Consider the following 144,179-nt stretch of genomic DNA (forward strand, 5'->3'; position numbering starts at 1 on the left):
CGGATCGGATGGAAATCTTAGATGTGATCTACATGCGCAGATAAACAGATGATTACAATTTCAGAAAAATTGGATGTTTTTTCAGGAGAAAGTGCTCCACAAACTGAGCAACTCAATAACGCGTTGCTCCACTTCTGGCCCTTATGCAAGCAGCTATTCGGCTTCGAATTTATAGAGGTTTTGGATGTACTCCTAAGGGATATCGTGCCAAGTTCTGTACAATGGACGCGTCAGACCGCCACTTTCCCTAGCTCGTTGGAGGGTCTTACTGCTCCAAACGTTCTCAATTGATGAAAGGTCCAGTGACTTTAATGGCCCGTGTAGGATTTGGTAAGCACGAAGACAAGCAGTAGAGACTTCCGCCATGTGCGGGCGAGCGTTATCTTGCTCAAATGTAAGCCTATGCTGAGTTGCCAAGAAGGGTAACAAAACGTGACATAGCGGGCCGGGTTGGGCGAGTGGTTCTAGGCGCTACAGTCAGGAACCGCGCGACTGGTACAGTCGCAGGTTCGAATCCTGCCTCGGGCATGAATGTGTGTTATGTCCTTAGGTTAGTTAGTTTTAAGTAGTTATAAGTTCTAGGGGACTGATGACTTCAGATGTTAAGTCCCATAGTGCTCAGAGCCATTTGAACCATTTTGGAAATCGTGACATAGAATATCATCAACGCACCACTGTTCTGAAATTGTACTTCAGATGACAACCGAAGGGGTCCTGCTACGAAAAAGAAATGGCAGACCACACTGTCACTCATGCCTGTCGGGACCTATGGGGGGGGGGGGGGGGGGCGACAGCCAGGCTGGTATCCCATGGTTACAAGGACTGTCTCCAGCCATTGGCATGAGGGCTCAGTTCGAAGTGAGAGCCACCACTGAGGTCAATTCTATTGCAGTCAATAAAATTCCAAGTCGAAGACACGTCTGGACATGCCACGAATAGCACTGGGATACCTACTTCACTCTCGCCTCCAACCATGTCGAGATTCTGACGATATAAAGCGCTAATAGGATAGATGTTGGCACGACATCGAGCAGGAGGACATCCCACAAGTTTGTCAATCAATGCGAAGCCGAATAACTGCTTGCGTAAGCGCTAGAGGTCGACCAAGGCATTATTGGTTTTCTCAGTTTCTGAAGCTATTTCTCTTTAATGAGTCATCCTCTTTTTCTGAAATTGTAATCATTTATTTGTCTGTTCGTGTACATCACAGCTAACAATTTCCGTCCAATTCAGACAAATCCTTCACGGTTCTGTGTCTTAGGGTGTATTACTCAACCACGCACATCGAAGATCATACTGCTAATTTGGAGCTTTCTAGCTTGTGACTAACTGACACTATTAATGGGAGGCCACGAGGTTGCGATCACGGAGATACTTCAAACTTTGTAAATCTTTAGTAGGCCGTTACAACAACAATGTGTGAGTAGTAAGATGCGCTACTCTGACAATTTCGAGAAAATCGGAAGAGGAGATTTATGGGTGGATGATGTAACTGATGTACTCTATCTCTGCGAAGATGTCGGAAGTAAAAAGTAATGACGGCCAGGTGCACTAGGCGACTCTTCGAATTCTGTCAACACTTATTTTTTAATCTATATTTTTTTCTTCACTGGTCACATTATTTCATTTATATGACGTTTCAGAAGTAACGTAATGAGAAAAGCACTTCCTTTTTCATGAAGTTTAGTAAATTTCGTATGTTATTTGACTATTTACTATTTGTAGAGCCCAAGTCACCCCTCGATAAATAATGATGCGATTGACGTTCACAATCAGTAATGTAGTAAGTCATAGTCTGCCAGACCACAAGAGTAATGTGCTGTCGACATCACACTTTGCAGGATGGTATTTGTCATGCAGTTATGGAAAACATAAATTGAAACTTCATGGAAATACTTCATGCCAACACATGTGGTTTATTTTTTCATTATATTACCTCCCAAATATCATAATTTTAATAATATGACGAGTGTCGAATAAAATAAAGTAGTAAGTTGGAGTGTAAGGCCAACTGTCGTCTTATACACGGTCGTTTTACGAAGTTCTAACGCTAACCACTTGATCACCAAGAACCGTAACGTCCAGCTCCTACGCACAGACACAAACGGCACATAATAGAGGCATATAACTTCTCCTGCAGATTTCTCGGAATTGCTAGAGTAGTGCACCTTACTACTTGCAGATTATGTTGTTTTAATGGCCTACAAAAGGTGTACAAAGTTTGAAGTAAATCTGTGATCCCAACGTCGTGGCGTCCTCTCTTAAGCGATAGTGACCCTCATCAATTAACGCCAAATCCGCACAACGTAGTCAGTCCAATAAGATAGCTCGATGTGGATATCTGACTGAATGAGAGAATGGAATTCTAGTGTTTACGCATTCCCGTGACCACACAGTGAGTGAACTTGATTTATCAACTCACAGAGTCCAGTGTGTCTACAAGGAATGGTTTACCACTCGGCAGTCATGTAACATGGCATAAGAAAAGGGACTAGTGACAAATGTCTCACCTTGTCAGTGACAGCTGGCATCGAAAGGCTGTGGGCTGACACGTTTCATGTATCTCTTTCATTGTGCCGATTTGTAGATATCTATATGATACTACACTGAAGCGCCAAAGAAACTAGCATAGGCATGCGTATTCGAATACGGAGATACGTTAACAAGTAGAACACGGCGTTGCGGTCAGAAACTTCTGTATAAGACAACAAGTATCTGGCGCAGTTGGTATATCGGTTACTGCTGCTACAATGACAGGTTATCAAGATTTGAGTGAGTTTCAACGTGGTGTTACAGACGTGGCAAGAGCGATGGGATACAGCATCTCCGAGGTGACGAAGTGGAGATTTTCCAGTACGACCACTTCACGAATGTACCGTCACTATCAGGAATCCGGTAAAACATCAAATCTCCGACATCGCTGAAACCGGAAAAAGAATTTGCAAGAACTGCTCGAACGACGACAGAAGAGAATCATTCAAAGTGACAGAAATGCAACCCTTCCGGAAATTGCTGCAGAATTCAACGTTAGCCCATCAATAAGTGTCAGCGTGCGAACCATTCAACGAACCATCATCGATGTGGGCGTTCGGAGCCGAATGCTCACTCGTGTACCCTGATGACTGCACGACACAAAGCTTTACACATTTTCTGGGCCCGTCAACACCGCCTCTGTACTGTTGATGAATGGAAACACGTTGCCTGGTTGGATGAGTCTCGTTCCCAATTGTACTGAGGGGATAAACGTGTACAGGTATGGAGACAACGTCATGAACCCGCGAACTTTGCATGTCAGCAGGGAGCTGTTCGAGTCGTGGAGCTATGTAATGTAATATTGTGGGGCGTGTGCAACTGGAGTAATATGGGAGCCCTGATACGTCTAGATACGATTCTGACGCATCCTGTCTGACCACCTGCATCCATTCATGTCCATTTTACATTGTACATTCCGACTGACTTGGGAAATTCCAGCAGGACAACGTGACACCCCACACGTCCAGAATTACTACAGAGTGGCTCCTGGAACACATACGAGTTTAAACACCTCCGCTGGCCACCGAACTCCCCAGACATGAACATTATTGAGCATATCTGGGATGCCTTTCAACGTGCTGTGCAGAAGAGATCTCCACCGCCTCGTACTCTTACATATTTATGGGCAGCCCTGCAGGACTCAAGGTGTCAAAACCCTCCAGCAGTAATTCAGACGTTAGTCGAGTCCATGCCACATCGTGTTTCGGCACTTCTCAGTGCTCTCGGGGGCCCTACACGATATTAGGCAGGTGTACCACTTGTTTGCCTCTTCACTGTATCATAGGTGATGGTAAGAATTGCGAAGATCGAGCCACTAAAACTCGTCTCATTTTTCAAGTAATTATTCAGTTACATGTTCTTGATTTAATGAGTTGCATGTCTCCATAGAGAAAGTGAATGAATCCTGCACCAGAGATGTTGGAAGCCATCTGTGGACGCCATATGTGTTCGAAGGCTGGACCTACTTCTTAAGGGAGGCCACATGGGATATAGATCCGGGTGCTCGCCACCATATAGAATCTGTGGCACCATTGTTTTGTGTTCGTCGGCTCAAGCTTCTGTAAGTCTCCAGAATTGTGGACTGGGCCTGTACAGATTGGGATCACTTTCTAAAGAACTTGGTTTCTGAATAATGCAGCGCATTGGGCCAGCTAAAATAAACTTATTAACTTCTCATGATAGGAGTTCACATTAATGCAGAATTTTATGACAGATACAATGTTCGCCGTTGACTGTAGAAGATTAATTTTTTCTATTCCCTATAGTAATGTGGTACTGGAAAATATTTTGCGTCAGCACATGCGGCACTTTCAGAATCTTGGGAGATGTATACATGTCATCGTCAACACGTCTCAAGATTTTAAATTTCTCACGCAAAATCCTTTGCAGTACAACTTCTTAATGGCACAAAGACCAAAATTTCAGTAGTCAACGGCTAACACGATGCCTTACGTAAAATAAAATATTTTTATCATACTTATCAGTTAAAGATTTTCTAAGTGAGTCAGTTTTTCGTGAAAAGGTGTTCCAAGAAAAGTGGCGGGGGTTGTTCCGGAACAAAGAAAGATGGGAAAGTTATGTGTTAGTTACTGTTAATGATTTTCTCGTTTCTGAGGGGGAATAACAGCAACGTCCGGACGCAAAACCACTTATACAACGAAGTTTCTTACTACAAAAATTGAAGGTAGACGAAGGAGAAATACATATTACAGTTGCGGGTTCAGTGTGGTGTCCGTTCTCCGCATTCATATTAAAATTCTTTATCTCTCAGCGTGAGAAAACATCTCATTGGATAGCTTAAAAATTATCGACTAGTTGGGATATTTGAGTTCCGTTTCTTAAAATTTGACAGTGTATTCATTGGATGGGCTTTCTCATTGGTGGAGGGAAGTTGACCAAGACGTTCTCGGGAAACTCAGATTGGAGGGCAACACAAGAGCATTCATCTGGGATGGACATCGAGATTAACACGGATGTAGGTACTTGTACAAGAGTTGCGGGCTTGTATTCGAGAGTCAGCTGGTGACTTTATGATTGATGAGCAAGCCGCAGAGGAAGCAGGTCTAACAGGAGTGAATAGCTTCACGGCGATATGTACTAATAAAATATTCTCGGGGTTCCAGCCTCGCCAAGTACTTTAAAATCCACGAGCTTTCGGCCAAGTACTCCTCGGCCATTGTCAAGTGGTGACTGTCTTCTGGTTGTTGCTGCCGTCCTTTTCTTCCAAGGATTTCCATTTCAGTACACGGACCATTTCCGTGACACTCGCGTGTTGATACAACCTATAAGTATCAAATCTAGCAGTACTCTCGTTTAACACGACTTGCTGCTGTGCCAAACGCTCTAGCAGCACCTTAATAGGGGCTGCATTATTGTTCTGTTGGTGGTACCCTTTCTAGATGAGCAACGCTCTCGTAGTGTGCTCCGGTGATCTGAAGTCGACTATTCGCCTTCCCTACAAGCAACGTTATGTGCTCAGTCCATTTAATGACACTTTGTAACCTAACATCTACTGCTTTAATCGGTGTGACTTTGTCAAGCAGTACATCAGTAATACAGTAATCGAACATTACAGGATTGTTTTCCGTACTCACCTGCATGTACTCACGTCTGCCAACATTTAGAGCAAGCTGCCACACATTACACCAAACAGAAATCTTGTGTAACGTGAACGTACCCTCCTACAGTGACTCAATGGCTCCTCTTTTCCATACACTACAGAGTTATCAGCAAAGAGTCGCGGTTGCCACTCACGATATCCACCAAACAGCTAATGAGTGTAGAGAACAAGAGCACCCTGTCACACTTTTCTAGGTCACTCCTGACGACACCTTTGTTTCTGATGAACACTTGCTGTCCCGTTCTATTATTTAATTATATAAAAAGTATTCGAGCCACTTGCAAATCTAAGGACGTATTCTGCATACTCGAACCTTTGTTGCCAGAATGTAATGTAGCACTGTGTTAGAAGATCTGCGGAAATGTTGGAGTATGTAACGTGTCCGCTGCTATTCACTCATGATTCTTAGGGCATGGCAGTGACGGGTTAAAGAAATTCATCAATGCTACCAGATAAAGTTGAAGTACTGCTGTAAAGACACTGTGTATAAGTACAGTTTACTGCGACTAGTACCTATTGTCAGTCAGTTGTTGCAGCAACGTATGAAATGTTACACCTGCTCACTAGTTCTGACAAAATCTTGCTGGTGGCAGAAACATGCTTGGCGTTATTTTAGTCCATTTTCATTCTCCCTGGCTTGGTGCCAGGAACACGTATACTTGAAGAAGCGTTCTTACCATAAAGTACTTCTTTATGAAAACTTCAAGTTTCGAACTTATTGTATTCATATTCAGCCTACCTTTTAGATTACCCAACAGAACAAATCGTTTTCCCAATTACATCACTTGGTATTTCTTAATTATTTGTGCAAAGGAAACGGTACTTCGCGTACATATTTCACAACTACCATCAAGCAGGTATGAATCGCATAAACTCCAGCCTATGAGTCCACACTGCGGAAAACAAAGTGAAGGTCAGTGCTATTTAGGATACTTGCTCTTTCACACTGTCTAAGCACCGAATAAAGTATGTAGGTATCTTACTCACCCCACAAATAAAACTGAATCTGAAGTCCACAACACAGCCAAAGTGCACAAATTTTTTTGTTTCTTTATTTGAAGGGTTTTCGGGTGCCCAGCCGGATACGATCGTCGAATGCCCACGATATTTCATCGAATAACTTATATATGATTGATGAAATGTATGATGAGATAAAATAAATTATTCAGATAGTGAAGGGGGACGAAACTTTAATATTCATGGGTGACTGGAATTCGATAGTAGGAAAAGGAAGAGAAGGAAACGTAGTAGGTCAATATGGAATGGTAGTAAGAAATAAAAGAGGAAGCCGCCTGGTAGAATTTTGCACAGAGCATGACTTAGTCACAGCTCACACTTGGTTCAAGACTCATGAAAGAAGGTTGTATACATGGAAGAAGCCTGGAGATACTAGAAGGTATCAGCTTATATAATGGTACGACAGAGATTTAGGAACCAGGTTTTAAATTGTATGACATTTCCAGGGGCAGATGTGGACTCTGATGACCACAATCTATTGGTTATGAACTGTAGATTAAAACTGAAGAAACTGCAAAAAGGTGGGAATTTAAGGAGATGGGATGTGGATAAGCTGACGGAACAAGAGGTTGTAGAGAGTTTCAGGGAGAACATTAGAGAACGATTGACAGGAATGGGGGAAATAAATACAGTAGTAGAAGAATGGGTAGCTTTGAGGGATGAAATAGTGAAGGCAGCAGAGGATCAAGTAGGTAAAAAGACGAGTGCTAGTAGAAATCCTTGGTTAACGGAAGATATATTGAATTTAATTGATGAAAGGAGAAAATATAAAAATGCAGTAAATGAAGCAGGCAAAAAGGAATACAAACGTCTCAAAAATGAGATCGACAGGAAGTGCAAATTGGCTAAGCAGGGATGGCTAGAGGACAAATGTAAGGATTTAGAGGCACATCTCACTAGGGGTAAGATAGATACTGCCTACAGGAAAATTAAAGAGACAATGGAGAAAAGAGAACCACTTGTATTAATATCAAGAACTCAGAATTTCTCAGTTCTAAGCTAAGAAGAGAAAGCAGGAAAGTGAAAGGAGTATATAGAGGGTCTATACAAGGGTGACGTACTTGAGGACAATATTATGGAAATGATGAAGTTGAAGATGAAGATGAAGATGAAGTGGGAAATACGATACTGCGTGAAGAGTTTGACAGAGCACTGAATGTCCTAAGTCGAAACAAGGCCCCGTGAGTAGACAATATTCCATTAGTACTATTGATAGCCTTGGAAGAGCCAGCCGTGACAAAACTCTACCATCTGGTGGTCAAGATGTATGAGAGAGGCGAAATACCCTCCAATCCCAAAGAAAGCAGGTGTTGACAGATGTGAAAATTACCGAACTTTCAGTTTAATAAGCCACGGCTAAAAAATACTAACACGAATTTTTTACAGACGAATGGAAAAACTGGTAGAAGCTGACCTCGGGGAAGATCAGTTTGGATTCCGCAGAAAAGTTGGAACACGTGAGGTAATACTGACCCTACGACTTATCTTAAAAATAGATTAAGTAAAGGCATACCTACGTTTCTAGCACTCGTAGACAATGTGGACTGGAATATTCTCTTTCAAATTCTGAAGGTGGCATGGATAATATACAGGGAGCGGAAGGCTATTTACAGTTTGTACAGAAACCAGATGGTAGTAATAAGAGACGAGGGGCATGAAAGGGAAGCAGTAGTTGGGAAGGTAGTGAGACCGGGTTGTAGCCTATTCCCGATGTTATTCAGTATGTATATTGAGCAAGCAAAAATTCGGAGTAGGAATTAAGATCCATGTTGACGAAATAAAAACTTTGAGGTTCGCCGATGACATTGTAATTCTGTCAGAGATGAAAAGGACCTGGAAGACCAGCTGAACGGAATGGACAGTGTGTTGAAAGGAAGATATAAGATGAACATCAACAAAAGCAAACCGAGGGTAATGGAATGTACTCGAATTAGATCGGGTGATGCTGAGGGTATTAGATTAGGAAATGAGACGCTGAAAGTAGTAAATGAGTTTTGCTATTTGGGGAGCAAAACAACTGATGATGGTCGAAGTAGAGAGGATATAAAATGTAGACTGGCAATGGCAAGGAAAGCGTTTCTGAAGAACAGAAATTTGTTATCATCGAATATAGATTTAAGTGTGAGGAAGTCGTTTCTGAAAGTATTTATATGGAGTTTGAAAATGTATGGAAGTGACACGGGGACGATATACAGGGTGAGTCACCTAACGTTACCGCTGGATATATTTCGTAAACCACATCAAATACTGACGAACCGATTCCACAGACCGAACGTGAGGAGAGGGGCTAGTGTAATTGGTTAATACAAACCATAAAAAAATGCACGGAAGTATGTTTTTTAACACAAACCTACGTTTTTTTTTAAATGGAACCCCGTTAGTTTTGTTAGCACATCTGAACATATAAACAAATAAATAATCAGTGCCGTTTGTTGCATTGTAAAATGTTAATTACATCCGGAGATATTGTAACCTAAAGTTGACGCTTGAAACCTCCGACGTTCAGTTGCGTGTTGTAACAAACACGGGCCACGGTCGGCGAGCAGCATCTGCAGGGACATGTTTACGATGACGACCGTGTTTACGAGCGTCAACTTTTGGTTACAGCCTCTCCGGATGTAATAAACATTTTACAATGCAACAAACGGCACTGATTACGTATTTGTTTATATGTTCAGATGTGCTAACAAAACTAACGTGGTTCCATTTAAAAAAACGTAGGTTTGTGTTAAAAAACATACTTCCGTGCATTTTTTTATGGTTTATATTAAACAATTACACTAGTCCCTCTCCTCACGTTCGGTCTGTGAAATCGGTTCGCCAGTATTTGATGTTGTTTACGAAATATATCCAGCGGTAACGTTAGGTGACTCACCCTGTATAGTTTGGACAAGAAGACAATAGAAGCTTTCCAAATGTGGATTACATGGGTAGAACACATAACTAATGAGGAGGTATTTAATAGAATTAGGGAGAAGATAAGTTTGTGGCACACCTTGACTGGAAGAAGGTATCAGTTGGTAGGACATGTTCTGAGGCATCAGGGGATCACCAGTTTAGTATTGGAGAACAGCGTGGAGGGTAAAAATAGTGGGGGAAGGCCAAGAGATGAATACACTAAGCAAATTCAGAAGGATGTAAGTTGCAGTAGGTACTGGGAAATAAAGAAGCTTGCACAGGATGGAGCAGCATAGAGAGCTGTATCAAACCAGTCTCTGGACTGAAGACCACAACGACAACTATTATGTCATCATCAGGTGGTGCTGACGCAATAGTCTGTCCGCTGTCTGCTGCTATTTATCCCTCGTGGGTCCAGGTGCGATTCTGTGCGCCGCAGAGCGCGTCGTGTCCGGTGGTGGGGGAAGTAGTGACTGTGGTAGATAGTGTGGGGCTGGAGATGGGGGGGGGGGGGGGGGGGAATATCTCTTCGGCGGTCGTACCGGAATGATCTCGTGTCGGTTTGCACCGTTGCTCCTTGATAGAGCTTGGTATTGGCTTCCAGGCCCTACTGAGTTCGTAACCAGCGTCCCTGTTGACGAGGTTGTCTGATACGCGAATTTCTATGACCTCTTTGAAGATGCAGTTTGTCTCGTCATAATTCACTGCGCGCCCAGTGTTTATGCATTCTGCTAGGGAAGATTGGCTTGGTTGGCCTAGACGGGTGTAGCTTTGGTGTTCTTTGCATTGATGTTCCACTGTACGAACCGTCTGGCCGATACAGGATTTGCCACAGCCGTACGGAATTTTGTATGCGCTCGCTTTCTTGAGGCCGATACCGTCTTTCACTGTTGCTAGTGAGGCGCGCGTCCTGGCCGCCAAAAATAACAGCTGGGACTGCATGTTCAAAGACGCCATAGGAATTCGAGTATCTCGACAACATGGAGACTGGCTTCGAACTCAGTAAGGTCTGGTAACTAGTACTAAGCTCTATCAAGGAGCAACGGTGCCGGCGGACACTAGATCATTCCTTTAACGACCACCGAAGAGAACTAGCTGCAGAAAGCTGACAGAACTTTGCATCAGCACTATCTGATGATAGCGGAACGGTTATTCGCCGAAATATCGTGGGCATTCGACGATCATATCCAGTTGGACACCTCACAACCCTTCAAAAACCATATACACTGGTAATGTCTCAGGTCACAATTTCTTTTACTTAAGAAACGAATAGTTTGTAGTGAATTCAGCATCAGACAAAATTTTGACTACTGATATTATATGTATCCTGAAGATGACCGAGACATGACGATAACATAACGAAAAATGTAATGTAGGCTTACAGACGTATCTTCCCCCGAATTCTATGACTGAATAGTAAACAGCATTTATAACTTACGAATAACCAATAATTTTGCGATTAACGTTAAAATAAGGCTGTACTCGCAACGTGAATTTGCCACTAAAGAGGTCCCCAAGGCTGGCTGACCTAACATTTTCAGAGTAATCCCTTGAGGACTTGTGGTTCATCAATAATGGAGACTCGCCTGTTTTTCTGTGGTCTGGAGTTTTCGGATAGGACTCAGAGGAAACAGTCAGCCTACATTTTACCTGGGCTTCAAAGGAACAATATCTAAGTTATTTGACATTTATATGAAGCACTAAAACTTCACTTAGATAGGTCGGTACGTCGTTGTGTATATAACAAGTAGAACTTAAGGTTCATTTACATTGCATACAGGATGATTCGCCGGCCGGAGTGGCCGTGCGGTTATAGGCGCTACAGTCTGGAACCGCGAGGCCGCTACGTTCGCAGGTTCGAGTCCTGCCTCGGGCATGGATGTGTGTGATGTCCTTAGGTTAGTTAGGTTTAAGTAGTTCTAAGTTGAAGGGGACTGATGACCTCAGAAGTTGAGTCCCATAGTGCTCAGAGCCATTTGAACCATACAGGATGATTCAGCTGCCCCCACAGATGTCATTTTGGGCAACCCACAATGTTAATAGCCGGCCTTCAAAAACCACACTCGAGAATTTCATATTTTTTCAAACTACATTGAAGCGGCAAAGAAACTGGTATAGGCAAGCGTATTCAATTTCAGAGATATGTAAACAGTCAGAATACGGCGCTGCTGTCGGAAACACCTATATAAGACAACAAGTGTCGGGCGCGGTAAATGATCCTTCGAGAACGGGACCAACGCCGAGGCTATTGCGCAAAGCGAAGACATTTTACAATACCAAAAATTTTCCAAACAATATGGTTTTGATTCCTCTGATAAATGAGACTAATTTCGGAGTATCAGCCCTTTTGCAAATAAGAAAGCTGACAACGTTTGCGACTGTTTCCAGCAGATCCAGCTGTTGTGGGATTCCATTTAGTTAATCCTTAATGTTTTATAAGAGTAAGTTAAGCTGTCTGGTGTTGGAAAGCTGATTTGAACACCATGGTGCGTTAATAGGTTTAGTCATATTTAAATGTTATACTCCTGCCTTTCTCCGACCGTGCAATGATTTGCCTAGCTAATCAGAGGGGGACCTGCAGTTTTCCACTGATCGCAGCAGTCTACAAAATTGTTTTTTTAACATATTATGTAAAATGGTGCCAGAGATGTAACAAGCGAGAATTAACACAAAACTCTTGAGGCTGACACGGTATTGATTCCAAGATTCAGCTGTTTGTAGCCTGACACTCACCGAGACCAACTTCTTTGTTTTGTTTACACGGGCTTCCTTTTCTCTTTTCAGCCTTGCGTTGTCAATTGCACCTTATAAGGCGTCAGACGTTAAATTCGTTTTAATCTTCTCTCCGCAGTATGTTTCTTCCCATAGGTGGACAAAAATAATCAATGTAACAAAAAATTTCTCTTGTACGAGCATGTGACGATAAAGATGGGAAACTGAAGTGTACTAATTAAATTGAAAATTGCTAAAAGAAATCTTTCCTCAACTTCATGTCTTCTTGAAGGAATGCAGTCCAACGATACAGTCCTTCTGAAATATATTAAAACCATTATGAATGGGTACAAATATTGTATTCTGCTTCATTCAGTATATTAGATAACTGATTGTAACATATATCTGAAATACTCATATATTGTGACAATATGACACCATTAATGTGGGAGGGCTTAACAAATATGTGTGACTGGCCTTAAAGTTTACTGTGCTCGAACTGCAGGCAGGGTATGTCTAATAACGTGTAATTGACCTCGACATTCTGTGTCTATATTTCCCCTAAATAAGCAGTTCGTTTCACAAGTTTCCGTAAGGTGTGACTGCAACCAGAGATTAATGCAAATGCATTTTAGCCACAGTGCATCCTTAGAGACATAAGCGAAATACTTTCCAAAAATAAATTTCCATGAAAAATATCAAGTTCGTTAAACTCACAGTGAAAAATATGACAAGTCCGTGGACTCATGCAATAACTTATTAAGTCATTAAAATAACGCTGAATGTTAGACTTAGTCCTCAGAATCTACCACAGAAAATATTTTTAAGTCCACTCGAGCACAAAGGAATTTTACAAGTCTCTAGATCAGTTGCACGAAAAATTTGAGACACTCTTAGAAACGCAAGATTCCGGGTTACCAAGGGTTCTACTTCCTTAACCGCATACAACCGGCTGACCACGACCCGTACGGTTGAGTTCATTTCATAGTCATCAGTATGCACGTGAAAAAAATTATTGTAATACTACTACTGAAAACATGCTCCTAAACGTATCACCTAATTCTAATGCGTTAATTCCTCTTACAAGTATAAAGGGTTGTGCTGGGGACTTGGTCGTCATACAGTAAAGGGAAAACTGCTCCGAAGCCCCATGCAAACATTTAGTTATGTCAATGAATATCTTCTGGTTTCCAGCAAGTAATTTCTTTTAGTAGAATATATGTTTCAGAAGATAACGTACGAATGCTATCTTTTTTGACCCACTTGTAAATTTTATTTTTCTTTGTGTAGTTGAGTTGGGTGAGCTATAGTCTCCCGTAGCTAGCAAATGGTTCGGAAATTATTCGGAGCCAGGGTTGTCTATAAAATATATCAAGGGGAAACGATATTTCCAAAAATCTCGTTAAGTTCTTGACAGATTTACTTCTAATACTCTAATTAACGGTACTCCAATACACATGCGGACGACGTTGACTATAAACATATTTTAAACAATATATCGGTTTTCTGTTAAAGCAAACTGCGAAAAAGAAAATGGTGTGCTGTGCTGTGAAAAAATATGATTTGTTTTCTTTCACGCAGTCGGTTTTAGCTACGATTGTGGGACATTGAAACCATTAGTCGAGTTTTTTCCCATGCATGTTGTTTATGCTTATACGTAATTTTAAACAATAATTGTACACACAACAATGTGTTGTTTAGTTTTTTCCTCACAGACTTTTTAACAGAAAACCTGTGTATTAGGAAATCATTAGAATCCTACTACTAGTACTATTACTATTACTTCAACTAATCAGCTACTCATTCTGAATCGTACTAAATTTTGTAATTCTACCCGTTCGCAGATTAAAAAGATGCGAAATAATGGGCAGGCTACTATACTCACAGATCCAGCAACTGGAGGTCATTCTCAAATCCCATATACCAATTATTCCAACCGATTTACCCATTCAGTTTAAGAGAATCAAGGTTTCGTTAGGAATAACAACAAAGAAAGCTCAAAGTCTGACATTCAAATATTTTGAAACTGATCTACAGTCAGAGGCTTTCTTAATTGCATGTTTCCCTTCTCTGGTAGTTTAGAACGTCAGTTCATATCTTTCACCCACAATATAAAAAAGATGCATATTTTTAAATTTTGTAACTGTATAGTGGACAAACACTTTGAGAAAGGCACCTCAAAAGCAATGAAAAAGAATAAATGTTTTTTCATTCATATTCTATATTATTTATTCAAAAATGGTTCAAATGGCTCTGAGCACTATGGGACTTAACATCTATGGTCATCAGTCCCCTAGAACTTAGAACTACTTAAACCTAACTAACCTAAGGACATCACACAACACCCAGTCATCACGAGGCAGAGAAAATCCCTGACCCCGCCGGGAATCGAACCCGGTAACCCGGGCGTGGGAAGCGAAACGCTACCGCACGACCACGAGCTGCGGACTATATTATTTATTGAAACTTAGGGTTAAATACCTTCGAAATTGGCGTAATCGGGAAGAGGAGCAGAAATTCGTGACACACAGTTCACACGGATACCCAGATTAGGACGCATGTGAAATTCCAGTCTATGTTTACCAACTCCGAAGCATTGTTGGGTTCGCTTGTAACATATAGTTTTTCTCGTCACCACGGTATTAGACGCCACATTATAACAGGAGAGTCTCCTTCACGTCGGGGCTTAGGATGTGTGAATAGCGGATTGACTAGGGGTTGATGGTGATAGTAGTACATCCTGCGGCCGGTAGATATGAAATAAGATCTTTATTAAAGTATAGCGTAATTTGACGAGTCTCTTCTATGACTTCTTTAGCTAGAGTGTGCTGTGTTATGCATCCGTGTACACAGTTGATGTGTACACAACCCCAAATCACTTTAGGCATACAGTATGAGCTCATTATTAAATCAAAAGATCGCTAAATAAAAGCTATATATTTGTGACGTATTTACATCGTCCTTAAACCTAAGGCATAAAACTTATTTCCTTTTACGTTTACTTTTAATTTCACGTTAATTTGTATAAAACTAGATTTCATATTTGTTTAGTCCACAGAAATTTATTGTTCTGATGCTCTTTAACTAAATGAAGTGCAAAGGCTTGTCCGCAGCTCGTGGTCGTGCGGTAGCGTTCTCGCTTCCCGCGCCCGGGTTCCCGGGTTCGATTCCTGGCGGGTTCAGGGTTTTTCTCTGCCTCGTGATGACTGGGTGTTGTGTGATGTCCTTAGATTAGTTAGGTTTAAGTAGTTCTGAGTTCTAGGGGACTGATGACCATAGATGTTAAGTCCCATAGTGCTCAGAGCCATTTGAACCATTTTTGCAAAGGCTTGTGCCAAGTTTACTGCGTTCGCAAAAGAAACAGTAAGTGATTAATTTATTTTCTCCACACACTTCGTGTTTGAATTTTGAGTGCTTGGCAATCTATTGCCAATCATAATTTTTTGGTGCTACTTTTCTTGTGCACATCTCTTGGATTTCAGAAGCACTTGTGACATAGATACTGATCTGTTATTATGGTAACGTACTCGTGTGACTACACCATCTCCCTCCATCACTCACCGAACTCTCGTTCAATATCAGGAAATTCATGCGTGGAAAACAGACTGCAAAACCAAACGCCCTCTATGTTTGTCAACTGAGCGCCGACGTAGAGAGCACATGAGCTTACACTGAAGATCAGCTGTCTAACCAGCAACCAGTGGAATACGAGCGGAAGCTAGCGAATACGACCCGAACATGAGCTAATGGTTGTTCGCTCGCGCTCGGCTACCTTTCACTCCAGTGAATGCCATCTTGCTAATGCTCGTTCTCTTGATTTCGCATCGATGTAAACCAGCCTTTGGAGACAACCTGCAACAAGCCTCAGATGTCGACGAAATATACTAACTACAGTTGCATAACAACCTAATTTCGTCTCTTGTGCCGGAGTCCTGGGCTTCTGAACAACTACTGAAGTAAGTTCCACTTGAAGTTAATCATTTCGTAGTGAAGCGTATTTTGAGCAGTGCTGCTTGTTACACTGACGAAGAGTCGCTTTTCAGGAACAATTAGTATACTTACAGGCTCGCAGGGAAGGACTGATACGAACCAAATAATCCCATCAAAAACGGCGATAGGACTCTAAGAAGAATGATCTGGTATTTAGTAACATAAATGATTAGGCAGAGGTGATAGGTCGTGACAGCAAACTGTATCTCTACTACACTTGTAAATATTCCAATAGGTTAAAAAGGTCTTTCGAAGTCGATGTTGCTACAAATTTAAGGGTTGGTTCAAATGGCTCTGAGCACTATGGGACTCAACTGCTCTGGTCATCAGTCCCCTAGAACTTAGAACTACTTAAACCTAACTAACCTAAGGACATCACACACATCCATGCCCGAGGCAGGATTCGAACCTGCGACCGTAGCAGTCGCACGGTTCCGGACTGCGCGCCTAGAACCGCGAGACCACCGCGGCCGGCCCTAAATTTAAGGGAAAACAGTGCAGAAAACTATAGAGAAGGAACGTGAAAGACTACAATTCTTATTAACTAAAACCCGGGAAAGAGCGAAACATAGGGAAGTCTTTGACGTTGCCCTTAGCCACCGACTTAACGAATTCCAAGATTCAATATGAGAACAAATTAATATGCTAATTGGTGGCTAGCTTCTGGCGACGAAAGAAATCTTGAAGACTGAACTCAAAGGTAATTTCACTATGAAATTTCTCAGCGTACAGATTGGGCTTAACGCTGTAAATGAAATTATTAATTGACTGGTGTGACGGAAACAGTGCTTCATAGAGATATCAATGACATAAAAAGAAAATAGCATATATAGCTGAACTGTTGCAACCAGTTGATTCATACTCTGGACAGGCTGTTTCACATGTTTGGACTGGGTCATACGCAATATGCGCGACTGTCATTTAAGTATTGATAGCGTGAGCATAGCGAGTTTTGATATTTATGAACACAACTTAAAAACAGCATTCCACATGCCATACCGAGAAGCCGCCATCTGATAGTCACACTTGCGAGTGCAAAAGTTAATTGACTGTAATTTCAATATAAATAGGGCCAAAGGTAATGCTGAACAGGTGGAGAGATTTAGATGATATGATGGTATCAAACATTATGGTTCCAGAAGCCTTTCCAAGTCTCAAACGTCTGTGAGGTATATGCGCAGACTGAAACGACGAATGAAAATTTGTACCACGGCCAGGTTTCAAATCTGGGTGTCCTGCTCTTTAGACTGATGCGCTAACTGCTACGACACCTTGGTAGAGCAGCTTTGCGCAACTGCACAGAGTACCCTAGCGAATCTCCCTTCTCAATCCAAATTCCTATAGGCGCCTCAGTCCACATGATATGCCCCCTAAACTCGTACAGCCTGGTAGAGGCTCTCCAACTATACTGGAAAAGCATCTCAGCATCAAACAAAACGGGGGATCCTGCCTCAAAGCAGGGCATCAAGACGTTAATTAAACAACATGATTACAGTGACTTTTCCAAGTCCCGAACACCTGCAAATTGTAGCAACGAATGAAAATTTGTAGCAAGGCCGGGATTCGAACGTGGTCTGCTGCTCACTAGGCAGACTGCTATGCACTATACCACCCGGAGGAATGGCTGTGTTCAACTGCACGGACAACCCTACCACACCTCTTTCCTCTGCCTTAATTCCAGTTCACGCCTTAGGTCACTTGGCATCCCCTTAAACTCTAACTGTATTGCGAAGTTTCTCCAACTGTATTGCAATAGCACCTCGGCATCAAACAAAATGGGGGCTCCTGCTTGAAACCAAGATACTTTAGTCAAATGAAGCATTATGGTTCCAGAGACCTTTTCAAGACTCAAACATCTTCGACGTATATGCGTGCAGAGTGAAGCACGAATGAAAATCTTTACCGGGGCCTGGATTCGAGCCCGAGGCTCCAGCTCACTAAGCAGTTGCACTATCTCTATGCCACTTTTTACTGTAGCTTTGCACAATTGTACGGACTCCCCTAGTAATGCAAAGCAACTTTGCCAGGGCGAAGTAGTGGTTAGTGCATCTGTCTAGTGAACAGGAGACCTGGATTCGAAACCCGGCCTTGATACAAGTTTTCATTCCTCGCTTGTCTGAATATATACGTACACCATAGTTGTTTGCGGCTTGAAAGATCTCTGTACCCATTTTGTTTCATTGTATTAAAGCACCTATGACTGTGTTTCAGGCAGGATTTGCCGTTTCGTTCGATGCTTGGGTGCTATTCCAATACAGCTGGAGAGATCCTGCAGTCCTGTTCGAGTTTAGGGGGAACAACAGGTGGGCCGAGTCGTGAACGGGGATTTGGACTGAGGAGGGAGGATCGCAAGCATTGTCCATGCAGCTGTGTGAAGTCGCTCTGCCAGCGTGACGCAGTGGTTACTGCATCTGTGTAGTGAGCAGGTGATCTAGGTTCAAATCGTGACCTTGGTACAAAATTTCATTCTTCGCTTCAATCAACATATATACATCGGAAATGACTGTAGTTACACAACACTGAACAGTAATCTGATTAGTGCCAGGAAAGACCAAGTGCGACAAAACGACATGATAACATTTACTTCCATTCCTGATTGATTTATTAAAATAAGGTCTTGTCGTAACTTCACCAGAAACAAATTTGTACAACAGTCAAGTAGCAGAAGACTGCTCGGCCTCTCAGTCCGTACCATTGGGGACAAGGTCAGTCATCGTTAACTTTCGCCGCTGTTCGAGATATCACAAAATAAAAACCTTTCGCAGACAACTGGTATGAAGGAGACCACTCGTTACACAAAAAGTTCGTCCCCACCGGTCCGCTGTACGTTACTTGTATATGGGAGCCACGTATGCATTTCAACTGAGCGAGTCCCGCTGTACCTTTGAAGTCTGTACTGGCTCAGCCATCGTTCAAGCAAAACACCTTTAAGGTACGCACTGGCCTAGGAATATTCGTGTATTCAACGACAGCGTTCGAAAAGAGGACTGTAATAGCTGAGTCATTTCTGTAACGAAAATCAACGCTACAACCGCTGTAAAGCAGTAATTTATCGGTGTCTTAGGGAATCACAACTTAAACAGAGAAAACATGGAGTTAAAATTCGCTGTGTGTACATTATCCAAAGTCAAACAGAAAGTATCTACCCACCAACGTGGATTTCCAGACAACTGGGCTCAGTGTGGCAGGTTGACTTACCAGAAGAAAAACTCACTGTACCTTTACGTGGGACAGACTTAGAGACACCATGGGTGCAAAAGAAGCGGACAACGCCGCTACAAGAGCACACCCAAACGAACACAAAGGCAAATTCGGTGTATAGTATCCACTCACAAAGCACGAAACGTCACTTCAAACTTACAACACTCGAAGCGCTTTCACGGACCGGAGGTAAACACTTCCTACCCGTACGACGACGCAAACTGAAACTATTAAAGGACGGTGTTTCAATTTTTTATTATTATTTGCCCCCCCCCCCCCCCCCCGCGCACCATATGGACAGGGGGGTGGGCTGTCTGCGACACAGGCAACCCGCTCTTCCGCCAGCTGACATAAAAGTATAACGAAGACAGACAATGGAGATATTTATATTGAATTTAAAACTTTTTAAAGTCTAAAAATAAAACGGAAGTTTTTGAATAAACGATAGGTGACTTCTTGTACTGGTAGTTAGAAACAGTAATAATAAAAGATAAAATGAAACACATAAGCCCACATTTGAAACGTGTTGCCAAAACGCTGTTATTTACTGTAATTTCTTTGTACAGCTGGAATATTCTCTTTCAAATTCTGAAGGTGGCAGGGGGTCAAATACAGGGAACGGAAGGCTACTTACAATTTGTTCAGAAACCAGATGGCAGTTATAAGAGTCGAGGGGCATGAAAGGAAAACAGTCGTTGGGAGGGAGTGAGACAGAGTTGTAACCTATCCCCGATGTTAATAGACCTGTATATTGAGCAACCAGTAAAGGCAACAAAACAAAAATTTGGAGTAGGAATTAAAACCCATGGAGAAGAAATTAAAATTCTGAGGTTCGCCGATGACATTGTAATTCTGCCAGAGACAGCGAAGGACCTGGAAGAGCAGTTGAAAGGAGAATATAAGATCAACATCAACAAAAGCAAAACGAGGAGAATCGAAAAAAAATGTTAAAAAATTGTGAAATCCTAAGGGACCAAACATCTGAGGTTATCGGTCCCGAGACTTACACGATACTTAAAGTAACTTAACGCTAAGAACAACGCACACACACATACACACACACACACACACACACACGCCCGAGGGAGGACTCGTACCTCTGGCAGGAGGGGCCGCCTAATCTACAACTACATCTACATTCATACTCCGCAAGCCACTTGACGGTGTGTGACGGAGGGTACTTTGAGTACCTCTATCGGTTCTCCCTTCTATTCCAGTCTCGTGTTGCTCGTGGAAAGAAAGATTGTCGGTATGCCTCTGTGTGCGCTCTAATCTCTCTGATTTTATCCTCATGGTCTCTTCACGAGATATACGTAGGAGGGAGCAATATACCGCTTGACTCCTCGGTGAAGGTATGTTATCGAAACTTCAACAGAAGCCCGTACCGAGCTATTGAGCATCTCTCCTGCAGAGTCTTCCACAGGAGTTCATCTATCATCTCTGTAATGCATTCGCGATTACTAAATGATTCTGAAACGAAGCGCGCTGCTTTCCGTTGGATCTTCTCTCTCTTTTATCAACCCTATCTGGTACGGATCCCACACTGGTGAGCAATATTCAAGCAGTAGGCGAACACGTGTACTGTAACCTACTTCCTTGGTTTTCAGATTGCATTTCCTTAGGATTCTTCCAATGAATGTCAGTCTGGCATCTGCTTTACCGACGATCAACTTTATACGATCATTCCATTTTAAATCACTCCTAATGCCTATTCCCAGATAATTTATGGAATTAACTGCTTCCAGCTGCTGACCTGCTATATTGTAGCTAAATTATAGAGGACCTTTCTTTCTATGTATTAGCAGCACATTACACTTGCCTACATTGAGATTCTATTGCCATTCCCTGCACCATGCGTCAATTCGTTGCAGAACCTCCTTCATTTCAGTACAATTTCCCATTGTTGCAACCTCTAGATATACCACAGCATCATCCGCAAAAAGGTCATTTATGTATATTGTGACACTCCCCTGCGGCACATCTGAAATCACTCTTACTTCGGAAGACTTTGAAACGTACCCTTAGAAAAAATAGTGAATTATAGTGCTGGTAAACCTCTTATGTTATTTGATTTTCAAACAGCTGAGCAAAACTGAACGTACTTAGACATTTCTCTCTTTACTTATTCTGATCATCACTAAACTGTCTCACAATATTTTTAGCGTAACGCAATCTGACTTTCAATAATCCCTACAAAAGAATGGCCCTGACTAACAATCCTATACCATTCATGAATCACTTACCTCACAAAAATCTTCGTTACTCGAACTACTGCAATACAGCGAGCGCCAATACTGCCAGCTAAATAAAAGATTCTAACTACTGAAGGCACTAACAACTGATACGCATAGTTAACAAATGAAAGATTTTGATAGAGAACAAACAATGTGTTTACCTTAACAGTGCTCAAAAGTCATAATATATATATATATATATCAGTTCATGACATCCAGTCTTACAAATTTACTCTCTCTGATGGACACACGTCCAGATTATCCGCTCTCAAAACTCCGCCATCTCACTTCCCACATCCACTACTGCTGGCGGCTCACCCTCAACTGCGCAACGCTACGCGCTGTTCACATCCAACTGCCCAACACTGCAATAGCGAATGTTCTAACAGTGCTAACCAGCCACAGACTGCACACAGCACAGTCAGTGATTTTCATACAGAGCGCTACGTGCCGTTATCAACATAAAAACCTAAACAGCCTACTTACAACTTCTCTCCATTGAGAATGACATGCTGCATTCACTGACATGGCGCCTCTAACCGCATAGCCACTCTGTGTGGCTATAATCGAATGTAGTCGAATTAAATCAGGTGATGCTGAGGGAATTAGATTAGAAAATGAGACACTTAAAGCAGTAGATAAGTTTTGCTATTTGGGGAGCAAAATAACTGATGATGGTCGAAGTAGAGAGGATATAAAATGTAGACTGACAATGGCTAGGAAAGTGTTTCTGAAGAAGAGAAATTTGTTAAAATTAAGTGTCAGGAAGTCTATTCTGTAAGTATTTGTATGGAGTGTAGTCATGTATGGAAGTGAAATATGGACGATAAAGAGTTTAGACAAGAAGAAAATAGAGGCTTTCTAAATGTGGTGCTACAGAAACATGCTGAAGATTAGATGGGTAATCACATAAGTAATGAAGAGTTTCTAAATAGAATTGAGGACAAGAGGAATTTGTGGTACAACTTGACTGGAAGAAGGGGTCGGTTGGTAGGACTCGATCTGACGCATTAAGGGGTCATCAATTTAGTACTGGAGGGCAGCGTTGAGGGTAAAATTCGTAGAGAGAGACCAAGAGATGAATACACTAAGCAGAGTCAGAAGATTGTAGGGACTTCAAAATGAAGAAGCTTGCACAGGATGGGATAGCATGGAGAGCTACATCAGATCAGTCTCTGGACTGAAGACCACAACAACAACAACAACAACAACAACACATTCTCCATAATTACCGCCTATTGTCTGAAAAGCTGAACTGGACCATACAAATAACAGTTCCTTGGGAAGTTATAAATTTGTACATTAACTATTTATTTCTCATACTTAATACCGCAACTACTTCTACTGCTACAAAACTCTTAACCCGTTATCCAACTACTGTTACTACTATAAGCCCTACAGATTCTGTTCGCTGTTTCTTCTTCTTTTTTGGTGCGTTTAACTTGTAGATGCTTCTTGCCGCTACTGGATCCACCCTCATACTACCCCGATCAACAGCCGTTGTCTGCTGGATACCTTGGGCGTCGGGCAGCATGTCCGCAGCGTTTCTACCCATCGCTATTGCGTCTTAAAGTCCACACTTAAGTGATAAATTGCACGAACGCAATGTAGGTTCTTGGGAAACTCTATCATTCGGTGGTCGCTGATCTCAGTTACCTCCTCTTCAACTGCAGAGCACATTGTCTAGTCCGGATGGCAGCATGCTGACTTATGGTTGCATGCCCCGTGAAGTCTACTTAGCCTTCCAGGGTATATAGGTGCAATATAGTCCAAGATGCTCGACTCGCTCTTTAGTGCTGTTTTGTGATCCAACATTTTAAACTTCTGTCGTTCATTACTGGCCGCATCTTCATAGATCGCTCAGTCTCACAATGTGAGTTCTGGACCTCCTGCACTGCCGCAGACACAGCTATCATTTATCTGTCATTGTATAGATACGTAGAATGCGGCCATGGCCAGTCAAATAATGTATTAATCCAGGTTAAGAAGTGTCAATTTGAATTTGTCCCTGATGTTAAGGAGAAATTAGTGTATTCTACAGCCTGTGCCTGAAGTGTCCCATTCATTTTGCCACAGTTGTAATGGGCGATCTTTTATTAATTTTTTCGAATTGGCCTCAGTTCCACGCACCTTCCAAACTTCCATTTGTTTGCCTTTATTTTACCATTAAAACGCTCCCCATTTCCTAATTGCCAAGTCCACGGCGCATGCTCCTAGAACTACAAATAAAGCTTCATTTGGTGTAGTGCAGCAGGCACCCTATAATCTTAGTAGCACCCCTCGTTGAATTCTTCTCCTTAATGAGGCAGGATTCACTAGCTGCAGTGTATGAGCCCAAACGCTCGTAGGATATCCTACGATCCTAATGTAGATGTTGGTATACTTTGATTATATTCAAGGGATGCCGAAATTGTCTATTTGCAATGGCTATAATTTTATTCATCACGTTTCTTCCTTTTCTGCCTGCTTCCTCTACATAATGTGCAAAGTTACGACATTCATCTAGAAATACCCCTAGATATCTCATGACTGCGCTTCTCGCAATCGTTACGTCATTTAAGTTTGTTTCAGGGGTTCTTACTAGGTTCCATTTCAGCAGGAGGTACGTTGTTTTGTGAGGTGCTAGTGAAAATTTAACGCTTCCACACTGAAAATTAAAAGGAGCACCTTCCTGTCGGTAGGAAATGGAAGCAGCTGCAGTGGAATAGGGAGTCAGCTGTTGAAGTAGCAAAGGTGCACAGAAGCGATTGGGGAAAGAGTGGCTGTTGGGATGAAGAGGGGTGGAGTAGAGGGGGAAAATGGTGACACTAATAGTTGTTGGAAACAGGGAGGTACGGAAAAAGACACATTTGAATAAGAAGGAGTAAGGAAATGTGAGGATGGGAAGGAGAGAATGCCCTGATAATGTGGATTGGATTTGGTGGACCTATAGCTTGTAGGATGAGTAAATGTCAGGCTGAATTTATGAACTTTGAGAAGCAGATGGTTGAAGTTTCTTTGGGAGAACATGTGGAGGGAGTATAGTTGGTGGTTGTTGTTTCACGTGGCTTAGGAAAACAGTACTTACCGCATGCAGTCCAACACTGCTGCACGGCTGGTCTCATTGTTGCCGGGCTGGCTCAATCGTTTGTAGCCAGCATCGTAGCGGTGTAACAGTTCAGCGTGTGTATGGCGGTATGTGTTTACAATATGTCTTTATAGCTGTAAATCGGAAGATCGGTTTACTCATTGAGCTCTTTCTCTGGCTCTTTCATGTAATGTGCGAAAATTTCAAGTTACTCCAGTATGTTAAGAAAACAACAATTTGAGACTGTATTCATTATGTCCATGTGCTGTTCTACATTTTATATCTTAAGCTTTACGTGTTTTATGGGTGTATCGAACGCAGTTCTATTATTTGTGCCCACGTATTCCCTGAATCGAGTACGGAACTACACCCTGTCAGTCATAGGTAAAAGTTACCACACCCTGCACACAGTATCTCAAGTACTTACATACTGAATTTAGTGGCCTTAGTTTAATGGAACCTTGTAAAGAAGTGCTATGCTGACTGTTTTAGGAAAACATCTCGCCATTGTGATTCCCCTGTACGTAACCATTATACGCTTTCCGTACTTGGTGTTTATGGTTCTGTTTCTTGGAAGTTTTTCCTTTTTATTTTTAATTCTGTATTGCAGATCGGTTACATCACTTATTTTGAAGCTATTTTTCCAGTACCACTTCCTTGAGAATGTCTCTTCGTGCTTCTTTCTGAGCTCTGTCAACGGCAGTTTTTAAAGCCTGTAAACCATGCTGATAAAACAAGCTTCTTTATGTTTATGGGGTGGCAGGAATTCTGGCTTATTGTGCTACCCGTACACGTCGCTTTTGTTTTACAATATACGATTCTATAATACATTATTCTGATTGAGAAATACGGGTAATTAGTGAAGGATTTATTTTCGAGCTCTAGGAAACAAATTCAGCTCATAACCCTGAAATGCGTTTTTCCTTTCCTCGATCATCGTTCTGTTTCTAGCATTTACTGTTGAACGTAAACAAGTTTAACTTTAACTGAAGTAGATATGACATTTCTTATAGTTACCCTGCTTTTGTTAGTTATAGATTGTGCTTTATAATGTCCAGTGTTTCTTTAATAGATATATGTAGATTTGCAATGTCTAAGGACGCGAAATTAGCGTCAGGTGGTTTAACGATGTCTTTTGGTTTTGTTAGCAAATTGAATGCTGTTGTTTATAATCTACGTTTTTGAAATATGTACTCTTGTCTCAATATCTTGGATAAAGCTTTGTTCAAATTTGTGCCAGATGCTTCTTTCACATTCATCATACTAGTCTATTATTCAGACATGTCTGTAACAAGACATAACATGATTTTCGTTGATTGTCGTAAGATCTAATTACTACGTGTTTTAAGTCGCTGTAATTCCTGTTGGTTATTCTTTAAATGTTTGCTGCTCTTAGCTCTACCGCAGAATTCCGATCTCATTCAAGTAGCGGCGAATACTTTGATTGTTGATAATACTTCCAAATAACACACCACAGTATGTTACCCTAGTTTACACAAAAATTTTCTAAACTGACACCTGCAACTATCGTCCTGTCTGTATCATTTGCGATTTTCTTTTGTTTGGTCACAAGTCATACTTTCCTGGCGTTTTAACTGCACCATCGCATAATTAGATGCTTGGGGTAACATCCAGAGTTTAGAGTAATTCCACTGCGTGATGAGTAAATCAACGAGGAGCCATAATCATTCCTCTTTGAGTCGATTTCATCGCTTGTCGTACGTCCATTTCTGCCTCTATGTCTGATAAATGTTTCTATCAGGCCTTACGTCACATCATGAATTAGTAACAGATTATTTCCCTTTGATGGAGAGTGCGTGGTCATTAATGGCGAGCTAATGCGTGATTAACTCACCGTGTGGCTGTCAATCAAGGAGAAAGGCAAAACGAACAACGAACGATGAGTTACAACACTGATTACTATAAGTGACGTGAGCTGATTGTTTAATAATTTACCAACAGACCGTGACAATCTGGCGAGCAATCTAGTTAAATCCTTCGGACGTAATTACCTGTGTCTCCAAAATGCGCTTATGTTGATGTACTAAGGCTAATGACCTTTCGAAACAATCATGGTCGAAAACTTGCCATGAGAAAGGTGGCGGGGCCAAACCCCTAGTTTTACGATTATATCTCCATCAGTCTGAACGAACGTGATTTTTTAAAATTTTTTGGACCGTTTACGTGTGACCATCAGATTGTGAACTACGGCACACAACTCTGTCATTTCCCTGGATCTAGTTTTTAATGATACACCACTATTACTTGGCAGCAAGTAGGCCAATGACTGCAAGACTCTGAGACTGTTTACGATACAGATACACGATTGAAATATCTCATGCTGAGGTGGTTCACTTCATCTGCCCGTTGCTTCCCCTATCAAGTGGAACAGAAAGATGACGACAATGTGTGGTGTGTACTTGGAAGTATCTGTCTCGCTACTACTTACAGGCATAAATCATCAGCTAATTAAAATTTATCATGGGGGTGCAGACGAGAAGAAAGGGCCATACCACAGTCATAATAATCAGAGGAGCCCAAATGTAATTCAATAATTTAAATATATTCTACAATTAAGATTTATGAACGAACACTGGCTTCCGGCTGTGTACTGAAATCTGGAGGAGAGTGTGCACTCGTATTCATAATCGGTTTTACACATGATACACAACATACATTAGAAATAAAACTTACAATAACATACCACGGAAAGAAGTATAAGGTTTAGACGAACGAGAGTGATAAATGCTAGCAATGAGGTGTAACTGAGAAGAATGATATCCTGTCGGCGGTAGTATACCGCACTGTAGTCACATTAACGTGACCACCTATCAAACACCTGGATAACCACCTTTCGCAGTACGGACCGCTACGAAGTGTGCAGGAAGAGGGTCACTGAGCTTCTGGAAATAACAGACAGGAATGTGGAGCCATATCAACTCCAGTGACGTGACCAGCTACCCTAGGTTTCTCAGTTGAGGATCCATGAAGTACGGTCGAGATGGTGCCACAGATTCTCCATTATATTTAATTCCGGGGAGTTCGGTAGCCAGGGAAACACAGCAAACTCATCCTGGCGTTCTCCAAATCACGCACTAGCATTGCGAGCTGTATGGAACGTCGCATTGTTCTCCTGGTGGATGCCATCGAGCCGAGGAAAAACGAAACCGCATGTAGGGGTGAACATGATCCCCAAGGATTGATGCAAACTTGTGTTGATCCATTGTGCCTTCCAGAATGACGAGACCGCACAGAGAAATGCCTCGACCCTTCCGATGATTGTTGCAGGATGCTTTCGTACGTTGCATGACGTGCACGCCAACGGCCTTCTGTCCGATGAGGCGTTAAACGTGTTTACGGTAATGACATGCAAATTCCAGCCTTCGTCGCCGATGCAAAGTAGACAACATAGTACTGCCGAGGCCCATACCCAGCAACGATCACAAACTTAACCGTTTCTGAAATGTTTCCATCCTTGGCCCGAAAGCCAATGATTGTGCTCTTCTGTTTTGCGCATCCCGCCAATACGTATTTGTATACTTCTGCTGCTAGTGCTGCCACCTAGTACCTGTGAGTGGTTACTGCACGTTGACGTTGAACGTAGGCGGTGGTCACATTCTTTTGACTGTACAGTGTATTACGGTGGCCGACGATTGTATTCTGATTGCGTGAATAATGTGTTATTTTCGTCTAGCAAATAATATATTCGTTTCTCAAAGGCTCTCATTAATGTGACAGGTTTGTGGTGTCTTAGACCCAGACATTGACTAATATGACGATTGCGACGAAGTCCTCTGTGATTAACGCTGACTATGCGAACACAACGTGTAGACTGCTCCAGGACACAGACAAAACTGCACTTGAGTGACGACGCTGGATCTTTTAAAATATGGGTCCCAACAAGAAAACAGCAGACTCTGAAGGTAGACACTATTTTCTATCCCCTCCCTTAAAACACTATTCCTACAAAAAGCTGTGTTCTTCTGACAAGCAAATACTGAGGGAACCATCCAGATACACTATGTGATCAAAAATAAAGACATGAACATGATTGACCATATCTGGGATGCCATGCAACGTGCAATTCAGAAGAGATCTCCACCCCCTCGTACTCCTACGGTTTTATGGACAGCCATGCAGGATTCATGGTATCAGCTCCTTGCAGCACTACTTCAGACATCTGTCGAGTCCATGACATGTCATGTTGGGTCATTTCTGCGGGGTCGCGGGGGCCCTACACGATATTCGGCAGGTGTGCCATTTTCTCCGTCTTTTCAGTGTAATATTGGAGGTGTTCGATATTACCGGACTGTCTCCAAACAAAATTTCTGCGAATGTCACGGTACAAACAGACCTGAATGTCGTCAGTAAACAACACCCAGTGTCACTCCTGGGATGTCCAGTTCTGCATGTTTCCTTGCCCATCTGTAGCGGAGTCCATAATGTGTGGAGTACGTCGTAGTGTTCGCCTTGGTCGTGTCGTTTGAAGATAGGGGTCACGCAATCCTCTCCTAACAGTCTAATGCGTTCTGCTGCTTCTTCAAACACCGAATTCAGTTTTGAAACAGTTAGCCCACGGTTCCATTGAATCGTACTGTTCACCTGTCGAACGTGGTTGAATTGTGTGACCTACGTTCTAATCACAGTGTCAGTTGGAACCGTCCCCGGTCCACGTGACGTATTCCCGATGCACACGTGTAATATATTCACTCTCCTGTTCCACAGACGTCTGTAATGCGTCCCTGATTTTGCTTTATTTTCAAGTGAAGTGCTGCAATCTGTTCTAGTGTGACGCTAAACTCGTATTTAGCGGTCATGGTGTTGCATATATGTTCACAAACATCGTTAGAGGTGATCTTCCGATCGGTACAGCAACAGTCACATTAGCAACCCACCTGTACGACATATCGGGGTGACGTAAAACTTTTGTTGATGTGTGTATTTTCTACATTACCATTTGCATGTAGTCTCTTCCATGTAAATCAGCCATTTCTACTTTTTTTGCTTGTTGAATACATTATGAACCTTTTTTTTTTATTGAAGACGTAGTGTAAAAGGTTTTTATAAATTGCCCTAAAAGGTTTTGAAACAAGTTCATAATCCGCATTCTTCTCTAAATCTCCCAGCTGAATAGTCTTTTCACAACAGAGAAATCCTATATACAGCCGCCGGTATAATGAAAGGTAACGTAAACTTGCAGTCTCATTGCATTTCAGCAGACGGTGCTGTGTCTCCAATCGTGAATGCAATAGTGCGACTTGCAATCTCTTTGATAGTGCCTCCAAGGACCGGTTCGAGTTTAGACGGTGTGCGCTTCGTCATTTAACGGCAACTGGAGTTGGCAGGCAGGGGAGTGGTCCTCAGAGTTGGAGGCAACCACAGCGACGGCACTGGAATATTCAATGGCTGTCGTGAGAAGCGACAGACTTGTGGAACTGGTTGCCGCTTAATCGTCATAGACTGATGTAGTAGTGGTCGCTTATCAATGCACTTAGGCCGTGGCGAGCTGGCGCCAGTGTTATTTTGTTCATGTATCGTTGAGTTCGATTGTCGTTGAGCTAATTTATCTTTGCTTTTCGCGTATCTTATCTTCCGGGTTGGCGGGCGAAGCGAGTCGGATAGCCCTCGAGATCTCGTGACATTCGCGGGGAGACGAGTATCAACCGCTGCCGAACGAGCGTGAGGGCCGTTACACGTTGTGGTGTGAAATTGGTTGGGCGTTTTGCCGACATGGGCAGCTTGGAGATACAAGTTCTGTGACTTCGCTGGCAACAAAATTTGACGGGAAGCGGTGAAGCTGTGGAACCCGCTCCCTCGTATTGTGTGCCTGATGTGGACTAAATCGTCGTAATTGTTCGTTCACCGACGCACTCAGAGATTTTTAAACTCTATTATTATGGTGAGACTTTCATAGTCGAACCTTAAGACGGTCTGGAAGAGTTCAGTTGGCCTATTCAAATGGTGGCCGTTATTTGAAAATTTTCTCAGAAGTTTTATTAGTGCTTTGTGTCTCTTGCAATCAAATGATTTTATGTTGCCGTTCTTAAAGCCTGCACTCTATTAATACCGTTGTCCATTTGTAAGTGATTTAAAGATTCTACGAGTGTTTCTTTGTTTCAGAGTTATTGGAATGTCTTTGTGATTCGGGCAGAAACTTTTGACTGCTGCGCAGTTAATTGGTTGATAAACCTGTGATTTTCCCAAGAGCTACATGTATTCATTGTTAATCAGTAATATGCCAGTCGTTCTAAGGCACCTGTTACAGACACTTTTCGTGTGAAATATCTTGGTGTTGGATTGCCGAACAGTTCAACAATGACGACATTAATTTCCCATTTCCGGGAATGCGAAATAGTTACAGACAAGAAGAGAGAACCGAAAGACCGGTGATTTTGACGGACGCCAAACTGCCTGAGGTGAGGGATGCGATGCTGCATCATCCTTCAAACGTTTGAGGAGACTATCCGTCGCGGGACAGATTTCGTATGGTAGAGCATGGAAAGCTATACAGAAGTTGATATTTCGAGCATATTATGTTCACAGTGTGTATAAATTGAAGGCACCGGATAAAGAAACGTGATAATCGTACAGTTGTCCCACGTGATTTTGATGATGGAATTTCAGAACTGGACCGTGGTCCTTCACTGATTAGGCGTGGTTTTACGTTAGTGGATACATGAACAGTTAATTCTAGTTACTTCTAATTACACCAGAACGTTGATAATTGTCACACATACAACGAAACAGTTCATCTCGAAAGCGAACTATTTAGTGGTCGAGTCATCTCGGAAGGATGATTGCCACCGCGTCCTGCCGATTTAGCGTCTCTGGTCTTCCTCCTGAGGGGCTGTCTTGAAGGGTCTATAAAAACAGGTCCCACATAGCGGCGAAAGCAAAAATTAAGATAGCTACGAAGGATAACTACTTGAGCGCCAACGTACTCCACAGAGCGGCCTCAAACATCATAAAACAAGCACGTGCATGCGTTATTGAGCACAGCAACCATTTGTAGTATATGATGCAGACAATGTATGTGAGATTATGAAATAAAATATATATTATGAAGATACATATACTTCGGTACGTACGCTGTACGTGACTTTTCGAATACTCAGTATTTTTGAGCAATTTGTATGTGGAACAGCATCTCTCCTTCACCTTACTAACTACCAACTCACAGAAATACTGTTTTTGCAGATGAAACTTTTTGATTTCGTATAGGTTAGCAATGTAACAAATACAGTAACGTTAATGTTTCGTAAATTTTACAAAGAATGATTTGAGTGATTTGGGTTCACATTGGGAAGCTTATATAGCGCTTGTGAAGCAGTGGAATCACACGGCAGTGGATAACATTCTGAGACAGATCAAATAGTACCAAGGGTCTTCAATATGAAGGATTTGTGAGCGATCACATTTTTCTCACTGGTGATGCAAATGAGAATTGCATTTTTCTCACTGGTGATGAAAATGAGAATCACCAAGATCAGAAGAAAATCGCTTACTTTCTTGTTAAAATATGGTTTATCCTAACTTTGAGCCAATGAACTGGTCAGAGGAAGATCACAGTTTTCTTTGTTCAGTATCTCCGATAACGTTGAAATAGATGGCATGTCTATTTTCATTCCTAATGATAAGAGTGTCAGATGATAATACGCTCCAAGAAACAGAAATATAATCACTGAGAATGTATTCGATAACACCAGAATAGCGCTTTAGAGAAGTTTTTGTATGTCCTTCCTTCTGATTGAAGGTTTGAGGGGCATCGACCCCTCACTTATGTAATGAAATGGAGCTCCTACAGCCGTCCTTTCTATGTTATTTGTTATATCACTACTAGTTTCGGTTATTCAATATGCGATCTTCAAATCTTAACTGACGAGCGATTCCATCAATGGTCAACATTTATGAAGTGGTTTCCGTAGACTTTAACTACGCAGTTGTGTCTCCAGCCATCGATGCTTGGAGACACATCATTATTACAGTGTACGGAAACCAGTTCATAGACGTTGGCCACTGATGGAATCGTATAACGATTGGATTTAACCGCCCCCCCCCCCCCCCCCCAGTTTCAGTTAAGGCCAGAACTGAATCACCGAAACTGCAAGCCATATAATAAATAACATCAGAAGGACTGTTGTAGGTATTCCATTTTATTACACTTTAGAAAAGGAATATACTGGCACGCAATATCTCTTATACAGTGGCTGCTATCCTGAGAGACCAACAGCTGTGTTAACTATCACTGATTCACACGAAATATCCAAATAACAGACAAGAAATTGAGTAAGATATCAGTAACATATAGCTGTAATGTTCACATGACAGCTCATGTTCATTTCTTGGAAGCTGCTAATGCGGTGACTGCTATTTCAGCCTCTGAAAAGCACTTATAAGATGCTGATGTTTTATAGAAGACACAAATATGTCCCAACGTAAATCATAGATAGAAAAATGAGAGGGAACCACAAATAACCCAGTATAATTTTGTTGGTTGGGTTGCAAATTCAAACGGCGTTCTACAAAAAAAGTATTTTCTTCTTTTTTGTCTGGAAAATGTATAAGAATAACATTTTGTCTTCAGATTTTGGTGGTATCATTGTTTCATCGATGAAAACGATGTACTCAGGAACGCAGTGACTAGGTAGGGTAGTGTTGCATGGTAGTCCTTTTAATAATAGGAACCACGCTGTTAACTGTACGTGAATTATATAACTGTAGAAACACTTAGTATTTAGAATATTTATTTGGAAATTTTTCATGGTTAATTTACATCGAAACAATTACTGGAAGTATTCTTCTGGTACACTCATATTCCTGTAGATGCCAGCAAGAAAGCTTGCCGAGGCCTTTGGCGTCCTTGTTCTCTCAGTACTGTTGAAATCCACGTGGTAGATACCGAATTTTACACTGCAAGCAAGAACAGAAGCATATCAAATATCAACATTTATTACTTTTGGTACTGACCAGTAGTGCAAAACCACACACGAGCACACAAACACACACACAGAATCAATAGTCGGATTGCTTCAGCCTATATTTCTCAAGACGACAACATGTTGGTACAAAAGTGAAGTCATAGACGAAATACTATTCGCTATCCAGCAAGAAAAAATGTCGGCATTGTAGTTACGAAGAAATTCGGCCTGGTGGGTCAGGTGTAGGCAGTTGGAAATGTTTTGTACTGTGTAAGAAGGAAAGTAGGAAAGACGACGTTTAAGGCTTCGACGATAATGGAACGTCAAAGAAAGACCACTAGATGGTAACTAGGAGAATGGCGGAAGGAACGAAACATTTTTTGTGGTAAAGAAGCCATTCCGAAACTTTCGTTATTTAGTTACTTCTTCCATTGATTATTTACACAATAAATCTTAATAATGTGGAACGAGTCATTTTACATTCACATCGCAAATTAATCCTTTCAAACCAGAATTATTTCTTGTGGGAAGCAAATTACCCTTTATGCGGTAACGGTCTTAGGCGATTTTTTTATGATTTTAGTTGCAATATTTATACAAAAATATGTTTTCAAAACGTACTTTGTAACTTGGCTTCATTCTATGGACTAAATTAACTAATTGCTAAATATTCTTTATTGTAACAAATGATAAAATTATCATTCAATTATTATCATCCAAAATAACAATAACAATAGTCAATTATACTGTGAAATATATGAAAACTAATCACATCCGTGTATTCTGGAGGTCACGAGCGGCTACGCAGTGCTCCATTTACTTGCTTGTATTTTCATAGTGGTGCCCAACAGCTGGCAGCACTTGCGCATGATGGAAAGGGTGAACATCCACAAATGTACACCTCAGGTTTCCAAAAGGCAAAAAGGGAAAAATACTTCTGTTGCAGCTAAGACACATTAAATGTTAATGTGCACTATTGCAGCAAGAGGGTCTGAAAGGGTTAATCTGCAACTGTGGCTACATGCAGAACATTTATAAGGTTTTCTTTTTTTTTCCCTTTGGATTCATGGAGATAAATTCCGTCTTTGCAACTAAACGGGAGGCAGTTTGTTTTTGCCATATACGTTTCACCTCTTTCATTTATAAAGCAGTATATATGTAAACTAAATGCATTATGTGTATATTAAAAGTAAGTTATATATTACGTTTTCTGTTGTTTTTATGTTACAAACAACATTTGCACCACGAGTTTCATGAAATTAAGAAATCGTTTAGTTACTTTTTTTTCCTCTTTTTTTTTAAGACACAGATGTACTTTTTATGTAGTGGAACAGTCCCAAACGCCTAAAGGTGTCTATTTATTTGCTGATGACTGATTTCGACCACTGTTCTGGTCATCATGAGACAGCTTACTACTCGGGAGTCTGCTGAAGCTGGTGAGGACAGGAGGCCAGATTAGGAAGTGCGATGGGGCTCTGTTATTGTGGAAAAGAAATTTAACATTCCAATAGAAACAAGACAAAATGTTTCTAAAAATTTTAAACACAGATGTATGTTTTACACATTACAACAACAGAAATTCTTCTACGGAATAGAAGGAGCTGTAAAGCAGAATTTCTTACAGTTTGTATACAAATTTTACTTTGCTGTCTATCAGACATTTTATATCGCTGGGTAAGTTATCAAAAATATTAGTTGCCGCATTGTGCATCCCTTTTAGTGCTAAAGATAACCTTAATGATGTGGGGTAATGAACGTCATTTTTCCTTCTTGTACGGTAATTATGTACATCATTGTTCCTTTTGAGCTAGAGAGGAAAGTGATTTAGGGAAATCACGGAGAATATAAAATTCTTGTTGCCGACATCATAAGTCTAGCAGTTCCGACCGCAGACACAATAAATGCGTCATAACAAAACACGGGCGGTTATTTCGTTGTTTTTTATCACCCTCCCACACTGATATGAAGATACGGCTTTCACCAGCTCTCAACTCATTTGTACGTGTTGCCGTCGTGACGAAAGACAATATACCCTCCCTGCGTGTCTGTTTTCCAACCCATATAATGAACATTTGTGGACCATATGGTGGAAAGTGCTGAAATATAACCTCATAAGCACGTTGATGGGAGGGCACGAACTTATGTTCGAAGCTCTCCAGTTCAGTGCTGTAGGGAACACATGCAAATGTCATAATGTGAGATTTCAGGACGTACCAGAACGAAGTCCTGACATTACTCTTGTGTGAAAATACGTTAATCCAACGCATTCGCTTATTCATTGAAGATAACCATGGCTAAATCATAACTCATAACGTGATCGCTTGCAAGTGTCTGCCTTCACATGCCAAAAGTACCATTAGTCCGGTTGTTATGAGGTGCACGGCACCAGAGAATATTGTGTGGTGTACGAAAACAAGCGAGCTGGAATTTTCGAACTGTATCTCTGCAGAAATCACAGAAGTTGGAGCAGAGGAGGCAATTTGTACCTTTTGCGTGAGTTCCTTTAGGCGTTTCCTTGCTACAAGATAAAGTTTATCAAAACAATGCTTAAAATTATCTCATACAGATAGTGAATCATCAGAAAAGTTATGTAAGTTTCCTAGTTAACGAGTCAGGTCTACGAATTTGCTAAATGGGCTTATCGCTAGTCAGTGTGTGATCCGTCTCCCTTCACAGATAGTAGGTAAGTGATGCACAGTGATTTCACATCACAGTAATTTAGCGAAAATTATGAATGAAACTTAGTAATATCCCTATGATTCGATGTAACTAACGTTTAAAGCCGATGTTTTATTTGATACTGCCTCGTAATATATTTGTTATGCGATAACACAAGTTTAAATCGTGCACTGCGTTACCAAATTCACTCTCACGTGACACTTCACCCTATCCCATTGTAATGTGAGGTAGTTTTCTGGAGCTGCCCATGAATAAAACAAATTTGAAGAGACATTTTCACCGTTTGCAATGTTTACTTTGAATTAAAGTGAAGAGGAAGGCATTTCATGAAGTCCTTCGCATACAAAAGTTTATTACAGCAAGAATTCGTACAAATCGAGATTGTTTCAAAAGGGAGTGCAGAGGAAATATTAACCTACGCGGCTCTTGCATCACATACAATCAGCAGTGGACGACAAATGTAGGCTGGATGTAAACAATAATTATCAGGTAAACTCTTTTCACATACAATGAAATATGGAAAAAAAGAGTCTACAGCGGACGAGTTACTACTCCCCACCTGCATTTTATTAGAGAAAATGTTACAGGTGGCTTCAAAATAATATCGCGCTTAATCGAACTGAAAGTTAAATTATGTTGATTTCTTTAGGGTGGTTAGGGTCTTCAATGGAAAATATGTCTGCTTAAAGGTAAAAAATCACCATTCTTTTCTGAGTAACATGAGAAAAATCACAAAAAATATGTAATCGTATTATTTGTTACATTTGCCGCATGCGATTTCTCCCTCTATCCTGTTACACTCTGGTACGGACCATCTATATCGTATACTACACAGTTTATTCCTTTGGTAACTTTTCCCACATGCTGCACAGTTTAACACGAGTTTCACTTCATCAAGATTATTTTTAATTTTTCTCTAAATTTCCGCTCTCAGCCTCACACACTACCTCTCAGTCTCGCACATGCCACACTCATTTCATTACTCTTACACATGATTTCTTTTCTAAGCGAAAAATGCTTCTCGTTTCATTCCGTAAACCTTTTATTCTTACATTTATTTTCCAGCGCATGTTATCTCAGGTTATCTCAAAGATGATTATGAGCTCCGATTTCCCTGTACGCTCTAAAATTTCATCCGAAAATTCAGTCATACTTGATTATAGTCTTATTTCATATCTTACTAGAGAATTCTTCCTTCGTCAGTATTTCGTTCCTAGCTTTTTGACTAGAAGAGCTATTAATGTGACGCCTTCGCAAGTCACCCAAATATTTGAAACAGTATTATTTTCTTTCGTGATTTTGGGACGGGGTGTTTGTTTCCGCCAGGTGAGACCAATCACTAAATTGAATAAACACTTCTTGATTGTAACCCTTCTCCATCATATTCTCCTTACTCCCTCTTCCCCCTACCTACAAAAATATTCTGTTTAATTAGAAGACAATATGTATAGTCATACACACAGGTTGCCATCACACATATATAAGAGTGAGGAAAAGACTTCATCCACTGGTAACGCATCAGTAATCAGTTACCCAGCTTCACATTCACAACGATGCAAACATCTGTACCATCATTTAAAGTCCTGCAATCCGGAACCGCGCTGTTCCTACGGTCGCAGGTTCGAATCCTGCCTCGAGCATTGATGTGTGTGATGTCCTTAGGTTAGTTAGGTTTAAGTAGTTCTAAGTGTAAGGGGCTGGTGACCTCTGATGTTAAGTCTCTTAGTGCTTAGAGCCATTTGAACCTTTTAGAGTCTTTGGGACCACTCAGACTAGTGTAACAGGGTACATCAAGAATGTGCACAGAGAAAGTATGGGACCAATTAGAATAGTTTAGCGTGTGTGTCAAGCGTATGAAAAGAGAATATATGGGACCATTTACACCAGTGTATCAGGGAGTAATGTGTGCATGCAAGAGATGTCGGCGCCAATGTTTACAGGCTTGTTAGAATGGCAAGAGCATATAAGACAGTTGTTGAAGGACCTTTATGGCAAGCAGCCGTATAAAGTCGCTGATATGGAAGAAGAACATGGGTAGTTACATTAATGAACACACTGTCAGAAACTGTGAATATTCTTCAGCTCTCTGCGCATCAACCCTATAGAGATCGTGCTGATGGCTTGACGCAAATAATATTTGACATAGAGTTATACAAACAGTCATTATTTGGTCATTCGATTCTTGAATGGAATGGTAAACCACGTTAATGGAAAAATGGAAAGTACAAACAGCACCATTCTTCAGGTTCGCAGAGTACAGCTGCAGAGGAAGATGTGAAGAACAAAATAGTCTTGTTGCGATATTTAGAACTTTCATATGCTGTGTATACACTACACTAATTTTAACTGAACCTGTCTTTAGACTTCTCATGGCTCTTGTCAGTGAGAGCTCTTCCAAATTTAGGAATACTCTCTTACTTCAAGGGTAACAGACCTGCCTCTCCTCTTATAACCATACTGAAAAAGTTACTGACAGAATCTTGGACGCTTATTCTGTTAGTAACTTCGGAGCACCGTATCAAACCATCTGTTACCCAAAACTTAGGTAAGGCTCGAGTCGAGCTTGTGATTTAAAACTTCAGTAGCAGAAAACACCATATAACCACTCCTCAGCAACGAAGCACTTTAAATAGGAAAGGGTGAAACAAAGGCCTTGTAGGCTTTTTATATCTACCTTCAGTATATTAACACCTTCACTGTGGTGAACTTCTGTAGAAGTCTGGAGCGAATGTGCCGCCCAGCCGGTGGACTGCTGTAGCAGTTCCGCCTCGCGTCACATTTCTCCGCTTCACTACGCTCGACTTGTATGGAAGTTTGACCTATGCACCATCTAGCGCTTTGTTCAAACTCTGTAGTTAGCGACAGAGTCACTAGATGGCAGTTGCATTCAGTTTCAAAGCGGTGGTTTCCCTTGAGTAGCACTGCTCATTTCCCGCCTTGTTTCTAGTCTGAAGTGACGTGTTGTTAACGTCAGTTAATTTCTACTAGAAGTGATATGTCAGATAAGCGATATACTGTGGAGGAAGCTCTTTCTCTCATACTGGGTAGTGACTGTGAACGTGGAAGCGAATCATCGTCCGAATCTGAAGAAGAACATGAAACACCTATTTTAGCTCCTTTTGCATCAGGTACACGTGCTGCTCCAGCTGTTCCATTGACATCCTGAGACTTGGATTTGTGCACAGACACGACACACAATATCAAAAACATGTGTGATTTGTGTAAATGTTTTCCCGAACAAATACATAGTATAAAGTCCAATAATTGCGATAACACTACGAGTGTGAAAGCAGGACAGAATGACGCCGCGGGGAGCGCGTAAACTGCGCCGTACTGCGGGCACGGCTGGGCGGGTCTAGCTCTCGTCCATAGCGCACGACGCGACGATCACGGCGCCGGCGTGAAAGGGTTAACAACGGTGTATCTCTGCTTGCTGACGATGTCGGTAGAAATCGGTAGTTTAACACGTTACAAACGTGTAATGTGTCGTTAGGAGCAAGAACTAAGGAGGTGCTTTAAAGGACTTCGTAGCCTGATTGTTGGTAGTATGGAAAGACACTGATGTTTCATAAATCGATAGAAAATCAACTGAACTTATAGGACTAAATATGTCCCCTAAATCATACCATACGATATAACGTCGACTTACCTGAAACCAGAATTCCATTCCAAGTTGTCCAGAAGGCTCCACGCTGTATATCCGATTACATTGGCCCCATCTTCGTTAATAGCTTTCAGCATTTCTGCCAGGTATTGCTGAAATAGAGTATGATATTCTGTAAAGTGCATTGAATGATATCAAACTAATGACGTTAACCTTAAAAGTAATTTGTTCCATTTAACGCAACAAGTAAAATGAATTGCTGAATCCATTCTGACTCGCCAGATAAAAATAATACGCATATTCTCTAAAAATTATAATCGTACTTCCAGACAGGTTAAAACTGAAGGAGAGATGTCCTGGCAGAACACATGTTGTGCAGGCATTTCGTGAGACGTTCCTGGTTAGCTCTGAGCAGTTGCCTGCGAAACTAAAAAATTCCGAGTTCGAGACTGGGTCTGGTACAGAGTTTCAATGTGCTAGGATGTTTCAGCTTCTACTATCAGTTGGCGATTATACAGACTGCTGGTGTTCAAGTCATGGGGCATCTATCATCTTCTCAACACTGGATCTCGGGGGCCAGCACAGAAAGAAGTCACTATTTCACTCTTGTCTCCCAAAGAGAGACACAGCTACCTGTCAGGCAGCAGTGAAAATGAGTGGCAAGTTGCCATGGGGAAAGCATTCTTATAGTGTAGACGTTGCTCGTTCATGATACCGTGGGGCCAGAGCAACAGTATTGTTCTGGAAATATACTTCTAGTTGTTAGGATATTAAGTTCAGCGCTCATGACCAGTAATTTAGAACTTTATTGCAACTACTTACCTTATATAAGACACAAAATTAAATATCATGTGAGCACTGTGGACACTAATTATCTCCCAGGGAACATCATGATAACACCGTGTACATCTCCTCTAGCCATGTAGCGGCCTCAATTCAGCGAGGAAGATGGTCCACACTTTTCTTCAGGTGTGACGTGCAGAAGAAAATACTCACAGACGATTAGAGCCTGTAGACGTGCCGTATTGCGGAAACGTTGACTGTCAGTTAACCAGCTATTCCAAGTAACTCCTGACATTTTCTGTGGCATTAAGATGGTGGACCAGTTGAGGTGCATTAGGATGCCGGAGTGATCGCCAAACAACGAATCTTTATTAAAAGCCCTATGAACACTGCTTTCTCATCTTGGAAGATAAAAGTGTCTGCAGCTTACTCATAATAGACGTGTAAAAAACAGGGCAAATATTGGTGGCTGAGAAGAAGTAAACATCCTAGTTCATGTTTACTGTAACCTGAATGAGTGGACTTAAGAAACAGTACAAAAAGCAGTTCCAAAACATCACAGAGCAACATTTGTCTAGAAGTATACTTTCAACACACTATGCATTAAATGCCTCTTTCGGCAGTCAGGGCACTTGCACCTTGCATCATTTAAACGAAGTAATGTCAAAAATGGTTCAAATGGCTCTGAGCACTATGGAACTAAACATCTGTGGTCATCAGTCCCCTAGAGCTTAGAACTACTTAAACCTAACTAACCTAAGGACATCACACACATCCATGCCCGAGGCAGGATTCGAACCTGCGACCGTAGCAGTCGTGTGGTTCCGGACTGAGCGCCTAGAACCGCTAGACCACCGCGGCCGGCGAAGTAATGTCACTACTCATTGGATCACATTGGATGCCTCCAGGCAGTCACTGTCTAGTTTCTGTTTTGGAGGGCTCACTGAAGAGATGTAGCCTCATGTGGCACTGTGAGCAATGCCTTTTCCCAGGAAGTCTTTGCACCTTTTCATGATGAGTAGTGGATACCACTTTGAGTTCATCAAATTTACATTGTGTTTCACTTTCGAGTAATTCCAGGGAGCATTGACCCTTGGTGGAATTTCTGCGACTACCTGTGTGCAGTAATTTCCTCGGGTACATGTGAAAGACAATAATATAATGCATGAGGACAATGTAAGAACTCTTAACAAGACTATCAGTGAAACACAGCATATATATTATGGCGTATGGTACTTGTGTTGAATGAGCATTTCTGGCACTATCCAAACGCACTGCAATTCTCTGAATCTTTAGATGTACATAAAAATGATCCCAAATTTATGAGGAATACTCAGGAATCAGTCAAGCAGGAGTTCTATCAGCTAATTGCTTCCAAAGAAGCTCTCTTTCATTTCTATATCTGTTCCACCAAAATCAGCCTTATGCCAATTTAGAGATTGTGCTGCAAGAAATGCATCTATAGTAAGGAATGAAACTACGAAAAATTCGCCGAAAACTTGTGCTGAAGGCACACGAAAACCAGAAACTTTTGATTCCAAACTTCAAAACTCTTTTCCGTAATCGCTCCTTTCAATGTCGTCTTCTGTAATGGCAGGGCTGGAAAGACCGCCTCGTTCTGATAGAAGTCTATAGATTACATCTCGACAGAATCATAAATCACAATTAAAAAAAATAGTTTATTCCATGCACAATACGAGAAAATATGATGGAACTGCGGCTGCCTTCCACAATTGTTCCATTGTACATTGATAACAGTACACACAGACAACTGAGCGTTTGTTGTAAATACAATTCACTTACGCCATAGTAGCTGATACGCTCTTGATCATCCAGGTCTCCATAATCAGCGTAACCATTCTCTGTAACGATGATTGGGTAGTTCGGGTACCTTGTAGACGCCCAGTCCAAAACTCTGCGGAAACCCCAAGGCACAACCTAGAAAGAGAGACATCAAATGAGCAGCATTAGAAAAATCAAAGTGTGCTGTTCCTTTTGTTACACCAAACAGTGTTAAGCTGGTATTGTGACTGATGGTAACAAGGAGTAATTTAGGTGCTTATTTGGAAAGATTTGGTTAATAAGAATATCAGCATCTTACTTAATAAATAATTATCGTTTCATGGTAAGTGTTACTGTTTGAAAAAGATGTACCATTCATGAATGAGACAAGAAATGAGTGAACGGGGGGCTTAGTGCAATATCCTGACAACTGGAAGCTTGCCCTGAGCTTACATTATTTGTGATTACAAACCTGTGTTCGCTAAATGCTCTCATAAGTTATGAAACGTATCAGTCGCAAAATTTAAAAGGTTCTACGAATTCTTTGGCACTGGAGTATTCAGCAGTCTCTTCTAACAATTTCTTCATAAATTATAAATATCAATATAGTTACTACAGTTTTCTGCACATATTCCCATCAGTTCGGTATTGTCATGTAAGTTTCGATAATAATACTTGTTTACACTTTGCATTAAGACATGTACCCACCAAGAAATGTTTTCGTAGGCGGACATTTGAAACAGTGTGTGTGTGTGTGTGTGTGTGTGTGTGTGTGTGTGTGTCTGTGGTTGTGTGTGTGTGTTACGGCAGGTACTTCGCTTTTTTGGACAATCGTTTTGTTTTTTGTATTTTTTCCTCATAATATTTATTATATAACGTAGTGAACATTAGAACATAAAATGCGCAAAATAAGTACGCCAGTTTCTAATTCACTTCACGCCACAGTTCGAAATTCGACATTTTTTCAGAAACTTTCACCATGGAGAACATAGAGAGCATTTCCTAATGCTACCGAAAAATAATTTGTTAAAAGAGAGATTCGGTACTGCGCTCAAGTCTAACGCAAAGCCTAAAAAAACGGTGCCCCCATCCTTCGTTCTGCTAAAATAATAAAAGCGACTTCTGAGGAGTGTTACTTTCTGATAAGTAATCGAAATGGCCTTGCATTTACTTCAGGGAAGCTTTAAGCCAGATTCACTTTGGGTAAACCATGCAAATAGTTAAGGTGCAAAAAATCAACGGTGCTTTAGAATGGATTCTGTTGGTACTAACGACGTAATGAGGCACAAGATGTGCAGATCGCTCGTGGGGAAACCGTGGGGCGCCACCGCACTGGGACACCACGGCAGCTCTGCTGGCTCCGCTCCTGTCAGCCGGTACGCCTGCTAGCACAGTCCGTTCTCAGTACCGAAGTGGACGCTACTGTGAAACACATCCCATCTACTGAACAGGCGCCCATAGCTGTTATAGTACGCATTTTAGATACAACTTTTACTGGCCTTTTTCTTGTTTTGGCCCATACTGCCACCTCCAATACTGTCGTAACCAAACATCTTGCTGTAGAAGAGAAATATTTCACAGTATCGAAGATGAACAGTTGCGCATAGCTCTTGAGGTATGTATTTTAGAGCCCACGTTTTCTAGATATCTTTGTTTTGTTTTGATCTATACTAGCATCTCTGTAAGTTGCCTACGCAACGATCTTGTCAAGAATAGTACTGGTAGAAATTTTCCACTGTCACAAGTATTCGGAAGAGTTTCGATTAAAACTTTCGAATCAGTCGTTTCCGGACCAGGCTCGCTTACGTCAAATTGATATATTTACCCTTATCTATCATGTGTAAGAGTTTGTAACATGGAATCACACTGTGTGCATAAAAGAGATTTCTGAATTTTTATTTGAAAAGTAATTAACTTTGAAATTAAATTTAATATCGCAAACATATACTTGGAACAATAAGTAAGAAACCAGCCTTATCTATTTACATTTTTATCTCTTAATTCAATTTCATCTGAGGTCTTAGATCCATTAGCATCAATTGCTGCAGCAAGAGATGCAGCTGTCCTATTTCGGTCTGGAAGTAGCTTTTAAGGAAAACTTTCATATGCCGGATGGTAATATTGTTTATCTGTGTTTTAATATTCTTGTGACTGGAGTGGATCATCAGGAACAAGCTGTGAGGACACTGAACATCGACAATTTCCACTATCTCCAACCACACAGCGTCCGGATAGTGCTTTACTGTATATAGTTTGAATGTGATTGTAAAGTAAAACGGCGTGTTCTTTGGAATGAACTGCATTTACGACGCTCATGTTTCCCAACACACTTTTCTTCTGTTCGCACTTTGAACAGTCCTGAAATGAAGTGTTCCAGATTGCTGGTCTCATTTGAATCTTATAAATGATTCCTTGTCTAAACTGTCCATAGCGCACACTTTGAAGTGGAAGAAAACTACGTAAGGGTGAGTGGCAGGTAGCACAATGCAGCTCTCCTTATGTGCTGATGTGGGACGGCCATAAGCTGCCATGGTTTGTTTTCACAGGCCTCTCGTGGTAAACTCAAGAAACAAAGTTCTTTTAACAGAGCTGCCATACTCAGATAGATGCCAGCTACAGGAAGATCCATTGAGCCCCATGGGCCTCTGCTAGGAGAGCCGCTTTGGTACCCCAGTGTGGTAATTCCCTAACATCATACCAAAGTCACGTGACCTAGGAGGCAATATAGCGTGCGACCGCAAAGTCCGTGTAAGGTTGGCAGCACATTCATGTCGCTGTATAAGCCGGGGGCCAGGAATCACTACTAGTGGCTGCAGTTATGTTGGTTGATTCGATTCTAAATTTTACTTTTAAAACATTGAAATTAATTAATTATGTTAATTACATTTAAACACTGTACTCACTAATATCACATTAGGTTCTGGAAATGTTTTCCTCTTAGTTGAAGGCATAGTTCAACAAGTTTACATCTATTTGTGAACACCTTTACCAAAGTGTCACGTGTAATCAGTTTGCAGTCAATCAATTATCATTGTCTTCAGTTCATCTATTGGCTTTGGGTTACTTTGACATAAAAATGTTTTAGTTATACCCGAAAGGAAATAGTCGGTCGGAGTCAGATTCCGCGAGCGCGCAGACCAGAGACCTTCCGTAGTTACAATGTCTCCAAAGATTTCATCTAAAAGTCATAGCGACTGGTGTGTCATATGAGCGGTAGCGTTGTCTTATTGGAAAAAAGGAATGATTGATACCGTTTTCATTCAGCAGGACAATAAGGAAATAAATTATCTTGGAACAATAGACATCCGAAGTGACGGTTGTATCGAAAAAGATTGGCCCCATAATTCACGTTCGTGTTATCGCAACCCACACTTTGATTTTCTCGGCGTATAATGACATTTCCCTTAAGGCATGTGGATTTTCTCATTACCGAGTTCGTTAAATTAGTGTAGCGAGACAGGTGAAACCAAGCCTCATTTGTGAAAAAGGTTCGATCTAAAACAGCAGTTCCATGTCGGTTAACAATCGTTGAAACCATGCGTAATACGTGATTCGTTTCACATGCTCCACACACTGTAATTCTTGCTCACTACTAATTTCATATAGATACATCCCCAATTCTTTGGTTACAGCCTTCTGCTTGTCGTACGAGAGATTTTAGCTTGTTGGGATAACCTCCTCACAGATTTTGTTGGACTCCGTAACATGATGTCCGAAATGTCGTCAAGCTTTCGTTCTGTTGAAATTGTGGGCCTACAAATTCATGGTGCGTCATGAGCTGAACGTGTTGTCTGAAATTTGCGACTGAAATCATGTACTGTATCACTATGTGAACACCACGAAGCAGGAGAACGCAATCTAAACTGCAACCTCATATGGTCCGAAAAGTTTCCACCTGCACAGAAAATCTCTTTCACTAATACCACTTTCTCTGTAATGGTAAGCATTCTCACTACACTCAGCTTATGCAAGAACTAGACAATAACACAAGTAACAGGCGCAACGCACAACGCACACGTAACAATAGAACACTCTGCCACTGCAGTCTCACGGAAGACGAGCAGTGAGACTTGGATGCGTTGACACCTCACACACTGAACTAGACGAGACAAGCGAGGCTTCCTGTTGCGAAGAGACTTTGCGGACGCACGGTATATTGCCACAAAAACCCTGTTCTGTGCATCTTAACTCCAGAGGCTTACTTCATTTATGGATTTATAATAATTATATAACAGCACTTCCTGATTTTAAGAGTCTCTATGAGGCAACTCCTGAGCGCTAGATGTTTTGTTAGCGATTTTGATTACTGAAATACAGTGACAATATTAGAGATGAATAGTGCTAATGAATTAAGATTTTTTTTTACTATGGAGAAATAGAAGGAACTGAGTGAAACATTTAATATTGAGCAGAGGAAAGCCTGATTTTTCTTTTGGTCAGAATGTTTATTCGCGAAAATCTAGAACATAGATTCATTCATCACAAACGATCTGCGATCTGATCATATAGAAGTCTTAAAATAATATCTGTGATGCATTTGTGACATATGAAGAGCTCTTAAAATGATATAAAGCTACAAGGGACGCAAACCTTTGAAAATTAGGAAAGCGCAGAGATTCACATGCGAAAAATGACAAAAGTAAATCATTATATTGGGAAACGCTGTAATTAACAAAAGACGTGGGTGGTTCAAGAACTGACATTTGTTGCAATGGAAAACATGCTGATCAAATGTCCAGATGACAGAATGGTTGTAGAACTCGAACACAGCAAACAGTTTGTAGCTAGCGGCTCAAACAGGCTCATTCTATATAATTCAGACCAAGAAACGTAGACGTGTCGAAGCAATGTTCGTAATCTAGATAAAGTCATATATATTTGAGAAAAAGAGAACAACAATTAATTAATGCTTTTACCAGTGGGAGCACTGTGGAAATTGCATATCAGAACGGTGTTTATAATGTTAAATATAGTTCCTAACTGTGTGAAAAGGGTGCCTACAAATTTAGACAATGTAATACTGTTACTACACTTGGGCGCGCGAACACACACACACACACACACACACACACACACACACACGCGCGCGCGCGCGCGCGCGCATATGCGTTCACGTGCATATTTTACACAATACAGCTACCCACGCGAAGGAATAATCTGGCAAAGGAGCCCAACAAGATCTGAGAAGATGCAGTAAGCAGCAAGGAAACCAATGACGAGACAGGCTCCCGTCGCTGAGATGTTGTTACAGCTCTTCAAAGAACCTGCAGTAGCGGTGACCACCGAGACACCCTGATAGCTAATGAGCAACACTTTTTGGGCCTCGAGACTGTGGAGGCCTTTTCGTTTTAATATTTTTAGCATAGTGCAGCAGAGTCAGAAACTGTAAAATATAATTATATTACAAGTTGCATAAGCAAATAAAATGTACCTAGGTTTCGCCTATAATAATGTAGCCTTCTTCAGAATGTCACAACATAAAATTAACATTAAAATATGCCAGATACTGGCCTTGTCAAACTTAAAATGTTGGTGCTACATTACATAGTCGCGTCACTTCACTCATGTTTCGTGGATAGGCCACACCAACGGGCCAGACAAGTGGGGAGTCGTAACTCAGCGCCCGCGGCGCCCCTGTCTGGCCCGTTGGTGTGGCCTATCGACGAAACATGAGTGAAGTGACGCGACTATGTAGTGTAGTACCAACATTTCAAGTTCGGCAAGGCCAGTATCTGGCATATTTTAATGTTAGTTTTATGTTGTGACATTCTGAAGAAGGCTACATTATTATAGCAGAAACCCAGGTAAAGTTTATTTGCTTATGCAACTGGAGGCTGAAATGTAATATAATCCGTTTTGTTTCACCATTCAGATTAATCCGCTGGGTGTTTCTCGGTCTACCAACTCATGCCTGGGTGACCTGTAGGAACCAGCCCTCAATGTCACCTTGTACAAGACAACTCCCTCGAACAGTTACCAAAGAAGTAGCTACAAGATGCAGAAATTCTGCTAAGCCTCTTGGCTCGAGTGTGTTTTGTACATTTTTTATTCTTTTATTCCTTTTTCCTTTTATGTCAAAATTCGTGTCGTTTCACTCGTGTACAGAATTTCGGAGCAGATTTCCCACATTTTCTTGCTAGATTACTCTTAACTTAAAAAAATATTTAATCTCTGGCTCGTTTAATGGCACGAAAATAGAAGTACGGCACAACTAAGTTTTTTGTGAGAAGCTGTTCAGGAAATGTATCATTATTGTACTTAACTAGTCGATATCGTGAAAGCTTTCGTTTGGAGTGTGGCCCTATACGGATGTAAAACTCGGGCAATTGGAAGAGAAGAGAGAAGACGGCTAGAGGCCCTGGATATGTGATGCTACAGAAGTATGATCAGCTGGAGAGACAAAGTAACAAATGGAGAGGTGCTTAGAAGAGTACACGAAACACGATTTCTGTGGAGGCACATCCAAACAAGAAGAGATAAACTTGTAGGGCCCATATTACGACACAACAACATCATTGGAACAATATCAGAAGGAGCTATTGAGGGAAGGAATCGGCGGGGACTACCAAGGATATCATACATGTAACAGATCATGAATGACGTTGTATGTAACACATATGTGGAGATGAAGAGGAAAGCAGACAGAAGAGAGGAATGGCGGTCTGCTGCAAACCAACCTCAGTGTTGAACACCAAAAGGAAAAGAACTGGTCGATTAAAGCTTGCCACTCGAATGATAAACCGTTCCCATTTATTTCATATCAAGGGATTTTTCATGCGCCACAAATTACTTATTTACATAAGTTGTACCTTGTAAAGGAGACGAGAGCAGCTGCAGTCTCCAGAATCCATTTTGTGAACAAAGTGCTAAAACCAATATTACTCCGGACAGGATATAAAATGTAGACTGGCAATCGCAAGGAAAGCGTTTCTGAAGAAGAGAAATTTGTTAACATCGAGTATAGATTTAAGTGTCAGGAAGTCGTTTCTGAAAGTATTTGTACGAAGTGTAGCCGTGTATGCAAGTGAAACTTGGACGACAAATAGTTTGGACAAGAAGAGAATAGAAGCTTTCGAAATGAAGTGCTACAGAAGAATGCTGAAGATTAGATCACATAACTAATGAGGAGGTATTGAATAGAATTGGGAAGAAGAGGAGTTTGTGGCACAACTTGACTAGAAGAAGGGATCGGTTGGTAGAACAAGTTCTGAGGCATCAAGGGATCACAAATTTAGCATTGGAGGGCAGTATGGAGGGTAAAAATTGTAGAGGGAGACCAAGAGATGAATACACTAAGCAGATTCAGAAGGATGTAGGTTGCAGTAAGTACTGGGAGATGAAGAAGCTTGCACAGGATAGAGTAGCATGGAGAGCTGCATCAAACCAGTCTCAGGACTGAAGACCACAACAACAACAACAACAGGATGGAGACGTGACTGTACGAAGGTCCTGCTCACCAGACTTTGCGCCAATGATCTACATCAAACTCCGACCTTCCTTGCAGTGTCTCATGGAGACAGGCCATGTGCCACTGTCAGTAACTCATCTGTTGGATTGAGACGTTGAGCTCGACTGTCCTCTTGGTACCATTTGGGGGCAGTGGGCAATTTGCCGGCACTGAGTGTGACGCCCTCAATTGTCTCATCAGCACAAATATCTCACAGACTGCACACTACCATCAGAGTCACTTACTGTCAACAGACACACATAAAACAGAAATCATTCTCATTGTTCACGGAAGAAGAAATTTTTTCAAACTGGTCGCGCAATCTACCAGTCGGGGTTCCTAGCCAACAACGTCATACGACTCTTTCCTTTTATTGTAGGTAAGGCTGTAAATATGCAATCCTTTATTGCTAACCACCGCAAGTTCGCGATCGCTTAGAATGCTAAAGAAGAGACGGTGCACAACGGATAATTCTTAACACTAGCTTTTGCAATGTGTCACATTTCATAGAAAGAATATGTAATAACAATTTATTCATGTTCAGTTCCTAGTTTTTATTCTTGGGAAGACGGCTTTGAACCATCACCATGAATGATGATGTGGCAAGAATTCATAAGAGATAAAACATCATATAGCTCAGCTGTGAAGTAATGACGCGTAGATTAAAAGGACTTCCAGGGCAGACTCAAGGTTTCCTTGCTGTGAAGATGGGATTAGCTCTGCATGTTAACTTACCGTGAGCCAGAAGGCGGAGCTGGTAGGGTAGGTGTAGTTGGGCATCCTGGCGACTCCCGAGTCACGGTCCATTGATGGAGAGATACCATGCTCTCGAGAGAACACCGTCATTGTTGTGTATGAATTGAATCCAAGGAAATCCGCAGATCCTGTGACAGACATGCCATGTTTTGAGATATTCTTATGTGAAAGGTAACTTTGACTCAATACATCATAATTTATTATCACATTCTGAAAGATACAGATATGTGTATAAATAGTTACAAAAATGGGGATCAGACTAAATAGTGCCCATTAAAGAAAACTCGTTATTCAACGCTGTCTGAAGATACTAGATAGTAATTCCTGGAAGAATGGAATCCTTCATTGTACCGCAATTAAATAACAAAAATATTTGTTTGATATAAAACAGTAATTGTATTCGTATTAGGTAAGTCATATCAGTTTTTGGCTTCTGCTAGTCATTCTCCGACGAATAACATGCGGTTATGACAGTCTAGCTATATCAGTAGTTAAGTATTTCACAACAGTTCTCTCTGGATCCTGGGTATCGATGTAATTCCAGTGATTAGAGTAAAACGCGTTGTCAGTAATCCACAAAGTTGTCCAGAGTGGGGGGTGTGACTATAATAGCAGTGATATCGATCCGTGGTATCTGTTGTGTAGCTGTTTTCCCTGTGCGCTACTCTCCATAGATTCTTCATTCTGATAGGTAACAAACCAATACGGGATTTAGCAGCGGCATGGTGATTTCATTAAACAACGAAGTCAGGAGGATGTCATGTACATTTACGAGTAGTGCTTCTGAAAAGAACAAATGGATTTGTGTAACACATCAATAGTCAACAAGCGTTAACGAAATAATAACGTTCAGAGACACAGAAAACCAAGCACATTAAGCATCTGGTAAATTGCTTGCCGTTACACTTTGAGCTTCAGTACGATATATTTAATGTTTTCTGCTGTGTTTTGATCAAAATTTTTCGCATTAATCTATGGCTAACAGTAATGTGTCTTACCTCTACAATATTTGGAAGAGATTTGATAGAACCCTTCCAGAGTCATCAAAGAATAGTTAATTTTTTAAGGATTTTTTTTCTTGTAGGGGCGGTGGGGGGCATATGGGAGGGCTTTGGGATTGAGTACTATTAACTTGACCCCGCTGCAGTAGTTACGCTGATATGGAAAGACTAGCACTGATGGCCTGATGTGGAATGCTGCATCGTACTCGGACTGAAAACCAAACCAATGGCACTGGAGGCTTTCTTCCCTCGCTGGTCGCTGGTGGGACCCTATGGCACCTGCAGTCCACTCACGCCATACGCCATCTGTCACTTTTTTTTTTTTTTTTTTTTGACATTAGCCCAGTCCATGCCACGTCGTGTTGTAGCACTTCTACGTTCTCGCGGGGGTCCTACACGACGCTACGTAGGTACACCAGTTTCTTTGGCTGTTCAGTGTATTTCTAAGCCTTTCGGGGTTCAGTATTGATCTTGACCTTGTTGTAATACACAAAAATTTCAATGCAATTTCTAAGCCTTCTGGCGCTTGGTGATTGCTGATTTTGATCTTGTAAATTTTTTAAATAGAGAATTTTAAAGTGATTGTTGATGTTGATCATGTTGTAATTTTTTTAAAGAAGGGGAAAAGTTTCAAAGCAAATTTTTAAGCATTGTGGTTATTGGTTGTTAATAACTGACTTTTCCCTTCATTCCGTTGTAAGGGCAGATTTTAAATTTGGTCACGAAATAAATCTAGATTTCGTCATTCACAAATGATGTTGAACCTTGGGCTTGGCCCTTTCATGAATTCCTGCCGCCACCAATGAAAGAACATTTCCGTAAACAGGTGCTATCATCTAGATCCTTCTTCTTGTCAAATTTTTCCAAGCATGTCTTTCTTCACCTATTCTGTGGAAAATCCCTTCGTTTCCTGTCATTCTACGTCTGAGGCTCTTCGGTTCTTTTACGGTTTCCCCTCCATCCACAATTCACTTTCGTACAGTATTATGTTCCAGATATACATTCTCAGAAATTTTTGAACAGATGTTTAACATTATAGAACCTCTTTTGGCCAGGAACAGCTTTTCGTTTTTTGTCCTCTTTGCTTCCCAATGTGTAACTTTACTTCCAAGGAAACACAGTTCCTTCTCCTTGTCCATTTTGTGGTCCACAATTTTAATTGCGTGCTTCTCATTAATCTCATTTTTGCTACTTGTCTTTGTCCCACAATACCCAACACTAGGCAACCCCGAAATACCCACACGCATAAGCGCGCGGGCGCGGGCGCGCACGCGGATGCACGCACGGACACACACACACACATACACACACACACACACACACACATATATATATATATATATATATATATATATATATGTGTGTGTGTGTGTGTGTGTGTGTGTGTGTGTGTGTGTGTGTGTGCGCGTGTGTATGTGTGTGTAAGACCAAGAGATGAATACAAGATGTTCAGATGTGTTTGAAATCTTATGAGACTTAACTGCTAAGGTAATCAGTCCCTAAGCTTACACACTACTTAACCCTAATTATCCTAAGGACAAACAAACACACACCCATGCCCGAGGGAGGACTCGAACCTCCGCCGGAACAGCCGCACAGTCCATGACTCCAGCGCCTGAGACCACTCGGCTAATCCCGCGCGAGAGGAATACACTAAGCTGATTAAGAAGGATGTAGGTAGCAGTAGGCACTGGGAGATGAAGACGCTTGCACAGGATAGAGTAGCATAAAGAGCTGTATCAAACCAGTCTCTGGATTGAAGACCACAACAACAACAATCTGCGCCACACAGTTAAATGGTCACTTCTTCGTAATTGCCATCTGTCGCGAAGCAGACGTTTAAAATTTGGCTCAAAGGTGCACACAACTCCCTTCTGCAATGGTGCAAAAATGTGGTGCCCTGCGAATCCGCACTCGGTCTCGGCGGTGCTTCAAACATCAAGGTGATGACACATAAGGAAAAAAAAGGCCATAGTTCGGAAATTCATGTGAAGTGTAAGTACGTTAATCATGTGAACTTGGCACAAGAATTTTACCCACTGCCACCGTGGACGTATCACACGATAGGAAGGTTATCACACTCGCTGTTACCCATATTCCACGTCTTTTCTTGACGCCCATGGCATGGGGGCTGGAACCGCTACTCCCAGCGTTAAAATCTCGAGGTTTTACCATGGACTGATGAGGAAAACAATTTACGCACACACTCGCTCAGAATCGACACAAAAATGCCCAATGTGTTCGCATAATGGGGGTCAATGAAATCGACCCTTCTCATGCGTTTCGTGGTCGAAAACGACAGTTCGCAGTTCGATGAGCAATAGAACGGCACTTTTGACAATATTTGACACTGCTGACTTTAGCGGACGATATCGTCTGTAATAAAGTAAAATCGTGTGGCATGAATGGCTGGGAGAAAGTTCAACCATCTAATCGGAAAGGTTTTCCCAATCCTCCGCGCCCGCCGGCACCTTACTTTTTTGAGGCATGAGAACTGTGTGCGTACAGTTATCTTTTAACTGTAGGTGACTGTAATGAATGTGCGTGTAGTGTAGTGTCATGTTCGTGTCGGAGAGGGTGAAACACGGCACCGGCAATAGCTTATCTGGTACCGCGCGCCGCGGAATTTGAATCCCCGCCAGATGTCATGGACGTCGAGGACCCCTAGAGGTCTCTGCACCATCACGTCGTAATCTGTGGCGGCGCGCGCCTCCTGGCCCGCTCTTAGTGTGAGGGCGCCACAGTGGAACATGTGGTTCCAGCGGCCAATAGCGGCGCGCCCGGTAGACTACTTAAGCGCCTGCCTCTCGCTCAGCCAGTTCCCCACTCCCTGGCAAGTCTGCTCAGCACCCCGCACCCCTCTTATGGATCGTCATCTTCCATTGGCTCCTTCCCCCCCCCTCCGCCTCCCCCTTCACTTTTCCTCTCCTCCCCCCCTTTTTTTCCCGTCATGTGACCAGTTTCCCCCCACCTGCTTCGGGTGTGGTATGTCCTATTTGTGCCAACTTTTTAGTGCAGTGTTTAAGTGAGTGTTCAGTGTTGTGCGTCTTTCCACAGTGTCGCGAACAGAAATCATGCTGTCGCTGGGTGTGTATTTTATATCTCTTGCGAACAGAACCCAGACTGTCGCCGTGTTTTTTTTTTTTAATTGTCTGTCTATTATTTTTCTGCTTCCTGTGTATTTTATTAGCATCATCTACCCTGTCTTTCATGTTTTAAGCTCAATAATTTTCTGCCATTTTTACCTTTACGTCACCGATTTTATCGCCAACTGTTATTATTTTTTATTATCTTCATCTTTTTAAAACAAATTCTGTAGGCTGAAGGGCGGCGTAATAAGCTGCTGCCAGCCTGCCCCCCTTTAGGGGGAATCGAAACTCAATAAAGGAAACAAAAAGAAAACTCATCCAATCAGTCTAATCTCGCGTACGTCTGTGGAAACATCGTCTCGCGTTAGACAGCTTACTTACTTCCTTGTTCTGTGTACGAATGGACGTGTTTGTTAGGTTTCCTTGTGACTCCGTTGTTCGTTCTGTCCTTCGTTGGTCGTGTCCGTCCTCTCCCGTTGTGTTGTTGTTCGCGGGCCTCTCCGCGAGTCCCGCCGTACTTTCCGCCATTTCAACCCCAAGACCGTCCCGGTCGCAGTTACAGCAGCTTACTCTTCTCGAAAAGCATCATGGGGGCGGCCGAGTTTATCGTCTCCATCCGACGGACGGATCACCATTAGCAGCGTAATAAGCTCTCAGTTGAACCCAAGACATTGTCGCAAAGTCTAACGATTAGGAACTTTAAATTCTCTCCCTGCCGGCCAAATATTGGCAATGAAAATTTCTTCCGCCACCAGGATTCGAACTGGCTTACCTCAGGGTCAAGCATCACCACACAAGCGTGCGTTAGTGAAGTCGGCCAAAAAGGTAGGTGCTCTTCTAAAGACAGTGTGGGGCAGCATCTTCATTGAACGTAATCGCTCCCCTTTGGACTGGAGCGCGACCGCACATTTTGCTCCCGTGTGCTGGATGAAACCACTAGGAACAGTTCAAAATCATTCGACGTGATATTAAGCAGCAAAGGGTGCTTTTGGTTTTCCAGCTTTCCAGTGTCACACCGTCTTTTAGCATGGTCAGGTGGTGGAGGAGGGATGGGGGGATCGGGGGGGGGGGGGGGGGATGGTTGTGCGACAGTAGACGCCAGTTCAGTGACGCAGAGCCACTCAGCTGAGTTTGTCTGTCTCACTGACGTCTAGGAATGAGTCAATTGATGTCTTTGTACAGGGACGATTATAAAGTTCGCAGTAAAGGTACGTGGGTGGCATTGTAAATTTTGCCGAACTGGGGGTCTTTGTGGGACCCACTGCAGTTAAGCAGGCATGTGTCAATGTTGCACCCTGACGCCGATTCTGTGCCTTAACTAGAATTATATATTAATATCATCAGCTGCTGACAGGCGTTGGTATATATCAACGGGGACAGGTGAAAATATGTGCCCCAACCGGGAGTTGAACCCAGGATCTCCTGCTTACATGGCAGACGCTCTATCCATATGAGCCACCGAGGGCACAGAGGATAGCGTGACTGCAAGGACTATGGAAATCCATATAAGTATATAGTTCTGGGAATACCGGCCACGACCGTCCTCTTCTGTGCGAATGCACACATATTACCCGAACTCTTTCGGGACATGGTAAGAATGTCTTCCATGTGTATTGAGTATATTGGGTAGGGACACTACGAATGTAGTGTGTGGGCATATACACTCCTGGAAATGGAAAAAAGAACACATTGACACCGGTGTGTCAGACCCACCATACTTGCTCTGGACACTGCGAGAGGGCTGTACAAGCAATGATCACACGCACGACACAGCGGACACACCAGGACCCGCGGTGTTGGCCGTCGAATGGCGCTAGCTGCGCAGCATTTGTGCACCGCCGCCGTCAGTGTCAGCCAGTTTGCCGTGGCATACGGAGCTCCATCGCAGTCTTTAACACTAGTAGCATGCCGCGACAGCGTGGACGTGAACCGTATGTGCAGTTGACGGACTTTGAGCGAGGGCGTATAGTGGGCATGCGGGAGGCCGGGTGGACGTACCGCCGAATTGCTCAACACGTGGGGCGTGACGTCTCCACAGTACATCGATGTTGTCGCCAGTGGTCGGCGGAAGGTGCACGTGCCCGTCGACCTGGGACCGGACCGCAGCGACGCACGGATGCACGCCAATACCGTAGGATCCTACGCAGTGCCGTAGGGGACCGCACCGCCACTTCCCAGCAAATTAGGGACACTGTTGCTCCTGGGGTATCGGCGAGGACCATTCGCAACCGTCTCCATGAAGCTGGGCTACGGTCCCGCACACCGTTAGGCCGTCTTCCGCTCACGCCCCAACATCGTGCAGCCCGCCTTCAGTGGTGTCGCGACAGGCGTGAATGGAGGGACGAATGGAGACGTGTCGTCTTCAGCGATGAGAGTCGCTTCTGCCTTGGTGCCAATGATGGTCGTATGCGTGTTTGGCGCCGTGCAGGTGAGCGCCACAATCAGGACTGCATACGACCGAGGCACACAGGGCCAACACCCGGCATCATGGTGTGGGGAGCGATCTCCTACACTGGCCGTACACCACTGGTGATCGTCGAGGGGACACTGAATAGTGCACGGTACATCCAAACCGTCATCGAACCCATCGTTCTACCATTCCTAGACCGGCAAGGGGACTTGCTGTTCCAACAGGACAATGCACGTCCGCATGTATCCCGTGCCACCCAACGTGCTCTAGAAGGTGTAAGTCAACTACCCTGGCCAGCAAGATCTCCGGATCTGTCCCCCATTGAGCATGTTTGGGACTGGATGAAGCGTCGTCTCACCCGGTCTGCACGTCCAGCACGAACGCTGGTCCAACTGAGGCGCCAGGTGGAAATGGCATGGCAAGCCGTTCCACAGGACTACATCCAGCATCTCTACGATCGTCTCTTCATGGGAGAATAGCAGCCTGCATTGCTGCGAAAGGTGGATATACACTGTACTAGTGCCGACATTGTGCATGCTCTGTTGCCTTTGTCTATGTGCCTGTGGTTCTGTCAGTGTGATCATGTGATGTATCTGACCCCAGGAATGTGTCAATAAAGTTTCCCCTTCCTGGGACAATGAATTCACGGTGTTCTTATTTCAATTTCCAGGAGTGTATGATGAGAATATGGGTCACGCGGGAGGCGTGCGCGAGGTAGTCCCCTGCAGTCGCACTATTCTCTGTGCCCTCGGTGGCTCCGATGGATAGAGCGTCTGCCATGTAAGCAGGAGATCCCGGGTGCGAGTCCCGGTTGATACATATCAACGCCCGTCAGCAGATGAAGGTCCTAATACACAATTCTGTTCTGGACAGCTAGAGAATAGACACCATATCCATATAAGTGTATAATTCTGTGCCATTCCCTCTCCCTCTCCCACTTGCAAATTGTCCCCCCCCCCCCAACCCGATCTCGCAACAGGACACGAGGGCACGAAACAGTAGGGTTGAAAATTTGTGATCCTCTTGTGCCTCGGATCCGGTTCCAGCTTCCGAATGCTTTTCGGCTACAGTTTACAAGGTAATTTAGTGTAATTATGTTATACCCTCATTAACAATATCCTTCCCAGAGGGAGAGTGGGTCCTTGGACATTAACTGTTAAGGAGAGCAGAGAACAATCACGGTTCAGCACTTTGTAATCTTTACCCTAGAACGTGCGACATGACGTATGTTCATCAACTCACCTGCCACAACACCTACTGCCTTTCACAATGTCTGGCTCCAGATCCGAATGCCATGAATTATTTAGATAACATTGTCTGACCAAACGCTTCTTCCTTCCATACAAAGACGGCTCTCATTTGCTCCACTACAAACACAGGTTCGAGCCACACGTGCTTCACTTGCCAACTCGAAGGCAAGTGGCATAATGTCCTGTAGCAAAAGCCCCTCCTTCGCAAACCTGTGTCCACTGTATTCAGTCTGCAGAACACTCGTTGAACCCCTCTAGATTGACACACACGTCACTGCTGTCTGAGTGACCCACGCATACGAGGCATGGCCGGAAAATAAGTGTATTAGATTTTTAATTTTTTTTTAGAAAAATCATATCTGAAAAAAAGTTAACAGTATACTGTTGGTATACGTTTACTATTTTCCCATACAATACTTGTCAATGGTTCCCGGGTTCGATTCCCGGCGGGTTAGGGATTTTCTCTGCCTCGTGATGGCTGGGTGTTGTGTGATGTCCTTAGGTTAGTTAGGTTTAAGTAGTTCTAAGTTCTAGGGGACTGATGACCATAGATGTTAAGTCCCATAGTGCTCAGAGCCATTTGAACTTGTCAATGCAGGGGGTGAACTGTGGCACAATTTTCTTTATACCCTCCTCGAAGGACCCTCCCACCAGTTGCGTTCGAAAAGATGTTAATCTATGATCTTTGTCCCAAGTCAGAAAATGCAATTGTCGGCGGGGGGGGGGGGGGGGGAGTAATTAGTTCAAGAGTGCGTTAGTGGTTAAGCCAGTGTGAGCACGGGCTTCGCCGTGCAACAGGGACATTTCTCTCTCCTCCCGTCACTTTTCCTTACTTTTTGTTTTGAATGCTGATTCAGGGGCTCATAATATCGATGTGCGTTGACGGTGCCCCTCTGAGGCACAGACTCGAACAAAATGATGCCTTTTTTGTCCTAGAACACAGAGACTAGGAGTTTTTGCCCGAGATTTTGGTTTAGAATTCGTTTGGTAGGTGGGTGACTTGGACGACTGTCTTTTTGTCTCAAGCGTATAATGAGCCACCCACGTATCATATCCAGTCACAACAGAGCTCAGAAATTCCTCACTTTCCAATTCAAGTCGCTCCAGAAACTCGTGGCCGCTACTGAGATGTCTTCCTCGGGCTGCTCTGTCAGGTACTACCTCCAAACACTGCTTGTACATCACAGGTAAAGTTCAGATGGAGTCCACGAAAAACATTTGGACCTCCAATCAATTGCTGTTTATTAAACTGCCCAGCCAAGTCAATATCAATCGCCTTCAAACTGCGATACACTGGTACACTGCGCCGCCAGCGACGACGGTAACCACGTCGCAGAGGCATTGCTGTGGCACGTTAACACAAGTGAACGTAGCAAGCCAACGCCCAGCGAGACACCCAGAGCTATGCGTCCGCACTCCTCGACGTTCGCAGAGCGAATAACGCTCCGTGCTGCGGCGCAGCTGGACCCCAGTAGCGCTTATCGCAACCGCAACTTCCGGTCGCCATGCGCTCGCAGAGCGCCAGCGCGCCTTATCAGCCCGACCGGAAGCCAATTATTCTGCAACACGGGCCTAGTAGAACTAGGGTCCGTGTTGCCCGGCAGCCTCGTACAGCGGCCACGTGCCACAGCAATGCCTCTGCGACGTGGTTACCGTCGTCGCTGGCGGCGCAGTGTGCCTGTGTATCGCAGTTTGAAGGCGATTGATGTTGACTTGGCTGGGCAGTTTAATAAACAGCAATTGCTTGGAGGTCCAAATGTTTTTCGTGGACTCCATCTGAAATTTACCTGTGATGTACAAGCAGTGTTTGGAGGTAGTACCTGGCTGACACTTGCTGTTGTATGGGGCAATCAAGCAGATTATGGTGGCCTTGAAGCATTTCCAGATGCTAACATTTTGGCTTGGAAGACATGGAGTATTGCTGAGACTACAGGACTGTTGGCTAAACAGCCGTATGGTACTCTTGTTCCAAGCATGCCATTTGTTTTGACTACGACAAGGAAGAAGAAGTTAAATGCTGATTGGGACGTACCATGTGCACAGTTTCTGCTAACTCACGTTTCTGTGGAACTCTCGTATCAGAGAATTTTAGAGAGATCTGTAAAAACCGCAGAAATGACAGTCACTGTGAATCGGTGGTCTTAACAAACAGTTCCCTCGATTGTCTGCACCAATTCATCAGTCAAAATGGAAGGTCTTCCACTCCTCTGTTCGTTCATTTGTTCTGTCCCCACTATACTACCTACACCTCCTTACCCACACTTATTCTATTCATAACATCTTCGCCGTAACCGTTTTGATTCACGAAAATATTTCTGTAGGTGTTATTTCTTCCGCGAGAAGGAAGCGGAACACAGTACGTGTCTGGCACTTGGCAGAATTTCCTACCGACATCTTTCACACAGCTGGACATTACAACATGGGTTTACGTACTATCGTATTCGTGCGGTGTTTCGTCAGGTGAGCGGATTTTCCTCTAACACAGAGGGTTCCCAACCATCAAAAAACCACATTACACTTACCCCCTGAACATGCATCGTACACGCGACACGTGAGTACCCTCTGTTTAGCGTACAAGGTGCGGTACGCTCATTCCTAATGACTGTAGTACTAACGTCAGATCTTACATGTGTCGGCAACAGGCAGAAATGATACTTAAGTTGCTGGGTGAAACATTCAATTAAGGATTAATAGATTAATTTGTAGTAGTATGTATTTAAGAGCGCCTTAGCTGACCGCGGGATTGATAAACAGAAAAGATGTGTAATCAAGTGCCTTCTGTTGGTGTACTGACCGTTGATCATCCTCTTCTCCTCCTCTGTGAAGCTGGGCAGGCGCGACCTGGGTCGACCCTCGGCTCTGCTGTTGTTGTCCACACGTTCCCGCACCACGGCCGGGTAGTCGCCGTCCACCAAGATAGGGTTCGCGTACAGGCCAAACTGTAACAGGTTAAGAGAGTGCCAGTTGCTCACGACACGGCTGAACAAACTGTCTTTGTGTCATATGCTAGTGTAAAGAGCAAAAGTGAAAAAAAGGGTGTGTAGCCGTAATAGAAACTAGAATGTACAACTCGTGATATTCGGGGTGAGTCTCTAACTATTGCCACCAAGAATCACTCTGAAAGTATGATAGGAGCTGAAAAGTTTGTAGGACAAAAGTTGCATAGGACAACGGGGGCCATGAGATAACGTTGGGGTTTTTCTTTGTTAGGTGGGGTCGTCGCTTCAGAGGTATGGAGGGCAACTTTAATCTTTTAAATGTGATGCTATAGTTTGGTACTTATTTTCTGATAGGGGCTATCGAGACGAATCCAATGATGTGTAACAGTAAGGTCTTTGAAGGTCACAAAGGTGGCATGAACGTCCATTTACAGAAGATGTTCGAAGTGATGACCATTGGTATCAATTCAGTGTCGCAGTCTTCTTATTATGGGTTGTGTGGTATTCCTTATCACTTGGGCACTTATCGAAGCACATGCTCTGACAATTCTCTCTCGTATATCTTCAGGTGTAGCTGGAACGTCTTTATAAACAATGTCGTTTACGAATCGTCACAAGAAAAAATCCAGAGGCGTCAAGTCTGGCGAACGAGCCGGCCGCGACACGTCTCTTCCGCGTCCAATCCTACGATTTGGGAATTGTCTCTGCAACTCATTTCTAGCCATCAGCGAAAAATGTGCCTGACACCCATCGTCGTGATACCACAATATGTTCCTTGTTCCTAAAGGTATTTCTTCCAATAGGATAACTAATGTTTCTTGCAGCAATGTGTTGTACTTCCTACCATTAAGATTTCCTTCGATGAAATAGGGGCCTATAATTCAGTCCTCCAGAATCCTACACCGTACATTCACCGACCACGGTTTTTGGTGTGCAACATGCCGCAGCCAACACGGGTTATCAGTTGCCCAATAATGCATGTTACGTAAATTAACATTTCCGTGGTTCGTGAATGTAGACTCGTCAGTAAATGCAATCAAATTAATAAATGTGTCATCGCTCTGAATCTGAAATTGAGCCCATCGGCAGAATTCAATGCTTCGCATACAATCCGACCAGTTAATTCTTGGTGGAGGCATATGGTAAGGATGATATTTACGATGCAGAACACGAACAACACCACTGTGGCTCATGACAGTCCCTTGCGATATGACGAGAAATAACACAAGGAATTCAAACCACAGAGGCAACAGTACCAATTTCCGTTTCTTCGTTAGTAACTATCCTTTGCCGGATATGTTTCCGATGCGTTAAAGATCCAGTTGTTCTCAATTTGTTATACACATATTAAATGTACGACTTGTAGCGTGAGTACGTTGAGGACACTTTTCAGCACATAAATCTGTAGCTCTCACTGAATTTCGTTGGCATTCTCCGTAAATAAGAAGCATATCGACTTGTTCTTCGAAGGAATACATCATTCACATTCGCTCTATTCGACGATACTAGTCTTACAGTTGCTATTAGTGTTGTATTGCGAAACCCTTTAATGGTGTTTACATGTCAGTGGCACGTTAGATGGATACGGCGCATTTGGCGAATATTGACTATTTGCACGATATACGAGAGATAATTGTCAGAGCATGTGCTTCGATAAGTTCCGAAGTGATAAGGAATACCACTCAATCCACGACAAGAAGACTGCAGCACTGCACTGATACCGATGGTCATAACTTCGAACACCTTCTGTAAATGGACGTTCATGACGCCTTTCTGACAGTCATTGACCTTCAAAGACCTTGCTGTTACACATCATTACATTTGTCTCGTTAGCCGCTATCAGAAAATGGGTACCAAACTATAGCATCCCATTCAAAAAAACAACGTTGACCTTCATATCTCTGATGCGACCCCACCTATCAACAAAAATCCAACCTCATCTTATGGCCCCCGTTGTCCCATGCAACATTTGTCCCACAAACTTTTCAGCTCCTATCATACTTTCGGAGTTATTCTAGGTTGCAATAGTTACTGACACACCCTGTATTGTGAATTATCAGAAGCTTTTCATGAGCATGTTTCATGTAGTTTATGTAACGACTGTGTATGGATAGAGAAGGGTTGTTAAAAGATCTTTTGTGTTCCAGTTTCCTTTCGTAAACGTACAAGTTTTTTTATAAAGCAGCTATTCATTGCTATTACTTGTTATTATTAATGTCTTGTAGCTAATATTCATGTATCATAATGAAAGTATTTGTTTAAGGAATTTTGTGTTTTAAGAGACATTTCTCTTGGCAGTGGCCTCGTGTCCAATACATTGCTTTTCACGTTCTCCTGACATCCGCCGAAACCAAACGCTTCCATCGGATTCCTGATGGGTATGGCGTCACTCATCGACCCACATGATTCCTTTCTAGTCCTACACTGATCAGTGGCGTCGCTCTTTACACCATCTCAAGAAATTCAGAAATGTTCGGATGATGAAGTACATGGCAATTGCACCCCATTATTTTTAAATCTCTACGTGCAATCGTTGTGCAGATTGGACTGCTGGTAGCACTTACGAACACACAAGTAGTTCCTTCCGCTGTTGCAGTTTTTTATAATCACCCTCCGCAATGCTCGACGATCTTTGACCGTCAATACATGAGGTCTGTCTGATTTTGGACTCGCTTTCGGGAGGACGACGGTTCAATCCCACCTCGGGCGATCCCGATTTAGGTTTTCCGTGATTTCCCTAAATGCAAATGCCGGGACCATTCCTTTGAAAGGGAACGGCCGACTTCCTCTCCAGTCTTTCCTAATCCGATGAGACGGATGACCTCGCTGTTTGGTCTGCTTCCTCAAATCAACCCAAACCAATCTGGTTTTGCTTTAGCTGTGGTTGTTCCTTCGCGCTTGCACTTCAGTCACATCAACAACAGTCCATTTGGGCAGATTTTTAATGGTTGAAATGTCTCTGCTGGATTTCTTACTCACGTGGCACCCAATGATTAGTCCACGAAAGAAGTCACTGAGAACACCTGACCGACGCATTCTGCTATTATTGCTTCTCTACTGACAACACAATTCTCCCCGCCTCGTTTTATACTGGTCAGTCTGCCTACCATAATATCTAGTTGGCAATTCAACATTACATAATGATGTCACGATGATCTTAGTTCAAGTCCAATAAAGGAGATTGCATGTTTTAGAAATCAAACACAGAGATCCAATTTATTACAGAATGCTTCTTATGATGATGGCCTATATAGACGACTACCCGGACAACTTTCAAATGTACAACAAACGACATCTTTCAACTACACTGAGTGGGCAAGAAAGCCCCATACCCTCTAGTATCGAATGCTAATTGATTTTATTTGATTTATAAATTATAGAGCGCAGCAATCGTCGTGACTGACGCGCGAACAACAGGGAACTGACATGCATTGAGGCTAGAAAACAGTGCATTGATAATGGCTAGGCACTAGCCGCAATCTGGATTTGCCAAATAAAACCTGCAATTTAAAGGACGACTGACTGCTGCACTCTATTAATCGTATCACAGTCGCCGAGTGCACCCACGTTCCTAATGGAAGGTATTCTGATTATTTGATTTGTTTTAGTATCATGCTATAAACACATTTCCGTAGGCCTCCATGTTCTTCTTGACATATTTTTGAGCATGTCCGATGTTATAGCCCGAAATGTAACCTCAGTAGAGTTACACAGTTTTTCATTTGTAACATAACGAAGTATAGATACATGCGCGCTAATGACTCCCCATAATGAGTTGTCAGGTGCGGCGAGGACAGGACTTCTTGGTGGTCTCATCAAGGGAGTTGGTGTTACCGATGAACCTCGACCTATCCACCGTCAAGGAAATTGTTCATTTAGGACCTCGCGCACTGCGTGAATGTAGTGAGTATGTGTGCGGTGTTTCAGTAACCATATGCGTTTTGTGATGCCACTTTCCTTCAGCTGAGGTATTGACCATTACACTTACACATGGACTGTGCGGCTGGTTCCGGCGGAGGTTCGAGTCCTCCCTCGGGCATGGGTGTATGTGTTTGTCCTTGGATAATTTAGGTCAAGTAGTGTGTAAGCTTAGGGACTGATAACCTTAGCAGTTAAGTCCCATAAGATTTCACACACATTGAACACATTTGAACTTACACGTGTAAGTAGCTTTCCCCTTTCCAGCACGTCAGCTGCGATAAATAGCATATTCATCTGAAAAAAATAACCTTGGCACGATTCACTTCATTTGGAAATTTACTTGGAAAATGTCTTCTTCCTTCCCCTCCGAGGCCTGTCTTTAACGCAGTCAAAAGCAAAAGCACGTCTTTCCCAACCCAGAACTGTTGCCTTTCGCAGTGGGTCGTATTACATCTTTCCTGGAATACTCCTATAACCTGTCTCATTGTCTTCCCTGTGTGTTGTCATTCTTGCACCCACACTCTTGTCACAAAGCGTCCGCGACCGCTCTCATTTACCATGGCTACAAATTATAACTCGACAGCAACCGCGACTGCCACTGTAAAAACGCATAAACATGAATTCCACTAATTCATTCCAACAACTGATAAAAAGTAACGTAGCTACCAACCTGTATAATAAAGCTGATACTAAACAGGGGTTACAAGGGTACAAGAACTTCTTGTCCACCCTGTACAGGTTTAACTGGAACTCCACTAACATAATTTTAGACATTGTTCTGGAATATATTCTGAGCTGGTGTGAGGTTCCACGGTCTCCGACGGCTCATTACAGAATTATTGGATTTAGTTTGGTTTCTTGCTCTAGTCAGCTTAGTATCCGCATTGCACTGCAAACAGTGCGCACCAGTTCCATTCACGGAGGAAGCGTCAACTTCGTAATGCCTATGTGAATGATACGTAGACATCTGGAGAATATTCACCCGTTCCGTTGCGAAAACCACTTGCTGGAATATTATATAAAGATTTTCTTGAGATGCTTTACCATTCTACGTGTGATTCCCAACAGGTACTGTTCAGCGGTTCTTTTACGCTCTCTGCTCAGGAAGAAATCCCAGGTTTATCTGCATTTTTGTTTTCTCTATGCGTTTATCTATTACTCCGATCTGATACAAATTACAGATGCTGCAGAAGCATTTTAGTGTAGATCACAGAAGTGTTTTGTAAGCAATCTCTATTGTATAGCAAGACAAGATTCTAAAATAAAACGACCTTGTAAAAACTAACTGCCGTAGTATTAGCCGTACGATTTTCAATTACAGTGGCACTGTAGTTACTATATGGCTTTTTTTTAGATAACACTTTGAAGGACATAGATATAATCACAGTTTGCATCGCAGACGTGACCATCATTCTTGACGTGACATTGGGACTCTCTGGAAGTGGACGAGCGACGTAAGGAAAACTGAGCCTACCTCAAACTGGAACATTCGCTCCTGTGCTGCCAGCGTCTCCTCCCGGTCGTCCAGAGGTTCGTACCAGTTAGTGCTCAGCGTGATGCCGACTCTGCCTGCGAAAGACATGAAACAGAACAGGTACAGTACATGATACCGAAATCAAACAGTAGCAGTAAAGGGTCTAGTCTGTGACTTTACTGGTATAAGAGTTAGTTCTCTATTTAAAAAGTTTTGCTTGGTATATACCTCGTGACTATGTGTCCTCAAGTTCTCATAGTATCCTATATGAATCTACTACATTCAGAATCTACAAGTAGTATCTAGGATATCCGTTCGACAATGCATGTTTGCTGCCGGCTTCTGTCGGTGCCTAATGTTACAGGAACTTTACGAAACGAGCTCCTAACCAGGCCATGAACGCCTTGTGGATGTCTACCGGCCGCCGTCTCATCCTCTGCCTTGCGGCGTCATACGGATGCGGCATGGAAGGCCTTTTCGCAGACTTTCCAAGCCAAAGTAACTGTTTTATGCGATGGAAAAGTGTTCTGCGTAATGGGACGACGTTAGTAGTTGCTTCCAGGCTGCGAGTGTCCTAGGAAGCAGACACAGAAGCAGTCACATGGCTAACTTATCTCACATCTCGATTAATGTAAGGATTTACTTTGACATTTGTGGACATAATACGCCGTCTGTTCCACCATCGAGCCACAGACAGGTTTGGAAGACATCGTTCATCGCACATCTATGGGACTTTGAACACTTTAAAAATCAGAATCCTCTCGTTCAAGAAAATTTACGAACAGTTTAATTTTCATATCTGGATATAATCATATTTTAATTGATCTGACGAATTTTATTTCTGTATTAAATATGCCTTGACAGAAACTAAATTGAATGGTTGATCAATAATTAATAGTTCCAGTATTCATGTCTTCTATATTGAAACATGCTTTACAGTCATTTTACATGCTCTTATTTCAAACTATATCGATTAAAAATTATTTCATGTTTTGTATATTCAGTGATATATTTTGCAGTTTGAAATTTTTCTCTGCTGTGGATGATTGAATGTCACACGGTGTCATCTTATTAACAGGTAAACACGATATCTGACTCGCGTTATTTTTGTCTATTGTTTGTCATTATACGTATTTAAATAATTTCTTTGTGGTAAGTTCTCTTACATTAGTGAAATTTGCGTATCTTTGTGTTGCATTTAATGAATACAGGTGAGCTGTAGCTTCAACCATTTGAAGTCTGTGCTCTGGCCAATTAGGTACATCAGGTTATTTTTCATTGGCGGAAGTTTAAAACATTGCGGGTAGTTTGTATCTGGCACATAGAATGTGACAGAAACTTCAGTTCCGATACGTGTCGGATTGTGGTATCCCAAAGTCGTGAAGGACGCGCAGCAAAGAAGGTTGTAGTAAGTATAGGATGGGGTACTCTCATCCCATCGTACGTTATGTAGATAAAGTCTGGGCGGTTGCTGTTAATGAACATGGTGCGTGTCTGCTAGTGGCAACAGATGCGAATGTAAAATCATCTCTGTGCCACAGTAGGCAAACTGTCGTACAGGGCGAGATCTTAGGGGACGCATTACAGGAATTGGACCTCATTGTTTTAAATCTAGAAGACCACCCGTGTATAGTCGAGGGACGGGCAGCTGTAGCCACTAACACAGACGTCACTTTAGCAAACCTCAAGCAGCAGCTAAGGTTTATAGTTGGCAAGCAGAGGAAAGCAGGAGTGTGTTGGACATCATGAAAACGGTTTGGGATGCTTTAGTTGCTTACCTTCCAGCATTTCCAATGGAATCGCATCCGGTACTTGTAGACTCGGGTGCGCAGGTACTAACCGAACTAAAACTAAGAGCGCGGGACTTTTATATTCGTAATAATAAGATAAACAGTCAGACTACAATCCCTTGGAGCCCAGAACATTCCACATTGAGCCGAAGCGTAAGATCGAGGTGAAGAGCTTATCAACAAACTCTAAGGCTATCACAACGCACTCCCAGGTTCGATGACTCTAGGGCAATTAAGAGGCTCTACAAACAATCTTCGGGGGAGAAAAAAAATACACTGGGACAAACTCTTACGAAGACAACTGCAATTTAATATATGGGGAAGACTTACAAATTATTGACTGAAAAGTTTAAGGGACCTACTATGATACGACAGCTGGTTGGAGGGAGTCAGCAAAATGTCTGCCAATCGCCCTACTTCCTGATGACAACACAGACACAGATACTGAAACTCAAGCACAACGAAGAAGTGAACTAGGTAACGAGTACGACAATCAAACGTTGGTGATACATTTCGCTCAAGAAGAAGTTGCTGTCGCAATTTCCAAGCTCAAACTGGGAAAGGTTCCTCATCCGGACTGCGTCTACCCAGAGCTTGTGCGAATATTAGGTCCACAGATAGTGCCATATTTGATAGCATTACTAAACGAGGCGTTGCGAATAGGTAGGATCCCGTCGCTGTGGTAAAAAGTTAGAGCAGTAGTGATTAAAGTGGCAAAAGATAAAGAACCGGCGTTACCTACCTTTCGTTTATTAAACGTCTTGAGCAAAGTCTAGGAACCTGCTCTGCGATCGGCTGCAGGCGCACGAGAGCTCTTGGGTCTAAACCAGTGTCAATATGGATTCAAAAAAGGGAAGTCTATAGATGATGCGGTCAATATAACTTTTCAGATTGTAGAAAATTCAACAACGAAGTATGCAGTCACGCTCATGATTAACATCGCATGCGCTTTCGACAATCATTGGTGGCCTGCGATGCCCGCAAGCCTTCCATTACTTAAGGTCCCCAGATCTCTCTATAAGAGGTTTGAGTAAGGTAACCAAAAAGGTTATCACGGGCTGCCCTCTAGGCTCCATAAGTACTCCACTGTTCTGGGATCTTAGTATCGAACCCCTGTTAGATCTATCAGACGGGGCTGACGCTACTGAAGGACACGTGACATTCTAGCAGTTTGTAAGGTGTCAGGCAAATCCAACACCTTCCATGAAAACCCTGACATGATAAGCAAATCCAGCAGTATGTCACATAGCTCTGAATAAATCGTGACATTAAATTAACCAAAGTAATACGATTAACGAGTTAGCAAATGGAATACCACAGACTAACACAAGAATGCCTAAATGCATGACATACCTTCCCACCCTGAAACAGACGCAGTTCCGAGGGGAAAAACGAGAACAGAAGCCGTGAGCAGAACCGTGTTCAGCTAGAAGGCCCTACGATAAGGGACGGAGACCCACGTCGCCAGCCGACCGCCAAGAACCCCCAACCCATATTAAAAGATAGAGCCCTCCAGAAGAACAGTATAGATCTTACGATAACACTAAAAGGGCCACACCAGATGCAAGTTTTAGCACGAGACTTTTTCGCGTCTCTGTTACGTTTCAAACGTTAGAAACATTGCCCCACCACGAAAAGTATAACGTTTCTCATTGGATAGACAGAATTTTTGTAGGTGGAGCTTAAGGTTAACATTGAGACCCTGATTGGTCAGATGAAAACACAGCCAGATAGTTTTTTTTTGAAACCAAGTTCGGTAAATTGTAGTAAGGAGAAGTTAGGAGAGAGTTGCTTTCGAGACGGCGAGCTGTATGGAGCTGCGCCGCCCGCCGCCCCCTGACGCTGCCTAACCAACGACAAGGTAATGAACGCACGCGATGCCGCATAACAGCGCATAAAGCTTCACTCAGAACTGCCGAAGTCTCATATGTTACACCCCCTTTTTACATAATACTAGTGTCGATCGTCAATTAAATCTCATGATGTTCACATTTGCTACTTGAAGTAAAAATCTGAAACGCGATGATTTTTCTGTTATATAATTATTGAGAAGCCACATCAGCCACTGTAATTTACGACAAGTTAGATAAGTAATTAAAGATAATTGAGGGTCACTGTAGACCATTTTGATAGTTTTCTCTTTTGTGAAACTTAATTTAAACCTAGATTATAGATGTGATATGGCATACGTCATCCTTCGATCCATTGTAGAACTTGGAAACCCATTCAGGGAATATTCGTTCACATTTTTGTTGAACACAGTTGGTTTTTATCATCTTGTATTAAAACATTTCTTTTTATCAATAGTGCTATTTATAAACAATGTTTTGTGAGTAGAATAAAATTTCCAATGGTAAACTTAACTGCTTTTTCGACGTTATTTTACCAGCTAACTAAAAATAGGAAAGCCTTGAACCTCTTCCACTAAATTAAGTTACTATTAAGATTCTTTTACAGGGAATGCAGTGGATCTGACGCTGAAATCATTAAGTATTTGGTTATATCATCGCTAGTCTCACTGAACTCTCCATGTCATGTGTGGTCTGGCGTCTCCTTACCAGCAACAGGTCCCAGGTTCAAACTAGTTAATTCCCTAAAAAACACGCTCAGAGCGTCGTTGCGCGAAAGTGGTAGGGAGACACGACTTAGAACAAACAGACACCACGCAGAATGTTAGAAGTTGTGTCTGCAGACTCCTGGATGAGACTTGAGGAAAAGGCGAATGATGTGCTTGCTGAGATGCAGCATTGGTGCAAGAGCAAGAAACTGACTGTAGCTGTTCATAAAGCCATATACATACGTCTGAAGGGAAGACTTTCTGTTGTGGACTGTTAAGGCAGCCAGTCCACAGTGAAGTAGCCGAAAGGGCACGCGTCAACTCACGCCGTCTGGCGTTAAGTCTGGAACAGGATTCGTAATGAATGTGATAAAGAAAAGAACGTAGCTACTAGAACACTTAACTTTTATATTGTCCTTTGGTATACAGCATTCTGGATGATACAAGTGAGACTCTATCTTGAGGTACATGCAATGGTACAAATGGCGCCTTGCTAGGTCGTAGCCATTAACTTAGCTGAAGGCTATTCTAACTGTCTCTCGGCAAATGAGAGAAAGGCTTCGTCAGTGTAGTCGCTAGCAACGTCGTCGTACAACTGGGGCGAGTGCTAGTACGTCTCTCGAGACCTGCCTTGTGGTGGCGCTCGGTCTGCGATCCTGACAGTGGCGACACGCGGGTCCGACATGTACTAATGGACCGCGGCCGATTTAAGCTACCACCTAGCAAGTGTGGTGTCTGGCGGTGACACCACACTTTCTCTTGCCAGAAATCCTTTCCTGGGGTTTGATGGAATACCTGTAAAACTTGGAACTGTTTACAAATCTTGACGAGGAAAGAATCTTTCTAGAACACGTTGAATCTGTTACTCAGAAAGTGGCCAAAGTTATGTATAAGACTACCCGCAGTGGCACTGCTGACTGTAAATTACTGTTGCATGTGGTGCGGTCATACCACGAAGCTATCTTCAACGCAATTGTGGGTTTCGCTGCAAGCATCTGGGCCCATCGCGTTAGACTAGACAGCTACAAAACAATACTGCGACGAATTCATCGGAGCGTACTTCTGAGGCTCACCGATGGGTTTCTCACTACACCTGTAGAAGGTTTACTGGTTACCCTCGGGATAGTCCGATGGATATCGTAGTAGGTTACAGGGCAGCGCTGTGTTGCTTGGGGCGTGAGCAATATGATCGTGTCTGCGAGATCAGAGGAACGCATATTACTGATAAGACGTTTTGAAGCCTGGAGGTTAGGTGAATGGCAAGATGACTGCTTCACTAGGAGCACTTCAAGGCGTGTTTACAGCATATTCCCAAGTATGAGGACGCTTCATAGCCCTACTCGAGGTATGGTGCATCTTTTAATAGATCATGGTCCTTATCCCACATATCTGCATTGAGTGGGACGCAGTGACACATCAGTCTGTGAGTGCGGAGATGAAGCTTCCGCTGATCATGTCGTTCTCAGATGCCCCTTTTACCACGTAGACTGCAGGCAACTAGACAGTCTGTGAGTGCGCGGAGGAAGGGCCCGCTGATCATGTCGTTCTCAGATGCCCCTTTTTCCAGGTAGACTGCAGGCAACTAGACACCGGTCTGCAAACAATTGTAACTGACCAAAACTTGCGGACTAAAGTCAGTATGATATCACATCAGATATCTTAAAGGCAACTGCTTAACTTTCAACCTATAAGATCAAGAGGACACTCTGAGTATCAAATTAATGTCAACAGATCACAAGAATCGTTTCCTCAATCATTATTCCACTTAGAGAAACTGCAAATACTTATGTATAAATTAGGAGAAAAGAGGAATAAAATAAAAAGAAAAGAAATAATGATATGGTCACCCACAGGGGTATCTGTAGACTCCAGGATTACCGAGGCATGCACGTACCATTGTGGGTGATGTAGAATAGAGTAGCAACGACAGGTTTAGAGGTAGGTGTAGTTCTGTTGGTCGGTAAACCTCGAGTTATTCCGAGGCTGACAGTGCATATCTAGTATCGTAAAATGGAAGTTATTCACTTGGAACTTGAGGCAATTTCCTTTATTTTACATTTCTGAATTGAACTGAAATTTACAAAGCCGTCGTTAAACCCATTTGCTCTTTCAGGTTTGTTACTACGGTTCATGTCGATTTACGTTGTAAAAGTGCTTATGTCGTTTACGCAATTAATCTTTTGAGGTCGCTTCTTAATAGGGAATGTGACTTTCAATAACGAAAGCGACACAGAGGTAGGTTTTTCCCACTCCTAAAATAATTCATGTTACTTTATTAGTAATAAGTGCGAATGTTATGGCTTATTTCTGTAAACAAGGCTGAAATTAAAATAAATCCATTAAATACAATGTTACAGTGAGTCGATATTGTATGTGGGTATTCTCTGTCACAAAAAAATGGGATTTCTTCATTCCTGTATAGACTAACAGGTTATTAGAAATAGGTATGAGTAAGATGTTTATCCATAAAATCATCAACACCACTGACTAAAAGAGAAACTTATATTCATTTATTACACACATTAAGTTAATGGAACGTAGCTATTGAGTTATGTACGAGGGTCGTTGAATAAGTAATGCCCCAAATTAAAAAAAAAAAAAAACCATTAATATACGTAAACAAACGTCCTTGTTGGTGTTTGACATTTTATGTTTGTTGTGTGCGCCGATTAAGTTTCTAACCGTTCTGGCAGATGACAGAGCTGTAGTATAGCGTCAAAATGGCGTCTACATACGATTCACGTTACAGGCAGCGTGCTGTTATTGAATTCTTGTAAAGAAACCGTGGTGAACATCCGTAAGCGTTTGTATGCAGCTTATGGCGATGCTACAGTTGATAGGAGTACAGCTAAGCGATGGGCAAAGTAAGATAGGAAATGCAGAAACAGAGCTTCATAATCAGCCACGCTCCGCATGTCCTGTCACAGCCACTGCTCCAAACATGCTGAATAGTGCCTTTGCAATTATATTCCTGGCGATCGGCGCATCATAACTCGACAATTGGATCTACAATTGTCGATCAGCATTGGAAGTGCGTCTGCAATGATCGAGGCTCTCGGATATTCAAAGGGCTCCCACGAATGCTCACAGCGGACCACAAGATTCCAAGAAAAGCCATTTCATCTGAATTGTTGGAGCGTTTTGAGACCGACGGAGAGAACTTTCTGTCACGGGGGACGAAAGCTGGGTGGATCACATTGCGCCGGAAACAAAAGAGCAGTCTATGGGTGGCATCATCCTCATTCACCACAAAATATGAAATTCAAGACAACCCCCTCTGCCGGAAAAGTCATGGTGACAGTCTTCTGGGGTTGTGATGGCGTCATTCTCGTGGATGTGATGCCAAGAGGGTCAACCATCAATTCAGAGGCATACGTGAAGACTCGAGAACCGTTTCCGACGTGTTAGATCGAACAAGAATCCAGCAGATATCTTGCTCGAACACCGTAATGCTCGCCCACACACAAGTCTGAGGACCCGGGAACACATCGCAAAATTGTGTTGGACATTATTGCCTCATCCACCCTTCAGTCCATCTCTTTGGGCCGCATGAAAATTCTGTACGGGGAACACTCTTTGAAGATGGCGAGAATGTCAGTCATGCAGTGAAAACATGGCTACGCCTACAGGACTAGAGCTTTTACCAGCAAGGAATACATGCTCTTCCACAACGTTGGTGCACGACCATAGAAAGTGATAGAGACTACGTAGAAAAACAGGACGTGGGCAGGACATGTTGATGTATATTGTCACCAAATTCTGACTCTTAACAATAAATGTGTTCTAAAAAAATGTGGGGCGTTATTTATTGAACGACCCTCGTACAAGCGAATTATCATGATTATAATAAGTCTTTCTATAACCGCTTCTGGATGGAATTCTCTCCAGACTTGGGTCCATACAGTTCGTTTTTAGCTGTGTGTTGGTCCAGCATTGTTCCGTCGCTTCTTCGCCATAGCCTTTGTTGTGTCTAGAAACCCATCGAAGAATTTGCTTAGTTCTAATGCAATCCATTTTCCTCACTGAATATCCTGCCCACCTCTATTCCGTTTTCATTATTGTGAATTATCCTGTTCCCTGATATTCAATTTTTGAAAGATTTTTGTGTTAAAATTCCATATCTCACTGCCTTAATCAAAGCAATACACGTACGGTATAAAGTACCGTCCACCACATGCTTCAAAATGAAGTACAGGGTAATGATGTAGGTGTTAATTTTCTCTTTCTCCTGTTCTGGTAATAACTCCTTTTTAACTTTCCTTCTAGTTCTTGCTAGCTGACTATATTTAAGTGGGTTTCAGTGCAAAATCTGGACTCACCGTTCTGCGTGGAGCGGTACTGCTCGTCGTAGAGGCGGTAGACCATGGCGTGCGCCCTGATGACTGTGTGCGAGGCCAGGTAGTCTCCGATACCAGAAGCGTTCTGTGACGGGGCCTGCCCGCCGCTGCTTGCGTAGCCGCGAGTAAAAGAGATGGGCTCGTTGAACGTCGTCCACAGTTTCACCTGCGAAAGAAATGTGTTCTCACTGTACTGTCAGATGCTGGTGGTTTTACAGGGCTCTGTGAGAAAATGTAGCTGGATAATAAACCGTCGCAAATCGTATAACCTTTCTGGGATCTATTCTTCGTGACAATAGTTTCGACGGTGAGCATCAGCACTGTCTTCAGTAAACAATCTATTTTAAATCTAAAACATGCATGCGTCTGGGTTCGATATGAGAACTGTCATGTTGTTGTTGTTGTTGTGGTCTTCAGTCCTGAGACTGGTTTGATGCAGCTCTCCATGCTACTCTATCCTGTGCAAGCTTCTTCATCTCCCAGTACCTACTGCAACCTACATCCTTCTGAATCTGCTTGGTGTATTCATCTCTTGGTCTCCTTTTACGATTTTTACCCTCCACGCTGCCCTACAATGCTTAATTTGTGATCCCTTGATGCCTCAAAACATGTCCTACCAACCGATCCCTTCTTCTAGTCAAGTTGTGCCACAAACTTCTCTTCTCCCCAATCCTATTCAATACCGCATCATTAGTTACGTGATCTACCCACCTTATCTTCAGCATTCTTCTGTAGCACCACATTTCGAAAGCTTCTATTCTCTTCTTGTCCAAACTGGTTATCGTCCATGTTTCACTTCCATACATGGCTACACTCCATACAAATACTTTCAGAAACGACTTCCTGACAAATCTATACTCGATGTTAACAAATTTCTCTTCTTCAGAAACGATTTCCTTGCCATTGCCAGTCTACATTTTATATCCTCTCTACTTCGAGCATCATCAGTTATTTTGCTCCCCAAATAGCAAAACTCCTTTACTACTTTAAGTGTCTCATTTCCTAATCTAATCCCCTCAGCATCACCCGATTTAATTTGACTACATTCCATTTTCCTCGTTTTGCTTTTGTTGATGTTCATCTTATATCCTCCTTTCTAGACACTGTCCATTCCGTTCAACTGCTCTTCCAAGTCCTTTGCTCTCTCTGACAGAATTACAATGTCATCGGCACACCTCTAAGTTTTTATTTCTTCTCCGTGGATTTTAATACCTACTCCGAATATTTCTTTTGTTTCCTTTACTGCTTGCTCAATATACAGATTGAATAACATCGGGGAGAGGCTACAACCCTGTCTCACTCCTTTCGCAACCACTGCTTCCCTTTCATGCCCCTCGACTCTTATAACTGCCATCTGGTTTCTGTACAAATTGTAAATAGCCTTTCGCTCCCTGTATTTTACCCCTGCCTTCAGAATTTGAAAGAGAGTATTCCAGTTAACGTTGTCAAAAGCTTTCTCTAAGTCTACAAGTGCTAGAAACGTAGGCTTGCCTTTTCTTAATCTTTCTTCTAAGATAAGTCGTAAGGTTAGTATTGCCTCACGTGTTCCAAAATTTCTACGGAATCCAAACTGATCTTCCCGAGGTCCGCTTCTACCAGTTTTTCCATTCGTCTGTAAAGAATTCGCGTTAGTGTTTTGCAGCTGTGACTTATTAAACTGATAGTTCGGTAATTTTCACATCTGTCAACACCTGCTTTCTTTGGGATGTCCGCTGCAAATTAATATATTACGACCTGCTCTTGGCCCATATGTCACTTGAGAATGGCTCGTAAGGCCGATATTGGCCAAATGAATTACGTGTTAATGGAACAACAGTTTGAACCGCTCCAGTGTCCTTAAGTGCAGTTTGTTAACGAGACATCTCGCGAATGACGAAGTCAGGAGAAAGTCACGCATTGCCAAAAAAAAAAAAAAAAAGATTTGAACTCTTCAGATATTACGTATTCGAGGAATATCTAACTACAGTATGGGGCCGTGAGAAAGAGGTATCAAGTTATGGTTAGAGTCTAGTTCAAAGTTGGTACTTGATGATTCACGACGTTCAGAGTTTCTAAAAAACAGTCACTCAAGGAAACGCAACTGCATCTCACTGGGTTTCCTCTCGTCTAGTCTAAAATTTTGAAAATACCACGCTCAAATTCTCTTTAACAACATCTAATGCAAGTACTACCGTCGTAACTGTAATTCATCACTAAACTACTGCTTTTATAGCCTAAACGTTTCCTACTGTTTCTGGTGTTGCTTCTTTGTGTCATCCACTTGGCATTCCCTCTTTGAATCCAGAAATGATCTTCGTAAGTTCTTCTAACATCGATTTGTTTCGCTAATGTTCCGACGATCTCCATTTCATTTCCGTTGCTGTATATTTACGGCGTCCAGCGCAGTTGCTCTATGTTCCATATGTTTGTGATCCTGTTGGTCCCAGTAATTGACTACATGCACCTCTCCATTTGTCGCTTAGTGACATTCAGTTTTTCAGTGGATTCCTCAGGTCACACTCTCACTGTCAGAAGTCAGAACGAGTAATAGGCACTGAATGTCAATTATCCTTTTCAGAAACGTCAGAAGCTTAACACTGAAATGGAGAATTATGTTACGAAAAGAAATCAAGGCTAATTTCAGTCTTAAGTCTATTCCATTTGCTATTCGTCGAGCACGTGTCACCCACTTCCTATATAGAAATAAACGTGACTTGGTTCTGCTTTATTTTGTTTTAGACCTATTGTTATAGATTATTGCAACATTGCGCAGCTACTGTTCAAGCCTACTCTCAAAACTGCGATAGTAAGATAGTCTGCCCATAAATGAAGTCTGTTTGCGCTAGCGCAAAATACTAGACTATTATCCACTCTAATGATTGTAAGTAAACACCACATACATCAACTACTACGAAACTGTAACCCCACGATTAAGAAATCATGCCCTTGAATGAGATTTTCACTCTGCAGGTGAGTGTGCGCTGATATGAAACTTCCTGGCAGATTAAAACTGTGTGCCGGACCGAGACTCGAACTCGTAACTTTGCCTTTCGCGGGCAAGTGCTCTACCATCTGAGCTACCCAAGCACGACTCACGCCCCGTCCTCACAGCTTTACTTATGCCAGTACCTCGTCTCCTACCTTCCAAACTTTACAGAAGCTCTTCTGCGAACCTTACAGATCTAGCAAGCATGTCAGCGCACACAAGCTGCTGAGTGAAAATCTCATTCTGGCAGCATCCCCCATACTGTGGCTAAGCCATGTCTCCGCAATATCCTTCCTTTCAGGAGTGCTAGTTCTGCAAGGTTCGCAGAAAAGCTTCTGTAAAGTTTGGAAGGTAGGAGACGAGGTACTTGCAGAAGTAAAGCTGTGAGGATGGGGCGTGAGTCGTGCGTGGGTAGTTGAGATGATAGAGAGAACTTGCCCGCGAAAATCAAAGGTCCCAAGTTCGAGTCTCGGTCCGGCACACAGTTTTAATCTGCCAGGAAGTTTCAACCATGACCTTGTTTAACAACGGGAAATAGACGGTCCGCTGAACAATATTCTTTAATTTTCGTTCATATGTACGAGGCTCTGCTAATATTAATGATAATAATAATAACAACCATTTAATGTAGTTCAGTGCCCTGGTGTAAGTCTCTCAATTGGACACCATTTCGACAACTTACATATACCTAACCTGTCCTCGTTATCCAAATGGAGAAAGAGCATCTTCAGTTTAAAGTGGAATGTTTCATTTCTCCATCATGGAGAGGTGAATACTGTCAAGTACGACTTTGTCCACCATGGTAAGGAGAGGTGGGCTCAAGAGTGCTGTGGAAACTGTCGTCGTAGGAAAGCTGGAAGGAGCAGAAATGGTTAGAGACTAAGTTAACACAGTCCTTAACTTGTATTTCCCCAAGCGTATAAGGACTCATTAGAAATAATGCTGCCATCGGTGCCTGGCGGTAACTTACAATTCTGTAGCCAACCTAAGGACTCCTGTGGTGTGGGATAGATACGTGATACCACAAATACTACGCTAAAGGCAGACTGTAAGAAATTCATTGTCCGACGGGGATTCGATCTTGCTCCAGATTTCTATATACATGCATTACCGCTACATCACCAAGTCCGAGGAAGGAAGTGATAGCACACACAACAAGGAGAACTAATCTCATGATATTGTTTCTTCAACCTATGCTTGTGTTGCATCACCAACATTAACATTGTTCTAATAAGTTTATCTTGGTGATCAAAGTGATCGAGAGTGCCACTGATGTGCAGTTTCTGCAGTACATTCCTGCTCCTATTACAGTAATGATCCTGCTATTTCTAGAACTTCAGTGTTATCATTTACGGTACATTTTCGCTAAGATTATTTGCAAAATATGTATTATCTGTTAGGAAATCTACTTGATGAAATTTTGTGTTTGGGGTCTATTTCGATTCGCCAATTTTCGTACACAGCGGTGATACGTCATAACATATTCGATACAGTTGCTCTCCATGCGCTCTGTTAAATCTAACGTTCTTCTCATGAACTATTCATGTAAGAAATACAAATGCTATTATATCTCACTAGAATTTTGTCAGTATTACTAGAGAATGTGTAATTTCGGCACACTCTTCTTATACTTCAAAAATATGGACGTTTATGTCCATCTCCATCAAACGTTGGCAGCATACTATCCCTAGGGGAAACTTTAGCTGTCAACTTATTTGCAAAATTCTCTGTCCTGACATACAGATCTGAGTTTTCCATGTAATCGCTAAGCTGATTAAAGGGTAGATCGTTATTGTTAGTTATGAATGACAAGAACGACTTCTTCTCTCATCCTCGTCCAATCCGAGCTTGGGTTCGATCTCAAAAAATTCTTATTCGATATGAGGTGAAACACTAACATTTTTCAGAAACTAAGGACTAACGTTTCTCCCTTTCGACCCGAACAGAAAATCTGTTCGATCTCCACTTGGCAGTATCTTTCTTTTAATTCCTCACTGGTGTAAGGCAGGGGACAGTAGCTTGCTTCGGAAATTACATCGATGGTTGAAAATATTGTGATCATGAGAAGATGTTATCGTATTTCACTTTACATATTCATTACTGTAGAACAAAATCCTACAAACCTTAGTTGTAGTGAAATTATCCTTACTAAGTATCATCAATAATAAGGTTTTAATGGCTCTGAGCACTATGGGACTCAACTTCTGAGGTCATTAGTCCCCTAGAACGTAGAACTAGGTAAACGTAACTAACCTAAGAACATCACACACATCCAAGCCCGAGGCAGGATTCGAACCTGCGACCGTAGCGGTCTCGCGGTTCCAGACTGCAGCGCCTAGAACCGCACGGCCACTGCGACCGGCCAATAATAAGGGGAATATCAGTATACAAAGTAACTTACCCTGTCGCCGAAGTTGTCAAAAAGCACCCTGGCGTACTCGAGGAAGTAGTCCGCGAGGATGGGATTAGGCCAGCCACCTATGTACTGCAGAGCTTGCGGCAAGTCCCAGTGGAACATCGTCACCTGTAAGGTGGGAGACCTTGGCCATGAACATCACATGTGATACATTTGCATGAAGAAACTACCAAGATTGTCATTTATTTTCTTTCCTTCAATTCCGTAGAAAATTACGGATTATCAAGTGAATGTCACTGTGCCACAGTGACTGGAAAGGATAACATGACTGTAAGGAAAGAATTTCAGACGACATAGTTTGTCAGGGAATCTAGGAAAAAAGATGATTTAACGTTTGGAAGTTATTTTAAGGATTGCCTCCACTTACTTGAGCGGTTTACATAGGCTTCAAGAAAAGTCGAGGAATGAGTGAACAGGAAAATAAATGCAAAAGCGAGAAAATGTAAGAGATGGATAGTGAACACCGATTTCAAATAAAACCGTAGTTAAATGTTTTCCAGTAAGTGATTCAAGCCGTCGTACAATACAATGTAATATTCCAATTAATTATTAAAACCAATTTCTAAAATTCTGTACTATGGTAGTAGTGCTAAAAGTGTATTCGAGTTTAGATATGCATGTTCTTGGATTTTAAATAGTAAAACTGGAAATTACTTTTGGAAACCTTTGTGGCTAGTTCATTCAATTACAGATACAAGTATTTTCAATCATCTTATTTTCAGTCGCACTGTACCAATAGCCTTGGCAATAATGATGTTCTAATTGGAGCCTAGTTAGGAGAGTATTTCTGTGTAAGCCGATATAAATACGTTTTATTACTTTCGTGAGACGGCAATAAAGTTAAGATTCTTAGTTTCTAAGAAACTGGAGAGTATGATGAAAAGCTGTTTATGCGCTACAAAATGATCTCATAACGTAGGGATTTTTTTTTTTCGCTAGAGAGGAACTAAGTGACTGGAGATGCTTATGTTTTTCTGAAAAAATCCCGTAAAAGTAACATAACAATTGGGTATAATGAAAGAAAGGAATTCTGAATGTTACGTAAGAAGCCACGTCAATACACATGCACGAAACAGTAACAGCAGGCATATGGAACAAATTAGTAAACGAGCATCAAACACTAAAAACCTAATGCAGAACTTTTATTTACACATAATATATATCACATTAGTCATAGTTTATTTGTATGTTGGTGGTGATGTTGTTTTTACATGTATTTCTTTTTCTAAGGACCCAACTTTACCGTCATCACTGCCATTATAACTGCGATGCTTCATCAGTGGTTACACCTTTATCAGAGTACCTTTAAATCATAGTTTTACTGGCAGTGTAAAACTAGTGTAAAAATGTGTGAGTAGAACCAATCGGTCAAGACCCGACATCCTTGGGAACTTACATAGGTATACAGAAGTGAGTTGTACTCTGGAGGGAGTCAGAGGCGCAGTCCATGACCGACCCCCGAAAAATAAAATTAAACTATTTCCGCAGCGGGTGGTTCTATAGGCGTACTCAGTCCAAGATAGATCCACGGAACCTTGCCATTTATTTTTACTGATAGGATAATCGTCCCTTCATTCTTGTTCGTATCTCGTGTGTAAATGTTTCTTCACTTGCTAATATAAGGGGCGGAGAGGAATTTATGACCAGCTTCCTCCTCAGATTGACCAGTGAATTCCTCAGAGTGAAGAAATTTTTACACTAACGTCGATAAATTCTATGAACGCTAGGATGTGCAATTATGCTGCAGAATAATGCTATGTTGAGTAGTGAATGATCAAAGCATAGTGTGCACTACTCAATGGATTCTTCCAGAGAATATACATTAAAGCGTTCTTACCAGTGGCTGGATATCGTTCTCCAGTAATAGGTTGATGAGATTGTTGTAGTAGTCGATTCCCGGCTGGTTGATCACGTCCAGGTCCCCATTAGGTAGTATGCGAGGCCAAGAGATGGAGAAACGGTATACTTTAGCCTGAAACAAACAATAGAGTGTTACACTAGCGGTGTACAGTACCGCAATAGTTACACAGTACTGTGAAAGAATATTCAGCAAACGTCTCCGAAAACTAAAAGTAAAAGGTTTTGAAACATAGGAAGTAAATCTATGTCATTAATTATACTTCGCAGGTGTTAAGCAGTGTCGATCGCTATGGAGCTGACAAATGTCGAAATCTGCAGAGTTTACCCAACTTGAAATGTGTGACTATTTGTCAGTATTTTGTTCAGGTACGTCTCCTTCGAACACCGGGTGGACACATTAATTTCAACGGATGATGTATTTAAAAGAAGCTGAAAAATGTTATTGTTCTTTGTGAATGTGTATTTTGTAACAGAACTCCAGTGAAAGTTACATTTCGAATTTGCTGGACCAACAAACAGCTATCTCCCTGCAAGCTAATCGAGGGAAAACGTTATGTAGTTCGAATCTAATATCTGCAATTCATGGAGAAATTATTTATCTGAGTTGGCTTTCGGGCTTTTGACAAATGTCAGACGGCTGTTTTCCCAGCTGATTTTGGGGCGCGGTTATGAGAGAATAAGAGGTTATTGAGGTTGGGCAAAACTGGCAATAGTTTTGGTGGTACAAATCTGGAATCACAGCTATGTCAGTATGACTGTAAGAAATTGAAAACTTGTAGAAAATCATTATCATTCACAGTGGATGTTTTTGATTATCAACAGTTCAGTTAAGTTATTTCCAGTCTATACTGAGAAATTGTCCTCAGTTATCGTGGGAAAAGCTTTTAGAAAATGATGGTTGTGACATTATAGCTGATAGTGAAGAAATTTACATGCCCTTTTTACATGAAAATATTATCGTGGCTTCTGCGATGCTGAGGTGCAATACCAGATTGTCGATGGGGTATGTGAAGTACGGAAAATATGCTTTATCGTTAGTAATTTGACACGCTCTGCTAAACAGAGGCCTCTGACACACCACTCCATCTATTACAGTATTTCATACGCTTCCATGGTTCTCCTGCAAGTTTCATAATGTCCTCCACCAGGTTTACATTTCTTTGTCGTCCCAGCTTTTATTTATCCCTTGGAATTGAATGACCTATCGACTTGCTCTGTCGACCGTCCGTTCACCGGCTTATATGTCCCAAATACAGTTTTCATTACGGGCTTCATTACATATATTGTTATCCTAGGAATACCCGTTGTTCGCTAAGCGGCTTTCTTGCGTTTAGGATGCCTGTTTTGCAAACTTCAAGTTTTTGTTGCTCTGTAGGTGGTACTTTCAAACCTTCACTTTTGAGCTGTCCTATTTGTGGAAAGTTTTATGCACTCGGAAAAAATACTACGTTATTTACAAAATTCAGGCAGTTCAAGTAATTTTGAATAACACGTATTTTTTCTGTGTGTCCAGAGTTTAATCGTCTGTAAATTTCCTCTAAGGCTGCTGACTATATTTTTTGTGATACAAAATGTTTTCAACACCCCTTTATTATTCCTGTTTCCAACTTAAGTCCTATACGTTCGTTGTCAAATGTATTTCCTATTTGATTTCTGCTGGAAGTATGTATTAAGACAAAATGCAATCTCGTCCTATTATAATAATGTATTTCGTATGTCTTTTTTGCGTCATTATTGTTCAGTTTTTGTTCTGAAACTAGATCAAAACTGATGTTTTTAAGAAGTTACTGAAACCGCTACTAGAGGCCTCTACTTCTTCACCAGAATGTGGACATGGCCATCCATAAACGACTCAATATGTGACCATTCTGAACTCACACTAGGGGCAGCTAGCTGGGACATACTTACTCACATAAATTACCGGGTGATCCAAAAGTCAGTATAAATTTGAAAACTGAATAAATCACGGAATAATGTAGATAGAGAGGTACAAATTGACACACGTGCTTGGAATGACATGGGGTTTTATTAGAACCAAAAAAATACAAACGTTCAAAAAATGTCCGACAGATGGCGTTTCATCTGATCAGAATAGCAATAATTAGCATAACAATGTAAGACAAAGCAAAGATGAAGTTCTTTACAGGAAATGCTCAATATGTCCACCGTCATTTCTCAACAATAGCAGTAGTTGAGGAATAATGTCGTGAACAGCACTGTAAAGCATGTCCGGAGTTATGGGGAGGCATTGGCGTCGGATGTTGTCTGTCAGCATTCCTAGAGATGTCGGTATATTACGACACACTTGCGACTTCAGGTAACCCCAAAGCAAATAATCGCAAGACTGAGGTCTGGGGACGTGGGAGGCCAAGCAATACGAAAGTGGCGGCTGAGCACCCGATCATCACCAAAGGACGCGCGCAAGAGAGCTTTCACGCGTCTAGCAACACTTTGTTGTTGTTTTTCTTTTTTTTTTTGTTCTAATAAAACCTCATGTCATTCCAAGCATGTGTGTCGATTTTTACCTCTCTATCTACATTATTCCGTGGTATATTAAGTTTTCAGATTTATGCCGACTTTTTGATCACCCGGTACTTGGAGCGAGTGTAATAGATGTGTCAACACAAACAAAGTGCGGTATCACGCGAGTATGTTATGTTCAAATTACACTCTGCTAGAAGTCCCAATATTGGAACCATGCCGTAGACAAATACCGTGGGATGCGTTTCATTGACATTGTTACACTTTCGGTTAGATATTTATCACTCCAGATGATGATATGCACCCTCTGTTCCTGGAACGGAACAATATAGGAAACTCTGCCAGAAGCTGTCCGTAAAGAATAGAGTTTAGCCGTAGCGCCTTTTCTATATCTTCGACGCTGGTCATGCGTCGGCTCTTCCATTTGGTTTGACTCTGCTGTCGCGTGATTGCTGCACGAAGCTTTAATAGAGCGGGTTAAGAAGGTCATGTGGTCGGTGGGTTTGCAGTGACGACGGAGAGTTACGGGGACAACCAGGAGAGTGCAGTACGCAGCCAGGAGAGCCTATGCTCTTTGAAGGGTGCCACAGCGAAATAGCGCCTCATTGATGCACTCATATATTGTTAAGAAAGCGTTTTCTCTTTAAATTACAGTTTGTAAGTCATACCACAAAGATAAAACACTTCTGATTTTATTGAGCTCATCGGGCTGGAGGTTTGATAAATTAACCTTCTGTCTGAATGAGTATCTCCAGAGTAATTTTCGATTAAACAAAATTTTTTGAATGGCATTTTTCTTAAAGTTCCCTTTTCGGAAGGATTGAGTGAATCTTTGATGTCTATTCTACTTCGGATTCAGGTAATTATTGTTATTGGAATTAGATTCTAAATTAAGTTTCGAAATATCACTCTACTTGCGATTCGTCCCAGTTAGTATTAGGAACTTGAGAACTCATTTTTCCATGCAACTTTTTCTTTGTTTCTTTTTCTTTGTTTTTTTTTCTTTTTTTTAAGGGGCTAAACGCCGGCTGTTGTAATCTGGATGTTGATGTTTTGGTTAACAAAGAGTACTGTGATATTGTCTCCTGAATTGGGCTCGGGCATTGCGTTCCAGCAGCCCTGTGGTCTGAAAACACCTCTTCAGCATTCTGTACTGTCAGCTTTTTGAACTATAGTGAGATAGAGAAACGCTTGCTTAAACATTAACGAAGCTGCTAGCTTTGACCTCGAGCGGCACCTGGCCAGTGTCCTCAATACGTTAAAAGTGTCAGTCGCGGTCAGATTAGTGTACTGTGTAGTTGTGAGTGGATTATGTCAGAGCTACATGACTTCGAATGTGGGCAAATCGTTGGTTCTCATGTGATAACTACTTTCGTAACCGCAGTAAACAAAGTTACTGGTATTTCAAGAGACACCATATCAAACATTTACACTGCATCCAATGAAAGCAGAAAAACATCATCTGCTTGGGTGCAAAGCGAACGAAAGCGTGTGTTTGGTAATTGTGACAGACGGTCACTGAAGAGGATTGTGACGAAAAATATGAGGACGACAGCTGCGGAACACAAATGTTCTTAACAGGAAAACGTGATGGCAAAGCCCTAAAACCTGAAGTATGGAGAAATGGAAAAAAGTCACTTGCTCGGATGAGTCTTGTCGAACACAGTTTCCGACGTATGGCCGAGTTTACGGTCCATGAGTGAAACATGGCGGGGTTTGATGATTTGGGCAGCCACATCTTGGTTTTTCATGGGTCCATGGGTGCTCTACAATGTCGCATTATTGTCAAGGAGTATTTGAACATTTTGGTTTATCATTTCCCACCACTGATATAATGTTTGTTCCCCAATGATAACACTGTGTTACAAAATGTCAGGGCCGCAGTTCACTTAGCTCGCACTGTCCAGGTTTCGTTTTGCAAGCACGAGGAAGAATTCTCGTACCTTCCCTGGCTACTACACATGCCATATGTCAGTATTATTGATCCTTTTTATTCTGCTTTGGAGAAAAAGTGTGCGTAATCGCTATCCACGTCTACCAAAGTTACATGGACATACCACTATTTTGCCGGATGAATAGTATAAGACTTTCCTTAAGAACAGACAGAACCGGTATTTATCCATTCCGAGACAGCTGGAAGCTGTTTTGAATGCCAGTGGTCTTTCGACATCATCTTAGGCACAGTAATGTCTTGTGTTTTGGTGTTTCTGTACAGTTGTCCACTCCCTGTACATTTGCTGTGTGTACTCACCCCCAGGTCCTTGAGCGCCTGCACGTCCTCGGCATACTTGTGGTACGAGTCACAGGCCACGTCTCCGTTGTCCCCGTTGTTGCCGTATTCTGGATGCTCGTGCAGCATGTGGTCCCAGATGCTTTCTCCTTTGCCTGAAAGGTAAAAGGAAGTCTCGCTATAGATAACAAGGATTTTATTTTGTACAGCTAGCAAACCCGACAATGCTTCACAATTGCCAAGAATGCTTGGGAATTGGATATAAATCCCAATCTGCTTCTCTCTCCCTTCTTTATCTCCTCCTCATCCGCTCTTTATCCATGTCCTCCTCCTCCTCCTCCTCTTACCCCCTCTGTCTGTCTGACTCCTCCTTCCACCCAGCCTGTCATTCTCACCTTCCCACCCCTATCTCACCTCGAGTCTCGTTTATTTTTATCGCAAATTCGTGTTCCGAAGTATTCTAAACATAAGCCGATAATCCATAAACACACCCTTTTCTGTTCTCTGTGAAATCCGACTATGAGGAAGAAAACAAAACAACACATTGTTGTATATATATATATATATATATATATATATATATATATATATATATATATATATATATATATATACAGGGTGAGTCACCTAACGTTACCGCTGGATATATTTCGTAAACCACATCAAATACTGACGAACCGATTCCACAGACCGAACGTGAGGAGAGGGGCTAGTGTAATTGTTTAATACAAACCATACAAAAATGCACGGAAGTATGTTTTTTTACACAAACCTAGTTTTTTTTTAAATAGAACCCCGTTAGTTTTGTTAGCACATCTGAACATATAAACAAATACGTGATCAGTGACGTTTGTTGCATTGTAAAATGTTAATTACATCCGGAAATATTGTAACCTAAAGTTGACGCTTGAGTACCACTCCATCGCTGTTCGATCGTGTGTATCGGAGAGCACCGAATTACGTAGGGATCCAAAGGGAACGGTGATGGACCTTAGGTACAGAAGCGACTGGAACGGCACATTACGTCCACATGCTAACACCTTTTTATTGGTCTTTTTCACTGACGCACATGTACATTACCATGAGGGGTGAGGTACACGTACACACGTGGCATCCGTTTTCAATTACGGAGTTGAATAGAGTGTGTCCCGACATGTCAGGCCAATAGATGTTCAATGTAGTGGCCATCATTTGCTGCACACAATTGCAATCTCTGGCGTAATGAATGTCGTACACGACGCAGTACATCTGGTGTAATGTCGCCGCAGGCTGCCACAATACGTTGTTTCATATCCTCTGGGGTTGTAGGCACATCACGGTACACATTCTCCTTTAACGTACCCCACGGAAAGAACTCTAGAGGTGTAAGATCAGGAGAACGGGCCGGCCAATTTATGCGTCCTCCACGTCCTATGAAACGCCCGTCGAACATCCTGTCAAGGGTCAGCCTAGTGTTAATTGCGGAATGTACAGGTGCACCATCATGCTGATACCGCATACGTCGACGCGTTTCCAGTGGGACATTTTCGAGCAACGTTGGCAGATCATCCTGTAGAAACACGATGTATGTTGCAGCTGTTTGGGCCCCTGAAATGAAGTGAGGACCAATGAGGTGGTCGCCAATGATTCCGCACCATACATTTACAGTCCACGGTGGCTGTCGCTCTACCTGTCTGAGCCAGCGAGGATTGTCCACGGACCAGTAATGCATGTTCCGTAGATTCACTGCCCCGTGGTTTGTGAAACCCGCTTCATCGGTAAACAGGTAGAACTGCAACGCATTCTCGTTTAATGCACATTGACAGAATTGCACTCGATGATTAAAGTCATCACCATGTAATTGCTGATGTAGCGACACATGAAACGGGTGAAAGCGGAGACGATGCAGTATGCGCATGACACTACTTTGACTCAGTCCACCGGCTCTCGCAATGTCCCGTGTACTCATGTGTGGGTTCATGGCAACAGCAGCTAACACACCAGTTGCACCCGCTTCTCCTGTGACGGGCCTGTTACGGACCCGTTTGCGTGCTACGACCATACCTGTTGCATACAGTTCGCGGTAGATGTTTTGCAATGTGCGGCACGTTGGATGCTCTCTGTCCGTGTACCGTTCTGCATACACCCTGCAGGCTTCAGCTGCATTTCGTCGACACTCGCCATAGATGAGTATCATCTCTGCCTTTTCAGAGTTCGAATACACCATAGTCACAGATCCTACAACACTACACTATCACAGACGTCTGGTAACACGGTGTGCTACAGTTGGTCTGCGTGCGGAGACGAATGCAGAATAACAATAGCAGCAAGCGCTACATGCGGAGACTGCGACAGCTAGACCAAACCACAACAGTGCACTACAGCCACACTCGTAAACACGGCCATCATCGTAAACATGTCCCTGCAGATGCTGCTCGCCGACCGTGGCCCGTGTTTGTTACAACACGCAACTGAACGTCGGAGGTTTCAAGCGTCAACTTTAGGTTACAATATCTCCGGATGTAATGAACATTATACAATGCAACAAACGGCACTGATTACGTATTTTTTTATGTGTTCAGATGTGCTAACAAAACTAATTTGGTACCATTTAAAAAAAACGTAGGTTTGTGTTAAAAAACATACTTCCGTGAATTTTTGTATGGTTTGTATTAAACAATTACACTAGCCCCTGTCCTCACGTTCGGTCTGTGGAATCGGTTCGTCAGTATTTGATGTGGTTTACGAAATATATCCAGCGGTAACGTTAGGTGACTCACCCTTGAGCCTCAGGTACAGGGCGGGTCACAGGTGGCGGATAGCGAACGATCCATCAGATATGGTGGACAGCTGCGAATAAGGGGAAACCCAAATAAGCAGTCCCGGACCGAGGCGGCAGCATCACGAGGGTGTGGGAGTGTGACTTTTGGCAAGGGTCACACTCATTCAAAAAACCACAGAACCCGAAGACGTTGCTGTGTCATGGCGAGTAAGTGCCGCCATTACAATAAGCACCGTCAACACCCAAATCCAGGACGCGTCTGAAGTGGGAACCATCGGCATCCTGGTCAGCGTCTGTTCACACAATGTGCGGCTGGTCATAATGCTCCAGGAACTAACAATCCCTGGTTCTAAACACCCAGTGGAAACACTGGACCAACTTGATTACAAGCAAGTATGACTCGTGCAAGTAATAACAACATTACTCCAGGTGGTAACTAATCCACCCATCAACAGATGGCAACCAGGAATTCGGATTCTGGGGAACCTGGACTTACACGATTACATCAGAGAAAGTCGGAGCTCTCTGGCAAACTTCCACTTAAAACACCTACATACATTGGAACCTTTAACATAAATACATTAATCCAACCAGGAAAACTTCTAAACCTTACAACAGAACTTGAAAAGCAAAAGATAGTAATACTAGCTTTACAGGAGACACGTTTTACAGATGAAGAAACATCAGATTATGGCAACTATCGCATCTTTAAGAGCAAGACGGATAAACGAATCGGAAGAGGAGCCCCCCATCTCGGGATGGCGTTTATCATACACAAGAGCGTGCTCAGCTCCATCAAGGAAGTTACTCCCGTAAATAATAGGATAATGACGATGCGCTTACAATGTGCCAACAAAACATACACAATGGTTAATGTTCATGCTCCCACAAACGGAGACAACAAGAAAAACCCCATAGAAACAGAAAAGTTCTGGGAAAATTTGGTGAATATAATGGCCAAGATTCCAAAAGATGTTACAAAAGTTCTACTCGGCGATTTTAATGCCCAAATTGGTAGAGAGAAAATCCACCAAAAAACTGTAGGCAAATATCCTGCACATAAATTTACCAATAAAAATGGTACAAGGCTCGTCGAACTATGTAAGCAGAATAACCGGAAGATAATGTCAACATCTCTAAGAAAATGTCCAAGAAAACAAAAGACATAGAGATCTCCTATACAACAAATTGGCGAGTTTCAAATAGATCATGTGGCGATTTCATACCCAGTACAAAAAGAAATTTACGACGTCCAAGTACGCAGAGGAGCAAACATTGATTCAGACCATTACCTAACTAGAATTAAAATCAAGTTTACAGCACGAAGAAGTCATCAGAAGAAAACAGAAATACACAAATATGACACCAAGAAGATTAAAGAATCTAAAGTAAAAGAAGAATGGGAGAAGGAAAAGGCAAACACATGGGAAGAATTTCATTCTAAAATCACGCGAATAGCTAAGGAAACTATTCCCTTGAAAAAGAAATTCAAACACCCTTGGTGGGATTCAGACTGTGAAAATGCATTGGAAAGGAGAAAAAAGGCATTTCAAGAATATAACAGTAAAAAATCACAAGAAAGTCTACATTTATTTAACGAGGTTAGAAAACAGGTTTCAAAATCTATTAGGCAACTGGATGCCATAGAAGAAAATTTCCAAAACTATAATACAAGAGACTTCTACAGAACTTTCGCAGATAAAATACGAGGATATATCCCTCAAAATTTATGTTTCAGAAAACCAGATGGTAAATTAGCCCTAACAAACCAGGAAAACTGTCAAGTATTGGCTCAATATTTTTCTAACCTACTAAATTGCCCAGAACCTAGCTTAAGGTTTCCCAAAGAAATCTGTGCCAACGCTCAACCGGATTCATTACCACCAACACAGGAAGAAATCAAATGTCACATTAAAAACTTAAAAAATAATAGAACATCTGGCGAAGATGGCATTGTTGCAGAGCTATTAAAAAACCTAGGACCAAAGACGTTGCAAGAGCTCACAAAAATAATAACAAAAATATGGGAAACAGAAAAATTACCAGAGGAGTGGAAATGTGCCCTTATTCACCCGTTACATAAAAAAGGAGACAGAACAAATGTCAATAACTACAGGGGAATCTCACTTTTACAAGTCACCTACAAAATTCTCTCAACATGCCTGCTGAAAAGAACACAAGAGCAGCTGGAATGCCAAATTGGTGATTATCAAGCAGGCTTCCGCCCCTGTCGCTCATGCATAGAACAAATATTTAATTTAAAGACAATATTAAAACACAAAGCAATTAGAAATGCCCCCATAATTTGTACATTTGTAGATTTTAAGAAAGCCTATGACTCAATTGACCGGCAATCTTTGTTTAACATTTTAGAGTAACTTGGACTTGACTCCAAAACACTAAGGCTTATCAAAGAATCACTGACAGACACTGTATCCAAAGTTAAATTCAGGGGAGAAACCTCTGAACCTTTTCTCATAAAAACTGGAGTACGTCAAGGTGACGGGCTATCTCCACTTTTGTTTAATATAGTCCTGGATAAAGTCATTAAGGAATGTGAAAAAGAATTAAAAAATTAATCCTACTGGAAACCAATCCATCTTGGTAGAACCAAAGACAACGCGGAGATATCTTGTTTAGCATTCGCGGACGACTTGGCCATACTTGCAGATGATGAAGGAATCGCCACCAAACAAATAGAGATCCTTAAGGAATGCGCGGATAAAGTAGGTTTACAAATTTCGTTTCAAAAGACAGAATTTTTCTGTACGAAATTCCATATACACAGTTTGAACACAAAATATGGAAAAATAAATAGAGTAAAACATTTTAAATACCTAGGTGAAATTTTGGAGCCAACCGGAGGAGAGAAAGTTGCAGAGAAGATCAGACAACAGAAAATGGAGAGAGCATATGGTATGACACATGAAATATACAATAAAAAATGCATCTCCTCGAACACAAAAATCAGACACTACTGCGCAGTAATTAAGCCAGCAGCACTATATGCTAGTGAAACGCTCACACTCCACACAAAATGTGATTTAGAAAAAATACTAAAAGAAGAACGAAAAATTATGAGAAAGATTTTAGGTCCAAAATTAACAGAAGAAGGATACCGGATACAATCAAGAAGAACCACAGAAACTATATCAAACCTGGCAGCAGACATAAGAAGGCGAAGATTAAAATTTTATGGACATGTCACTAGACTTCCCCCCACACGACTCACCAACAGAATTCTCACTTACATAGAAAAAGTCAAATCAACAACACCATGGATTAGCCAAGTAAAATTAGATTTACAAAAAGCAAATATTGAACTTAAAGATGTCAAAGATAGAAAAACTTTTTGTTAACAACTTCTCCCCTTTGCATATTACATGTACGTTGTATATAATAAAAATAAGAAGACTGTATCCGTTCGATTGTCCATTAGAGTATCGTGTACAAATCTGAAGTAAATCGTCAAAGTACTTTTCGAAATTTTTGGTGACGTATGCCGGCCGGGGCGGCCGAGCGGTTCTAGGCGCTACTGTCTGGAACCGCGCGACCGCTACGGTCGCAGGTTCGAATCCTGCCTCGGGCATGGATGTGTGTGATGTCCTTAGGTTATTTAGGTTTAAGTAGTTCTAAGTTCTAGGTGACTGATGACCTCAGAAGTTAAGTCCCATAGTGCTCAGAACCATTTAGGAGACAAATTTTCCCTTAATGCATTACATTATGTACGTATATATTAAATAAAACATGTACTCTACACTGAAATAATCGCAACATCAAAGAATAATTAATTTAGAGTAATGAAATTTCGGGAATATATTCACCTAGGTATCACGTTTAAGTGATTAACATCGCAAGATCGCAGGTTAACGAAAGAACAAGATAAGCCATTGTAAATGTGAAATGCTGGTACATTAATAACCTGTGTAACAGCCAGAATGTTGGATGCAAGCACGCAAACCCTTTGATGCCCCACATGTGTTCTGAGACAAATATGGTGATCGAGCAGTCCAAAGCAACATGCCGACGCTCTATAGAACATGTTGGATTGTAACAGCGGGATGTGGGCAAGTAGTATCCTGTTGGAAAACGCCCTCTGGAATGATGTTCATGATGAATAACAAAAAAATGGTTCAAATGGCTCTGAGCACTATGGGACTCAACCGCTGAGGTCATTAGTCCCCTAGAACTTAGAACTAGTTAAACCTAACTAACCTAAGGACATCACAAACATCCATGCCCGAGGCAGGATTCGAACCTGCGACCGTAGCGGTCTTGCGGTTCCAGACTGCAGCGCCTTTAACCGCACGGCCACTTCGGCCGGCTGATGAATAACAGCACACCATTAGAATCATCAGACTGACGTACAAATTAACGATCAGGATGGGTAAGATGGCTGCGAGACTGCTCCTGCTATCAAACGAAATCTCGCCCCAGACCACAGCTCCAGGTGTAAGTCGAGTGTGTCTACAAACAGACAAGTAGGCAGCAGGCCCTCAACTGGCCTCCTCCTTTTCAACACACGGCCACCACTGGCGCCGAGGCAGAACCTACTTTTATCAGAAAACACAAATGACCATCCTGACGTCCCATGAGCTCCCGCTTGCCACTGAAGTCGAAAATGGAGGTGGTTTGGGGCCAGTGCAATGCACGCTATAGGGCCTATGCTTCTTAGCTGTTGTTGAAGTAACCGATTTGAGATGGTTCCATCAAAAATTATAGAATCATTGGAGGAAGAGGCAACAAAACGATTGTTTATGTTGGTGTGTAAATGCGAGAATCTGCCGATATACCGTCTGATGTTCGGAAAAAATCATCCACACAATTCTGAAGAGTCCAAGGACTGACAAGAGCGAGAATTATCGCGCAAGCAGCTTAAAAGCTCGTGCATTCGAGTTACCGACAAGAGCAAGCAGATGAAAATCAGTTTGGCTTTATGGAAGTCAAAGACACCAGGGAGACGGTCTTGACATTTCGGTTGTAATGGAAGCAACTCTCTCGGTTGAGCCACGTGGAATCCAGAACCTGGTCTTCTTGTAACCATGCATTCTCGTGTCCTTAGCTGTCAAATGGTGCAAGGTGCTAGAAATTCTGAGGAAAATGTGGGTCACCTAGACAGTTGTGTAGTCTTCCGCCCCTGCTGTTAAATCGGTACACAGAAGAAGCAGTGATGGAAATAAAAGAAAGGTTCGGGAGTGGCATTAAACTTCAAAGTGAAATAATATCAATGATAAAATTCGCCGATGGAATTGCTACCCTCAGTGAAAGTGAAGAAGAACTACACGATCTGCTGAATGGAATGAGCAGTGTAAAGAGTACTGCATATTGACTGAGAGTAAATCGGAACAAGACAAAAATAATGCGAAGAAGCAGAAATGACAACAGTAGTTAAGGTAACTTAAAAAAATGGTTCAAATGGCTGTGAGCACTATGCGACTTAACTTCTGAGGTCAGCAGTCGCCTAGAACTTAGAACTAATTAAACCTAACTAACCTAAACACAACACATACATCCATGCCAGAGGCAGGATTCGAACCTGCGACCGTAGTGGTCGCTCGGTTCCAGACTGTAGCGTCTAGAACCGCACGGCCACTCCGGCCGGCGGTAACTTAAGATCAGGATTGATGGCCACGAAGCAGGTGAAGTTAGAACAAGAACGACACCAAAAGCAGACTAACACTGGCGAAAAGTGAATTTCCGACCAAGAGAAGTCTACTAATATCAGGCTTAGGCCTTAATTTGAAAAACAAAAAAAAATTCTGAGGAATTACATTTCGAGCACAGCATTGTCTGGTACTGAAACATAGGTTGTGGAAAAACCGGAACATAAAAAGAATCGGAGCATTTGAGATGTGGTGCTACAGACGATTGTTGAAAATTAAGTGAGCGTATAAGGGAAGGAATGAGGAGGTTCTGTGCAGAATTGGAAAGGGAACGAGTATGTGGAAAACACTGATAAGAAGGAGGGGAAGGATGGTAGGACATCTGTTAAGATGCCAGGGAATAACTTCCACGGTACTAAAGGGGCTCTAGAGGATAAAAGCTGTAGAGGAAGACAGAGATTGGAATACATCCAGCAGATAACTTAGAACGTAGGTTGCAAGTGCAACTCAGAGATGAAGTGGCTGGCACAGGAGAGGAATTCGTGGCGGGCCGACTCAACCCAGTCAGAAGACTGATGATTCAACAAAAAATATACAAATAAAAAATAGAAAAACGTCCCTTGTGTCACTGTGGTGCCAACTGCTGCTCAAATTGCTGCTGCAGATGCAGTACGATGTGCCAGATCCATACGTTGAACACGATGATCTTCTCTCTCGGTTGAGCCACGTGGAATCCAGAACCTGGTCTTCTTGTAACCATGCATTCTCGTGTCCTTAGCTGTCAGCAATCATGTACAGTGGCCACATTTCTGGAAAGTCTTCCTGCATTAACGCAGAAGGAACATCTAGATTATTGTGGCCCTATTACACGACCTCGTTCAAACTCAGTGATATGTTTATAATCTTTGTCTCCTTAAAGGCATTCAGGATTAACATCAACACACCACTTCCAATCTCAACTGTTACTAATTCTCACGACCGTTACAGAGTGTATTTAAAGGAAACCTGACATTATTCCTCATAGTGACGCTACTAGCGCCACTCTTACGCGATTGGTGCCAAATCTGAATAGGCATCATCTTGCAAATGTAGAAACACTCCTACCAACTTTCGTTTATAATGCTCAACTCCTTATCGATGTTGTGACCGTCTGAATGATATTTAGAATATCATTTGAAAATATGAAGCAAATGGGTCAAGATGTTCTCGAAATTTTTGTTAATAGTACTGTCCCATTATATAGTTTATAGTCACTTACATAATACATACGTTACAATAAAATGTAGCCTACGTCCGTCCGAAAGTTTATTTGAGTTTCTTGTAAAAAGATGAAGGAAATCGATCAAGAACTTTTCGAAATTTTTGATAACGACGTTAAACGATGAGATGCTTTCATACAGTAGTATGGATATTCACGAAAGTGAGCAGTCAAATGAATACACATTTTATTTTCTACTATTATGATCACATATATTATCATCAGGTATCAAAAAATGCAAATACTGTAAAGTGTCAAGCCAACATACATGAACGAAAATACTATGTTCAACTGAATTTTGAGTGGTTTGGTGGTAGTATACGTAAACATATATTCACTTTTGAAACCGGTACCATGTCAGTACAATAGTTGTGATGCCGTATGATAGAGACCTAGATGTTATACCTTTTCATATAAGATCTTATATTTTCTAGTTTAAGAATTCCGATTTAAAAATTTATGACCTACACAATCGAAACTGGTAGTTTGTGAAATTCTTCGTTGTCTGAGAATGAACTACTTCGCATATGCTTTACGTCACCAGAATTTCGAAACTATAATTACAAAACCAAAGAACAGAAACATATAGACATTTGAAATGAATTAATCTATAAAAACACACCAAATGCCATAAAGAAAGCGTGTAAACCGTCTGACGATGAATCATAACGATTCGAAACCGGTAACGATTTCCTCTGAATAAAGGAACCCAAAGTAAATTTGTGGCTGGTTGCTGTCCTAACACCATCAACATTTGTCTTCAAATAACAGCCACGGTCTCCATCATGTCATCATATGACAATATTGCATAAATCAAATATATTTAGTTTCGTATGTAAACCGATTAAAAAAATATTTACAGAATAAAATCAGGAAAGTATCAATCTGAGGTGTTAGTGAACGACAACAGCGCAAACACTTACTCTGGAAGTGAAACATGGGCAACAGCATGACAGCAAAAAAGAAATGAGGTTTCTAGGAAGTGTCGAAAGATGTACCAGAGAGCACAGTAAAATAAGTGAATATATACGGAAAGTTTTTGGAGTATATAACCTAAACCAAAAGGTCAGAGGAGATATCAGAAAATGGAAGGAAAATGTGTGGGTAGAGAAAGACTCCTGGTAAAGGCTCTTATATAAGCACTTGTAATGGTACTTGAATTACGCTACCATTACGGCACCTCACCTGAACTTTTCTATACCAGTAATATTCTACTGTGATTTTGTTAACTAATTAACATATTTCTGAGACAACATTCAGATTTGATTTCATTTGTGATACATCGATATGTTTATATTGCAATGATATTATTCTTATGGTATTCTTTCTTTTGTCACTATGATCTTTGACGTACTTGTTACTCTGATTTTTGGGCGCGTAAGCTATAGTTAGTTAGTTGTTAACCTGTTAGAGAGTCGGACCTTGAAAAAGTCAAGTCTTGGACGTCATGTTGGAAAGACGCGTATTGTAGTCCGCTTATAAAATGTGAACTTTAACAGTGACTGTGAGGAAGATGTTTTCAAGTATGTGTTGTATTGTGAAGTGATGTTAGTGTGTCACGTGATATTGCAATAAAAGCTATTAAAAGGAAGTGTATCTTAATTTCGGAATGCTGATTATTTTTTTACATCACAATTGTCCAGCAAAAGAGTAATCTTCAAGAATGGTTTGTGAAGCGCTTCTACAAAACTTTTGAATGTAGCAGAATAAAACCTAGGCCTCTTTGCATCCGAGCTTGGAATCATAACCACCTAGATTTTCGACGATTCAGCCATGATTTTACGACGAGACCAGCGTTGGGAAACACAAAAAGATGAGTGCCAAGTTTTTTGATTATTACATGAAATGACTTTATTAACTGTGCTCTAATGACACGTGCCACATAATATGACTGTTGTTGTCCGAAAATGCAGTATTTAGCAGCGTGAGCAACACCACAATCATTCAACTTTGACCTTTGTTGTGGTAGGGTTGTTAGACACTGGAAGACGAAATGTGGCCGGCCGCGGTGGCCGTGCGGTTCTGGCGCTGCAGTCCGGAACTGTGGGACTGCTACGGTCGCAGGTTCGAATCCTGCCTCGGGCATGGTTGCGTGTGATGTCCTTAGGTTAGTTAGGTTTAAGTAGTTCTAAGTTCTAGGGGACTTATGACCTAAGATGTTGAGTCCCTTAGTGCTCAGAGCCATTTGAACCATTTTTTTGACGAAATGTGGGAGGGATATATAGAAGAGATGGAGTACGTAACGGACGATATACCTAGTACACGAAACGAAAAATGCGACTGGTAGTTAGTATGCAAAAAAGTCAAATGCACCAATTTCTTTTGGTACAAAGAAGCTAGCCGGTTTTTTGAGGTATCACCAATAATTCTGGAAAAAGTGTTTGTCTATGAAACTGTCGAATTATCTGCTTGCTGTGCGGCCGACGGTGATATGCACGTAGAGAGTGGAAATGTTTTGATTCCCTTCCATTCATGAAAATGTATTGTAATGGATAATATGACTCAAAAGATAATTTTTTCCAGCTCTGCACTCCGCCTTCCATACCTCGCACTACAGCACGATAACACTCATTTGTTCGAGATAATTCAAGATAACAAATTTCCAACAGCCAAGGACGAACTCTATATAGTGTAATGACTAAATTGTGATGGGATATAAGACTCTTGTGAGTTGTGAACAGGAGAAACTACTTTTGTCCAGCCATAACTGTGGGTTCTTTGATGGGTCTGGGAGAAAGCTAGTCAAACTATAAGATATGGAATATTGTTTCACTTTATCACTTAACTGAGTAAAGACTTATTAAACATTGACACACTTCTTTGCAACACGAGTAGTGCATAATTTACAAATTTTATTGGCTAGCGAAGGATCGCTTGATGCACTTGTTCACTACAGTTCTCTTACTGTACAAAGTGCAACCATAACGAAATTATATTTCATCAATAACTTTAAGAAATCGTTGATCTTGCACTATTATGTCGTCTCCTTCAGATGAGGTCACGTAATGGCCAGAGTGCCTGCATGCTCCATCCTACACTAAGGCGACAAAAGTCATTGGATAGTGATATGGACATAAACAGACGGCGCTAGTACCGTGTACACAAGATATTACTGGACCGTGCATTGGCAGAGCTGTCACTTGTACCCAGATGATTGATGTGAAAGAGTGCCCTACTTGATTATGAGTGCACCACGGGAATTAATAGACACTGAGCACGGGATGATAGTTGGAGCTAAATGCACGGCGCATTTCTTTTCTGAAATCGTTATTGAATTCAAAATTCCTACATCCACAATGTCAAGAGTGCGCCGCGAATACCAAATTTCAGGCATTACTTCTCTCCACGGACAACGCACTGGCCGGTGGCTTTGACTTAATGACCGAGACCAGAGGCGTTTGCGTGAAGTTGTCTGTGTTAACAGATAAGCCACACTTCGAGAAATAACCACAGAAATCAATATCGGACGTTCAGTGAACGTCTCCGTTAGGAAAGTGCGGCGATATTTAGGGTTAATAGGATATGACAGCAGACGAATCACGCAAGTGCCTTTGCTAACAACATGAGATCGCCGGCAGCGCCTCTCCTGGGTTCCTGACGATATTTGTTGGACCCTAGACGACTGGAAAACCGTGGTCTGATCAAATGAGTCCAGATTTCAGTTGGCAAGAGCTAAAGATACTATGGCACAGACTTCACGAAGCCATGGACCCAATTTGTCAACAAGGCACTGAGTAAGCTAGTGGTGAGTCCATAACGGTGTGGGCTGCGTTTACGTGGAATGGATTGGTTCCTCTGTTCCAACTGAACCGATCATTGACTGGAGATGGCCATTTGATGCCTTTCATGTATTTAATATTCCCAAACAATGGCAATGCTCTATGTCACCAGGCCACAATTGTTCCCGATTGATTTAAACAACGTTCTGAACAATTCTAGCGAATATTTGACCACCCATCGACATTTATGGGACAGAATCAGGAGGACAGTTTGTGCACAAAATTCTGCACTGGCAACAATTTCGCAATAATGAACGGCTCTAGAGGCAGCATGAGTCAATATTTCTGAAGCAGCAACTTTTGCAGTCCACGCCAGGTCGAGTTGCTGCACTATGTCGGATAAAAGGATGTCCGACACGATAGTAGCAGTAATCCCTTTTTTTCTGCCACCTCAGTGTATATTGACCGATAGCATGAGAGAGTTGGTGTTTTGAGAGGGAGGAGTAGGCTTCAGGAGTGCCTCTTATTGGTCGTTGCGGATTGCAGCTCGCCCTCGCCAATGTATGTGGTACCGAATCGCGTTGCCGACTTCGTTGTAGCACCGCTATCTCTAGACGATACCACGTAGAGCCTATGGCTTATCGTAGCAGTTGTGCGGTTGGGTTTGTGATTTATTGTCTGAAAGGTCACAGTTCATAGCAATTGACAGCGAAGCATCGATTGAAATATGAATGGTATCTGTCGCTCTCGAAGAATGAACCCTCTGCTCTTCGTAATACGTGTAGACGATTTAGGAGGCAATATAGGTAGCCCTTTCAGATTGTTTGCCGGCGTGCTGTAGTTTACAGTCTAGAAAACATTGACAAGGTCTTGCTACGTTGGACGGACCAGGTCTAGCCCGATCGCAGAAGTAGAGCAACGCCAGGACCACTTGGTACTTAGTTGGGTGACTCCCTGAAAACAATACAACGACAGCTAAAGCTGGTCGTGGTTGACGCTGGAGTTGTCCTCCGATGGTGTTCTCTATGTTCTCGATTGAAGACAGGTCTGGTGATCGAGCAGGCCCAAGCAACATGTCGACACTCTGTAGACCATTTTGGGTTACAACGGCGGGCTATGGGCGAGCATTTTCCTGTTGGAAAACACCCCCTGGAATGCTGTTCGTGACTGGCAGCACAACAGGTCGAATCACCAAACTGACGTACAAATTAGCAGTGATGGTGCATGGAATAACTACGAATGTGCTCCCACTGTCGTACGAAATCGCATCTCAGACCATAACTCCAGGTGTAAGTCCAGTATGTCTAGCAGGAAGGAAGGTTGATTTCAGGCTCTCAACTGGCTTTGTTCTAAACAACACACGGTCATCACTGGCACCGAGATAGAACCAGATTTCATCTGAAAACACAACAGACCACTCTGCCTTCCAATGAGCTCTCGCTTGACACCACTGAAGTCGCAAATAGTGGTGGTTTGGGTTCAGTGGAACACATGCTACAGAGCGCTAGCTCGTAGTTGTCCTTGAAGTAACCGGTCTGTAACAGTTTGCTGTGTCATAGTGATAACAAGAGCTACTCAAATTACTGCTGCAGATGGAGTACGATGCCCAACAGCCATAAGTCGAACACGATGGTCTTCCTTCTCGGTAGTGCCACGTGACCGCCCAGAGCACGGTCTTCTTGCGACCGTACATTCTCGTATTCTCGTGACCACCGCTGCCAGTAAACATGTACAGCTGCAACATTCCTGCCAAGTTTTTCTGCAATATCGTAGAATCAGCATTCGGCTTCTCGTAATCGTATTACGCGATCTTGTTCAAACTCAGTGATGTGTTGATAATGACATCTTTATCACCTTAAAACAATTCTTGACTAACATCAACTCACTACGTCCACTTTCAAAGGTAACTACGGCCCACGACTGTTACAGGGTGTACTGGAGGCACCCCTACAGGACTTGCGCTAAGTGTGAATAGACGCCACCTTGCAGATGCGGAAACATACCTACCAACTTTCGTTTATGTCACATAACTCCTTTCTTGGTGTTCCGATTTTTTTTTGTGAGTTTATTCTAATTATCAGAATACCAAAACCAGTTACAAAATGATTCAGAGATCAGCATCGTACGAAAAGTGGCAACTGGCTCTACGCAATGCAAAGCGCCGTTGCTGGAAGAAATCTGTTAAATTTTGGTTACGAAATACATCACACTAATTGAAAGGTTGCCAATTCAACTAAAAAACTTGGAATTATAATTGCGAACAATAGATAATAGACCGATCGCATGGAAGCTGTTGTGAGGCGAAGCGAATCAAAGGCTGCGTGTAATTGACCGAACAGAAGATGCAAAAAATGCAATAATGAGGCTTTTTATATTAAGTTTGTGTCTCCTCTTCTGGAGTACTGCTGCGCGATGTGGGATCCTTACCAGATATGATTGACGAAGACCATGAGGGAAGGGCAGCTCATTTTGTGTTGTGAGAAAGGGAAGACTGTGTTACAGATATGGAACTAGAGTTCGGCCGGCAATTATTAAAACAAAGGCGTTTACGTTCCGATGATACCTTTCCACGAAATTTCAGTCATCACCTTTCTCCTTCCCAATAAAATAGGCGATATCAAGTGTACTTTTTTCCCACGTACTATTCGAGAGTGGAACGGTAGAGAAATAGTCTGTAAGTGGTTCGATGAATTCTCTGCGAAGCACTTAAATGTGAGTGGCACAGTAGTCATGTTTTATTAGATATTGATAGATTCAGTAATGTCAGTTCGCTAGCCCCCCCCCCCCCCCTCCCCGAAATAACCATGCTGTATAAGTCTACAGTACGCAACTTTTTGTTGTTTTTTTTTTCATTTTTTTCAGGCACGGGCATTGCATAGCCCCACACATAATGACTCTCAAAAATAAGACCGAAGGAAATCAATGGTTCTGAAAGGTTGAGAGAACATGAAACGAAATATGTGGAAAACTTGTTGACTACAATCAATCGCAGTTGTCTTTGGGAGTAAGCAGGTGATATATCGACAGCGTAAAATGTATTAACGGAAGTAAATAATAAAATGAAATGCTGCTTTATCTGGAAGCACAGGAGAAGACATCTATGTTTCAGATAACAAACTGGAATGTAAGACAAACATGTACTGTAGTGAAAATAAAATGTTAGGTGAGACATATATCTAGGCGAAGGGATGGTAGATGGACCAAAGAAGGTCTTCACTGGTTTCACGACACACAACACGCTTCTGACCACAAAACAGCATGCGTTTAAAAACCATAGCTCATCCAAAACTCAGCTTGCCCTTTTCTCGCACGATAACCTGCAAACAACGAACGAAGGGCAACAAGCAGGTTTGGATATTCCTGGCTTTCAGGAAACAGAGCCGCTCTTTAGACTGTTAACGAAGCACCATAACAAAATTTCTGATATGTGAGTTATTCGAAAAGTTATTGCGTAATATAACCCAATACTGTAATCGGCACAACCGTCTTGAGAAATTCAGCACCTTTATAGATATTTAATGTTATTCTCTTCCATTGTTCAGTCTAAGTTGCACATTTTTAATTAAATTACGTGCTTCGTTGACTCCGGATCATATTCGGATATAAGTGGTTATCTACTTTGGTATGTGGTTCTGAGCAGATAGGACGGCTTGCTTACGCAACTACTTAGGTCCGGAGATGACCCAAAGGACTCGAAACAAGTAAAAAATGATTCAAATGGCTCTGAGCACTAAGGGACATAACTTGTGAGGTCATCAGTCCCCTAGAACTTAGAACTATTTAAACCTAACCAACCTAAGGACATCACACACATCCATGCCCGAGGCAGGATTTGAACATGCGACCGTGGCAGCAGCGCGGTTCCGGACTGAAGTGCCTAGAACCGCTCGGTCGCAGGGGCCGGCTCGAAACAAGAAATCAGAATAAAAATGTGCAATTGGAGACGGAACAAAAAATCTGAATCATCTTAAAGAACACAGTACGTTGTCCTCGTGTCTATCACAGACTCGCGTGTTTATCAGAAACAAGGGCACTTTCTTGAGTGCGTAGGGAAGCTTGGTAAGCTCTCTTTATAAATAAGCGGTCTGACGGATAGGGCGAGCAGCAATCTGTTTGCCGATGGCACTGTTGTGTACGAGAAGGTGTCGTAGTTGGGTGACACAAGAAGGATAGGGGATTACTTGAACAGAATTTCTATTTGATGTGATGAATTGCAGGTTGCTTCAAATGAGTAAAAATTTAAGTTATACAGATGAGAGAGAAACCACTCCAATAATATTTGAATACAAGACTGTATGTGCTTGTTGCTTGACACAGTCATTAAATACTTATGCGTAATAAATCCAAGCGACATGAAACGGAATAACTACATGACATCATTTTTAGGATAGGGGAATGGTCTTTAGTGTATTTGGCGAACTCTAGGAAAGTGTAGCTCATCTATAACGGTAACGGCGTACGGAACAACTATGCGTTCCAGTCTTCAGTACTTTTTGAGTGCGTCGGACCCCTACTAATCCGTATTAAAAGAAGACAAGGAAACAACTCAGACGCAAGCTGCTACAATCCTTTACCCCTAGGTTCAAAAAACACGCAATTATTATGGAAATGCTCTATGATCTCAAAAGGGAATCCTACTGCCACTAAAAATCATCTCATGCAAAAACGTCGCAGACAACAGAAATGAGGGCTCGATCGGGAACAAATAGACAGTAGTTTTCCATCTAGATTTATTTGAGAGTGTAACTGGAAAGGAAATGACGACCATCGGCACAATACACCTTCCGTTAAGCACCGTACCGTGACCTGCGGAGTGTGTATGAGTTTATACACATACAGATGTAGACCTAATTGGATATAGACGAATTACGTTGACAAACAAGTACTCGTGTAGCTAAAAACAGCAATACAAGGAAGCCTGCAGGACCCTTTTACCAGCATTTGGTACCAAATGGCGTGGTGCCCTAGACTTTAGGCCCCGATGACACCATGCGCAACGTATTATTCGTTCTTGTTGCAGCGAGCCCAGTCGCTACAGCGTATACGACACGGAACTCCAACAAATCTGGAACTCCGCGACCAGACCAACAGAGGACGTCAACAGCTCTTCGGCCAGGTCATCAGGTGGCGTACGCGCCGACTGTAGACGTAACTAAGTCGCGCCTCTTCATGTACCCGCCATGTCACGTGACAAAAATAGACCCGCGCGTATCCCTCTGCGAGGCGGCCTTTATGCCACAACACGAGCTCCGGAGAGCAGTTCCGTAGCAGCCAGCAACCTGAAGATCTCCATTACTCCACGCCAAGGACCCGTCATCGTCTTCTTAACAACACGCTGCCCCCTCAGCTGGGACTCATCATTAATCAGCGACGTGCTCGTAGAGACTTAGTAATAACTGTACTGTTCTTCTTCTTCAAGCTTGGATTTCGACTTTCGTTTTAAACATGAAGTGAAAAAAATTATTTTTCTCGTTGTAACTTGTTAGCAAGACTTCAGGACTCTGCTCATTAAAGTGCGTGTGACTACAGAAGCTTAATTCACAATTCTAACAAAAAGCTCTTAAAATTTAAGACTGTGTTCAATGAAGCTTGTGTAGCTCTTTGAAGTACCACGAAAATTATTTATTTACTTGCGTCCACCAGCGGTGTACACATCACCACATACATGATGATGGTGGTGGTGGTGGTTAAAATCGCTCAAAAGAGGGAAGGCCGCTGGACCTGATGGGATACCAGTTCGATTTTACACAGAGTACGCGAAGGAACTTGCCCCCCTTCTTGCAGCGGTGTACCGTAGGTCTCTAGATGAGCGTAGCGTTCCAAAGGATTGGAAAAGGGCACAGGTCATCCCAGTTTCCAAGAAGGGGCGTCGAACATAATGCAGAACTATAGACCCATATCTCTAACGTCGATCAGTTGTAGAAGTTTGGAACACGTATTGTGTTCGAGTATAATGTCTTTTCTGGAGTATAGAAATCTACTCTGTAGGAATCAGCATGGGTTTCGAAAAAGACGGTCGTGTGAAACCCAGCTTGCGCTATTCGTCCACGAGACTCAGAGTGCCATAGTCACGGGTTCCCAGGTAGATGCCGTGTTTCTCGACTTCCGCGAGGCGTTTGATACAGTTTCCCACAGTAGCTTAATGAACAAAGTAAGAGAATATGAACTATCAGACCAATTGTGTGATTGGATTGAAGAGTTCCTAGATAACAGAACGCAGCATGTCATTCTCAATGGAGAGAAGTCTTCCGAAGTAAGAGTGATTTCACGTGTGCCGCAGTGGAGTGTCGTAGGACCGTTGCTATTAACAATATACATAAATGACCTTATGGATGACATTGGAAGTTCACTGAGGCTTTTTGCGGATGATGCTGTGGTATACCGAGAGGCTGTAACAATGGAAAATTGTACTGACATGCAGGATGGTCTGTAGCGAATTGATGCATGGTGCAGGGAATGGCAATTGAATCTTAATGTAGACAAGTGTAATTTCCTACGAATACATAGAAAGAAAGATCCCTTATCATTTAGCTACAATATAGCAGGTCAGCAACTGGAAGCAGTTAATTCCATAAATTATCTGGGATTACGCATTAGGAGTGTTTTAAAATGGAATGATCATATAAAGTTGATCGTTGGTAAAGCAGATGCTAGACTGAGATTCATTGGAAGAATCCTAAGGAAATGCAATCCGGAAACAAAGGAAGTAGTTTACAGTACGCTTGTTCGCCCACGCTTGAATACTGCTCAGGAGTGTGGGATCCGTACCAGATAGGGTTGATAGAAGAGATAGAGAAGATCCAGTGGAGAACAGCGCGCTTCGTTACAGGATCATTTAGTAATCGCGAAAGCGTTACGGAGATGACAGATAAACTCCAGTGGAAGACTCTGCAGGAGAGACGCTCAGTAGCTCAGTACGGGCTTTTATTGAAGTTTCGAGAACATACCTTCACCAAAGAGTCAAGCACTATATTGAGTATACAGTCAGAGAGATTAGAGCCCACACAGAAGCATACCGAGAATCCTTCTTTCCACGAACAATAAGACACTGGAATAGAGGGGAGAACCGATAGAGGTACTCTCGGTACCCTCCGCCACACACCGTGAGGTGGCTTGCAGAGTATGGATGTAGATGTAGATGCAGATGTAGATGATTTTGATGGTGGTGTTGGTGGTTGTGGTGATTGGGGGGGGGGGGTCACTAACCCGAACGGGCGCTGAAGACCTTGCTGTTGTGCGCCCAAAAACCCCTCTACTGTTACTACTACTACTACTATTAAGCCGAATTATCTTTGTTGCATTGTCTTTTCCAGATCTTCAGGAACCTAATCGTCCTGAAATTCACGAAAGTCCCTAGATAAAATAGAAAAGTGAGTCGCTTACCATCCTCGTTCCAGGCGCCTTCTATCTGGTAGGAGGCGGTGGCGGCTCCAAGCAGGAAGCCCTCTGGGAACTGGTTGACCTCTCTGCTGGTGGCTGTCGCCAGTAGACACACAATTCCCAACAGCTCCAGACGTAAAGTCACAGGTGCCATCATGTTGGTTTGTATTGCTCTAAAGGTACTCGTTGTCAGCTTATAAACTGTCGCACATATCGGATAACACTCGAGTGCCACTAAATGATCGTATCAAGCAGCCTATCATGCGTATGATCTCGTGATAAGCGTGCTGTAATCAGATGATTACTTCCTGTACAGGCACTCTCATACGTGTTGCGACATTTGCTGTAGAACTAGCAATAGCGTCAACCTGAAGAATATATCAACCATAGTAATATATACCGACTTTAGAGTGGACGTAAAGGGTGCAACACCAAGGTGCTCTCCCTACGCAATGGGAAGTTGCGGTGTATCGACTGGAAGCGACAGATGGTCGACTGATAAAACATTGACAGGCTTCCATAATTAAACGGTGTCGTTGCACGATCTGAAAGCTTAACTATTACAACAGCTGTGTGTAGTTGTCAACACTTAGACAAATTCATAGATAATTTTATCGCGTCATTTTTCAGAATATTCCGACAGGATTTATTTGGCTTTTTGCTGAGATTCGCTTCCTGTAGCTGTCCGTAGATCCGCTCCTAGTAGCAATAATTCCTAAAGAAGGACAAAAAAGTCGGAATGGTAGCTTTTTTAATAATTACAACACCCAAGAACATTTATTATAGGCGGTGTCCCCGAAACCCTACTTTCTTAAGTGGCCCAGAAAATTTTGAAACAGAAACCACTGAACTTACTGCAAATTCCCATACAATTAACACTCGGAATTTTCGGTCTTCGATCGAGGAAAAGTCTTTGAAACTTTTTAAGGCAATCTATGGACTCTTTTGTTGTTCTTGCCTGAACACATCAATTTCAGTGAAACTTTGCAAAGCATTAGCTGCACGGTTTTGTTTGCGTAAAATATTGTTCGAATTTAATTAACGAAGAGTTCTCAGTTTAACTAGAATTGCTGTTTGCTGCACATTCTCTATTTCTGATCAGTAGTCTTATTTTTATGCAGACCATTACGACTTCTTTTCTTCTGCCAACCCATCTTGTCTGCCATCCAACATCCTCACTATTTTTTATTGACTCATCGGTCTTCAGACAGTTTTGACGCACCCACCACGAATTTCTCTCTTGTGTCAACCTTTTCATCTCAAAGTAGCACTTGCAACTTACGTCCACAATCATTTACTGGATGTATTCCAGTCTCTGTCTTCCTCTACACATTTTACTCTCTACAACTCCCTCTAGTCTTATTACCTGATGTCTTAACAGATTTCCTGTCATCGTTTCCCTTCTTGTCAGTGTTACCCACACAGTCCTTTATTCGTCAGTTCTGCGGAGAATCTCGTCAATCCTTACCCTGTCAGTCCACCTAATTTTCAACATCTTCTGTAGCACCACACCTCTGTTTCGGTTTACCCATAGACCATGTCTCACTACCACGCAATGCTGTGCTCCAAACGAATATTCTCAGAAATTTCTCACTCAAGACCCATGTTTAAATGTAGGAGACTTCTCTTGGCCTGAAATGCTCTTTTGCCAGTACTAGTCCGCCTTTTATGTCCTCCTTGCTCCTTCTGTCATAGTTTATTTTGCTACCTAGGTAACAGAATTCTGAAAGGTGAGCACATCTTTTATATACGAAGTAAACCTGTTTTTACGAAAAATGAAGTGCTCCCACTATTATTTACTGATCTTTGTACAATACGATGATTTTACATCTGGCATTTCGTGGGGAGCCAATATTTTTTTGAATTTATGGCCAATTGTGAGCTTGATGTCCTATAATATGTGTTAATGAGGTAAAATCAGTCACTTGAAGATGACATAAAAGACCGAAATCTAGATCGTAATTAAATAATCAATAATACAGTCAAATGGTGGTTTGTTCATTCAAAAACTAGTACATGACTGTTGCTCAGCAACATCAGAAACTGTTAACAGATTATATTCGTAGCAGGTAGACTATTTCTTGACAAAGTTAAGGGTTGCTACCAAGACAAAGCGTTGCGGTTAACTGTCCAAGGCTAAACAATACCGTTCCAGCTCTTTCTGCACCAGAAACGGTCACACCTGATCCTTTTTTGGAGTCTCAAATTTCAGCTGTCGATGCATTTCCTGACGTGGCAAACAGTGACTGTTTCCTCCTTCCTCGGATGAAGAAACCATTACGAGTCTCGTTATTCCAGAAAGATGGTCGTTTCCTGCACAGCCAACATGAAGACTTGTACAATAAAGGTCTCCACCAGGTCATTACGAAAAAAAGTACTGAAAGGCGGAGGACTAACATCATTACCATATTCTTTAGTCACACCTTGATTATTTTGGAGGTGATGGTTCCGCAACTTTGTTAGTACTCCTGGTACACTCACCAGAAAATTAATCAGAGACAGATGTGGTGTGGGCTTGGGATCACATCTGACACCACAGATATTGGAAGTGTTGGGCGTCTCACTTCGTGCCTTACGAACTTTTTGTTGTAAGCCAGCATGGCTGCTGGTGTTCGAAGTGCTCAACATCAGCGTGTATAACAGGACCAGATCGTCACTGCCGGACATTTTGGACCAACTTACGTCATCGTTGGACAGGCACTGAGCTTTTCACCTATCACTTTCTGAAGGGCATGTAGTGAGTACCAAGATTCGGAAAAAAACCAGAGCAGCTAATCATTTATGATTGGCAGTCACGTGTGGATGACAATAGCAACTGATAGCTAGAGATAATAGTAGCAGCACGTAGACTGGCAAACTTGCCTCAAATCACTTCCCGTGTCAGTGCCAGATAACAACATAGGTACCGTGCAGCGCAATCCGCTTCCTTCAGCTTGCTGGAGTTACTGCCTACGCGTGGAACGGTTGTTGCCGTCTGTCATTGACCAGAGAAATCAGTACGGGTACAGGAACTCGCCATAATGCAGTCCACCCAAGGAATAAAGTATCCTGCACTGGTTATTCGAAGTAGATGCTGGTACACGCTGATTGCAGGGTAAGGGGACCTAGAAAACCTCAATCGTTGTCGCCCTCTTTGATCGGAGCTTATTGTTAAGGTTACAAATCTCTTTCTACAGTGAGGTGACAAAATGTCATGGGATAGCGATATGCACATATACAGATGGAGGTAGTATCGCGTATACAAGGTATAAAAGGGCAGGGCATTGACGGAACTGTTATTTGTACTCAGCTGATTGATGTGACAGCGCGTCCGACTTGATTATGGCTTCAATACGGGAATTAACAAACTTTGAACGCGGAATGGAAGGTGGAGCTAGAAGCATTGGGGATTACATTTTCGAAATCGTAACTGATTCAACATTCCGATATCTTCAGCGTCAAGAATGTGCCGAGAATAACGAAGTTCAGGCATTACTTCTCGCCAAGGGCAATGCAGTGGCCGGTGGCCTTGACTAACGACTGAGAACAGACAATCAATACTGCGTTCGATAACGACAGAAATCAATGTCGGACATTCGATGAACGCACCCATTAGGCCAGTGCGGTGCAATTTGGCGCAGTAGGCTACGGCAGTAGACGACAGTCGCAAGTGGCTTTGCTGACAACACGACATCGTCTGCAGATCCTCTCCTGGGCTCCTGACAAAAAGCAGATTTCAGAGTATTTGACGGCTGAACACAAAAGTTTTGACTCAAGTACAGATAGTGTGGAGGATCAGGGGAGAAAGTTTAAAACCACATTGCAATATGCATTAGATGAGTATGTGCCAAGCAAGATCGTAAGAGATAGAAAAGAGCCACCATGGTACAACAGCTGAGTCAGAAAACTGCTGCGGAAGCAAAGGGAACTTCACAGCAAACATAAACATAGCCAAAGCCTTGCAACAAACAAAAATTACACGAAGCGAAATGTAGTGCGAGGAGGGCTATGCGAAGAGGCGTTCAATGAATTCGAAAGTAAAGTTCTATTTACTGACTTGGAAGAAAATCCTAAGAAATTTTGGTCTTATGTCAAAGCGGTAGGTGGATCAAAACAAAATGTCGAGACACTCTGTGACCAAAATGGTACTGAAACAAAGGATGACTGACTAAAGGCCGAAGTACTAAATGCCTTTTTCCAAAACTGTTTCACAGAGGAAGACTGCACTGTAGTTCCTTCTCTAGATTGTCGCACAGATGAGAAAATAATAGATATCGAAATAGACGACAGAGGGGTAGTGAAACTGTGATGTCACCGCCAGACACCACACTTGCTAGGTGGTAGCATTTAAATCGGCCACGGCCCGTTAGTATACGTCGGACCCGCGTGTCGCCACTATCAGTGATTGCAGACCGAGCGCCGCCACACGGCAGGTCTAGAGAGGCTTCCTAGCACTCGCCCCAGTTGTACAACCGACTTTGGTAACGATGGTTCACTGACAAGATACGCTCTCATTTGCCGAGACGATAGTTTAACATAGCCTTCAGCTACGTCATTTACTACGACCTAGCAAGGCGCCATTATCAGTTGCTATTGATATTGTGAATCCTGTACCGTCAAGAACGATGTTCACCATTAATGGATTAAAGTTAAGTATTCCACCAGCTACATCCGTTTTTCTAAATTCTAATTTCCTTGTCCTGTTCCAGACCTCACGCCAGCCTGCGTGAGCTAAAACGCGTGCCTTTCAGCCTCCTCTAGTAACACGGTGTTGGCCCTCCTGCCAACCAAAACAGAAACAATTAAAATCGCTCAAAATAGGAAAGGCCGCTGAACCTGATGGGATACCAGTTCGATTTTACACAGAGTACGCGAAGGAACTTGCCCCCCTTCTTGCAGCGGTGTACCGTAGGTCTCAAGAAGAACGTAGCGTTCCAAAAGATTGGAAAAGGGCACAGGTCATCTCCGTTTTCAAGAAGGGACGTCGAACAAATGTGCAGCGCTATAGACCTATATCTCTAACTTCGATCAGTTGCAGAATTTTGGGCCACGTATTATGTTCGAGTATAATGTCTTTTCTGGAGTATAGAAATCTACTCTGTAGGAATCAGCATGGGTTTCGAAAAAGACGATCGTGTGAAACCCAGCTCGCGCTATTCGTCCACGAGACTCAGAGCGCCATAGACACGGGTTCCCAGGTAGATGCCGTGTTTCTTGACTTCCGCAAGGCGTTTGATACAGTTTCCCACAGTCGTTGAATGAACAAAGTAAGAGAATATGAACTATCAGACCAATTGTGTGATTGGATTGAAGAGTTCCTAGATAACAGAACGCAGCATGTCATTCTCAATGGAGAGAAGTCTTCTGAAGTAAGGGTGATTTCAGGTGTGCCGCAGGGGAGTGTCTTAGGATCGTTGCTATTCACAATACATATAAATGACCTTGTGGATAACATCGGAAGTTCACTGAGGCTTTTTGCGAATGATGCTGTAGTATATCGTGAGGTTGTAACAATGGAAAATTGTACTGAAATGCAGGAGGATCTGCAACGAATTGACGCATGGTGCAGGGAATGGCAATTGAATCTCAATGTAGACAAGTGTAATGTGCTGCGAATTCACAGAAAGAAAGATCCTTTATCATTTAGATACAATATAGAAGGTCAGCAGCTGGAAGCAGTCGATTCCATATATTATCTTGGAGTAGGCATTAGGAATGATTTAAAATGGAATGACCTTATAAAATTTATCGTCGGTAAAGCAAATGCCAGACTGAGATTCATTGGAAGAATCCTAAGGAAATGCAATCCGAAAACAACACTTATTTGCGCACTACTTGAATAATGCTCACCGGTGTGGGATCCGTACCAGATAGGGTTGATAGAAGACATAGAGATGACACAACGGAGAGCAGCGCGCTTCGCTATAGGATCATTTAATAATCGCGAAAGCGTTACGGAGATGATAGATAAACTCCAGTGGAAGACTTTGCAATAGCTCGGTACGGACTTTTGTGGAATTTTCGAGAACATACCTTCACCGAGGAGTCAAGCAGTATATTGCTCCCTCCTACATATATTTCGCGAAGAGACCATGAGGATAAAATCAGAGAGACTAGAGCCCACACAGAGGCATACCGACAATCTTTCTTTCTACGAACAATACGAGACTGGAATAGAGGGAGAACCGATAGAGGTACTGAGAGTACGCTCCGCCACACACCGTCAGATGGCTTGCGGAGTATGGACATAGATGTAGATGTAGATGGAGTTCCTAGACGACCTATGACATGGTCAGATGACTACCGATTTTAGTTGATAAGAGCTGATGGTAACGTCTGAGTTGGGGCAGACCACAGAAAGCCGTGGACTCAAGTTGTCAACAAGGCACTGTGCAAGGTGATGGTGGTTCCATAATGGTGTGGGCTGCGTTTATATCTAATGGCCTGAGTCCTCTGGTCCAACTGTGCCGATCGTTGACTGGAAATGGTTATGTTCGGATACCTGGAGACCAGCTATTGATAGGCTTCATGTTCCCAAGAGATGGCATTTATATGGATGACAAGGCGCCAATTCACCGTGCCACAGTTTGGGATTGGTCTGAAGAACTTTCTGGACAATTCTAGCGAATGGTTAGACCACCTAGACCGCCACCGGCACACGCTGTTCACGAAAATCAACCATTTCAAAAACAACAACAACCCAAAACAGTTTCTACTCTAATCCTGACCACCTTCAGCGATGGCACTTGGTTTACTAACGCTGGAGCTTTCGCGGTGTGCGATCCTACAGGAAAAACGTGGTACTGCAAAATTTCTGCCGACCAAAAAATTATTTCGGTTTGTTTGGGATGCCCCCTTGTACAAATTTTTTTGGGACGGGCTATGTAGGCTGTGGAAATGGAGGGAGGAGCACATGTTGGTATCTGTACAGGAACAGTCAAGTACTGAAGCACATGGGTTTCATCTTTTTGTTGATGAGATGTAAGACGTTTAACGACTTGAAAATTGTGTGCGAGGAATTTAGTCAGATGACAGATAAATATGCGAGAGGGGAGACAGATATGTAAGTAAGGTTCAATTCCCTGAATTCTAGAAGCTGTAAGGGGAAATTTTTGCTTGGCGGAAATCTAGATACACTGGTACAGGTAAGCTTGATGTAGATAAGGCTTTTGTGAGTGTAGAAGACGAAGGAACAGAGTAATCATTATGGATGGATTTTGTAGTTTCAAAAAGTTTTCTTTACTGTCGACATTTTGTTGATTGGTTAGTATACCTGGGCTCCATTTTACTCTGGTTTCAAGGATTAGTCCAAGACATTTGAATGTGCTTGTAAGTTAGATGAGATGGTTACTAATGATGAGGTGGAAAACAAAGGAAAGGGAAACGATGCATAATATCTTCTACTGCTTGAGATTGACGAGATTTAGATTCATGTATCAGGAGCTAAATTGCAGGTGAAGTAATTGGGTTAGATCTGGAGGGCCCATTGGAAAGTCTTCACATTTGGGTGAAGTAGAAGGAAGACAGCGTTATTTGCAACTGGTGCCTAAGGACGGAGAGCTTTTTGTCACCTCGATATCAATCACAGGTAAAATTCCAAACATCTTATATCTCGATACCACAAATGTACTTCGGTAATTTTGGTTAAATGTTGGGTACTTACTAATCGAGGCGGTAATTAATATCTTTAATTAGAGTAAGTAATGGGTTACTGAGTGTTTACAGAAATTGTAATTTATGGGTATCTGAACTAGGCAATTATTTTAGTTAAAAATTGCACACCATCTGCCTTGGTTTTTACGGTATTCAGAACGGAACAACGGTTCACGGTTAATTCTGATCAACATGGAATCGACCTATAATTCCACAGAGGTAAGAATGATACATAATTCAGTTGTCAGTTAACATGTAGTTCTAGGAACCTTATAGAAACAAGGGGAATTAATAGTTCTCGTTCCGATTTAAAAATGGTTACTGCTGAAATGAGGAAACTGAAAATTGGCTATCTCGACTTATTTTACAATAATTTAGTTCGTTCGGTTTCTCAACTTCTTGTTGCGTGTCATTTACCTGCTAATTACCAACTGTTTTAAAGAGATCTGTAACGTAGGACCCTTATTTTAATTCCTATACATACACTCATAATTTTATTTTATTGCAAGTTTGGATTTTTATCGTTTCCTTTTTCACAGATTTTACTAATAAGCTCATGCATGAACTGTGACCTAATATGTCAAACCTTTCGCCGAAGCTTCTATACTACATTCGAATGTTACCTCTAATTTTATACTTCAACAATTTTACTCTTGTATTCTTATCACAAATACATCATGAGATTTAGTTGAAATGTACTAGAAGATCATCTGACAATAGAAGACGAAACGTGATGGATATTTATATGAATGGTGCACAGATCTCTTCCAGTAGTTAATAGTGGCAGTAAGACTATGCTAGTGTGCTAAACTATGATATTAAAATTTACTAATGACATATTCTGTAATATGGTATCATTCCACAAGGGATGTTAGGTAACAACGTGTTACTTTCTGTCATTTTATTTTCAGAAATTGCGCAAAACATCTTGAGAAACGCCATGTGTGTGTTTGTTTGTGTGTGCGTGTGTGTGTGTGTGTGTGTGTGTGTGTGTGTGTGTGTGTGTGTGTGTGTGTGTCAGATCTGCAGCAACTGTACCTACTGATAGATAGAGAGCACTACTTGAAATTCAAATACTTATTGAAGTTACGACACGGAATTAATTTGAACGCGGTTTGACAGTAAAGCGGCATTAGTATCGAACTCTAATTACCAACATTTCCATAATTTTTAAACTGATTAATCTCATGAGAGGGACCTACTAATTACTAAATTAAATACATAACCCAGATAAATACAAATATTACTACAACTTGTTATTCGTGCACATATTAATAGAGAACGTCACAACGTTTAATTACACACAAATCAAGAAAATTTAACTGAAACATGAAATCAACTGCAACAGAAAGAACACTACCTGACTAGGATGACTAATTAATAAGGTGTGCTTGACACTGATAAACTACTTCTTAATAGATATCAAACATTATGTAGCCATATGAAGGCAGTGACTGCATGACTGAAAGAAAGAAGGTGAACTACACGTGGACTAAGCTTGTGAACTCAATCAGGGTCAGCTTGTATGAGTTTACTTAAGTATAGAAAATCCTAACTTTGTTGCGATCTAATCAGCCGAATCTGCTGTATGATGTTGACATAATTGTGAGACTGGAGACTTGTAAGTGAAGGCCACCAGAACTATAGGTATTGCCTTTGGCTCTCTCCAAGTCCAAGACCGTCCTACGGCGTCACGAAGAGAATGGAACTGACACTGCCTGCCCTGTAACAGAAAGGCGAAGTAAAGTGACCACGTACTCCAAGGATCTGCTCTGCGCGGTTTTTCGCGCGAAATCCTTGTCTGCCAATGACAAGAGTTTTCCTAACTTGCGCTAATAGTGTTGTTGTTAGTTCGCAGTGTTACTCCCACCAAGGAGTGCACAAAACCGAGCTCCCGATCAGGTGTCTGTCAGTCCGTTACGTTCTGAGAAATATGAGCTTAGGATCTTCGGCATGAATCAACTTTTTTCGTTGGCCAATGACAGGTCATTTCACGTGGAAAAACACTGCAAAATAGCGCTTTGTTTTTCAAGAGTTGTAACGACGCTACTTTATGTCTTTGGGTACGAAATTCCTTCCTAGACAGTGGCTTCTACAACTGTTGGTTAACACGACATGTGGGAAATCCGTAGGAATGTTGTATTCGTTTTCAGACTAAGAGTAAAGACAGACTTCTGTTGAAATAAGTCACTCTACTCCCGTCTTCCATGAATTCGCTGAATATGCAACAAAGCTCAATAGAAAAACCGTGTTTCGGCAGGAGGAGAGCCGAACGGTAAAGACGGTCTCTCCTCTGTTGGGATGGTTCTCTATAGTGCCGTTTTAATGGGGGCGAGCCTATTCATATTGTTAATTAGCTGGGAAATGCTGGACCAAGCCATAACGGTGACGCTACACCGGAATACATTCGGTGGGAGCTGTATGGTGTGATCACTAGCCACTGTCCTTTGCCGGCTCTTCCTTGAGCTGTGGGTCCACCCAACTGTGTATCCACAGGCCTGGGGGGTCTTACCTGCCAGCTATTCTTTCGCGTTTCGCTCTCGCCATTCCACCGAGACTGGGTTTCACAAGCGAAACACCACCTCTATGGAAGCCGATATTGTTGATTAGAGAAGGAAGTGTCTGGCCTAAAAGTCACTGCTATTACTCTTAGCAAATCTGATAACATTTGGTCGATCTGAATATGAGTTACCAAGTTATTAAATGGATTTCAGTATCAAAAACTAATGAGCAGAGGCAGGCCAGGGATGGCCTGAAGCTTTTCAATCTCTCATTGCTCTTTCAGCAGTTGTTGTTGTTGAGGTCTTCAGTCCTGAGACTGGTTTGATGCAGCTCTCCATGCTACTCTATCCTGTGCAAGCTTCTTCATCTCCCAGTACCTACCGCAACCTACATCCTTCTGAATCTGCTTAGTGTATGCATCTCTTGGTCTCCCCCTACGATTTTTACCCTCCACGCTGCCCTCCAATACTAAATTGGTGATCCCTTGATGCCTCAGAACATGTCCTACCAACCGATCCGTTCTTCTGGTCAAGTTGTGCCACAAACTCCTCTTCTCCCCAATCCTATTCAGTACCTCCTCATTAGTTATGTGATCTACCCATCTAATCTTCAGCATTCTTCTGTAGCACCACATTTCGAAAGCTTCTATTCTCTTCTTGTCCAAACTATTTATCGTCCATGTTTCACTTCCATACATGGCTACACTCCATACAAACACTTTCAGAAAAGACTTCCTGACACTTAAATCTATACTCGATGTTAACAAATTTCTCTTCTTCAGAAACGCTTTCCTTGCCATTGCCAGTCTACATTTTATATCCTCTCTACTTTGAGCATCATTTTGCTCCCCAAATAGCAAAACTCCTTTACTACTTTAAGTGTCTCATTTCCTAATCTAATACCCTCAACATCAACCGACTTAATTCGACTACATTCCATTATCATCGTTTTGCTTTTGTTGATGTTCATCTTATATCCTCCCTTCAAGACACCATCCATTCCGTTCAACTGCTCTTCCAAGTGCTTTGCTGTCTCTGACAGGATTACAATGTCATCGGCGAACCTCAACGTTTTTATTTCTTCTCCATGGATTTTAATACCTACCCCGAATTTTTCTTTTGTTTCCTTTACTGCTTGCTCAATATACAGATTGAATAACATCGGGGAGAGGCTACAACCCTGTCTTACTCCCGTCCCAACCACTGCTTCCCTTTCATGTCCCTCGACTCTTATAACTGCCATCTGCTTTCTGTACAAATTGTAAATAGCCTTTCGCTCCCTGTATTTTACCCCTGCCACCTTCAGAATTTGAAATAGAGTATTCCAGTCTGTCAAAAGCTTTCTATAAGTCTACAAATGCTAGAAACGTAGGTTTGCCTTTCCTTAATCTTTCTTCTAAGATAAGTCGTAAGGTCAGTATTGCCTCACGTGTTCCAGTATTTCTACGGAATCCAAACTGATCTTCCCCGAGGTCGGCTTCTACTAGTTTTTCCATTCGTCTGTAAAGAATTCGTGTTAGTATTTTGCAGCTGTGGCTTATTAAACTGATTGTTCGGTAATTCTCACATCTGTCAACACCTGCTTTCTTTGGGATTGGAATTATTATATTCTTCTTGAACTCTGAGGATATTTCGCCTGTTTCATACATCTTGCTCACCAGGTGGTAGAGTTTTGTCAGGACTGGCTCTCCCAAGGCCGTCAGTAGTTCCTATGGAATGTTGTCTACTCCGGGGGCCTTGTTTCGACTCAGGTCTTTCAGTGGTCTGTCAAACTCTTCACCCAGTATCGTATCTCCCATTTCATCTTCATCTACATCCTCTTCCATTTCCATAATATTGTCCTCAAGTACATCGCCCTTGTATAGACCCTCTATATACTCCTTCCACCTTTCTGCTTTGCCTTCTTTGTTTAGAACTGGGTTTCCATCTGAGCTCTTGATGTTCATACAAGTGGTTCTCTTATCTCCAAAGGTCTCTTTAATTTTCCTGTAGGCAGTATCTATCTTACCCCTAGTGAGATAAGCCTCTACATCCTTACATTTGTCCTCTAGCCATCCCTGCTTAGCCATTTTGCACTTCCTGTCGATCTCCTTTTTGTGACGTTTGTATTCCTTTTTGCCTGCTTCATTTACTGCATTTTTTATATTTTCTCCTTTCATCAATTAAATTCAATATTTCTTCTGTTACCCAAGGATCTCTACTCGCCCTCGTCTTTTTACCTACTTAATCCTCTGCTGCCTTCACTACTTCATCCCTCAAAGCTACCCATTCTTCTTCTACTGTATTTCTTTTCCCCATTCCTGTCAATTGTTCCCTTATGCTCTCCTAATGCTTTCAGCAGTAATAACAGCGTTTTGCCGTTATAGCAGAGAAACACCGTCAAATAAGCTCACCACCAGCTGAGGCTACATGGTGTACCGCCCACTCGTCTTGGGGTAGGCCACAGATCCCTGACTCATTGCTTCCTGCTGATTGGTTTGACAGCTGATATGCCCGCTATTTTAGCTGACAATGAGACGATCGTGGTGCGACATTTAAGATATTGTGAGATGTCTGACCTGCTTCCAAATCTTTTAGGGAGAAGGGGTTAATGTAATACTAGGTTGACTGTCTCATCAAGGTTTTGTGAAATCAAATATTGCTCCTGAACAGTCTGTTCTCTGCCATCTCATCACAGTAGTGATGTGTTGCTGCCGGCCGAAGTGGCCGTGCGGTTAAAGGCGCTGCAGTCTGGAACCGCAAGACCGCTACGGTCGCAGGTTCGAATCCTGCCTCGGGCATGGATGTTTCTGATGTCCTTAGGTTAGTTAGGTTTAACTAGTTCTAAGTTCTAGGGGACTAATAACCTCAGCAGTTGAGTCCCATAGTGCTCAGAGCCATTTGAACCATTTTTTTGATGTGTTGCTGGTACTGACGGTGGTTCAAAGTAAATGATTCAAATAATAACTCTGATAACTATTACTGCAAAACGTAACCCTTAAGACTATCTCTTAGTTAACAAACTACGATTACTATTCGTGCTGAGTTGTCGGAATGAGCAGTGTTAAGAAGAAATCGTTCAGGAATGACTATCGTCCTCTGCTGTGGAGGGTCAGGAATCCTCTGCCACTTGACTTCTTCAACCTTCACTAACAACGTCAATTCTTCTCCCTGGTAGGTCAAGTTACCTCCAATTACCACAGTCCAGAATATTTCAGGCATTTTCATTTCTGGGTTAGAGTATGGCATGTTGACCCTTGCACAAGAAGATAACGTACTTTCTGTGTTCATTAGGAAGCTGATACAGAATATCTTGTGTAACTGATATCTCACTTGTAAGATGAGAACACTTCCGCTGTCCAAGTGGCACCACCACTTAAAATGCCCTTGTAACTTTCCAGAGATATACGATCCCCTGAGATTTCAAGTGACTCACTGATATCGACCACCTACTCCATCAAAGAAAGCTTCTTGCTTTTAACGACATCCTCAAATCGGTCAGGCCAATATCATTCCCAGGCCGTCACCAACGAAGAAAATGTAATAATTTGGAACTTCTTCTCAGTCACCTGTTATTAGTTTATTCTACTTTTTACTTTGTTCTCTTCTTCTACGTTTCAAGAACTTTTTCTGTTTCAGTGCAATTATGTTGTCTGCAAATATATCATCAAAAAAATTTTGACTAAAATTTCTGGTATTTTTCTGTGTCGTTATCAATCTTGAAACGAGGTAGCACCTCACGGCGTCTTACGAAACTACGCATTTCAGAAAAGCGGACTTGCAGCCATACAAACAATGCTGTTTTCTTTTTCCGAGTTGAAGGCGGGCATTGTCGTTTAAACTCAGTACACGGTGGTGACAAAAATCATGTATAGCGATATACACATATGCCGACGGCAGTAGTATCGCGTAAGAGTGCGCCGAAAATAACTAGTTTCAGAAATTACCTCTCACCACGGACAACGTAGTAGCCACCGGCTTCTCTTAACGACCGAGGGCAGCGGCGTTTGAGTAGAGATGACAGAGCTAACAGACAAGCAACATTGAATGTAATAACCGCAGAAATCACTGTCGGTCGTACGCCGAACGTATCCGTTAGGACAGTGGGCGAAACCTGGAGTTAATGGGCTATGGCAGCAGAGGACCTACGGAGTGCCTTTGCTAACAGCACAAGCACCTCTCCTGGGCTCACGACCATATTGATTGGACCCTGCCATGGTTACATGATCCCCAATTTCAATTGGTAAGAGCTGATGGTACGGTTTGAGTGTGGCGCAGACCCGTTGGAGCCATAGACCCAAGTTGCCAATTAGGCACTGGGCAAGCTGGTAGTGGTTCCATAATGGTGTGGTCTGTGTTTACACATAATGTACTCGGTCCTCTCGTCCAACCCAACGCAAACTATCATGATCTGAAAATGTTTATGTTCGGCTACTTGTAGGCCATTTGTGGCCATTCATGGACTACATGATCTCAAACACCAATTTCATGTTACCAGGCCACAAGTGTTCGTGAATGGTTTGAAGAATATTCTGGTCAATCTGAGTTAATGATTTGGCGACTCAGATCGCCCGGCATGATTCCCATCGAACATTTATGGGATATAATGCAGAGGTCAGTTCGTGCATAAAATCCTGCACCGGCCACACTTTCGCAATTATGGACGGCTGTAAAGGCAGCATGACACTATATTTCTGCGGGACACTTCCAGCGATTTGTTGAGTCCATGCCACATCGAGTTGGTGCACTATGCCGGCAATAAGGAAGTCCGATAGGCTGTATCCCATGACATTTATGACCTCAATGTACACTCCTGGAAATGGAAAAAAGAACACATTGACACCGGTGTGTCAGACCCACCATACTTGCTCCGGACACTGCGAGAGGGCTGTACAAGCAATGATCACACGCACGGCACAGCGGACACACCAGGAACCGCGGTGTTGGCCGTCGAATGGCGCTAGCTGCGCAGCATTTGTGCACCGCCGCCGTCAGTGTCAGCCAGTTTGCCGTGGCATACGGAGCTCCATCGCAGTCTTTAACACTGGTAGCATGCCGCGACAGCGTGGACGTGAACCGTATGTGCAGTTGACGGACTTTGAGCGAGGGCGTATAGTGGGCATGCGGGAGGCCGGGTGGACGTACCGCCGAATTGCTCAACACGTGGGGCGTGAGGTCTCCACAGTACATCGATGTTGTCGCCAGTGGTCGGCGGAAGGTGCACGTGCCCGTCGACCTGGGACCGGACCGCAGCGACGCACGGATGCACGCCAAGACCGTAGGATCCTACGCAGTGCCGTAGGGGACCGCACCGCCACTTCCCAGCAAATGAGGGACACTGTTGCTCCTGGGGTATCGGCGAGGACCATTCGCAACCGTCTCCATGAAGCTGGGCTACGGTCCCGCACACCGTTAGGCCGTCTTCCGCTCACGCCCCAACACCGTGCAGCCCGCCTCCAGTGGTGTCGCGACAGGCGTGAATGGAGGGACGAATGGAGACGTGTCGTCTTCAGCGATGAGAGTCGCTTCTGCCTTAGTGCCAATGATGGTCGTATGCGTGTTTGGCGCCGTGCAGGTGAGCGCCACAATCAGGACTGCATACGAGCGAGGCACACAGGGCCAACACCCGGCATCATGGTGTGGGGAGCGATCTCCTACACTGGCCGTACACCACTGGTGATCGTCGAGGGGACACTGAATAGTGCACGGTACATCCAAACCGTCATCGAACCCATCGTTCTACCATTCCTAGACTGGCAAGGGAACTTGCTGTTTCAACAGGACAATGCACGTCCGCATGTATCCCGTGCCACCCAACGTGCTCTAGAAGGTGTAAGTCAACTACCCTGGCCAGCAAGATCTCCGGATCTGTCCCCCATTGAGCATGTTTGGGACTGGATGAAGCGTCGTCTCACGCGGTCTGCACGTCCAGCACGAACGCTGGTCCAACTGAGGCGCCAGGTGGAAATGGCATGGCAAGCCGTTCCACAGGACTACATCCAGCATCTCTACGATCGTCTCCATGGGAGAATAGCAGCCTGCATTGCTGCGAAAGGTGGATATACACTGTACTAGTGCCGACATTGTGCATGCTCTGTTGCCTGTGTCTATGTGCCTGTGGTTCTGTCAGTGTGATCATGTGATGTATCTGACCCCAGGAATGTGTCAATAAAGTTTCCCCTTCCTGGGACAATGAAGTATCACCTCACTAGGTTAGTTAGGTTAACTAGTTCTAAGTTCTAGGCGACTGATGACCTCCGAAGTTAAGTCGCATAGTGCTCAGAGACACTTAAACCATTTGATAAGCATCCCTTGAGACGCAACTATCAGAACTACATCGTCCTTAGGTAGTATTGGCACAACAGGCGTATGGGGACCCACTGCATTGTTGCCAGATGTATCCAAGATGGCGGTGATGACATCATCCAAGATGGCGTCGTGTAGACTTCCAAACAGCCCATGACGTCAACCAAGATGGTGGCTGTGACGCCGTTGAAGATGGCGGATTTTGGTGGGAAGTTTGAATTTTGGCAGGAAAGTGCCACTCCGCCCTCCCTCCCCCTGAAAAATGGTGTGAAGTTCAAATTCCATTAGGATCATGCACAACACTCCTGTTATCTCTGCTAAGCAAAGAAAATCTCAGGAAGATAGCTCACTTGGCCTATTTCCACTAACCTAAATCAACAGACCGCCACTTCCTCCTACGAACTGGTGCCAAGTTTCAATTTTGGCATTAAGAAAGCTCACTTGGTTTTTCGCTACCAACCTAAGAAAATTCCGTAAAACATAGATCACTTGTACTAACCCGTCACGCGACCGCCTCTTCCTCCTATGTACTGGTGCCAAGTTTGAATTCCAACAGGATAATACATCACACCCTAGTTATCTCTACTAAGCAAAGAAAATCGCTGGAACATAGGTCACTTGGGCTACCTCCACCAACCTGTCACTCGAGCGCCACCTCTTCCTACAAACTGGCACCAAGTTTGTATTTTGGTGGTAAATGAAGGTCTATTTGCGTATCTCTACTAATCTAAGAAAATGGCGCGAAAGAAAGCACACTTGTACTAACCTCAGTCACCCGACCGCCACCTCCTCCTAAGAATTTGTGGGAGAAAAGGACTTGGAGGTAAGTCTTTAGTATTTAACTGATTTGATGCAGGAGTGTTCACCACGTGTTTCGGACTCCAAGTGACTTAGTACACACAGCCACCATCAGAACGTTGTCAGGCAGAAGGTAGGGAGTATAAAAAGATCTGTTGTCAAATAAATTACACTAGCAATTTTCTAAACCCAAATGATGATTCGTACTCAGTCACAAAATGCAGTTCTGTGAACTAAATCGAAGGACATACAGTACACGATATACTGACATAGGGAAACAAAACAAAGGAAGATATCTGGGTGTATACCACCAAGCACCATCATAACTTACGGAAAACCAAAAAATATAAAGAAACGTTCACAAATTTCTTAAAACTTATGATTACGGAACAAAAAAGTAATTCGTTTAAGACGGATAGAAGAAAGAACACTAAATAAAAGTTTGTAAAGTTTCAAAACGTATTCACATATCTGATAGCTTATCGCCAATGGATATACATTAAAAGTTGATGACATTTTTCAAGCACAGATCTCACTGAAACAAGCAGGAAGTGTACTCTTAGAACTATCCATATTTAAATCTCAAGTGTGAATATGTTACAATATCTGCGCAACGAAGTAAATAAACTGATTATTTTGTTATTATGTTACTGCGATGTGGTTGTCTAACTTTATTTTGTGAAATGAAGTTTTGGTAGAAAGTGGTCAGCGTGGTGGCATGTCGTTCGTGGGGTCCTGTGTCCAGTTCCTGGTCACGAGGGAAATTTTATCCAATTGGGGGTTGGGTATCGCGTTGCCTACGTCATCATTTCATCATCGATGTGCAGGCCGAAGTGGCGTCAAATGAAGAGATTTGCAACAGGCATCCAAACAACCGCAAATGCGATCTCCCGGCCAAAAACACCATACCATCTGTTCGATTAGTTTGTATTGTTGGTCATTAATAAGCATCATCAGACCAAATACTACTAACAAAGTAAAAGCGCTTTAGACTGATACCTTATATTTAATATTACAAGTTTATGACAATCAAATCAGCAGGTTAAGTTTGTTTAATTTATGCGCAGTGAGCCAATAAAAGAGGTCGAAATATGAAAAAGAACAAAATAACCAGAACATAATTATTATACAAAGCGAATAAAAATTCAGTTCTGAGATATTCTGCAGTTATACATCATCTAATCATTCGATTACTGCTCTTGAAATGCCAGTAAATAGCTGCAGTACTTAATCACTGAGTATTGACTATTATAGTAATAACTGGGTAGTAGTAGTGGACAGCAATTTTAATACCTGCCTACATTACGTACCATCTGTTCACTGATGTGTTCATGTCTCATGCATTATTCGTACTTCTAAGTTAATAACCGATTGGTATACATGTAATTAAGCGTTAACTCTACAGAAGCAAAATTAAATTGTAGCCTTCGGAAAGAACTAAAATCTGAAATTATTAATATTCTCATTTCACTTCTCCAAGCTGCATGCTCCCGAATGAAGGGACTGTAGGCCAGCTATCAATAGATTTGTTACATGTTCAGATTCGTTTCTTGCAACTAAATGTAAATCATATTAAACTTCTAGCCCTTCTCAAAATGATTTATGAGTACCGATCGCTTACTAACGATTTGTTGTCAGTATATTGCACTCGATATTGATATTCTCTAATTACCCTGTGAAGAAATCGTGGATTTTATTTTCCTTAAACCCAAATTCAGTTGAGCGGATTCAGAAGGAATGATGACAAAATTATTGTAAAGTGCCGATGTAATGCAACTGCCATGGGCGATAAATTTCCTGGTGTCCTTAACGTGTTGTGCTGACTGCATAAATTGATCTGCTGCAAACATTCAGTTTTTACAACACTCACAAAACCGAGCATAACACAACATTACGTGCTCAACAAATTTTTCACGAGTGCGCTGAATGGTGTATTGTATTGTGTGTATTGAAACCTGTTGACCTAGAAACGACGGAGAGGCTTCGTCCTGCCGTTGCCCTCAGTGGTTCACAACCCCACAATAGCCCACAGCAGTCCATCCACTCCATTGCCGCCCCACACCGCACCCAGGGTTATTGTGCACACCCCCTCCCCCCTTGGGAAAGTCTCATACCAGGGGCGAGCGTAACCCCAAATGTTTGCGTGGCAGAGTCATTATGGTGAACGCGTACGTTGAGGCAGTGTTTGCGCAGCAATCGCCGACATAGTGTAACTGAGGCGGAATAAAGTGAACCAGCCCGCATTCGTCGAGGTAGATGGGAAACCGCCTTAAAAACCATCCACAGACTGGCCGGCACACTGGTCCTGTGGTGTCACCGCCAGACACCACACTTGCTAGGTGGTAGCTTTAAATCGGCCGCGGTCCATTAGTACATGTCGGACCCGCGTGTCGCCACTTTCAGTAATCGCAGACCGAGCGCCACCACAGGGCAGGTCTCGAGAGACGTACTAGCACTCGCCCCAGTTGTACGGACGACGTAGCTAGCGATGCACACTGACGAAGCCTCGCTCATTTGCAGAGCAGATAGTTAGAATAGCCTTCAGCTAAGTCAGTGGCTACGACCTAGCAAGGCGCCATTAGCCTTACATAGCTTGTATCTAAAGAGTCTCACTTGTATCGCCACAATCTCCAGATGTAACACAAGGATGGATTAAAGTTAAGTATTCCAGAAGCTACGTACTTTTATTTATAGCATTCTTTACGTATCCTGTTTCAGACCTCACGCCATCCTTCGTGAGCTTATAGCGTGGATTGCGGTCCCCTCAAACCACACTGTGTCGGCACTTCTGTCGACACATCATATATTTAAAGCTACCACATAGCAAGTGTGGTGTCTGGCGGTGACACCACAGGTCCTCGACACCAATCCTCCGAGTGGATTCGTGCTAGGGACCGGCACACCTTCTCACAGCGGAAGCAGCGAATTAGACAGCGCGGCTAGCCGGGCGGGCATGTTCTGAATGGTACTCCAAGGCATGTGATGTTCGTACAGGATTGTTAGGCGACTAAAAATCTGATGAAACAGGAAGTTAAGCTTTATTTCGCATTAACACTGTGTACAGTGTTCTGAAGTTGCTCCATTTTGACAAGTGCGATTCAGTCATCACTGTTCGCTGTGATTTTCGTCGAGTGTATGACCTTATACCTTACGACCTTGTACCTCCTGCAGTTCAAAGCATTCGTCGACAACACTATCGGTTTCAAGTCACTGGTTATTCACAGGACGGTAAATCCGCGTTTCACGACGGTGTGGTGCGTTGAGTCATTCCGGGCATTCAGCAGATTTCTGCACTTAGTTCGCAGAAGTATAGTCGTGCCAGGAGAGAATTATCCATTCCTCATGTACCTGTAGGTCGCGTTTTGCGACGATATTTCGGGTTGAGACCATACAGGTTTCACTTGATAGAAGCCCTTAATGACTGTGATTAACAATGTGCAGAATTTTGTTAATTCACTCTGGACGTACGTATGGCATGTGTGTGTTTTCACTTTTAATGTTTCATATACGTTGGTTCAGTGACTAAAGATGCATAAGGTTTGCATTTTATCTCTTGTACATATACACTTCAGATTTACACAAATTATAATTTAAAGTGTCCCTAAGCGTTTTCTGTTTGTATGTGAAGGCAAATCTCCGGAGCTACTGTAGGCATTTTGATGCAGATTTCACTAACATACAAATGTGCGACGAAGGTTTGTGCATACAGGGAGGAACAAAAAGGTATCGGCAAACTTTTATGTAACATTCTTCCCATGTAGGGGAAGAAAATGCTGTAGGGACATGGCTCCGGAAACGCTTTATTTCCATATTAGAGCTCTGTTTCTACAACTCTACGACATGTTAATCACAACAAACACGCAGGAAAAGAAACCATATCAGCACATTATGAAACACTTTTGTAAATGAAGTGTTCAAAACGCCCTCTGTTGGCGACGAACAATGCATCAACCGACTGTCACGTTTAATCCCCGATGAGCTGATGTACCTCTCGTGAACAGCCTTCCATAGCACTGGCACGTAGACTCTGTACACTTCATACCAGGGTTCAGTAAGTAGAGCTTTCAACTGCCCCCACAAAAAATAGTTTAGTGTGTATAGCCCCGGAGACAGTGGAGGCCAAGGAATTGGTTCACTTCTACCTGTCAATCTGTCACAGAATCTGTTATTTAGAAGGCTGGGAACATTAACACAGAAATGAGGAGAAGCTGCATTGAGTACATCGTTTGTAAAGCCCATGCTGTCTCGCAGTGGTGAAGGGACATCTAGCACAACAGGTAGACTATCCTCTCAGAAAGCATGGTAAGTTTCTCCGTTGAGCCCATATGGAAGGACGTGATGCCCCAGCAACCAGTTGTGAATAGTTATAGCACAGACGTTAACAGAAAATTTTTGTTGATAACGTGATTGCACAATTTCATGCGGATTCTTGACAGCCCATACACGCTGTTTGTGAAAATTTACAATTTACTTTGAAACGAAGCATCAAGCATTAACAGCACGTTTGCACTAAAGTCAGGGCTGACATATTTTTGAATGAAGTATTCGCAAGATGCGGACCCATGCAGGTCAATCATCTGCTGATAGGGCACGCTGTACAAGCTGCGGATACAGCAGGTACATATGTTAGAAGCCTCCAGACAGTCGGCTGGTCAACATTACTGGTTGAAGCTAATAGTCTTATTCTGACAGGAGGGCTGTCGTCAGTTGCACGAAGAAGTTGTTGAGATGTCTTCGTCCTTCATGGCCTTCCCTACTCGCGAGTTGTAGGCTTAAACGCCATCTGCTCCCTAGACAGCGATCAGTTGCTTCAAACTTTCTCCTGTCGGGGCACCATCTTCCTGGAAACCTCTTCCGAAACAAATTTTAAGCATCACTGCTATTACCGTCTGCTAGTTAGTACAGCGAAAGGAAATCTGCCGACTCCGCATTTGAGTACACTTCCATTTTACTATCCCGGAAAAAAAAACCTTGATGAATTCTAAGCGGTTAATGCTACGTGCTTGCACATTCCGTGGTGAACACTTAACAGCTGATGCTACGTGCCTGATGCTAGTAGAGCAGTGAGGTTAGTCGCACTTCAAGACAAGCAGTGTTTTGATGCGCATGTTGACATTACCTTCCTTGCACTGCAGCAACATAGCTGCATAGTTAGATAGTGCTCATTGCTTACGATATAAAACTTAAAGATTACATAGTTAGAAACAAAAATTTATATTCACCTGCTATATCCAATAAATTTGGCAGCGTTCCTCAAGATTACTTGAATGTAGTCTTCCACCATACACCTGTTCATGCATTAGCACTCTGAACTTCATTTGTGTCCCGTTCTTGGTTTTTTCCTGGTGACTACACAGGCAAATCTTCTGTAATTGAGGAGTAGTTGCTGAATTGCTGTGCCTTCTTCACTTATTTGAAATTCGGCTGTCTCAGTGATTTCTGATGGAGCCAGGACTTCTGCTGTGAAGATGTCGTGATTGAACTGCAATATTCCCCCCTCCCCCCCCCCCCCCAAAAAAAAAAATCTGCAGCCTGATGGGTCTTCCTGGATTAGTAACCGTTACAAACAAGGAGGGAGGGTGGGGGGCGGAGAAGAGTACGGTCGTAATCTTTCCCACTATCCTACAGCGCACTCTCAACAGTTGTGCCACTCAAATATCACAAATGGCGGTCACTGTTCCGTTCCGATGTTTGTCGTGCCGTGGTTTCTTCCTCATAGAACGATTTCTTTTGGCGAATAGTTTTGTTTTCCAGTGCATAGTTAGATAGTGCTCATTGCTTACGATATAAAACTTAAAGATTACATAATTAGAAAGAAAAATTTATATTCACCTGCTATATCCAATACATCTGGCAGCGTTCCTCAAGATTACTTGAATGTAGTCTTCCACCATCGGCCAGTGCTGCCAATGTAGAGAAAACAGAACTGCGAGCCCTTACCAGACACCTACTCTTACCCGAGGTTACCCTGTAGCTCATGTACAAAATCGAAGGGGTACGTGGCTGTGACAAGTGAAATCTGCAGACCAGGGGAACGAAATTGGGTTTTGGCACATGATTAGGTTGTAAGAATAGTTTCACAGAATTTATCACAGATAAAATCCGAAATTATCATGGCGTGGCCACCATGTAAAGTGTCAGTAGCGCAGAAGATATGAGACAAACTATATCAGCAGTTTTGTTTCATCTCTCTTCAACACACGATAAACACATTGATGGCCTATACCCTCCAGAGAGTTATTCATGGTCCAAATACAAAAGAGCACAGCAAAATGGTGACAAATTTATTCACAAATTAACTATTCCTTGTGAAAATGGGGATCTTGAGATAAAGCTTTCAAAGAATTGTCAAGTGTAAGTCTTTACAGTGTTTTTACAGATCCAGAATCCTAATGAGTCAATCAACAGCATAATCTGAGACAGAATTTCCAGTACAGTATTTGTGGTAATTAATATTCTGCATTTAGTGTCTCAGATGCAGTGACAATTTCAATGAAGGAAATGATCTAAGTTGTGGAGTCCTGAATAGAATGCTGCAAACTGTTGGTCGTTTCAAGTTAAACAACCGTTAAAATTAAAGAAAGAGTTATGTCATGAGGGAGAGCTGTTAGAGTTCTTGAAGCAAGGACAAGACAGCGCAGACAAGGAGGAAAAAGAGTTTTGCAAGATGAGATGGAGGGAAATGCAGACAATCCATCATTGGAGCTGGGATGCAATGACAACTTTATTGGGTGTTTCCCGTAAGTTGTATTTTTTAAGAGTAAAGTGTACTTTTTCTCAGCTTCTACCAGCCAGAATATGTTCAAAATTACAGGGTATACTCATTGGAGTATTTTTCATATTTTAACGCAAAGTTTTTCTTATTTCGTTAATCTCAAAGAAGTTATAGCCTTACATACAAAGAAAATTGTAGACAGTTTCTTATTAATATGTCCACCTTTTATAAAAATAATTATTATCTTCAAACTAGCGTAGCGGCAGCAGTCAAGCTGAGAGGACGTGCAGCAGCATCAGCAGCAGCGGCACTTGTCTGATAAACAGTAAACTAATTTAGCCTTTGTTTGTTTTCCACGTGCATCTGCAAAGAAGTGAATAATACGTGTGTATTTTACTCTGTAGACTAATGGTTAGAAAAGTAATCGTAGTTTTTGTTTTTGCGTAAGTCTTGTGAATAACCTTGAGTAGGGCGGCTTCCTAGTGTTAATTTTCCCGTCACCAGAACCTCCGTCACCCCACTAAGTTTTAATTTTGTGCTAGTAGACAGCGTACAGATTAGAGCACAGCATTCTAGTTTGATTATTTATCAAGTGCAGTAACTTTTCGGTAAACAGGATTTCTAAAAAAAGTTATCTGTAAATACGTCAATTTTTTTTTTTTACTTTATTATTATTTTAAAGCCTGTACAACAGGCAGGCTGTCAGCAGCACAATACGCTGCTCTTCAGCCATAGAAGATACAAGCAGTAGAAACAGGAGAAAACATAAAAGTTACAAAAGGTGGGCAATAAAACAGGAGACACAGAGAGACAAACACGGAGCCGTTCACACTCGTCGATAATCCACACTGCTAACAGATGAGACGATGCACAAACACTGAAGATGACGATGGCACTGGTGAACGAGGGAGTGCGACGGTGAACACGGAACACTAAACATGACGGCACACACGAAATACTGACGGCGGTGATCTCCGGCGCGCGAATGTCCACTTAGCGTGTGCGAGTCCGGGGACCTGCCAAGAGGGGAACAGGGGTGAGGTGGGGGAGAGGGGAGAAAAAGGATGCCAATGGCGGAGGAGACGGGGGCAGGAGGAGAGGGACAGGGGAGGGGAGGCCCGGGGGAGGAAGGGAGAGAAAAGGAGGAGGGAGGGAAAAAGGGAGAGAAGGGAGGGAGGGTGCCCAGAGGAGCAAGCACAGGAGGAGGGCGGGAGGATCAAAGTTGGTAGGAGGGGTAGATGGAGGGGAGGACGGCATCATCAGGGAGGTGGAGCTGGCGGAAGCCACCTTGGGAGAGGGTAAGGAGGGTGGACAGATGGAGACCGGGCGGGACGTGGGAATACAGGCGCGGCAGCGGGCGGGGGTGGGAGAGGATCGGGGAGACGAGCGGGTGAGGAGGGTCGAGTTTACGGGAGGTGTACAGGATCCGCATCCTTTCAAGGAAAAGGAGGAGGTGGGGGAAGGGGATGAGATCATACAGGATCCGCGTGGGGGAGGGGAGACGGATGCGATAGGCGAGGCGGAGAGCATGGCGTTCAAGGATTTGGAGGGATTTATAAAAGGGAGGGGGGGCGGAGATCCAAGCCGGATGGGCATAACAAAGGATAGGGCAGATGAGGGATTTATAGGTGTGGAGGATGGTGGAGGGGTCCAGACCCCACGTATGGCCGGAGAGGAGCTTGAGGAGACTGAGTCGGGAGCGTGCCTTGGCTTGGATTGTCCGGAGATGGGGAGCCCAGGAGAGGCGACGGTCGAGGGTGACGCCAAGGTACTTAAGGGTGGGAGTGAGGGCGATAGGACGGCCATAGATGGTGATGTAGAAATCAAGGAGGCGGAAGGAAGGGGTGGTTTTGCCTACAATGATCGCCTGGGTTTTGGAGGGATTGACCTTGAGCAACCACTGGTTGCACCAAGCGGTGAACCGGTCAAGATGGGATTGGAGAAGGTGTTGGGAGCGCTGCAGGGTGGGGGCAAGGGCAAGGAAGGTGGTGTCATCGGCAAACTGGAGAAGGTGGACGGGGGCTGGCGGCGGCGGCATGTCCGCCGTATACAAAAGGTACAGAAGGGGGGAGAGGACGGAGCCTTGGGGTACACCAGCAGAGGGGAAAAAGGTGTAGGAATCTGCGTTATGGATGGTGACATAGGAAGGACGGCGGGAGAGAAAGGAGCCGATCAGACGGACGTAGTTAATGGGAAGGGCGAAGGTTTGGAGCTTGAAGAGGAGACCGGAATGCCATACGCGGTCATAGGCACATTCGAGGTCCAGGGAGAGGAAGATTGCGGAGCGACAGGAATTAAGCTGTTCGGAAAGGAGATGAGTGAGGTGAAGGAGAAGGTCGTTGGAAGAGAAGGACGGCCGAAAGCCACACTGGGTAACGGGAAGAAGGCGGTGCTGGCGGAGATGCTGGTGGATGCGGCGGGTGAGGATAGATTCCAGGACCTTGCTGAAGACCGAGGTAAGGCTGATGGGGCGGTAGGAGGAGACGGCGGACGGTGGTTTGCCGGGTTTAAGGAACATGAGGATACGGGAGGTTTTCCACAGATCGGGGTAGTAACCGGTGGACAGGATTACATTGTAGAGCCTGGCCAGGGTGGAGAGGAAAGAGACAGGAGCTTCACGAAGGTGACGGCAGGTGACACGATCGTGACCAGGAGCGGTGTTGCGTTTTGTGTGGAGTGTAGCAATGAGATCCTGTGTAGTGATAGGGGCATTGAGTTCCGTGCGTGCAATGTTGTCCAAATACTGGAAACCAGGAGCGAGGGGAGGGGAAGAGGTGTCAGTTCGATTGCGGATATCCGGGAAGAGGGAGTAATCGAACTGGGGATCATCGGGGATGGAAAATACATCGGAGAGGTAGGAGGCAAAGTGATTGGCCTTACTAAGGGAGTCAGGAAAAGGGTGATCATCATGGAGAAGAGGATAATAGGGGGAGGGTTTAGTTCCGGTAAGGCGACGGAAGGCCGACCAGAACTTGGACGAGTTGATTGGTAGGGTAGCATTTAAACGGGTGCATGTCTGCCGCCAGTCCCGGCGTTTCTTAGCCGCGAGCAAATTACGAATGTGTCGCTGGAGTTGCCGGTGGCGTCGTAGTGTGTCTGGGTCACGCGTGCGGAGGAAGGCACGGTAGAGACGACGGGATTCACGGAGGAGGAGAACGGCCTGTGGGGGTAAGGTAGGACGGTGGGGGTGGATGGCGACAGTAGGGACGTGGGCCTCCACGGCCTCAGACAAGGTCTGCTGGAGAAAGGAGGCGGCTTGGGTGACATCGTCCGGGTGGTGGTAGGTGAGAGGGTGGCTATCGACCTGGGTGGAAAGGGTATCCCGGTAGGCATTCCAGTCGGCGCGGGAATAGTCGTGGACATACTTAGGGGGAGGGTAATACGTCATCTTCAGTTGAGAAATTTATTTCTCTTTAATAGCTTACCGTCTCAGAGTGAGAAATCTGCACAGTAATTTTTAGTGTTACTTTATTCTCCTTTGATATATTTTGTATACATTTCAAACTCAGTAGCACCATTTGAGACATATCTACGAGGTGCATTCAAGTTCTAAGGCCTCCAATTTTTTTTCTCCGGACTCGAAAGAGATAGAAATATGTGCATTGTTTTAAAATGAGGCCGCGTTCATTGTCAATACGTCCCAGAGATGGCAGCACCGTACGGCAGATGGAATTTTACCGCCAGCGGCGTGAATGAGGACTGTTTTAAATACTTAAAATGGCAACGTTTTCCTTACTTGAACAGCGTGCAATCATTCGGTTTCTGAATTTGCGTGGTGTGAAACCAATTGAAATTCATCGACAGTTAAAGGAGACATGTGGTGATGGAGTTATAGATGTGCCGAAAGTGCGTTTGTGGGTGCGACAGTTTAATGAAGGCAGAACATCGTGTGACAACGAACCGAAACAACCTCTGGCTCGCACAAGCCGGTCTGACGACATGATCGAGAAAGTGGAGGGAATAGTTTTGGGGGATCGCCGAATGACTGTTGAACAGATCGCCTCCAGAGTTGGCATTTCTGTGGGTTCTGTGCACACAATACTGCATGACGACCTGAAAATGCGAAAAGTGTCATCCAGGTGGGTGCCACAAATGCTGACGGACGGCCACATGGCTGCCCGTGTGGCATGTTGCCATGCAATGTTGATGCGCAACGACAGCATGAATGGGACTTTCTTTTCGTTGGTTGTGACAATGGATGAGATGTGGATGCCATTTTTCAATCCAGAAACAAAGCGCCAATCAGCTCAATGGAAGCACACAGATTCACCGCCGCCAAAAGAATTTCGGGTAACCGCCAGTGCTGAAAAAAAGGTGGTGTCCATGTTCTGAGACAGCGAGTACGTAATCCTTACGCATTGCGTTTCAAAGGGCACTACGGTAACAGGTGCATCCTACGAAAATGTTTTGAAGAACAAATTCCTTCCTGCACTGTAACAAAAACGTCCGGGAAGCACAGCGCGTGTGCTGTTTCACCAAGACAACGCAGCCGCACATCAAGCAAACGTTACGCAACAGTTTCTTCGTGATAACAACTCTGAAGTGATTCCTCATGCTCCCTACTCACCTGACCTGGCTCCTAGTGACTTTTGGCTTTTTACAACAATGAAAGACACTCTCCGTGGCAGCACATTCACCAGCCGTGCTGCTATTGCCTCAGCGATTTTCCAGTGGTCAAATGTGCATTTGGTATGTTTGCTGGGTCGTCTCATCCATGATGTGGAGGAGGCCCTGTCGGCGGCTATCGAGCGCACTGGGTGCAACGCTGCACATGTCCATACGAATGGCGACTGCCGCTTGGCCTCTGATTCCATCCTCGTCTCCTTTCGGCGGCTGGCTGAATTGGTGAATGCAAATAGCAACGCACGTGGGGTAGAGGCTAAGCTGTCTATTTGTAGCATCTTAACTAAGGTTGATCGCGGTGCAGAATTGTATGGTTCCCCTTAATAGGTCAGACGTGCACTACACAAAGGAAGCGGCTACTAGGGTAGCGGAGTACGTGTGGAGTGCACTTGGGACTTTTTTAAGTTAGAGAACCATTCCCTTAGGATCAAAGAAGATTTTCCTGTTAAGTATGCCACAGTGACCTCAGAGAACCTTGGTCCTCAGAGATCAGAGATAGAAAAGATTAATATGGTTTTAGTAAACTGCAGCGGCATCCAAGGAAAGGTCCCAGAATAAGTATCGCTTACGAAAGGTTATAATGCACAGATAGTATGGGGAACAGATAGCTGGTTCAAACCAAACGTCAATGACAACGAAATCCTGATTGGAATGTTTATCGTAAGGATAGGTTAGTCGCCATTGGCAGCGGCGTGTTTATTGCAGTAAAAAATTCGCTAATATCTAGCGAGGTTATCACGGATTCCGAATATAAATTAATCTGGATGAAGCTGAGTATCAAAGAACGGTCAAAAATAGTGATCGGATGCTTTTATAGACCACCTGTGTCAGGATAAGTAGTGATAGAACGTTTCAGACATTACTTGCAGAATGTCATTAGTAATTTTCCTGATCATGCTGTTGTAATAGGGGGTCACTTCAACTTGGCAGGTATAGATTTTAAGTGTTATGCCACCAAAGCCGGTGCCAGAGACAGGGACTCGTGTGGCATTGTTCTGGAAGTCTTGTCCAAAAATTAACTTGAGCAGATAGTTAGAGGACTAACTCGTGAGGGTAACGTCTTAGACCTCTTGGCAACAGGCCTGAACTTATCGAATCAGTCAACGTAGGGAAAGGTATCAGTGATCATAAGACTGTGACAGCATCTATGACGACGGGTCCTATAAGCAATGTTAAGAAAGGTAGGAAGATATATTTGCGCAGCAAGGATAACTGGATACAAATTTCAGAATAACTCATGAGTCAGCATCAGATATTCGGTGATGTGGACGAAGATGTGGAGAACAAATGGAAAAAATTCAAGGCCATCATTTAACATGCCATGGACAAGTACGTTCCGAGTAAGGTTTTAAGGGATGGGAAAGGTCCACCACGATTTAATAGCCATGCTAGAAGAGCGCTACGTAAACAAAGAGAACTTCATCTCAGATAGGAGAAAATTAAAAACCTAGCTGCGGGCAAAAGCTGAACGAAGCGAAAACGAGCGTAAGGAGAGTAATGAGAGAAGCGTTCAATGATTTTGAAAGTAAGATGCTGTCAACCGACATGAGTAAAAACCATAAGAGATTTTGCTCGTATGTAAAAATCAGTAAGTGGGTCAAAATCGTCTATTCATTCTCTCGTCGACCGCACCGAAACGGAAGATAACAGAGAGAGGGCCGAAATACTGAATCTGGTCTTCCGAAGTTGTTTCTCCGTGGAAGATCGTAACACTGTCCCTCCTTTCAATCGTCGTTCGAATGTCGAAATAGCAGATACTGACATAACCGATCGCGGAAATGAAAAGCAGCTACAATCGCCTAGTAGTGGAAAGCCATCAAGAGCAGATGAGATACCTAGAAGATTCTATAAAGATTATGCGAAAGAGCACCCCTTCTAGCAGTAATTTATCGGAGATCGCTTGAGCAACGAAAGGTACCGCCTGGAAAAAAAGGAAGGCCATTCTCTTTTTAAGAAAGGTCATGAGAGAGATCCACACAATAATAGACCTATATCGTTGACGTAAATCTGTTGTAGAATTATGGAACATGTTTTATCCTCAATAATTATGACAGTTTTGGAAAATGAACACCTCCTCTACATAAATTAACATGGATTCAACAAACAGAGATTTTGCGAAATTCACTTCGCTCTATTCCTCCATGAAAGCCACAGCACAGTAAACATTCCGTTTTCCTGGATTTCAGTAAGGCATTTGACACCGTACCGCATTGCCTTTTAGTGAGAAAAATATGTGTTTACGGCGTATCGGAGCAGACTTGCGATTGGATTCAACACTTTCTTGCAGACAGAACTCAGGTAATATCTACAGGGAAGTGTCATACGACCGTTGCTGTTTACAATATGTATAAATGATCTAGTAGAAAGCGTCGGATGCTCTTTAAGGCTATTCGCAGATGACGCAATTGTCTACACCAAAGTATCAACGCCAGAATATAGTAAGAATTTGCAGAATGACCTGCAGAGTATTGATGAATGGTGCAGGCTCTGGCAGTTGACCCTGAACGCAAATAAATGTAACATATTGCGCGTACATAGGAAAAGAAATCCACTACTGTACAGCTACACAGTAGTCAACAAACAGTAGGAGACAGCGTCTGCCGTAAAATATCTAGGAGTAACTATACTGAGCGACCTTAAGCGGAAAGACCACATAAAACAGATAGTGGGAAAAGGAGGCCCAGACTCAGATTCATGAGAAGAATATTAAGGAAATGTAACTCATTCACGAAAGAAGTGGTTTATAAGGAGCTTGTTGGCCCGATTCTTGAGTATTGTTCTTCTATCTGGGATCCCTATCAGGTAGGACTGATAGGGGAGATAGAGAAGATCCAACGAAGAGCGGGGCGTTTCGTCACTGGATCGCTTAGCTGGGGAGAGTGCGTTACGGAGACGCTAAACAAACTGTGGTGTCACTGCCAGACACCACGCTTGCTAGGTGGTAGCCTTTAAATCGGCCGCGGTCCGGTAGTATACGTCGGACCCGCGTGTCGCCACTGTCAGTGATTGCAGACCGAGCGCCACCACACGGCAGGTCTAGAGAGACGTCCTAGCACTCGCTCCAGTTGTACAGCCGACTTTGCTAGCGATGCTACACTGACAATTACGCTCTCATTTGCCGAGACGATAGCTACGTCATTTGCTACGACCTAGCAAGGCGCCATTACCAGTTTATATTGAGATTATTATTAACGTATCAATAAGAGCGATGTACACCAATTATGGATTAAAGTTAAGTATTGCAAGAACTACGTTCTTTTCTTTACTTTACCTTGTTCCAGACCTCACGCCAGTCTGCGTGAGATTAAACGCGTGCCTTTCGGCTACCTCCGAGTGGCTTGGCTGTCTTGCCAAGTCACTACACAAACTGTACTGGCAGACGTTACAAGAGAGGCGTTGTGCATCACGGAGAGATTTACTACTGAAATTTCGAGACAGCACTTTTTAGGAGGAGTCGGACCACATATTACTTCCCCCCTCCCCCCCTCCCTTACCCCATACACCTCGAATTTTGACCACGATGAGAAAATTTCTAGAAATAAGAGCCAATACAGAGGCTAACCGACAATCATTCTTCCCACGCACTATTCGCGAGTGGAAGAGGTGGGAGGGATCAGATAGTGGTACCGAAAGTACCCTCCACCACACACTACCAGGTTGCTTGCAGAGCATGACGTAGATAGAGTACTAATCAATACTTTTGTAAATCCCTCAATTAAAGTGTTCAGAAATGTATAATCTATTAGTCATACATTATTGAAATTTTTATTCCCAATAGTTTCCGAAGAAAGGTCCCTATTATAAGAATGAATTTTATATTATTTTAGACACGGATTTTCCAACCTGTCCAGAGCCCCTTAAACTTCGCGCGTGTGTGTGTGTGTGTTGTAACCCTAAATAATGGAATTGGTGTACTTACATAAAAGCCATCTGATAAAATGAGTCACCAAACTATACGGAAGTGAATACCTGTTGCCTTTAACTCAAACAAATTAATTAGAAAACCAAAGGTGTAAATCAAAGTAATGGTCCTGTGGAATTCTGTATTGTGCAGTACAGTAGGCAGTGCCGTAGTCCGTGACGTCAAAATGTGACTTCCAGTTCCAGCAAACTAAACTAACAGAATAAAAATGTTATATAAAATTACAAAACGGATTTTAAAAGAATTAACAACAGCAAATGTTTCCCAATAATGCTCTGTGATGCTGCCTAAGCAACTAGCTAAATAAAATTCGGAACGATAGATAACATACACGCAAATGTAACACTGCACTGTAATAATTGTCTAACTAGAAATATAATTTCAACTCAGCTTTGCTTAATCTCACGTAACACCTAACTGCGAATGACCTTATTCTCACAGATCTGCGTGGCTTACCTTTGGCAATGTAAACTCGGTACTGCTCGAAAGTGACAAACATGAAAAATACAGCGCAGTAGCAAACCACCTAAAAGGAAAGAGAGCCTTGAGCAATGGAGAAAAAGCGGGCCATGCTTCAGCTATAGCCATTGCGTTCCGCAGGATGCAACGCGGCGACACATATTTTCAAAATCAAATTTCCGTGAGAAGACGGTGGAGGATATTGCATTTACCGTTTTCTGTGAAGAGGCTGGCGTTCAAAAATTATACTGAAACTTTAAAAATTCCCTACCAGTTACGACCACCTTTAAAAATCTTAATTCTCATTGCAAATATGACTCTGCCATGAAATTAGGTATTGGAAGGAGACGTAAAAGAATGATAAATCTATAACTTCAGAGTGAAAGTTATGTGAACAAGTAACTATTTGCACTCTTCTGAACGAAGAAACTAACTAATCTGAATCAGTAAAGAAAAATCCCACGAAATTACATCACTTGTAAATCTTCAGACTTCTCTAGTTTATATCTACCAAATCATATTTACAAAATGAAATATCCCCTATATCTTTCCCTGTGTTCTGCAAGCTATTTCGAGACCGCTCAGTAGCGTGACCAACACCCAACTTATTTACTTCCATTCATTATGAAGTTTAATGACTGTGGCTGTCCGCGTTACAAAGTTCTGTGTTCTCACAGAATGCTACTGGAAATGGCAGTGTTACTGACAACCAAAGATGACTTTGCTTGCACTCGAAACCTCTGCTATATAAAGTATCGACTAATGAAAACTGGTGTTTGAAAAATTTCCAGAATGCATATATAAAGTACGACACATCAAATAAACGTGTAGACCTCACATAGAAACGTTGCATACGAAAAATAAACTAGAAATCTTACTACCTAAGAATTAAAACTTACTGTACTTCCTAACCAAACGTAACCGAGAGGTTATTTTGAACATTTCATGTAAGTAAATGATTAATGTAATGCTGTTACATCATGTTTCTCAGTGTTTTCCATGATCAGTGCGATTATGAAGAGCAGTAGGAAATGAGCACTAACACGAAAATGAAGCGCACCAGGACCATGTGTGCATATGGTCCATTTTATTCCTCTACGTCTGAAGAATGTTTCCTGAACGTAAACTTTGCTCATATATTTTTATTACACCCTGTACAATTTATTACCACTATGCTAGGCAAGTGACCAGCCGTATACATCGAGCGCTACAAGTGCAAACCCGGGCGTGTCGCTGTTGAGAATAATTATATCTGTATCTACTGTGATAGTGTGAAACTTTCATTGCGGACGCGAACAGGTTTTGCTGTTCCCCAAACAGGTGTGTAAAAAATAATACGCTGAAAGCATAATAATTTTTATTCTGTTGTAGCTTGATAATGGATACGGAGGCTATACTATATAATAGATAAATAATGAAATAACGTATAAAATGCATTGTAATCATACTCCATCAAAGCTGCAAGGTTTTTATGTTGGTGACGCAACGTAGCGCTCTGTATTAAAACCGCTGACTGCGCTGTGTGCAATCTGTGGCTGGTTGGACTCATTGTTGGATTATTCGCTAGTGTAGTGTTGGGCAGTTGGGTGTGAACAGCCCAGTAGCGTTGGGCAGTTGGAGGCGAGCCGCCAGCAGTGGTGGATGTGGGGAGAGAGATGCCAGTGTTTTGAGATGTTAATATGAGCGGACGATCTGGACGTGTGTTCGTCAGAAAAAGTATATTTACTAAAACAGATGTCAAGAATTTATATATATACATATATTATGACTTTTGAACACTATGAAGGTAAATACATTGTTTGTTCTCTATCAAAATTTTCATTTGCTAACTATACGCCTATCAGTAGTTAGTGTCTTCAGTAGTTAGAATCTTTTATTTAGCTGGCAGTATTGGCGCTCGTTGTATTGCAGTAGTTCGAGTAACGAGGATTTTTGTGAGGTAAGTGATTCATGAAGGGTACAGGTTATTGTTAGTCAGGGCTATTCTTTTGTAGGGATTATTAAAAGTCAGATAGCGAATCGCGAAAATATTGTGTGTCAGTTTAGAAATGATCAAAATAAGTAAAGAGAAAACTGTCTGAGTACGTTCAGTTTTACTCAGCTGTTTCTGTATCAAATAACGTATAAGTTTACCAGCAGAATCTTTTTCTACATTCAAAGGTGAAGTTTCATACGTCGACCCTTAGCAGAGGATACCTCACTGGAATCTTCTGATTTTTTCTTGTAGTTTGAGTAATTAGTGTATTATTGTTTATTGCTAGTGCATAATTGTAGAGAGAGTTTCCTTTGTAGCTGTAGTTTTTCATTGTTGTACAGTAAAGCAGTTGTGTCATGCAGGTAGAGTTGCACCAAGTATTTCGCAGCCACGCTTACTATTAATTAGATATTATTTTCAGTGCTATTTTAATGTATTTTCTTATTTTTGCTCTTCAAATTGTGCTTTTCTGTGTTATCGTGTGAATTACGTGATAATTATGGCGTGTGAAAAACGTAACACTAGGCTCCAAAGGAAACTGAGAAATAATAGTGACGACGAGCGTAGCTTATCAGCACCACCGTGTAATGAATTAGCAAATATTCAGAATAGCAATTTGGTAATTGTGCGTAGGGAAATGGAACAGATAGTAAATAACGGTTTGGATAGTGAAACAATTAGTGAACAAGGAAGTATTGTCGATCAATCGGTCGGCAATAGCTCGCCTCTGGAATCCGAAATGACAGAAAAAATCTGGCAAATACCGTAGATTCAGGTTTTACGTCCTCACCTTTTTCTCCATTAAGTCAAGACTCACTCCCTGCTTTTCAAAATGCAAATGTTGCCGGTGCAAATGCACTGCCGAAAAGCATAAAGAAACATGTTCCAGACACTAATGCATTTTTATTGCAGTTCATGCAACGAATGGAATAATGTCAAAAACAATCACAGCAAAAAATGGAACAAAAGCTTCAAAAGTTAGACACAATGGAACGAAATCTTCAAAAGCACAATGGAACAAACGCTTGAACGAACACGTGAAGAGTTAACTACTAAGTTACATAAGATCGAAGCTAAATGTCAAAAA

The 144,179-nt window shown here is 42.6% G+C and overlaps 1 protein-coding gene across 1 annotated transcript; it reads right to left on the reverse strand.

Annotated features, from left to right (window-relative positions):
- Nucleotides 1–33,499: 33,499 nt before the first annotated feature.
- On the reverse strand, nucleotides 33,500–108,370 carry LOC126198689 (myrosinase 1-like). The gene is made up of 11 exons (XM_049935185.1): nucleotides 108,186–108,370; nucleotides 87,483–87,616; nucleotides 82,728–82,862; nucleotides 80,876–80,998; nucleotides 75,492–75,675; nucleotides 66,826–66,920; nucleotides 61,286–61,430; nucleotides 50,721–50,869; nucleotides 42,560–42,694; nucleotides 40,019–40,125; nucleotides 33,500–33,682 (listed from the first exon to the last, which is right to left on the reverse strand). The coding sequence occupies exons 1-11, from the start codon at nucleotides 108,337–108,339 to the stop codon at nucleotides 33,556–33,558; spliced, it is 1,488 nt and encodes a 495-aa protein (XP_049791142.1). The 5' UTR covers nucleotides 108,340–108,370; the 3' UTR covers nucleotides 33,500–33,555.
- Nucleotides 108,371–144,179: the final 35,809 nt, after the last annotated feature.

Source organism: Schistocerca nitens, chromosome 8, assembly GCF_023898315.1.
Source record: "Schistocerca nitens isolate TAMUIC-IGC-003100 chromosome 8, iqSchNite1.1, whole genome shotgun sequence".
Classification (NCBI taxonomy): domain Eukaryota; kingdom Metazoa; phylum Arthropoda; class Insecta; order Orthoptera; family Acrididae; genus Schistocerca; species Schistocerca nitens.

Bases quoted from the DNA above. Each gene is read 5' to 3' on its own strand.
- LOC126198689 (XM_049935185.1), bottom strand. From the start codon at position 108,339: ATGATGGCACCTGTGACTTTACGTCTGGAGCTGTTGGGAATTGTGTGT. The intron at 66,921-75,491 runs GTGAGTCCAGAT...TGTCTTTCGCAG, and splicing joins GTACCGCTCCACGCAGAACG to GCAGAGTCGGCATCACGCTG. The intron at 42,695-50,720 runs GTAAGTTAACAT...CTCTCTTTCTAG, and splicing joins GCTCCGCCTTCTGGCTCACG to GTTGTGCCTTGGGGTTTCCG.